Source organism: Miscanthus floridulus, chromosome 17 (assembly GCF_019320115.1).
Source record: "Miscanthus floridulus cultivar M001 chromosome 17, ASM1932011v1, whole genome shotgun sequence".
Lineage (NCBI taxonomy): Eukaryota > Viridiplantae > Streptophyta > Magnoliopsida > Poales > Poaceae > Miscanthus > Miscanthus floridulus.
In genome coordinates this window covers 91,888,239-92,032,417 of record NC_089596.1, presented here as the reverse complement: position 1 = coordinate 92,032,417, position 144,179 = coordinate 91,888,239, and the positions used below count along the sequence as shown (strand labels likewise).

The following is a 144,179-nucleotide window of genomic DNA, read 5'->3' as shown; positions in this document are numbered from 1 at the left end:
CAGTGATCGTTGTCAACTATCCCTATCACTGAAAGTCCCCCCAACCGAAGGCCTAAAATAGCCTTCACGTCCTGCAACGTCAAGGTCATCTCGCCACAAGGTAGGTGGAACATGTGGGTCTCAGGCCTCCACCTGTTATAAGAATAGAACGACTGTTAGTTGCCTCAAATTTGTTAGAAGAAAGTTTACGTATAAAGAATGCACTCGCACCTGTCTATAGCTGTAGTAAGTAGTGCTGGGTCAAGGGGCAAAAGACCGTGTTTGACAACACAGACAAGCTAGAGGAAACCGGCACGTCGTATGTACGGTGCATAACGCTCGTCCCACTGGTGCGTCCTGGTGTGCGTGTGGGGCCTCAAAGGAGGCAACGACACCTCTGCGTCATTATCACTCAAGATGTGTGCTCGGTGCTGGTCGTCATACTCTACCTCAAGAATGGGTTACAACGGGTGCTGCGTGGGAGGAGTCATCCTGTTACGAATTGATAAACAAAGCGTTAGAGTATTCAAATTAACAAAATTTAAATTAACATTAGTAAGTTCACAAACAAATCACTAACCTAACTATCCTAAATCCCTAAACCCAAAATCCTAACTATACTAGATAATAAATACATAATCAATCCCTAAAATACCTAAACCCTTTTGGGTTTAGAGTAAACTAGTATCTATACCACAAATCCCTAGCTAAATAACTAACTATAAACTAAATAATAAATACATAAACAATCCCTAAACCCAAAATCCTAACTAAACTAGAACACACAACCTCAAACCTACGTAAATCACAAACAAATTCACTAACCTAACTATCCTAAATCACTAACTATCATAAATCAATATCAATTATAAAACCCTAACTATCCATAATCACTAATTATCCTAAATCAATAATAATCAAAAAAATATGAAATCAACCCTAACTATCCTAAATTATTAACTATCCTAAATCACTAACTATCCTAAATCAATAAAAAAATATGAAATCAACCCTAACTATCCTAAATTACTAACTATCCTAAATCACTAAGTATCCTAAATCAATAATAAGCAAAAAAAATATGAAATCGAGAGGAGGTACCTTAGGAGCGGGCGACCTTGACGCGCCGGCGTTCGTGGCGCGGGCGCTGCGTGGCGGGAGTGGCCAAGCACGGCGTGGTCGAGCGGGCGAGGCTGGGCGGGTGCGGGCGCGGCGTGGCCGGGCGGGCGCTGCGCGGCGGCTGGCGGCACTGGTGGCTGATGGGCGACTGCAGGCGCTGGCGGTGGGCGGGCAGATGCGTGCGTGCGAGTGGGCGGGAGGTATTTATTTTGCTCTGCCGCGCCATGGATCAGGGCGCGGCACTGCCGCGCTAAGATTGGTGGCGCGGTAAGAGCTGCCATGTCACCGGTCATTGAAACTGGTCGCCGCCACGTCAGACCTGTGCCACGCCACCATGCATGGCGCGGCACAGGCATTTGGCCTCGCCAGGGCAATAGGCGCGGCCAAAAGTGTTAGTTTAAAAAAAACTTGCAGTGTTAGATTTAAAATTAGTTATAAAAAAGTGTTAAAATTAAAAAAAAATTGTTTTGTAAGGCAGTACTTGTTCTCTTGTAGACCCAAAGTACTTCTTCGCTTTGCCAGAGGGGTTCAACCAATCAACCGTTCAAGAAGCTGGATTATTTCAAGGCAACATATCATGTGCAAACCAATCAACCTGTGTAAACTTGAAAACTACCAATCAGGACCACTGGATGCTGATCCAATGGATGGGGTGAGGGGGCTTAAGCGCAAAAAAAAAGAACGGCAGGTGGAGGGCTTAAGCGTAAAAAAATCCCACCTCCCACCCCATCCATTGGATCAGCATCCAGTGGTCCTGATCGGTAGTTTCTAAGTTTGCACAGGTTAATTGGTTTGCACCTGATATGTTGCCTTATTTCAACCCTAAATTCTATTGTCAAGGTGATGAAAAAAATCATTTGCCTGGCATGTCCAATCTACATTCTATTTCCAAGGTGATGAAAAGAAATCGTGTGCCTAAGGGCATGCATGGCTAATGCAGACATACAATAGTGGCGGTTTCATTCAAAAGTAGTATGTCCATGTATAGGAATTAAAACTTTAATATACTATCTTTTCAACACAAGCTTACTTTTGTTATCCCTACAACTCTCTCTCCTCTCCACCTTTTCTCTTTTCAACACTAATGAACACTTCACATAGTAGTGTTGGCATTAGTTATGCGAACTTACTTATACTTCAAGCCCATAAGACATTTAGAAGAAAAGTGCATATGCCTTTTCTTCACTTTGGACCAAACCTTTGGTGTGTCTTCTCTATCTTAGGCTATCTAGAGAGAACCGACTTTGATTAGACATTTTGTTATGGGGAATATTGTATGTCTAACAAATAATTTGTTTGAAAACTAGGTGGTCGGTGAATAGTACTAACAACTAGTTTTTGATTCTATATTTATACCCCCTTGCCCTCTCTTTTGAGGGTTGCTCATTCCTAGTCATACTAGAAGCATTCTACGTCTTGTGAGAGCTCTTCCAGACCCTTTGTGTGCAAGATAGTGTGATTATTTCTTTATCCAAATGTCGGGTTGAGAGAATTTGAGTTAGGAAGCAAAAGAGAGCAAATCAAAGTCTTGAGCACTTGTGGAAAGTCAAGAAATTCATGAAGCATTTGTTACTCTTAGATGTCAAGCCTCCTAGAAAGCTAGGCATTGTTCGGTGGGCTTACGAGCTTAAGGAAGTTACATGCAAGGGCTACGATCTTACCTCCAAAAGGAAAAAGATAAATTACTAGACAAGGGAAAGTGGTTTAAAGAAACTCTACTAGATCATGAATTGGTGGTCGCTCATGGCTTCCTCGATAGACGCACAAGGTTCAAATGGTGAACCCAAACTTCGGCAAATCAAATCATTGTGTTGCCCTATGATTTATTTGCATTACTTTGTGTTTTGCCTTGATCTACTTGGGTCATGTCAAATTGAGTTTAGGTGCTTTGTGAACCTACTCCAAGCAAGTCTTGTAAACCCTCTATAATATCAAGTGTAAAGTTCCAGATGAAGAGGAGTTTCACTTTGTGCTATGCAAACTTGAGGAAACCATGTGACGTAGATTTGGTAGTTCCGCACAATCTTTATTTTGTGTATTTATATCACTTATTTCGCATAAAAAGCTTCATAGACCTCACTAACATCTTTAGAATAGTATGTGGATCATGAAAGGGGAGGGTAAAGTCACTTTGAGTATTTATAACACATACCCAAATGGCCTTCTTCTTTGGGCCCACAATTTGTGTACTAATGAACTTAGCCTTCACACCATTGGTACCCTTAACAAGCATGTAACAAGAATCAAATCCAATTGAGGATACATTAGGTTGCTTGTTCTTGTTAGTCTTGCAATATTGCTCTATATGCCCAACTTGCTTGCATCTATTACAAAACCGACCATTGCCCTTCACAAAGCTAGCTTTGGGAGTGACAAAGGCCGCATTGCCTTTCTTGAAGGTATAGCCTAATCCCTCTTTGTTGAGAGAAAACCTTTGGCTACCCAAGAACTTTAGCAAGCGGGCATCTTCACCATAGGCATTGCCTAAGGCACGAGTAAGCTCATTCACCTCCTTTTTTAGGTCTCATTTTCCACCATTAGTGAGGCATCACAAGTGAAACCATCACTCAAAGGTGAAGTAGAAGTGGTACTGCTACAAGAAGGGTTAGTGGGAGCAACAACAATGGGCTTATAAAAAGATTCATCAATAATATCACAAGTTAGTCCCACATCACATGTAACAATCACTTGCTCTTTCTTGCCTTCCTCCTTCTTGGCTTGCTCAATGAGAGAGGAGTGAGCCTTTTCAAGCTTAGAGTGAGCTTTGCTAAGCTTCTCATGGGCTTCCATTAGCCTCTCATAAGTGGCATTGAGCTCATCAAAGGATTGCTCAAGAAAATTGACTTTCTTGCGTAATTCTTTGCACTCCTTTCTCTTCATCTCAAAGCAAGTGTGCACTTGCTCACACATGTCCATGGGCTCCTCCTTGGTTTACTCCTCCTCCTCCTCATCATCATCATCACTCCTACAAGCATCACTTTCACATTCATCATCATCACTCACATCATATTTTACCTTGGTAGGCTTTGCCATGAGGCATGTCGATGGAGTGTCAAAGATGGAAGGCTTGTTGTTGATGTCGATGCTTGCTAGTGCTTTCTTGATGGATTTCTTGTCATCATCGCTAGAGCCATCACTATCCGAAGAGCCGTCACTATCTCAAGTGACCACATAGCCTCCACCCTTCTTCTTCTTTTGGAAGGTCATCTTCTTCTCCTTCTTCTCCTTCTTTTCCTTCTTGTCCTTCTTGTGCTTATTCTTCTCATCCTCATCATTGTCACTATTGTAGGGACAATCCACTACAACGTGATCGTGGCTCTTGCAATTATAGCATCTTCTCACATATTCTTTGCTCTTGGTGTGGTCTCTTCTCTTTCTTGCACCATAGCCCTTTTCTTCATGAATTTTCCCATCTTGCGCACAAAGAGAGCCATAACTTCATCATCAATGTCACTAAGATCTTCATCATCACTTGATTCTTTTTTGGACATGCCCTTGTTCTTAGATGATGAGCTAGCCTTGAATGCCACACTCTTCTTCTTGTCTTCTTCCTTCACAAGCTCTTTGCCATCACTATTGTATTTGTCCTCGGTCATCACATCACCAAGCACCTCATTTGGAGTGACATCCTTCAATCCACCTCTAAAGATGATGGTTCTCAATGTCTTGAATCTCTTTGGCAAACAAATCAAGAACTTGTGAGAGAAGTCCTCATCCTTCACCTTCTCACCCAAACTTTTGAGATCATTGATGATGACTTGTAGCCTATAGAACATCTCCAGAATGGACTCATCATCCTTCATCTTGAAGTTTGATAGCTTGTCCTTGAGCATGTAGAGCTTGGTACTTTTTACCATTAAAGTGCCCTCATATGTTTCTTCTAGTCTCACCCAAACTTCACTTGCTTTCTCAAGATCTTTGATTTGCTCAAACACTTTTGAATCAATGCCATTGTATATTGTGTTGAGTGCCATGGTATTGCATTGTTTGTTGATCTTGTCATTGTCGATGATGTAGGGGGACCATGACGCCTAAGAGGGGGGGGTGAATTAGGCAACCTAAAATTCTAACTCTAAACTATAGCCTCTTTTTCTATTCTTAGCAAAACCTATGCAAAAGATAAACTATCTAAATGTACAACTATAGTTTTGCTAGGCGTGTTGCTATCTCTACCGCAAAAGGAGTAATACAAACAATGTAAATGCGGAAGCTAAAGAGCAAGGTAGAGATATGCAAACTCCTGTCGATGACTCCGGTATTTTTACTGAGGTATCGAGAAGCGCGCAAGCTTCCCCCTAGTCCTCGTTGGAGCCCCTCACAAGGAATCCCTAGCAAGGGCCAAGCTCCCAGTTGGGCAATTCTATGGATAGCCCTAGGCCTTCCCCATGCGCAAGTGGGTCTCTGGTGTGCCTTCTGACAAGCCTCTCCTGGACCGCTCCCCGCTGTATTCACTATCAAGCTTCTGGTCGAACCGTCACGGGCCTTGTTCCCTTCGGTATACGGTGGCGGCCACACCACAAACACGGTTGGTGTGATCTCGCAAGACTACAAGCCCCTCCGATGTACAACAATGGTGCATGCAAGCACCGAGTGGTAAGAGGTATGCAAATCTTACTAAACACTAGGCCTAAACCTAGAGCAAGCGCATAAGCGGTGGTCTAATCAAGCGAAGAACTTTGCAAAGCACCTACGCTAATCACCTAATGAATCACTAAGAACTATGCAAGTGGAGATCACTAAAATGGTGTATCAACACCCTTGGTATGTTTCCTCAACTCCACTTTTCTCAAATGGCCGGTTGGGGGGTCTATTTATAAGCCCCACTGAGAAAGTAGCCGTTGGGGACGAAATCCTACTTTTCTGCTACTAATCGGACGCTGATGGCATCCGGTCACATGCCACCAGATGCGTCCGGTCGCAACTTCACCGCTCTGGAACCTCTCTGGAGTTGATCGGATGCTGCAGTTCCTACGTCCGGTCGATTTGTCGCCAGCGTCCGGTCAGTGCTGAATGGGTTGTCAGGATGATGATTAGTGCCATCGGTGCGTCCAGTCACTTTTAGTTTTTAGCATCCGATCGCTGCTGCTGATGCCTGCTGTTGCCGAGGAACTGATTGGACGCATCCGGTCCCTATAAGGGCTACGTCCGGTCAGTTTGCCAAGCATGTTTCTTTGCGATCTTGCTTCTGGCTTGGTTCCTATCTTAATGTTTGGACTATGCTTAATATCTTAGGTCTTCTCTTGTGCTTCTAGGGTCTTGCTTATGGTGTTGATCATCGGATCATCACGTCGCCTTCGTCCAAGTAACGTTTTGCATCCTATTGAACTACAAAACAAACACTTGCAAATTCATTAGTCCAATTTGGTTGTGTTGGTCATCAAACACCAAAATCCAAAGTAAATAGCCCTAGGGTCCATTTTCCTTACAATCTCCACCTTTTTGGTGATTGATGACAACACGACCAAAACAAGCAAATAGTAAAATTTTTGGAATTTAAAAACTATCTACTTGCTAGGATGCAATGCAAAGGGCAATGTTATATAATGCTAAAAGATACCACATGTAAATATCTTTGGAAACTTATCTTGTCCTTGCAAATGCCCCCATGTGGCATTATGGATTTAAGTCTCCCCCTAACTCCAAAATCCACTATCCTCCCTTTCTCGGACCATTACCAATTGAAAACTATTACTATTACCACTTGTAAATTATTATTATCGGGCTTGCTTTTGGTCCTACAAATTCTCCCCTTTTGAATCAAACACCGAAAAGGAAGACATTAGTAGCTCAAGGGAGTGTCAAACTTTGTGATCATTTGAATATGGAGTGGAATAAGTCAAAAAATTTGACTCTCACATTATGTCAGTGCAGAAAGTGACCAACTAGTGAATATTTGTAGTTTTGTCGTACGTTGTGATCGGAGGTGGCCTAGCACTCAATGACACAGGATTTATACTGGTTTAGGCAACATGCCCTACGTCTAGTTTGGGTCGGTCAGTGACTTTATTCCTGAGCCTAGGTGCTCAAAGTTTGCAGTGGGGTTATAAACGAGAAGGAGGAAGAAGGGGTGTACAGGAGGTCCGGTCGGCTCTGGTCGGAAGGGCCAAGAGCGATAGGAGCTATGCTATGAGCTAAGTGTTCAAGCATGTGCTTGGAGTCCGAACCCGGTGGTTCTGTGGTCATGAGCTAGTGACCTTGTTTAGTGTGGTTGTCTTCAAGAAGGGCTCTCTCCTTTGTTGGAGGGGGTGCGTCCCCTTTTATAGATAAAGGGGATGGCTTTACAAGTGAGAGGGTGATGGTACGTATGCTATAGAGCCTTGTTGCCCATGCCTACCGAGCCTTGTTGCCCACACCGGCGGGTACAAGATAATGGTAGGCGGTTACAATACTATTGATGTCACTGTAGAATGTCAGAGAGGTCGTGCTGCCTTTTTCAGGGATGGTGGACGTCGGTACCTGCAAATACTGTTTGATGTGTAGAGGCATGTGAGGAGTCTTGCTATGTTCTCCCGGTACGGTAAATCCTGGCGCCCATACCGCTATCGATGTCCAGAGGCACATGGGGGGCCTTACCGTATGGGAGTTTTAGCGGCCCCTACAATACTATAGAGGGAGATGTCGGCGCCTACAATACTGTTTGTGTTAGGGTGGCTGTAGAGTACTATTCCGTGCAGGGTATGGTCCCTGGTACAGTGGTTTTGACTTGTGAGCCTTGCCTTGCTTTTCTCCGCACGTCTTCTGGTTCCTACCGAGCGGGTGTCCCTGGTCGGATGGCTCCAGTCAGCTCTGAGTGCGCCAGTCGGAGAAGAGCGGTGAGCAGGGTTCCTGTGTTCCCCGGTCGGAGCCGCGGGGTTGGAGTCGGAAGTAGTGTTTTGGGCCAGGCCTTCTGATCGGAGAGGCTGTCCGGTGGCGGCTGGAGTCGAAGCGAACGCTCTGGTCGAAGAGGTGGGCTGAAGCAGCCGATGAGAGGGCGATATTCCTTTTCGGCCAGACCTTCCGGTCGATGACTGGGCCGCCCTTCCGACCTGTCGTTTTAGACTCTTGGGCCGACCCATGAGTTACGTGTTGTCTGCTCAGGTCGAGCCTTGGCGTGGAAGCCGATCCCCGAGGGGCCCTGGGTTTATGAACCCGACACATTACATAGACTGAGCTCCCCCTAAATATATGCATACATATGATGGAGAATGTAGTTTATGCATAATTGGCAAATTGATGCTCAAGGGAGTTTAATCTATAAATGCATGGAGAAAGCATATAAATACCAAAGTGAAATCAACATGATGATATCGGTTTAGAAATACCACATGTGGAAACCAATTTGATTTCTACCACTTGCAATAGGTGGTGGATATTTGAAGTATGATGCTTAACTCTGGGGACTCCATTTTCCTTGCAATGAGACTACTACACATAAGATAATCTTGAAAAGGTGTTAGTCTCAAAACATCCAACTTGTAGAGTAACCTCCCCCTAAATTTGTGCACACAAGTATGGAACACTTGTAGGAGACATGCACATTGATTTTAGAATAAAAAATACCACTTGAAAGATGATATCACATGAATGTGAGAATCATTTTCGAAGGTGATATTCGGGAGAGATTATCTACAATTTGGACTTTGGCACATATTAGATGAACAATTGTTAAAACAAGCTATGTGCCGAGCTCCTAAATAATTTAAACCATGTAGGTTTGCTCCAAGGGTTAAGAGTAATACCGAGCAAGCCTACTATAAGATATACCTAGTGTATGCATGACAAAGGATTTAAGCATGCAAATGCAAACCTAGGCATGAAAAGGAACAAGATGCTAATTGAGATTGCAAGAAATTGAATCTTGATACCAATTGAAAGGAATTAAATCTAGTTACCTAACATGGGAAGGGGAATTTGGGTCCATAATATTCACTCACCCACTTGGTAATTGACATGATCCAATGTGATGCACCCCATGAAATGCACCCATACTTTGCCAAGTCTCTAAATTCCCCGATGTCCATCGGACTTCTCACTTTCCTTTCAGGATCCAAACCTTCTTAGTGCTCTTCATATTTGAAATGATCTCTTTTGGCACCCAAAAGCGTTTGACCCCTTTGTTGGCTTACTTGTTCACCTTGATGGCCACCACCTTGTCATTTTTCTTCTTCTTTAAGAGATAAGGTGTGGAGGCTTTTTTGTCCACCTTGTTGGTGTAGGTGTTGGAGAGCTTGCTTGTTTGCTTTTTCTCTTTCTTCTTAGCTCCTCCCCCATTCTTCACCTTGCACTCATAGGACTTGTGGCCTTTCTTGTGGCATACATAACAAACCATGGTTTGTCCTTCATCAAGCTTCTTCACTCCCTTGACGGTGTTATCTTGATGAAGTTGGGCTTGCTCCATCTTGCCTTTCACTTCAGTCAAGTCCTTGGTGAGGTGAGCCACTTCTTGCTTGAGTTGCTCATTCTCCATTGCAACCTCTTGTGTGCATGTAATTACAACAACTTTCTCAACACAAACTTGGTTGCACAAAAGTGGGTCTAAAAATAAATCATTACAAGAAGTAGAGGCATCCTTTTTAGGCATGTCAAAAATTAAACCTTTCTTTTTAGGTGCCTCAGTGGGGGTAGAACCGATGGCTTCAAGATTAGCAACTTTATTAGTTAGCTCATCACAATGTTTGCACATAGTTTCCATTTTAGCAAGCAAACTTTTATAAGCATCTTATGAGTTAGCTAACTTTTTCTTTAATTTTTCATTTTTCTTAACAAGTTGCTCATCATTGATTGTGCAATTATTTGTGTTTGCACTAGTCTCAAGTTGCTCAATTTTAGTAGATAGCTCCATATTAAGATTGATAAAAGTTTCATATTGTTCAAGCAAAGTAGCATAAGCTTGTTGTGAGCTATCTAGTTTTTCTTTTAATTTTTCAAGCTTCTTTTGTTGACTAGTGCAAACTTTAGCAAAGTTAAGATTTTCTTACACGATTTCATCATAAGAAGGTAGCTCATCATCACTATCACTATTATTATCACTATCACTAGGGATAGACTTTTTGTTACCTCGTGCCATAAGGCACACACGTGAGGTGCTTCATGATGAGTGCTTGCGCCCTCACCTCTTGTGATGGTCTTCTTCTTCACTTGAAGAATCATCCCATGACCTTATTGATGTGAGGGCTTTGTTCTTGCACGCCTTTTTATTTGTCTTGGGTGTGGGCTTGTTTGGACAAACTTCCACAAAGTGCCACAACTCACCGCATCCATAGCATCCTTTCTTTCTTTGCTCATTTCTTTGATTTGTGAAGATGAAATCTTGAATTTGGATGGGCACACCCTTGACATTGAGCCTTTGGATCATCTTCTCCACCTTGTTGATAAGTTTGATTGATTCTTCATCAAGGTTAGAGGTGGAGGAGAAAGATTGATCATCATAACTTGAATCTTCATCTTCATCATCATCATCCTCATCTTCTTCTTCATCTTCATTTGAGGAGCTTGAGCTTGAGCTTGTCTCAACTTGCTTGCCCTTCATCTTCTTTTTCTCACTACATGTTGTTCAAGTCCTCCATGTTGTGAAGGATGGTGATGATGCTTGCATATTTCTTTTGTGGTAGCACGAAGATGATCTTCCTCATGATGTCCACATCATCTAGCTTTATTAATCTGATTGAATGGAGCTCATTGATAATTAGATTCAAATAAGAATACATATCACGAACAAGCTCATCATCATTCATTTTAAAGGAATCATAATTTTGTTTAGCTAGACAATATTTTTGCTCACGAACATTAGTTGTGCCGTCATGGAGCTCTTGGAGTTTTAACCAAATTTCATGTGCCGTATTTAAAGTGAACACTAGGTTAAATACATCCATGCTAAAAGATTCAAACAAGTAATTTTTAGCTCCATCATTGAAATGAATTTTTTTTCTTCACTCTTTGTGGGTTTATCAGGATTCTTAATGGGTTTCATCCCATCACGAGTGACTCTCCAAACACCCAAGTCTACCACCTCAAGGTGACAAGCCATTCTAGCTTTATAGTAGGGGAAATTAGTGCCATCAAACTGCGGAGGCCTAGAGGTATCCATCCCAACCACTCTAAATAGCGTCGGCTCAACGGCGGTGAAGCCAAAGGTCCAAATTGAGCCAACCGGCTCTGATGCCACTTGTAGGGGGACCGTGACGCCTAAGAGGGGGGTGAATTAGGCAACCTAAAATTCTAACTCTAAACTATGGCCTCTTTTTCTATTCTTAGCAAAACCTATGCAAAAGATAAACTATCTAAATGTGCAACTATGGTTTTGCAAGGTGTGTTGCTATCTCTACCGCAAAAGGAGTAATACAAACAATGTAAATGCGGAAGCTAAAGAGCAAAGTAGAGATATGCAAAGTTCCATCGATGACTCCAGTATTTTTATCGAGGTATTGAGAAGTGCGCAAGCTTCCCCCTAGTCCTCGTTGGAGCCCCTCACAAGGAATCCCTAGCAAGGGCCAAGCTCTCGGTCGGACAACTCCATGGATAGTCTCGGGCCTTCCCCACACGTAAGTGGGTCTCCGGTGTGCCTTTCAACAAGCCTTTCCTGGACCGCTCCCCGTCGTATTCACTATGAAGCTTCCGTCCGAACCGTCGTGGGCCTTGTTCCCTTCGGCACACGGTGGCGACCACACCACAAACACGGTTGGTGTGATCTTGCAAGACTACAAGCCCCTCTGATGTACAACAATGGTGCACGCAAGCACCGAATTGTAAGAGGTATGCAAACCTCACAAAACACTAGGCCTAAACCTAGAGCAAGCGCATAAGCGGTGGTCTAATCAAGCTAAGCACTTTGCAAAGTACCTACGCTAATCACCTAATTAATCACTAAGCACTATGCAAGTGGAGATCACTAAAATGGTGTATCAACACCCTTGGTATGTTTTCTCAACTCCACTTTTCTCAAATGGCCGGTTGGGGGGTCTATTTATAAGCCCCACTATGAAAGTAGCCGTTGGGGATGAAATCCTGCTTTTCTGCTACTGACCGGACGCTGCTGTCGTCCTAACCGAACGTGTCTGGTCGTCCCAACCATTGGAGCACGGGATCAACTAATTGGATGCCGATGGCGTCCGATCACATGCCACCGGACACGTCCGGTCACAACTTTGCCACTCTAGAACCTCTCTGGAGTTGATCGGACGTCACAGTTCCTACATCCGGCCGATTTGCCGCCAGCGTCCGGTCAGTGCTGAATGTGTTGCCAGGATGATGAACAGTGCCATCGACGCGTTCGGTCACTTTCAGTTTTCAGCGTCCGGTCGCTGCTACTAACGCCTGCTGTTGCCGAGCAACTGATCGGACGTGTTCGTTCTCTATAAGGGCTGCGTCCGGTCGCTGTGTCCAGTCACTTTGTCGAGCATGTTTCTTCATGATCTTGCGTCCGGCTTGGTTCCTATCTTCATGCTTGGACTATGCTTGATATCTTGGGTCTTCTCTTGTGCTTCTAGGGTCTTGCTTATGGTGTTGATCATCGGATCATCACGTCGCCTTCGTCCAAGTCATGTTTCGCATTCTATTGAACTACAAAGCAAACACTTGCAAATTTATTAGTCCAATTTGGTTGTGTTGGTCATCAAACACCAAAATCCAAAGTAAATGGGCCTAGGGTCTATTTTCCTTATAGGTGAGATTGGTAGGGTCAAGAATCACAAACTCATTCTCTACCCATCCCACACCTTTTCATTGATTGAACCAAGTTACATCTTCATCTTTCTCTTCCAATAATCAAAAGATGTGCCATCAAAGAACGGTGGTTTGCCCCCAACATGGTTGAACACTATTTGAGCTGCCAATTTTGCACCAAAGGTTGTTAAGCCTTGAATCAAGCGGTGACCACGGCTCCGATACCACTTGAAAGGTCCTAATATGGCTAGAGGGGGATGAATAGCCTATTTAAAAATCTACAAGATCACTAGAGCAATTTGATTAGTATAACAAATAGCTAAATGCAAACTTGCCCTAGCTCTACAAGGGTTGCAAGCCACCTATCCAATAATTCTAGTTGCTACGATCACTAAGCAAACAAATTGCTAAGTCACTACTCACTAAGAGCTCTCACACTTGCTACACTAAAGAGCTCCTCTAGATGAACTTAAACTACAAAGCAAGCTCACAATTCTAGCTACACTAAAGAGCTTGCTACAACTAGTTTGCGGGAATATAAATGAGTGAGTAGGGTGACTATAACACCATGTAGAGGAGTGAACCAATCATAAGATGAATACCAATTCAATCACCGGGAGAATACCAAAGGGCAAGAGACAACCAATTTTTCTCCTGAGGTTCACGTGCTTGCCGACATGCTAGCCCCATTGTGTCGACCAACACTTGATGGTTCGACAGCTAAGAGGTGTTGCATGAATCTCGTCCACACAATTGGACACCGCAAGAACCTACCCACAAGTGAGGTAACTCAATGACACGAGCAATCCACTAGAATTACCTTTTGGCGCTCCGCCAAGGAAGGCACAAGATCCCTCATAATCACCAGGAGATGGCCACAAACAATCACCAACTCATGCCAATCCTCCTCCGCTGCACCAAGCCATCTAGGTGGCGGCAACCACCAAGAGAAACAAGAAATCCGCAGCCACAATGATCCCCAAGTGCCACTAGATGCAATCACTCAAGTAAATGCACTTGGAATCACTCTCAATCTCACTATGATGATGAATCAATGATGGAGATAAGTGGGAGGTGTTTGCTTAGGCTCAAAAGGATGTCAAGTATATCAAAGTGCCAAGAGGGTGAGCCCCAAGCCGGCCAACCCCTTTAAATAGAGCCCAAGAGCTCAAAGAGCCGTTGGCCCTCGAGGCATGATTGGACTTGCCTAATTGGATGCACCCCAGTGTCTAGTCGACTGCATCTGGTCAGCCCTGGCTATCCATGTGTTGTGCCTTTGAATTCTACCCATTAGATCCCAACGGTCATCTCTCAGTCACACGAAACATTAAGTAGCGACCAGACTCGACGCTGGAACGACCGAACCCTAAACCACCGAGAGTCAGATCATTTCCAGAGAGGTTCTAGAGCTGTTTTACATTGACCAGACGTGTCAGGTCACCAGTGACCAGACGCGCCCGGGAGTTCGGTCAGCTCCCTCGTCTCTGCCTACGAAAATCCTACCGACATCAGCGTATGTCAGCTATGACCTGACGTGGCCCCTGCACGTCTGGTCGCGCGCTGACCTCTACGTCTGCTTGTCTGAAGAAGTGACCGGATGTGTTGGTCAGGGCCATAGCCAATGTCTGGTCCTTTACCTAGCTCTCGGCCAGTCACTGTGCCTTCGCTATAATTGACCGGATGTGCCGGGGTGAGTCCGGTCACCCCACGGCCAACGTCCAGTCGTGGACTATGTACTCCTTTTCTTTTTCTAAGTCCACAACCACTTCACCCTTGCTTCCAACTTGCTAACCACAAAGTATAGAACGTGTGTGCACGAGTGTTAGTATTTTTCAAAGCATTTTACAAGGGTCAAAGTTAGCACATTAGGTTCCTAAATGCATATGCAAAAGTCATGTCACCTAGTGACACTTGATAAATTGTTTAGCCAAATATTTCCCCTCTTTATAGTATGGCTATCGATCCTAAGTCACTCACATCCTCTATGGTGTCTTGAGTGCAAAACAAAAACCTATCTTATACCTTTGCCTTGATCTTCTCGGGTTTTGTTTTTCTCTTTCTTCTTCTCCAAGTTAGAGCTTGATCATCATCAACACTTGTCCATCTTCATCTCCATGGACCTCACCTTGCTCAATCACTTGGATTGCACCAACCTAGCTCATATCACTGCTCATGACAAAGGTTAGTGCTAGGTTTCATCAATTATTCAAAACCAAACTAGGGCTTTCAGTTGGGTGGGGTAGTTTTAGTGTCAACCGGTGTCATGCTCTACTCACATGTTTCACTTTGGGCCTTTGTGTGTCTACATGTTCTTTAAGGCCCATCTTGGCTCCAACAACATTGCTTTAGGTTAGTTACAAAAAGTGTTCAGTTAGACCTATTTTCCTATGATTTAGCAACATGCTCCATAAAACACAAGATGTTGTTCCACTGAATTAATGTTGGTATCAAGTGGTATAAACCCTTCAAATCTTAAACATAATATGAAAGTGTCACTATAAATAGCACCAACACCTAGCCACTCCATTCATCCAGCTTAACCCAACAGTTGCATGATTAAAGTGTTAAGAGTAGGAAGACAAACCATTATTTCGAAAGGATCTCATATTTTCCCATGAACTAACCTTCCCAAAATAGTATATCTCTTCCAATAAAATACCCCAAACACCTTGATAATATCATCATTATTATCATGAGTAAAGTTGTAATCATGAGCTTCATTCGTGGCACCCATAGGAACCATCTTAAGGAACTTTGAGTTATGTTTTCATGATATGAGACATTGGGTACAACGGGTGTTGATGATCCAACTCCCTTTCTATGCTTAATACTCTTTGGATAATGTTCCTGGACACTACCATTATCCTTGCTTCAATACATCCTCCTTATTTAGCCTCTTAGCACGACGCAAGAAATTCAACACCGTACCTATAGGTTCCTCAAGCTTGGAAGGATGTTTCTAAGCAATGGTGTCATCATATCTAAGGACATTTGCCCCACACCATCATTAAAGACTTATTCAGCAACAAATGTTGGTCCCTCTAGAAATTGTAGCATATTACTAAGTATAAAAAGTGTGCATAATATGATTCATCATATTAATAATATAACCATATCCCTTATATGAATGTTAATCCACAACATAATATGAATTTAGTAGGATTTGTAGGAGCAAGTAACTAGATGATAATGATAAAAAAGAAAGAACACTTGCATTAACAAGCACACCTTAAGCCTAAATAGAGTTAAATCTTTGGGCAATAGGTCAAATAAATAGAACATTCTAGGTCAAATATATAGTTGCTTGGCCACGCAAATACTTCTTGCTAATTAAAAAGTAAATAGAAGCAACACTAACTAGGAATGACAAAATTACAAAAAAATGTTGAAAGATTATGGACATGAAGTAATGCTTCCAAAACCAACAATCATGAAAACCATGATGCAAGCACAAAAATATGGATATAAAATAACCTAGGTATGCAGTCACTATAAATTTGCAACTTTTCCTACTGATTTCAATACAACTAGGAAAACAAATGCTCGACAAAAATACAAGGAATTACTAGAAAAAGTTTGTCTAGGATGTAAGCACTGAACATAAATGTTGCCATAGTCATCGTTGATCCCTTCATTTTATGTGCTTTAAGACTACCATATAAGTTGAAATAAAAAATAGACTAAGGATTAGTAAAAATCAAAGTGGAAAAATGTTTAAAAAAATATATGTCATTATTCCAACCAAAATAGGGCTAAAATTAAACAATAATTGAATAAGAAGTGGTCTATGTACTAAACTAAGAAGCATGGATTTAAAAAATCATTCTGGTAATGAATGCCAAGGAAAATGGAATTTTCTGCTCATCTTGGAATAAAATTGTCATTCTAGGTCAATATCAAAATAAATATACTAAACTTCGATACATGTGAGGTAAATAAACATCCCTCACTCCATGAGGAAATTAAGAAAAAAATAGAACTATGGACCCATCTTGTTTTGTTCGTAAACAAAAATAAATTAAGAAACAAAACATCTGGAATGGAAATACTACTAGATCTAAAGGTAGACATAGTAGCAATTAATTTGTATTACTTGAAACCAAGCTTCCTTTTAGTAACACATCTTGATGACATCACTCTACTTTTGTATCTCTTATTTAGTGCATCGAGTATATATCATCAGAAGTTTAGGTTTCCAACAAATAAGGCCCTGTTTGGTTGAGCTGTGGCTGTGGGAAAAAGCTGCTGTGGGCTGTGAGCTGTGGAAAAGCTGCTGTGGGCTGTGAGCTGTAGAAAAGCTGAAAGCTGTTTGGTTAAATAAGTATAAAATATACCTTTTATCTTTATCTCTCTTGAAACAACTATGGAAGAGCTTTTTATTCCACCAATTTCGAAAAGCAGAAAGCCAAAAGCCAAAAGCAGGGTCAACCCAGCTTTCAAAAATGAACTACGGAAAAGCAGCTGCTTCTGAAAAAGCACCCTCCAAAAGCAGCCCCTTTGGTTGGGCTTTTGGCTTTTGGGGCCAAAAGCCAAAGCCAAAAGCCCAACCAAACAGGGCCTAAGTTCATTGATGAATTCCATGGCACAACATATTTTAGCATGTTGTTTGCACTTTCGAACCTTTGGGTGCTTGCCATGCCACCTCATGATTGTCCCATGTTGTAATGCTTGGCCCATTTTTTTCTCTCGTCATATGCATTGACCAAGAAATGATGCTCCACCAAATAATACTTATTAAGCAACTACCCCCAAGTAGCTTCAAATCCATTAATGGTTAACATTTTGTTGGTCACCATGTGGAACTCATCTAACAAGATCCATCCTCCATATAGATTGGTTCTAATTCTATCCTTGCATATAGAACACATGCCATTTGCACAAAAGATATAATGGTCTATGCATCACTTCTTTGATTTCTGTCTCCACAACCATGCAGTGATCTGAAAAGACAAATCATTAGTTTTATACATTCAGCAATCAACCATTCAACAAAACTTTTCCAGTAATCTAAAATGTTGTAGAAGAACATGAAAACTAGTTTGTTACTATTGTTTGTGGCTACAACATAACCCATTAGTATCAAGAACCCTTTGAACAACCACTCATATTTCTTAACCTTTTCACCATGCATTAACACACTTGCAAAACATTGACAAAGAGTCCAAATGGCATTTTGTATAAGTTCCTATAATATGTGCTGTCAATTATCATGACATTGCCAAAAATGACTTCAATTGTGTTAGTTCTTTTCACTTGCCCAAATTAGGGATTTATTTTGGTCCATGATATCAAGATCAACCTGGACTAAAGTCTTGGGTCTTTAGGTGTCTTCTTAAAAAAAGATCAAGTGTCTTTCTTATACAATCATAGGTCTCTCATAGTGCATAATGACCTTCTATTGAAAGGTATGTTGACCATGCTCCAGAATAGACATTCCATTTTATGCAATGAATCCTGCTTAGTGTGATATTATTCTCACATAAGTACTTGAGCAATTGTCACGAGCATCCACCTATCTTCATATGACAATTCCATTACCTTTTATTACCATCTGTAGCTCTTATAGCTCTTGGTTGTGTTCCTTTGACATGTATTGAAATAAGCCAACCATCATCATCAGTGCGATGTAGCCTCGTGGTTAGAACTTTGTTCTTGCTTTCAGTTTGTTTTTCAAAATCGTGCATAGTGATGGTGTAAACTGGTCCACTTAATGCTATGGTTGTCTCATCTTGTAACATTAATAGCCAAACAAAATTATCAACCTCTATAAACAACATACCTCATAGTTTGGTAACCATCATTGTTCTTATTAATGTTTCCTTTGCCAATACCAAAAACCGCCTTTGATGAGTAAAGTTTGTAGAATTGTGAATTACCTTTGAAATCAAATGTTAAATCAAGTGTGGTTAAAAAGTAACATACAATTAGACTGCCTACATTTGAATCATAGTACTTTCTCATTGTCCTCTCAATTATTGCACCCATTCTCAGTGTTGTCTACATTTTGCATGTTGGGCACCATCTTTTGGTCTTCTTCTTGAAGAATAAGGAATTTAGTTGTATTTTGCACACATATAATGATTTACATTATGTGATGTGAAAGTGGATATTAAAAGTGTGCACACACTTTAAGGTTCAATTACATAAATAGTACATATGGTTGTGTAGTAGGACGAATGTTAATGTAAATAGTTACATTCAATTCAAACCTTTTCTTCCATTCTTGTGTGCCCATGCTGCATCATTTATTGACATATGCCCATTGTCGTCAATGCCAAAAAGTTGAAAAACTTGGTTAAATTTATGTGCCATTTACTTCTTGAATTGCCATCATCTCCTACTTTGACCAATTCAGCAGTTAATAAAAACCTATATATTTTAGTCAATTTGTGCAATTCCTTTTAGTTAGGTATCCTAATTTTGTTGGTAAGCACCATATACCTCCTGAAGTTCTGAAATGCCATCTTCAAACACGAGTTTCTAACATCTGCTCTTTAATTTCCTTGTAATCATTATCCCCATTATCATTTTTAAATTCATGCCAGGGCAAGAAATAGAGACAAAGTATGTATTTTCCTATAAACTCAGTAGTTGCATAACTCTTGTGTGTGAGTTTTCCTTTTTCCACATTCCCACATGTCACACTCACACCATTTTTTTAAAAGATCCGGCTGAGCCAACTTATATTAATAAGAAGGGGACAAATTTATGCACCAGAGGCATAGTACAACTAGAAAAACCTTATTCAACAAGGATTACCGGATAAGTTGTGAAGCCTAAGGGATAACTCGCAATTGGAGAGACAACAGGAAAAAATGAAACAAGAGAAAAATATCTACATTCCTATAACTCCTATTCATCTCCATCTTCGGCTCCAGCTAGCATGGTGTAGTTGCTCCTTCTATCCTAGAAGCACTCACACCATAAGGTAATTCTTTGACGGAACACCCTATACCTACACAATCATATAGGAGTACTCCCTCGATCCCAGAAAACAATGCATTTCTAGCATAGTGCTTGGTAAAACCATCTTAAGTTCGACCCAATTTTATATAAAGGGCAACAATATTTATCATACTGATTACAAAAGAATCATTAGATCCGGCATGAAATATATTTTTATATACCATACATATTTGAAATCGTAAATGATACTAATTTCTATTCCCTCCATTCTAAATTGCAAGTCGTTTTGGCTTTTCTAGATTCATAAGTTTTATTATGTGTCTAGACATAGTGTATATCTTGATGCACAACAAAAGCTATGCACCTAGAAAAACCAAAAATGAGTACAATTATTCCGGTTGTAGCAATTGTACATTTCTTGATATTTCCTCAACCGAATTAACTCCGCTGACCCATGCTCCTCTCATTTTTTTCATTCAGTTTTGGTTCCACATTACCAAATTGAAGCAGCAAGTGTACTAGCAGCCTCAATATGTCGATAGCCCCTCTGGTCACAGGCAGGGGCGGATTCAGTACAAATTCTGAGTATTCCTATGAATACCCAACAATTTAGACAAAACATTAGGTGTGTATATATTATATTAGGTGTAAATGTGTATACGTTAGTTGTGCTTCGTTTTTCTTATTTTCTTGTCATCTGTTTATTTATTATAAAAAAAACGCATCCTCCAGCCTCCTCCCACCACACTCCACCATCAAACCTTTCCTTAGGCCCATCAAAATTGCCATTCGCCAACAGGCCCACGAGAATAATCTTCTTCACCGAGACTCTCATCACACATGGTGGTATTGGTGCCGTCAGTCCTCACTCCTCACGCGCTCCTAATCTTGTCATCTCTTCCGCAATCCCCATGGGAACACTAGGACGACTGCTAGACACACCGACATGCACACAGGCGTTAGTGGCGTCATGATAATATCCAACCATTGGTATACGACTTTGTTCTGTGACAACCCTGAAATCCTAAATCCATCACCTAGTCACAGGCAAGGGGCGGAGCTATGTGCACTTACCGGGGTCAGCCAAGCCCTATAAGAGCTCGTTTGGTTTAGCTCGAACGAGGCCCGAGCGATTCCGTTTTGATGAAGCTTATATAAATTTGATAACCAATCTAGCCAGGAATCTTTTCAGGGAGTCATTCAATCCCTTGCAACCAGACATGCCCTAAATTTTAGCAAATCCTATACAGATTCATTGTTTGCAAGTAGATTTTGTGTGTTGATCAGTGAAGTTCACCCCGATGGCTTTGATGCCTGGCTTCACCCCTGGTCACGGGGGTTTGTAAGAAATTAAATCCACTCTCGATTCTTTATTCAAACTTTTGATGTTGGACTCAATCTGCCACAAAATTGAAGTTGATTAATCGATGTATCACCAATCAAGAACTCTTAGATTTTGATTTGAGATGGAAAACTGAATCTGCTAAAGGAAATTAATTTGCAGGAATTAGGGCCCGTTTGGAACACGGGAAAACTTTCCTGTTTCTGTGTTTTTCCTATGAAATTAAACTGATTCATGTGAAATTCCTGCGCGATTCATGTGAAATTCCTGCGTTCCAAACGGGCCCTAAGGTTATTATGCTATATATGAAGGGAAAGGCTTTTCATATCCTGGCCAACAAGCCAGTACATCACCTGGGTACAAGGACTCAAGAAAGAAGTCCTACGGCAAGACTAACTGTGATGTCCTGACCACCAGTCTTTTATTACAAGGAAGAAAATATGGGGATAAAAACGATGCGAAACCTAGGAAATATGTTGTTGTTGACTGCTGCTTATTTGTCTCATGACACCGCTGGGGCGCTGGGGTCCCAAACTGTTTATTCTCTTTTGTTAACTATAGTTGAGTGAGATGAGGCGAGCTCATCAGGCCGGCGGCAGCTGCAGCCGGAGGCCGCTCGACCCGGTCTGGTCGCCGCACGGCTGCTGCCTGACGAGTGGCACCGGCTCGAAACCGAGCGTGAGCTCCAGCCCGACCTTCTCTTCCTCCTGATCCGCTACCAGCACCTGGTTGCCGAGTGGCGGCTCGGCCTCGGCTTGGATCACGTGGGAGGCCGCCGCCTCCACGTCGGTGTTCTCCTTCGATCCCTTTCCCTTCAGGTGGTGGTCGTGGCTGCCCGCAAACTCCTCATCGCGGCCGCCGTCGTGCTCAAGCAGCTCCATGACCATCGGCACCGGTTCCAGTTCCTCCGCCTCTTGTTGTTGCCCTTGCCCCAAAGGAGGGCTGGGCGACGCGCGCACGTTCTTGGTGGCCTTGCCCTTGCCCTTGCCCTTGAGGAGCTTCGCCTTGGAAGCGTAGGAAGGAGAACCCTTACCGCGCTTCAACCCCGTGCGGCCGGCGCGAGCGAAGCGGAGGAGGTCGGCCGCGACGGCGGCGTCGGAATTCTTGGCGAAGTGGCGGATGTCGTAGGCAGCCGACGACGACGCGCCTGGCCTGGCGCCGAGCGGCGGCGGCGGGGCCGCGGCTGCCTCGGACGACGCGGCGTCGACCTGCACGACGTCGACCGGTACCCCGAGTTCCCCCTTGAACACGGCCTCGACGGCGTCGACGCACTTCGGCCACTGGCCCGACCAGAGCAGGCCGACGGCGCCGTACACCGGGTTGACGATGCGGCCGCACGCCTCGTAAAGCAGGGAGCGGAAGACCGCCTGGCCGCCGGCGTCGTCGGGCGCGGCGGCGATCAGGTTGAGCAGCCCCGCCCGGCCGTAGAACTTGGCGAGGAAGACGGTGGCGTTGCCCTGCGCCTCGGGGTTCTTGTTCTTGATCCACTGCAGGCAGGGGCGGATGGTGCAGTCGTCGCTGCAGCCCTTGCGCAGGGCGCGGCAGCCGTTGCAGCTGCTGACCATCCGCATCTTCGCCGCCCCTCCGGCGGTGGAGGTGGATCCACTCATCGGGAGCATGCTTCTTGCCGAGTTTGCTATCCTATACGAACCCGGCCGCGCGGCCCACGTTGTTGGAGAGGGGGAGGGCGTGTGTGGGCGGTTTTATAAGCGGAGACCGCAGGGCGGTGGGCTGCTGGCTGCGCAGGGCGCCAGTGGTTTTGCTGGGGTGGGGGGAGGCGGATTCGGCGTCCGAGGAAATGGATTCCACTGCAGTAATAGCGAGGCAACTGGAGATGGCCGAGAGGAATTGAAGTCACCCAACGGCAAGAGGAGCTGGATGTGCCTCGCGGCAGAACAATCCAAAAGGGTGTATGAAAATGGCGGACAAGAGACGAAAGATCGGCTGCACGGGCTATCTTTTATATTTAATGTAACATTGAGAAGCCTAAGTCAGATTTCATAGGATTAATTGTTAAAGATAGGGTTTCTTCATTTCCATTTTACTTTCTAAAATAGTCCCTGTAGTATAGTAGGTTCACCGTTTGAGTTTCCTTTCTAATAAGACCTTTGTCCAAAAAGAATACAATTATTCTAGGTGTGTTTTTTTTGGTTGAAATGTCTAAAGTTTGACTAAATATACACGTGAAATATTAATATTTGTGACACTATATATTTATGTATAAATATATTCCATGACAAATCTAATGATATTTATTTTAGCTTGGTACTATGTTAGAATTATATTCTTTTCTGGACAAAGGGAGTAGTTGGTAATTTTATTTTATCATTCATTTTACATGGTTGGTCCAAGCAAAATGGTGGGCAATTTTTGACAAGTCTTTCTATTTAGAGTTAGAGAAAAAATCAATCTATTTTCATTCATGGATAACCATTCATTTCATAAGAAGGCAGTGGAATAGTTTGTGGCGAGGCACATTTTTAGGTTTAGAGAACAAATACACAATAGTGATACTAAAACAAAAAATGGAATCTATGCTATGCAGACTTTGGGAGGAAACCTTACGTAAGTCAATGACAGGTTTTAGGGGTAGGTAAGTCAGTGATAGGTTCTAGGGGTGGAAATGAAAATATCCGGATTATACAAGTCTGTATCTGCTAAAATTTTTAATATGGATATATGTATCTGTATTCGTATTAATAATAGCGATAGTAAGTAGATATGTTCCAATAGACTTTTCATCATTTCATTATTCGAATTCAAATCCGCATCGAAATAAATGTGGATCTAGATGGATATTTTGCATTTATTCCTATTCATGTAAAACAAAGCACTTAAATGAGACCTATGGTAATTTTTTTATTTTGTTTGAAACTAATATATTTTATACAACTTATTATCAAATATGTTATTTTATTTCATTTATTAATATATATATATATATATTTGTATATTTGTATTCTTTATTATTAAAATAATATCGTTTCAAATATGTTATGGATACCTAACAATCTTTTTGTGTGCATGCATTATATACTCATATCTGATCCGTAATTGAGTGTTTTTATCATAGTTTCATTCTTCTACATAAATCATTTATAAGCAAATGGATAAGCTATCACCCAAATCAAGGAGATATATGAATGCAACCCAAATTCAAACTATATGGTTGTTAGCGCTGGCTATCGCTGGTAACGCCAGGGTAGGCTTGATTAGGTAAAAAAGCAAATAGGTTGTCATCATTCGTCATTGTATTTGAGTTATCATGAGCATCATATGCATAATCATCATATGGGAGGGTCAGAAACACCCCTCCTCTCTATCTACCACTCTCATCCTTTCACTGTTGATGTTAATTACTTATGTTCATATGGTAACCCTAGTTACTCAGGTTTCATAAATAGAATATGATTAACTAAAATGTGTGCCTCAGTATGATCGGGTATAGCTTTTGAGCCTTGCATAAACTTGTGTTATACACTTATACTTGTTGAGTACGCTTGTGCTCACACTTGTTTAAATTCAACAAAATATCATATTGGTATTAGATGGTGGATCTTATAAGTTTTCTGAAGAGTTTCACAAGTGCAGGTGTGTGCTAGCTCCCCGATCAATCATCCCTATGGAGAATGGAAGCCGGAAGAGAAGATTAAGAATCATTTTCGTTGTGTTGTGCTAAAGGGTTGAACCTTACTATAATATGATTAATGTTATATAATAAACATTGTTCTCTAATTTTTTCCCCATTTTTGCTGCTATATGTGTACTACAGACACTGTGGACACACATATGGCAAGTGATTGGTCTTCTTTGAAAAAACAGGTCCAACAATTTAGCAACCCAAATATTTGTTCTATGATCTCAGATTTTGAAATTTAGTTTTTTCAAATGATCTCAGATGTAGATAGTCTATAATTGTAGCTCTCAATGCCATCTATAGATTTGTACTAGATAAATTTTTTGTTTGAGATTATTTAGAAGCCCAAATGTTTTTTTTTGATATAGGTAAACTTAGCTTTTATAGGGAGCCCAAAAGGATCTGCTATCCAGGTAGCACATTACAACGATGACAGAAATAGAAAGAAAGAAACATGCTGGGGATACCAGCTTACACTCAGACCAAAGAGAACGAAGAACCTGACGCTACACGCCCAGAGAGCTAACCAAACAACAAATAAAACTAAGCCGCAACAGGCTGTGAAACAAAAGAAAGAGCAGCTAAATCAAGCCTTCAATTTCTAAGACTACTTCCAAAACACCTCCAACCAACCCTTCATGATGTTGAGTTTGCCCTCCAATAATTTTGCATTGCCCGATCTCGGGAGAATCTTCCCTTTCTGCGTGAAATTAAATGTTTTAAAGAAAACCTCATTAGATGAGCTTGGGAATCTCTTTTCTATCCCCATTTTGTTTTCTGATATTGCAAATCGCCCAAAGCACAATAGCAAAGATGAAAAACTATTGTAAGGACCTAGCTAGGTGTTGTGTCCCACCCCAGCGCCTCCTTAAAACGAGCCCAAATAGTTCTAGCCAAAGCACACCCAAAGAAGATATGATCTTCATTTTCAGACTCCCCACACAGATGACACTTCCCACTACCCCTCCACATCTTCTTTAAGTTGACCCCGGTTTGAAGTTTTAACATCGCATATTTTGAAATATTTGAATTTTTTCAAACAAACTTAGATGGAGGCATACTCTATACCATGTTTGTAGCCTCAACGTGTTCTACAACTTTGTAGTTAACGATCTTGTTATTTGAGATTGTTTAGAGATGCAAATAATAATTTTAAGTCATCATATTTTGAAACTTAATGTTTTAAAACTTTTTGAACGACTTTGGATGGAGACACACTTTATACCAATTTGAATCAATCGATGAGATCTAAAAAATTCTAGTTTATTTTTTTTTTCATTTGAGACCATTAAGGAGCCCAAATATTCAATATCGATGACATGGCTAAAAATCGATGGCATTAGTATAAGCTAGTAAACTAGATGATACCATAAAAAGAAGAATACTTGCATTAGTGAACACATTTTAATTCCAGCGAGAGCCAAATCTTTGGGCAATAGTACAAAGAAATAGAACATCCTAGGTCAAATATATAGTTTTGCTAGGGCGCACAAATATTTCTAAGTAGGAAGCAATAAAAGTAACCAACAACAATGAAATATGATTTGGGAATAGCAATATGGATACGAAATATCCTAGGTGCAACGACACTACAGATTTGCAATGCTTCCTACTAATTTCAATACAACTAGGAAAACTAACGATTGACCAAAAGAAAAGGATGACTATAGAAAGTATGTCTACGATGTAAGCATTGAACAAAAATGGCGTCATGGCATCGATGATCCCTTCACTTTATGTGCTTGAAACTACCAAATAAATTTGAAATAAATAATGGTACTAAGGATTTAGTAACAATCAAAGTGGAAAATGATTAAGAAGCCTAACTATCCAACCATATAGGCATTACAAACACATGTGTGAACTTCTATGACAAACATATATTGTCATTAACAAGGTTATTCTTGTCATATATCTAATCTATGACTTCTCTATGATAAAAAAACTATTGTCACAAAAGGTGCATATTTGAGCATCTACAATGACAAAAACATTAAAAATAGCATGAATTTTATGACAATCACATTTTTCATAATACAATTATGATGCTTTAAATCATCATAGAAAATTTCAAGTCGGTTGTCTACGATGTGGCACAAATATCGTGACAAAATTAATCATCATGAGTTAGATTATAGCACAATTGGCCCATATAACAATTGCTTCCATGGGCTAAAATTAAACAAAACTTGAATAGGTAGTGGTCTACATACTAAAATGAGCAGTCGACATTCTAAAATGTCAATCTTGTGTATTGTGATAAATGTCGAGGAAAAGACATTGCTACTAATCTTGAACTTAATTTTCATTCTAGGTAACATATCAAAACAAACAAACTACGTTTCCATGTTTGGTGAGGTAAAAATAACCTTCATTCCATGTTGAAATTAAGACAATTGCAGAACCAGGGGTCCATCTTGTTTCTTTACAAACAAAAATAAACTAAAAATTAAAAAACCAGAGTGGAAATATTATAAGATCCAAAGGTAGATTCAATACCATTTCTTTTGTCTTCCAATAGTGCATCTTGATGTTGCCACTCTACTTTGCTAGTTTGCCCTCTCATCTAGTGTATAGAGCATATAGATATTGTTTAATGTTGTTTACACTTTCATACTATCGGATTTATGGGCTCGATGTACCTTCACTGCCCATATATCTGATGCATGCATGTCTACCAGGCCAAAGATGACAAGGGATGAGGCTCATGAAGTGCGAATCCACTAGCTTAGAGATCAAGTCATTCCGAGGATATCCGGTGCCATCGTATCTAGGCGATCGGATAGAATCATTCTGTTACGCATTTCATGTAACAAACTAGGAAGCAAATCTATTAACTGATCAGATCTACTGTAACCCTACCCCCAGACTCTATAATGAGGGGTAAGGGCATCCCGATCGGGATCCCATCTTCTACACTCTAGCGCATAGCTACATGCAACAGCCCTGTAACCAAGCATATGAATACAGAGAGCACTGCCTTCACACTGGACGTAGGGCATGACAACATGTCTGAGCCAGTATAATCCCTATGTCCTATGTGCTACCCATCTGATTCATCTTACGTGAATAGCTGTTAGGTATTGCCGGAGCTAATTCTTCTGACACATACATTTTGGTGCTTGTCATGTCACCACAACACTTGCCCTGATGTAATCATTGGACCACCCATTTGTCTCATCATATGCCTTGAGCAAGAAATAATGCTCCATCAAATCAACCATTGAATCAATTTGTTTCAGTTATCTAAATTACCGCAAAGGAACATGGAAACCGACTAGTTACTATGGTTTATGGATCTACACACCCATAAGTATTTACAAATCCTTTTATGTTCATTTCCATCACATAGTAAACACTTGCAAAAATCTTTATCATGATGATAAAGAATAGGACTAATGGTATTTTGTATAAGTTTGTGTAGCATGTGGTGTCAAATACAACATCCCCAAAACAATTATAGTTGTCTTATTTCTTTCCATTTACCCAAATCAGGGATTTCTTTCCATGTACCCAAATCAGGGATTTAATTTGGTTCATAATATCAAGGTTAATTCAAACCATAGTCCTAGATCTTATGCAAGTGTCTTCCTAAAAAGCTCTAGTGTCTTTATTCTATCAACATTTGTCTTCTCTTATGGTTCAAATGACCTTATGGTGAAAGGTATGTTTTTTCCACGCTTCCAAATAGGCATGCCATTACATGAAATGAATCTTGCTCAGTGTGATATTTATCTTCATACAACTGATTAGCTCTCATGTGCATTGACCCTCCTACGAGAATTCCATTATTTTGTGTAATCATTTGTAGCTCTGATAACTTATGGTTGTGTTCCTTGACATATGCTGGCATGAACCAACCATTGTCATTGGTGTGTTGCAGGTTAACCATTGCCTGACAGTCAAAAACATTTGGTCTTGCTTTTGACCCATTTATCAAACTATCCATGCCAAAAATTCATTTCACAAATTCAATGATGTTGTAAATAGGTCATGATTTTGTTGTCTCATCTTGTAACATTAATAGACAAATGTAATTAGTTGCCTCTAATAAACAACCTCCCTCATAGTTTCATAACCATCATCGTTCTTTTCAATCTTTTCTTTGCTAATACCAAAATCACCTTCTTGTAGTGAAGTTTGTTGAACTATCAATTGCTTGAGCATTAGAATCAAATGTTAAATCAATATATGGCTAATCATTGTGACCTATTCCTAAGGGTTGTCTACATTTTGCACATTGAGCCCCATCTTTGATTTTACTAATAAGGAATTTTATTTGTATTTTGCACACACATACAATGATTTACATTATTCAAATATATCAACATGACATGCATGTGGATACAAAATATTGACATCTATAAAGGTTCAATGACATATAGTCCATATGATTAATGAAACAACATGAATATTAACGACGATAGCTACATTCATATCTAACATTTTCTGCCATCCTTGTGAGACGTTGTCAATGCTATGTAACACCTCTAGTGTTACGAACTCACTTAGCACCCGGATTATGACCTACGAAATGTTCGTAAAAGAGTTTCTTGGATTTTAAACTTAACTTTTACATGAAATGGTAAAGCAATTTCTATAAACAAAAATAAAATATAACTGGTGTATAGTGCTTAAGTAAAGTCTGATGAGCAAGTTGTGTAGACGGGAATGCAACTTCGGTAGGGGATAACAAATGTTGTTAACTAGTGTTTTTGCCAGATCAAAAGTCGAATCTAAAATTCAAATCAACCTCAACTCTAGATTTTTCCTAAGTCAGAAAAAGGTAATGGCAATGCCATTTTGGCGTTTAGATTCTAGCTAAATTGTTTGAACACTAGCTTCATGTTCTTGTACTGTTGGTTGCCTCTAAATAAGAACTTGAGCAAGGTGTAGGTTGTAGTTGTGTTGGGTGTCATGTTGCCCTCCCTAATTTGCCCAAACTCCATTGGAACATGTTGTGAACCATGTTGTTGGCGCTCTATTAATGAAATGGCACTCCAGCGACGAACCCAAGTTGGCATCCTTTTATCTCCCTCTCTGGTTGTTCTTGGGTCATGACGATTGCTCCGCTAGCTAGATGGTAGTGTTGACTTTAGGTTAGTAGGATTGGTTGAACTTCAATTGAGAGGATCGGCATCCTTTGCTTCGCTTTAAAATGCGTACATGTCACCATTTGTAGTTGTTCGACCTAGGTCCGCAGTCACCACGCGAGTACCCTGCTGCTACCAGGCCATTCCTGATCGTGGTTGTTTCCCCATTGGCTGGCCTCATCGGCTACTGGCCGCATGCTGGGCTGTGCCGACCACAGTCACCTTCCATAGGTCTGGGCTAAGCTGCAGTGCTACTGCGTGGCTACCGCATGCGTGCTGCTAGCCAGGCCGTGCGTGGGGCCAAGCTGATGCTACGACAGTGGCCATTTGGCCGTCGTGGCGCTCGTCTCGCTGCTTAATCCACCTACCCACCGAGTCACTGCCTGCCTCAGCTGTCTCATAGCGCTGCTATCTCGCCACCACTGTCCTATCGCCCACACGCCATTGTCGCCAATACGCGCACTGTGTCTAGCGCTCTTATCTATCCCATTCCTGTCCTTATGCCCTCGCTAACTGACGCGCCTCTGTTACCGCCTCCAAGGTCATGTCCCCACGCGGCTGTGCCCTCGTCAATTCTTGGCCGGACCACGTAAAGTTGAGGCCATTGTCCACAATGTAGCAGCGGCAGCACACCATTCCTTCCTTTCAAAATCGTTAGCTTGGGCTTCTTGGTCCAATTCCTCATGCTGTGAGTAGTATAGGAAGTTAATTAGGCACCCCATCCTCCTCAAGCCTAGTCGAGCACTGCCGACTGACAAATTAGTGTTTTGCTCACCGCCGACCAGGCACGTCGCTAAGCAAGTAGATTTGGGGGTAAGGCCCGAGGGATTAGTAGTGGTTCAATTGCTCGTATCCTCGAACTCGCCTTAACTCCCTCTATTCGGTGCTCACACTATTTTGGCCAGGAAACTCGTTGGCGATGTGGTGACGCATCGGTGTCCAGTTCGAGGCGTCGCCGCCATGCTCGAGCGCACGTGGCTAGATCTCCTCTGCTTTTCCTTGCTTCAACCATCACTATAGCGTACACCACGATGGGCTATTGATGCTTCTCTGCCATCTCTACCTTTCCGTGAGGGTGTAGGATCGCCAGAACGCTCGTGCCACCGTATGGATCCACCGTCGTTGAGGCTAAGGTTGAGTAGCACACTGTTGGACTTTCCGCTCCCTCTCACCATTGCGCGTTGGCCCATGGGTCCAAGTAGGCCCGATGGACGCGCCGATTTGGCCTTCGGTAGGCCAGCGTGGCCGTGCTGCGCCGACCAGAGCCGTGCCATCGCGCGCGGGGACGCCGAGGACCACCCTGTTGTGAAGACGACACATTCTAGGGTCATAAGTGCAAAACTTGAATATGATGTAATAGTGTTTTGCTGTGTCGCTTGATTGTCTAAAAATACGAGTCCTCTTTTGCAAAATGAGCACGCCAGCGCGGTCTCCCTGTCTTGGGCCGTGCTAGGCCATAGCGATGCGCGCGCGGTCACACCTCGCACTGAGCTTTTGGGCCGAATTAGTTATCGCCGGCCTTTTCCTTTTCCTAAAGTACTTTTCTAATTTAGTTTCTAAGGCAAACTTGTAAATTCAATATAAATTTGTGTAGTTGACCAAAAATTGTAAAACTAATTTTGTTAAGTTCCTAAAATCATGATCTATCTCCTAGTATATCTTGTTCACATAGTTTTATAATATTTTTAGGAGTTCTCTAATTAAGATGCTTAATATTATTAAGATATAAACTTGTAGGAATTTTTGTGATAAATTGGTGATAGTATTGACTCTAAAATTTTCATAGTAAATTCCTAATGTTATTAGATGTTCACCATAATTTTTGTAGCTCCTAAATAATTAGTTGCTAAGATAGCTAATGAGTCCTAGTTCGAATATATATTAAATCAATGTAATGGATAAAGAAACACCTTGGGTTTGTATAACTAAAACACTTGTTGGGAAGTAATGCCTTATTCGACAATGCAGATACGTAGCCTAGTACATTAGTCATTAGAGCTAACTCGTTAGCTTGAGAGGTGTAATTGTATTTTTAAAAGTTGCATTGTCGTTGATTAATTATGTCTCTACGTTGCATCTACGTATATCATAATAGAAACAATGATGGATCGTGGAGTCGACCGGAGTAGCAGAAAAGATGGTGCCTTGATGATCGTGTCACCATGATAGGTGCTAACCTTTGGTTATATCTTACCCAGGCAAGCCCCGGTGCATAACCCCTATTATTCTACACTTTATTTTATGTGTGTGCATTAAGTTTAAAGGAGTTGAATGAAATCCACTTGCACATATATATCCTTATCCAATGAGTCTTACTAGTATGATAGGGTCATGTAGATTGCTATGCTATAGGATCCCGGTAGAAGTCGAGTGATTACCTATCACTCGCGAGAGATAGGAAAAGATATTATTGTTACTATCATCAGGTTACTATCACATGAAATATATATGGGTAATAATTGGAGACCAGGCGGGATCATACTTTGGGTTTAGATTTGGACTTGGTTAGTCAACCGAGCGCGGCTCTGGTTGTATTTGTTCCGTCAGTATCGATTGAGGACCATCCGTTGCTGTGGATGGTAGTCATGTCACTGTTTACACCAAAATTTGGGAAAGAAGAATGTGGGAACTCAAGACTTATAAAATTGTATCATCAAGGGATCAATCAGGTGTGAATCGAGGTCAGTTGGTTTTGATGCAGTGTCGGAATCGGCTATTTTATAGATGATGTCAGCAGACAATATCAATGGACTATGTACAGATGGCATCGAGGGAGGAAAACATGTTGGACTCTATAAAAAGGGAAAGATTAGGTTCTAAGTTATCTTAAGTTAGGAATATTTTCCATTATACCAAAGATTGTAATGAGTCATACTTGAGTAGGATTCATGTTTAGGTTCCGAGTATAAATATTGTACCCTGACTATTATAAAAAAGGCATCACAATTAATCAATACCAATTACTTTTTTTGGCTTCACGTCAACCCTTAGGAGTAGGAGTACTGTAGATCTTGGCGAGTTCTTCAACAAGCAGGGCTGCATCGATCTGGTTGACTTCTGGCTTGTCTGTAAGTACCGTCATGGCTTATACTTTTGTTTGTAAGGCTGCATTGGTCCGACCAACCTCTTACGAGCTCTAGTATAAGTTAGTTATCGATCCTTATCTAGTTCAAGTACGGCTACATAAGTTAAGTTCGACCTCCACTGCTCAAATTAGATTAAGGTCAAGTTATCGGCTCTTCCTAAGGGCGGCATCCTTCAGGTAGATTCATTAAATTATCGATCTTGCTGATGTTCTTATTGTCATTAGTTTCAGCAATATCAATCTACCCGATCAAGATCGATCTAGATCGGCCTCACATCCTTTTAGTCCATTGTTTATTTTGTCACGTTGCGATGGTTCTTACTTTAAATGACGGATTATGTTTTATCAGTTGTTCTACTTCGATCTTGATCATGCATAGTACACGGCTAAGGCATGTCTGATCTTGAGAAGGTTTACTAGCTAGTTGAATCTGGTTTAGCTCGCTATTATCGTTGTAATGATCCAGTCGATCCCCACTGTTAGCACTTTAAACTAGAGTATGCTAGTCAGTAGATTTGCTTTCGACCAGACATGACCTTAGCTATTTGCTATGTCTGCATCGGCTAAATAGCTGATTGACAATACTTTAATGCTTATAGCGTGTCTTCATGATTCTGTTAAATATGAATAGATCTGTTTATTTTAAAGGTTTGATCTGTTATCTTTATCATGGCTGCCATCGATTCGGTCGAACCCCACTGTTAAGGATAACAGGTTAGATTTGATAAGTTTATAGATATATCCATATTAAACAGTCAATTGTTCACATGCTATAATCCCTTCTCTACCTGAATCGGCTAAAAGCCGATTTGCTTGTGCTTTCATAGATATGGCACGCTTTCATGAACCTGTTGAAGTATGATCGGTTCTATGGATTTTTGGTTCTAGATTACTATCATCATCATAGCTGCATCGATCCGGTCGAACCTCACTGTTGGTGGTAATGAATTAGATCTAGGTAGTTAGTAGGTCTATTTATATTAAACAGTCGATTGTTTGCGTGGTATATCCCTTTTCACCGAATTCATTGGCTTTATACCATGTATTTGATCAAATCTAATTTAGCTAGTGATGTATCTTTGACGCATACATGTTAATAGCTTAAGGGAAATGATCATTAAAACTGGGTGCATCGTATTCGTTACTATAAAATCAACCATGACCCACGAGCGTTACAGTCCTTAACAGTCAATTTCTTCTCGTATTGACTATTTAGTCGATTTTCCCGTTTGGCTGCTCCTGAATCGGCACACTTGGAACTGTCTAGGCAAAACCGGTATATTCCACCCTAAATTACTGATAAATTTTCTATCCTTGTCAATTGTAGGTCAAATTGACTAGTATGCTCTTGGGAATTTGCAGGATCGACTGGTCCTACATTGAAGCCAGGAAGATCTCCAGATCATTCTGGCTTGCTGCGTGTCCACCCGACACAGCTACCATGTTTTTGCACTGACACGTGTTCTAGCACACCCAGTGGGACCCCACAATCGTCATGGTAGCTCACGATAACAGAGACATTGTTATGGTACCTTATGAAGACCTACCTGATGTGGATAAAGATGTCATCAGTAAAGCTATAGAAGAATTTCAGAACAAGTGTCTATTGTCCTACACCAAGACACGTGACAACAAGGTCATCCAGAAATATCCACTACCAAGAGTTTTGATGCATGGGCAATCAAATACAGATGAAGCTGATGATAGGCGTTTCTTCGTAGATGCTGTAAACAAATCTATTCATGATGCCATGTTGAACCATAATACAAGCTTTCTTGAATACATTCCACAATACCATGAAAGAGGTGTTTCATGGATATCTAATTGATCAGGTTGGACTAGCTTATTACAATATTCCACATCCATCGACTCAGGGGACTAATTAGGCCGGTACTAGCCATCAAGAAGCAGCACTAACTGGTAATGATGATGTCCAGGTAGTTTAGAGCTCATCTGAGCAAGTTCAAGGTACCACTACTAATCAAATACAAAGTAATCCGAGATCATCAAATGCAGTACGTGCAACAGCCAATGGGGCAAGTTTAGAATCAAGTAGTTAATTTTGGCACATTAGGCCAAATCCATCGTTGGCTCAAAAAATAGCGCCATCAGTTCAAAGGATTCATAGAGATACAGATCCTAACGTTTACAACTAGAGACTTCAAGCAGCAAATCAGCAAAGGACCCAACAGATAGAGATTCTACAAGGATATCATTATGGCATAGATTACAATACCCTTCATATGATTCCAAATCCAGGGTACCAAGGAATCCGAAATGTTAATCCACAGATGGGTCAACAATTACAGAGAAATCCAGATTCAAATGTTGAAGAGTTGTTGCTCAGAGTGACTGAGATAATGAAGAATCAGTTTGGTTTGAAACCGAAAGAGCAGACATTTCATATAAACGTCCATATCTAGAGTGGTATAATTTGGTCGCTCTTCCTACAAATTATAGGCTCCTAGAATTTGCTAAGTTCACTGGTCAAGATAGCATAAGTACAATAGAACATGTTAGTTGGTATCTTACACAGTTGGGCAAAGCATCCATTGAAGAGGCTCATCGAGTTCATTTCTTCTCCCTGTCCCTGTTAGGACCAGCTTTCACTTGGTTTTCATCATTGCCAGTTAATTCCATTGCCAATTGAACTGACCTAGAAAAGAAGTTTTGTATATATTTCTATACTAGGATAGGAGAAAAGAAAATCAAAGATTTGACAACCATAACATAGAGAACTAATGAATCGGGTGCCAAGTTTCTTCAGAGGTTCTGAGAGACTAGGAATTTATGCTTCTTATTGAATCTGACGGATGATCAGCTAGTTGCTTTAGCTGTTCAAGGAATATTGCCAACATAGAGGGAGAAGCTGCTTGGGCAAGAGTTTTATAATTTAGGCTAGTTGGCTCAACGAGTGGCAGCACTCAATAGCCAATTCTAGAATATGCGCAGAGATACCTGATTCCAAAAGATTGCTATAATTGCTGAAACCTATAATCCATATTCAGTTGATGATGGTGATGAGGACGATGAAGAAGAAGAGATTGTTATGGCTGAATGGAATTAGGGTAATAAGACAGTAATGGTGTCAGATCCTTGGAGAAAAGGAGTTGAGGAGAGCTATGATTTCAACATTACAAAATCAGACAAGTTCTTTGATTTCTTGCTTGAGAGAGGACAGATCAAATTACTCGCCAATCATGTTATGTTACCCTTTGATCAGTTGAATAAGAAGTTCTACAAGTTTCTTAACGCTACTTCTCATTTTACTAACGAGTGCAGAATTTTCCAGCAACATATACAGAGGGCTATTCAGCAAGGGAAGCTCAAATTTAATACACCTCGAAAGATAAAAGTTGATGATAATCTTTTCCCAAGAGATCAGAATATGGTCGATGTTAAGTTGCTCAAGGGAAAGACTAAAGTCCTAACATCAACCAGGGCAAAAGAAACTAGAACCGTCGATCCAAAGATGCAAATATCAGCCGATGAATATAGAGAAATTAAAAGGCAGTCGTGACCTAATAGAAGAGCCGATATGAGCAGGGAGAGACTGTCAAGGAATGGGGTGATAAGGTCCGTGTGTCACATCTCGAATTTTGTTGAATAAATAGGCAACTGACAGAAGGAAAAGGATTATCAGCATTAGTCAGAAGAGAAAGAATACTAGTGTCAACAAGAAGAGGAGAGGTATGAAAGAAAACAAGCTGAATCACTATTAGAATTGATCCTTTCTTAGACATTGTTAGAATGAAGGTTTGAAATTGTCCTACTAGAAATAATTGCCCAGAGTGGAGTGAGCAATATTGGGAGTTCAGGCAATCTCAAGCCAACCACCAGGTCTATCCATGCTCTAGATGAGTATCATCATAATAATATGGATGGGCGCTTAAAAAATAGAAGTAGTTCATGATCGGTTTGGGTAGCGAGTTGTTGATTAAAACTGGGCTGATTATGAAGAAGAAGGTAATGAGGAAGAAGTATGTTTGGCAGGAAGGGCAGTAGGTGTCTAGGAGGTTTGATAAGAAGCCAGAAAAGAAGGGTGCAACGCCTAAGGAACAGAGAGCTAGAATAGGCTCAGGCATCTAGTAGACCTCAAGTGTGACGTGCTAAACAAATAGCCGATAGGGGTCAACCATCGGCTAATATTCAAATGGCTTTTCTGTTGCCTTCAGAATTTAGAGCTCCAGCAGACCAATAAGTCTATTTAGATTTTGATGAATCAAAGTATGAGGAGATAGTTGCCAAGTTGACAGTTATACAATAAGCTATATTTGATAAGCTAGTCAAGCATCAGCACTTAAAAGCTTTATATATAAAGGGTTTCGTTGATAGAAAGACGATGAGCAAAATGTTGGTGGATGGAGGTGCTTCTATTAATCTTATGCCTTATACTACTTTTCACAAGCTTGGCAAGGAAATAGGAGATTTGATTGAGACTGGCATGATGCTTAAGGATTTCAGAGGTAATGCATCCAAGACTAGGGGGGCAATACACGTTGAATTGATAATTGGAAGTAAGACTTTACTTACCACATTCTTTATCATTAATGGAAAGGGTTCATACAGTTTACTCCTTGGTCATGATTGGATTCATGCAAATTATTATGTACCATCGACTATGCATCAATGCTTGATTCAGTGGCATGGAGATGATGTTGAGCTGGTTCATGCTAATGATTCTATAAGTATCGCAATAGCTGATCCAATGTATTGGGAACTAGAAGACTTCGAGTGTTTTTCTAGCAAGCTATGGGAAGGAGGCTTCATTAAGATCAATGATGAAAGCCAACAACCGATCTAAGCAGATCTAAGCAGTCGGCTCTAAGAGTTTGTTTTAATGGATAATCCAATAGATGGTACATATGGTAAACTAGAGCATGGCTTCACGTCGGTCGATGAATTAGAGGAGATAGATATTGGTCCTGGAAGATAGGCCTAGGCTGACTTATGTAAGTGCTAAGTTGGATCCTCAGTATAAGCAAGAGTTGATAGATTTACTAAAGGAATTTAAAGATTATTTTGCTTAGGACTATTATGAGATGCCTGGTCTAGATCGATCAATTGTTGAACATCAGTTACCAATCAAACCTGAATATCGGTCGTTTAAACAAGCTCCGAGAAGATTTAACCCAAATGTTCTTGATGATATCAAAAAGGAGACTAAAAGATTATTAGAAACAAAATTTATCCGACCATGCTGATATGCAGAGTGGATATTGAGTGTTGTTCCTGTGTATAAGAAAAATGGGAAGTTAAGAGTTTGCATCGATTTTAGAGATCTGAACAAGGCTACACCCATAGATGGTTATCCAATATCGATAGCTGATATGTTGGTAGATGCAGCAGCCAGGCACAAGGTTATTAGTTTTATGGATGACAATGCATGATATAATCAATTTTTTATGGCTGAGGAAGTCATAGCAAAAATAGTTTTTAGGTGTCCTGGCACAATCGGTTTATTTGAAAGGATTGTGATGACCTTTGGTTTGAAGAATGTCGGTGGAACTTATCAGAGAGCAATGAATTATATCTTTCATAAGTTGATCAGTAGGATTGTTGAAATCTACGTTGATGTTGTAATGGTAAAATCTAAAGGGTACAAGGAATATCTAGCTAATTTACAGGAGACTTTGGAGTGCATAAGAAAACATGGTTTAAAGATCAATCCTAATAAGTGTGCCTTTGGAGTGTCAGCTAGATAATTATTGGGTTTTTTGATCCACGAGAGAGGGATCGAAATTGGTCAAAAAATTATGAAAGCAATTGACGAGGTAGTGCCCCCGACTACTAAAACAAAGTTACAATCTTTGCTTTATCAGGAGGTTTATTTCAAATTTATCAGAAAAGGTTCTATCGTTTTCTCCTTTGTTGAAGTTGAAAAATGATAAAGAATTTAAATGGGGTGACATACAACAAAAGGCATTTGAGGAGATAAAGGAATATATGAAATGTCCACCCGTGTTGGTCCCTCCTCAGCAAGGTAAGCCTTTTAAGTTGTACGTGTCGGCCGATAACCAGACAATTAGATTGGCCTTAATGCAAGAGTTTGAAGGAAAAGAACGAGTTCTTTCTATCTAAGTAGAAGGCTTTTGGATCTAGAAATAAGATATTCTCCTATTGAAAAGTTATGCTTGTGCTTATATTTCTCTTACACCAAGTTGCGAAATTACTTGTTATCGACTGAGTGTACAGTTGTCTCTAAGGCTGATGTGATCAAACAAATGCTATCAATGCCGATATTAAATGGGAGAATGGGGAAGTGGATTCTTGCATTGTCAGAATTTGACTTGAGGTATGAATCGGCTAAAGCAGTCAAGGGGCAAGTAATAGCCGATTTTGTCACCCAGCATCAAAAACCGAGTATTGGCTATGTAGAGCCGATACCTTGGACGTTATTCTTTGATGGATCATCGTGCAAGCAAGGTGGTGGCATTGGTATTGTTATTATTTTACCTGGGGGTAAGTTTTGAGTTTGCTTTTCTGACTAAACCAATGACTACCAACAATCAAGCAGAATATGAAGCTATTCTTAAGGAGCTTCAACTTCTTCATGAAGTAGAGGCCGAGGCAATTGAAGTATTTAGAGATTCACAGTTAATTATTAATCAGTTGATTGGCCTATATGAATGTAAAGATGATATTTTGAGGGGATACTATGATGAATGCCAGAGGTTACTCAAGGAGTTTCCTCATATTTCTCTTCAGCATATTCCAAGAGCACAGAATTAAGAGGCTAATCGGTTAGCTCAAAGTGTGTCAGGTTATCGAGTGTTTCAAGAGATCCAAAGTAGTGAAACCTTGACTAATGATTGGAGGGTTGAAATAACCAATTACCTTAAGAATCTATCACAGAAGGTCACCAAGAAACTAAGGTATAAATCAACCAAGTATGTCTTACTAGATGATCAGCTATATTATAAGACAGTCGATGGGGTGTTGCTTAAATGTTTAAATCAAGAAGAAGCTAAAGTGTTTATGGGTGAGGTACATGAAGGGATATGTGGAGCTCATCAATCGGCTTATAAGATGAAATGGATTATTCGTAGGACTAGATATTTTTGGCCAACAATACTAGAAGATTATTTTGGATATTATAAGAGGGTGTCAGAATTATCAATGTTTTGGTAATATTCAGAAATTGCCCGCGTTAGCTATGAATCCAATAATCAAACCATGGTCGTTTCGAGGTTGGAGAATTGATTTAATTGGATAGATTTTTCCACCTTCAAGTAAAGGACATAAGTTTATATTGGTAGCAACAAATTACTTCACTAAGTGGGTTGAGGAAATTCCTTTGAAGATAGTAACCTCAAAGAACATGGTTGATTTTGTCAAGGAAGCATATTGTGTATCAGTTTTGGGATTCCTCAAACTATTACTACTGATAAGGGAATAATGTTCACATCAGAAGAGTTCAGAGATTTTGATGCCAGTATGGGAATTAAATTATTAAATTCTTCTCCTTACTATGCTCAGGCTAATGGCCAGGCAGAGGCATCTAGTCAAATTATGATTAAGTTGATCAAGAAAAAGATCGAAGAGCAGCCAAGAAAGTGGTATTCAATGCTTAATGAGGCATTATGGGCATATAGGATGGCCTATCATGGATCGATTAAAACATCACCTTATGAACTTGTGTATGGTCATAATGTAGTCCTTCCTTGGGAGATTCAAACTGGATCGAGACGTGTCATGTTGCAAAATGATTTGTCAGCCAAAGTTTTCAAAAATCTTATGATAGATGACTTAGAAAACTTAAGTTGCCATCGGCTGCGTGCTCTTGAGAATATTGAAGCCAATAAGCTAAGGATGTGAAGTATTACAATAAGAAGGTCAAGAGCTTGGTCTGGAAGGTGAAATTACCGATCGGGTCAAGAGATAGCAAGTTCGGCAAGTGGTCACCTAATTGAGAAGGACCTTATCAGGATTAAACGTTGTGCGCTAGGCAATGCTTATATTTTGGAAATGCTAGGAAGAGAAGAGGAATTTGACAGGGCGATCAATGGAAAGTATCTAAAGAGATATTATCCTAGCATTTAGACTAATACTTGACAGCCGGTTTATTCAGTCATCGGCTCTAATAGCCGGTATCGGAAGGGTATCGCCTCTAGTTCAAAAAACTGAACCCAAAGGGGTAAAAGCCAATACGATATGTATCGCCTATAGAGCAAAAACAAACACAGAGACGGGATGTTCCGATATCTCAGAATATGCAAAGGCAAGCCCAATTAATGGAAGAGGGAGCGTCGTTCTGCCAGTACCGAGGGAAAATACGGCAACTGATGACCGGGGAGGAATTTGAAAAAGTTTTGCCATGAGCTGTTTTTAGATTTAATCGAGTCAGATCGAATCACAAGTCGAAATCGATTAATCCGAAATTACTATTCTACCGAACCTCGAGGAGACATGCAACAAGCCAGATAACTACTTACGAATTGGCACATGGGGCAAAAGAGAAGTCACTTACAATGAAGAAATTGTTTACTAGCTTCTCCTATTACAAACTAAGGGCCAGAGAACACTTTGTTCACTATGTCTTCGGCTTGGGAAGCGAGGGCTATGGAGTTGGCAGTGTTGAAGAACTCCTTGACCAGGCGCTCATGGTCCTCAAGGTGTTTGGTGGCTGGGAAACCATGGGGAAGAACTCAAAGCTTGTGACCAGAGCGAGCTTGAGCAATAGCCAATGTCATGGCAACACCATGACGAACACCGTGAAGGGCAACTTCTCTGACATGGTTTGGGATGTCGTATAGGCAAACCACCAGCATGGCACCCCTGGCGTTGATGAATCATACCGCATACTCTGTAGTTGACCGAAGGTTTTCCAACTGGGTTGATAGGTCTAGAAAGATTCAAGGAAAGGATAATCAAGATCTTGAAGACAACACTAAAAGAAACAAGGAATTGTGGTGGATATCTCACCTATAATTCTGGCCTTGGCCTCGGCCTGCCTCGCTTGAGTGGAGTTGCCCCATGTTCTGAGATGATAAGAGCGTCCTACAGCGCATTCAGATGAAAGTTCGCCCACCCAAGATCATGGGTTGCATTCTCCTAGTGATGAAGACGCTGGTATGGTGGCACAAACTCGTCAAGGGCCTCTTCGGCAGGCCTCTTGTCATTCTCCATGTCTTCGAGCCTATTAGAAAGCAAAATGCACCAAAGGCACAGAAGGTTTGGGACAAAGTAGGTTGTTTTCGATCCACAACCATGGCCCATATATATAGCCCAGGAGATGAGAAGATAGATTTCATCAGGGGTATGGAATTGAAGTCAGTTATGGAAATGGACCAACACTCTAGAAATTTAGGGAACGGTTCATGGAAGCACAACGGATTCAGACTTATTGCTTCCCATAATTACAGATACTGTGGGATTGATACAAAGGGTTTACATTGATCGACTGATCGACCCACTAAGACTTCCTTAGATTGAAGGGAGTCCGGATCCCCACAAGCCAAAGGTCATCATGAACCAAGTTATATTGGCCCGCTGATAGAAGTAGCATCAGGGGAGAGAAAAGACTGCCTGCTAAAAAGGTGCCCATATATCCAACCAATTTCTTGGCATGAGCACTTGATAGAGTGAACAAGGGGAAGGTGTCCACATATTTGAACCCTTGCAAACACTAGAACAGCTTTGCGCTGATGGTGAGAAAACTCAAGTGACATCACAAGAATTCTTCTAACCGCAGCAGCTGATTCTCTTGCTCAACAAGGGGCTAAAATGAGCGACACAATCGCCCTATGCACAAGAATTTTTCTAACCACTCAAGACTCTCATAGTAAGGAATTAGACCATAGGAGGGTCTAGCAGAGTCAAGGGCATTGGAGGAGGCAAGCAGAAGGGAAACATAACTAAGTCATTGGGTTGCTCTTGCTAGGGTCGGATAAGCATTTATAGTCGGTTTGGAAGATTGAATCCAAGCGCCCATGAAGCAATAGTGCTCTCATGAAGCTTTAAAGTGTAGGCTCATAAGCAGGTAAGGACATTGGTAGGCCCTAGATCAAGGTTCTCTACCCGTGACTACGGACCCCTCAGGGGTACAGACATGGTAATTTTGGAATAAAATTACTTTTATCCCAAAATTGGGGGGGGCATGTGTTTACACCAAAATTTGGGAAAGAAGAACGCGGGAACTCAAGGCTTATAAAATTGTATCATCAAGGGATCAATCGGGAATGAATCGAGGTAAGCCCGTTTTGATGCAGTGTCAGAATCAGCTATTTTATAGATGACGTCAATAGATAATATCAACGGACTACGTGCGGATGGCGTCGAGGGAGGAAAACATGTCGGACTCTATAAAAAGGGAAAGATTAGGGTCCAAGTTATCTTAAGTTAGGAATGTTTTCTCTTATACCAAAGATTGTAATGAGTCGTACTTGAGTATGATTCATGTTTAGGTTCTAGGTATAAATATTGGACCCCAGCTAATGTAAAAAAGATATCACAATCAATCAATATCAATTACTTTTTTGGCTTCACGCCAACCCTTAGGAGTAGGAGTATTATAGATCTCGGCGAGTTCTTCAACAAGTAGGGCTGCATCGATCCGGTCGACCTTTGGCTTGTCTGTAAGTACCGTCATGGCTTATACTTTTATTTGTAAGGCTGCATTGGTTCAGCTGACCTCTTACGAGCTCTAGTATAAGTTAGTTATTAATCCTTATCTAGTTCAAGTACGGCTGCATCAGTTAAGTTTGACCTCTACTGCTCGAATTAGATTAAGGTCAAGTTATTGGCTCTACCTAAGGGCGACATCCTTTGGGTAGATTCATTAAGTTACCGATCTTGCTGATGTTCTTGTTGTCATTAGTTTCAGCAATATTAACATGCCCGATCAAGATCGATCTAGATCGGCCTCACATCCTTTTAGTCCATCGTTTATTTTGTCACATTGCGATGGTTCTTACTTTAAATGATGGATTATGTTTTATCGATTGTTCTACTTCGATCTTGATCATGCATAGTACACAGCTAAGGCATGTCTGATCTTGAGAAGGTTTACTAGCTAGTTGAATCTGGTTTATACCTCGCTATTATGGCTATAATGATCCGGTCGATCTCCACTTGTAGCACTTTAAACCGAAGTATGCTAGTCGGTAGATTTGCTTTTGATCAGGCATGACCTTGGTTGTTTGTTATGCCTGCATCGGCTAAATAGCTGATTGCCAGTACTTTAACGCTTATAGCGTGTCTTCATAATTCTGTTAAATATGAATGGATCTGTTTATTTCAAAGGTTTGATCTGTTATCCTTATCATGGCTGTCATCGATTCGGTCGAACCCCACTGTTAAGGATAACATGTTAGATTTGATGAGTTTATAGATCTGTCCATATTAAACAGTTGATTGTTCACATGTTGTAATCCCTTCTCTACCTGAATCGGCTATTTTAGCCGATTCGCCTGTGCTTTCACAGATATGGCACGCTTTCATGAACCTGTTGAAGTATGATCGATTCTATGGATTTTCTGGTTTTAGATTACTATCATCATCTTAGCTACATCGATCCGGTCGAACCTCAATATTGGTGGTAATGAATTAGATCTAGGTAGTTCGTAGGTCTGTTTATATTAAACAGTCGATTGTTTGAGTGGTATATCCCTTTTCACCGAATTCATTAGCTTTATACCATGTATTTGATGAAATCTAATTTAGTCAGTGATGTATCTTTAACGCATACATGTTAATAGATTAAGGGAAAGGATCATTAAAACTGGGTGCATCATATTCGTTACTATAAAATCAATCATGACCCGCGAGCGTTATAGTTCTTAACAGTCGATTTCTTCTCGTATCGGCTATTTGGTCGATTTTCCCGTTTGGCTGCTCCCAAAGCGGCACACTTAGAACTGTTTGGGCAAAAACAGCATGTTTCACCCTAAATTACTGATAAACTTTCTCTTCTTGTCAATTGTAGGTCAAATTGACTGGCACACCCTTGGAAATTCGTAGGATCGACTAGTCCTGCGTTGAGGCCAGATAGATCTCCAGATCATTCTGACTTGCTGCGTGTCCACCCAGCATGGCTATCATTTTTTGCATCGACAGTCACAGACTTATTATCCTGAGCACATACTTGCTTATGGGAGCGGGAAGACTCGTTGCGCTCTTGTCGTGGGTTCTGGCTCTTTCCTGGCCGACTGATTGGAGGCGGAGAAAGGTGGAGGTCTAAGCACCACACTGAGATGGGTCTCAAGTGTGGGGGCTCGGAGTTTAAGTTTAGGACTAGGGACCTAGGACACCTTGATAGAAGTGGGACTGAGTTGGATTCCAGTTTGTGCCTAGGGGTACAAGCGGGGCAGTGTGTTTCGGGGTACCTAGCTGGGATACATTGGTTCACAAATCGTCATTTCCATGAGATGGTACGACTTGGCTATGGTCTAGCACCGTAGTAAGAACTGGAATATGAAAGATGATAAATTAGGTTCTGATTGCTCAACCCTTGCTTGAAAGTAGCATAGGTGCTTACCTAGAATGAGTAGCTAATCAACTAAAAATAACTGCTAAAACTTAAATATAAGGATGCACTATTAGTAATGCTTCCTGCAAAAATGTAATAAATCCAGCAAGCCAAATAAGTCCTTGCATATCCTTGGAGTCTTTTATTTTCTTCTGTCGAGTAAGTTTTGCTTAGTACAATCGAGTACTCAGGGTTTCATTCCCCCTGTTGCAGGTGATAGGTGGATGCTAGAGCTGACTCTTGTGTGTAGAAATCTTCTGGTGGGCTCATAAAGGATTCCTTTCATGCTGCAATCGTAGTCTTTATTTATAACCCTCACTAAAGGTTTTTATAAGAAAAGATGTAAAATCTAGCTAGCATCTCTTGTATATAAATGTCCACTATATTAATACTTCACCAGTGTCATTAAATTAATCTTTGTTTCCGCTGTAACTTTGATCATATGTTTATTTTCTGCTGTAAGATAAAACTTGTAAACTTGAAATGTATAAACTCATTTACATGTAAACTATTTTAATCCCGCTGTTGCATTCAACTTGTTTAAGTACCCTAATGTTGTAATAAAGTGATGTAAGAAATGGCTAAGAATATTGTAAGCTTTATACTCTCATTTATGATCCTGATGAAAAAATGTAGATTTTCGAGTTCTCCCTCAGGGATGTGCTCGACGGAACGACACAATTTAGTGCACTCTCTTGGGTACTCAGTGTCTAATGGAAGACAAGTACCCTTAGGAGGGTCATTAGAGTAGGTGGTTCTGCCACATGCTAGTAATGGTGCGGCACTTGATTATTATTTTATGTGTCATGTGCTTCCTAAAATGCACCATCAACTCCTATTCTGACCAATTCGGCTATTGAGTAAAACATATTCCAGTGCATATGCAATTCCTTTTCATGAGGTATACTGAACCATTGGTTAAGTGACATATACCTCCATATGTTTTGAAATGCCATATTTAAACTCTAGTGAGTCATTTTTATAGCTTTATGTCATTGATTTCTTAACATCTCTTCTATTGTTTCCATGTAATCAGTATCCCTATTATCATTTCCAAATTCATGGCAATGAAAGCCATAGACACAAAGTATGTTTTTTTTTCTATAAACTCAGGTAAGTTTTCCCTCTTTCACACTCACATGTTAAAGTAATTGTTGGAAAAGAACCCTCAATATCAACACAATCATGTACTAATACATCCCTTTGGCCTAGAAGGAATGCGATTCTAGCATAGTGCTAAGTCAAACTAGGTTAAGTTTGACCAAATTTACAGAATGGTATTGATATTTATCATATAAATTGAGTACCATTAGATTTCATCATAGAACATATTTTTATAACATACATATTTGAAGTCATAAATGTTAATACTATTTTTTGTGAACATAGCCAAACTTAAGAGATGGTCTGACTTAGACGAAATAAAAAATTGTATTTTTTTTAGATGATGACAAGTAGTACAACGTTCAGACTGTCCTTTTATGCTTATACCAGAACCTTGGGAAAAAATAAATAGTATATACCTAAATACCTAATCGACTGTACTAAATGAAATATAACTAGCACTATATATAGTAGGCAATCAACTTGTTGCACTGCCACTATCTAGCGCACCAAATTCTTCAATTTCTTGTATGATCAATCCCCAATTCCCCATGATGGGACATTACCCTACATTATCAATAGAATGTAAGTTGTAGATTTTACACTATTGTATATTATCTTTTCATTCAGAATACTATAGGGCTAGTTGTCCCCATTGTAGTGATGTGTACAACTCCGTCGACCCCATGCTCCTCTCTTTTTTTTGTTCAGTTTTGGTTCCTCATTGGAAGGTCCTAATATGGATAGAGGGGGGTGAATAGACTATTTAAAAATCTATAAACCAACTAGAGCAATTTGATTAGTATGACAAATAGCGAAATACAAACTTACTCTAGCTCTACAAGGGTTGCAAGCCACCTATCCAACAATTCTAGTTGCTATGATCACTAGGCACACAATTTACTATGTTACTACTCACTAAGAGCTCTCACACTTGCTACACTAAAGAGCTCTACTAGATGAACTTAAAACAACAAAGCAAGCGCTCAATTCTAATTACACTAAAGAGCTTGCCACAACTAGTTTGCAAGAATATAAATGAGTGAGTAGGGTGATTATACCGCCGTGTAGAGGAGTGAACCAATCACAAGATTAATATTAAATCAATCACCGGGAGAATACCAAAGGGCAAGAGACAATCAATTTTCTCCCGAGGTTCACGTGCTTGCCAACACGCTACGTCCCCATTGTGTCGACCAACACTTGGTGGTTCGGTGGCTAAGAGGTGTTGCATGAACCTCGTCCACACAATCGAACACCGCAAGAACCTACCCACAAGTGAGGTAACTCAATGACACGAGCAATCCACTAGAGTTATCTTTCGGCGCTCTACCAGGGAAGGCACAAGACCCCTCACAATCACTGGAGATGGCCACGAACAATCACCAACTCATGCCAATCCTCCTCCGCTGCACCAAGCCATCTAGGTGGTGGCAACCACCAAGAGCAACAAGTGAATCCCGGAGCAAAACACGAACACCAAGTGCCTCTAGATGCAATCACTCAAGCAATGCACTTGGATTCTCTCCCAATCTCACAATGATGATGAAACAATGATGGAGATGAGTGGGAGGGCTTTGGCTAAGCTCACAAGGTTGCTATGTCAATACAAATGGCCAAGAGAGTGAGCTTGAGTCGGCCATGGGGCTTAAATAGAAGCCCCCACGAAATAGAGCCATTGTACCCTTTCACTAGGCACAACTCAGGGTGACCGAATGCTCCGATCAGTTCGACCGGACATAGGACCCCAGTGTCCGATTGCCCGATGGTTGCCACGTGTCATCGGCTTCAAACGCCGATCACCCGATCTCAACGGTCAAGTGATGACCGGACGTATCAGTTAGAAAGTGACCGGACGCAGGACCCCAGTGTCCGGTCATTTCCAGTAAGGTACCAAACATGAAATTTCATGATCGGACACACCCAGCGTCCGGTCACTCAATGTTTCCTCTATGCGCCTCACGTCAGCATACGTCAGCACTGACCGGATGCACCCGGCCAGCGTTCGGTCACTCTTCGCGCTAGCGTCCGGTCACAAGACCGAGACACATGCTCACTGCTGCTACTTATCGGACTCTGAACCCAGCGTCCGGTCACTACACCACCAGCGTTCGGTCACTCTATGAACCCCTGTCTTTTCTATCTAGGGTGCTGGAGAAGTTTCTAACCCTTGCTTAAATGTGTCAACCACCAAGTGTATCACCTTGTGCACATGTGTTAGCATATTTTCACAAGCATTTTCAAGGGTGTTAGCACTCCACTAGATCCTAAATGCATATGCAATGAGTTAGAGCATCTAGTGGCACTTTGATAACCGCATTTCAATATGAGTTTCACCAATATTAATAGTACGACTATCTAACCTAAATGTGACCACACTCACTAAGTGTCTTGATCACCGAAACAAAATGGCTCCTACTATTTATACCTTTGCCTTGAGCCTTTTGTTTTTCTCTTTCTTCTTTTCCAAGTTCAAGCATTTGATCATCACCATGCCATCACCATCGTCATGATCTTCGCCATTGCTTCATCACTTGGAGTAGTGCTACCTATCTCATAATTACTTTGATAAACTAGGTTAGCACTTAGGGTTTCATTAATTAACCAAAACCAAACTAGAGCTTTCAATCATCACCATCCTTAGCACCATTAGTAACTATATATACACAAAAACTAGAATACCCCATGAGATCAACATTACAAGCAAGGGTCTAGTTTCTATAAAATAAACATAAGTCTAGTTACTTTAGCCTATGCATGCTAGTTTCTCATTTCATCATTCAAGCCTATAACTAGCATACACCACACAAGTATGGATATTGAAATTTAAAACTTGTGCCATGCAAGCAAATATATGAAATGCACATTCAAATACAACATACAAGTTTATGAGCTTGCTCCCCCTACTTGTGTGCATTATATATTGATCCATTTGTTTTCATTTGTTTGTTTGCTCCTCCTATCTTACTATCTTTGTGAATTTCTCTCCCCCTTTGTCAATAATTAGCACAAAAGGTGAGCTCAAATTATAGATAGGTTGAGGTAAAACTATGTGAACTAAGGATCATTTTCTCACTTTGGTTCAATCTAGATCACTTGCAAAAGATATTTAACTCGGTTTGATCCAAGGACATGCTTCTTCACACCTCTAAATAAGGGTTATCTTGTACCATGTTGAGTTAAACACTTATAGCTTATTTTCTAGATCAAATACTAGGCTTACAAGCCCACAAACATGTCATATGTTACCACTAGATCATTTCAAACATACAAGCAATAGTGGTACCATACAAGCATCAAATTCATTTGATTTTAATGAATGAGCCTAGGACATGATAGGAATGACTAGATGCACTAAACCGGTCCTTAGCAATGGATGGATGACATGTCAATCAACTTTACCTTGCTTTGCTCAAAGGAGAGGCATGTCATATAATAGGGGGTGCATCAACACATATTGGAGAAGTCAAGTATGTTCAATTCATTCCTTAGCTTGCAAAACCTCTTTTCATCAAGTGGCTTGGTGAAGATATCGGCAAGTTGATCTTCGGTGCCCACACTCTCAATACAAATATCCCCTTTTTGTTGGTGATCTCTTATGAAATAATGGTGGACATCAATATGCTTTGTTCTTGAATGTTGAACCGGGTTGTTGGTGAGCTTTACGGCACTCTCATTGTCACATAGCAATGGCACTTGCTTTAATTTAATTCTAAAGTCACTCAAAGTAGCCTTCATCTAAAGTAATTGAGCACAACAACTATCGGCCGAAATATACTCTGCTTCGGTGGTTGAAAGTGCTACACTATTTTGCTTCTTTGATGACCAAGACACAAGTGATCTTTCCAATAGTTGACATGTGCCCGATATGCTCTTTCTCTCAACTTTGCATCCCGCATAATTGGAGTCTGAATATCCAATCAATTCAAATCTTGCTCCTTTGGGATACCATAATCCAACATTTTGTGTATGCTTTAAATACCTCACTATTCTCTTTGTTGCTTTCAAATGACTTTCTCTTGGTGAGGCTTAGAATCTAGCACACATGCATACACTAAACATCACATATGGCCTTGATGTGGTCATATAGAGTAGGCTTCCAATCATAGACCAATACATCTTTTGATCCACCATATTACCACTAGCATCACTATCCAAGCTTCCACTTGTTCCCATTGGTGTAGTAATAGCTTTAGCATCATCCATTCCAAACTTCTTGAGCATGTTCTTGATGTACTTGCCTTGACTCACAAATGTGTCATTCTTCATTTGCTTGATTTGAAGACCAAGGAAGTAACTAAGCTCTCCAATTATAGACATCTCAAACTCACTTGCCATCATCTTGCCAAACTCTTCACAAAAATCTTGATTTGTTGACCCAAATATGATATCATCAACATAGATTTGCATTACAAACAAGTCATTTCCAAGTTTCTTGGTGAAGAGAGTTGTGTCAACCTTTCCCATCTTGAATCCCTTAGAGAGTAGGAAATCTCTTAATCTCTCATACCATGCTCTAGGTGCTTGTTTTAATCCATACAAAGCCTTTCTCAACTTGTAAACATGGTTGGGTTTCTTTTCATCTTCAAAACCAGGAGGTTGCCCAACATACATAAGCTCATTGATGTACCCATTGAGAAATGCACTCTTTAAATCCATTTGGTACAACTTGATGTTGTGGGCACAAGCATAGGCTAACAAGATCCTAATTGCTTCCAATCTTGCAACCAGGGCATATGTTTCTCCAAAGTTAAGACCTTCAACTTGAGTATAACCTTGAGCCACTAATCTTGCTTTGTTCCTTATTACTATCCCATGTTGATTTTGCTTGTTCCAAAAGACCCACTTGGTTCCAATCATATTATGATCCTTAGGCCTCTCAACTAACTCCCATACTTGGTTTTTTGTGAAGTTGTTTAGCTCTTCATGCATAGCATTGACCCAATCAACATCCTTCAAAGCTTCATCTATTTTCTTAGGTTCAATGGATGACACAAATAAGAAATGCTCACAAAATGAAGCCAATCTTGATCTAGTTTGCACACCTCTTGAAATATCACCAATGATAGTATCCAAGGGATGATCTCTTGCAACATTGGTTGGTTGAAGCACTTGCACTTGATTGCTTGCATTTGATAGATCACTTGGTTGAGATGATGAACTAGCCACTTGTTGTTGATCTTGCATTTTGTCATCACTGGTTCTTGCTTGAACTTGATCATGAGAACCACTAGCTTGCACATTTGAGTTAGAGAGCACTTGATTCTTGTCATCTTCAACATCAATCACCTCTCTAGGCCTTATATCACTAATGTCTATGTTCTTCATTGCATTGACCAATTGAGTGCCTCTTACATCATCTAGATTCTCATCTTCCTCTTGGGAATCATTTGTTTCATCAAACTCCACATCATGAACCTCCTCAAGAGTACCACTATCCAAATTCCAAACTCTATAAGTCTTGCTAGTAGTGGAGTAACCAAGCAAGAAACCTTCATCATATTTATTTTCAAACTTACTCAATCTAGTGCCTTTCTTCAATATGTAGCATTTACAACAAAAAACCCGAAAGTATGCTATGTTGGGCTTTCTTCCATTCAAAAGCTCATAAGGTGTATTCTCCATCATGGGGTGACAATAGAGTCGGTTGCTATAATAGCAAGCCATGTTGATTGCTTTGGCCCAAAATGAATGACTCACATTGTACTCACTCAACATTGATCTTGCCATGTCAATCAAAGTTCTATTCTTCCTTTCAACTAAGCCATTTGATTGAGGAGTGTACTTGGCCGAGAATTGATGTCTAATCCTAAATTCATCACACAACTCATCAATTCTAGTGTTCTTGAATTCACTACCATTGTTATTTCTAACTTTCTTGATGGTTGTTTCAAACTCATTGTGAATGCCCTTAACAAATGATTTGAATGTTGCAAACACATCACTTTTGTCAACAAGAAAGAATACCCATGTGTATCTAGTGAAATCATCCACAATCATAAATCTATATTTATTTCCACCAATGTTTGTGTATGTGGTTGGTCCAAATAAGTCCATGTGCATCAACTCAAATGCCTTAGATGTGCTCATTATGCTCTTCTTAGGATATGTGTTACCAACTTATTTTTTGGCTTGACATGCACTACATAGCTTATCCTTCTCAAATGTGACATTTTTCAAGCCTCTAACTAAGTCATGCTTAATCAACTTGTTTAATTGTTTCATTTCAACATGACCAAGCCTTCTATGTCATAACCAACCCATGCTAGACTTAGTGATCAAATATGTTGTCAATTGAGCTTCTCTAGTATTGAAATCAACCAAGTATAGATTTTCATATCTAAATCCTTTGAATATCAAGTTAGAGCCATCTACACTTATAATCTCTACATCATCCACACCAAATATGCACTTGAAATCAAGATCACACAATTGAGCTACCGACAAAAGGTTGAAGTTCAAGCTCTCTACTAGTAGCACATTGGAAATACTCAAGTTATTGGATATTGCAATCTTACCAAGCCATTTGACCTTGCCTTTGCCATTGTCACCAAATGTGATACTATCAATCCCATTGCTCTTGTTTTCATTGATTGAATTGAACATTCTTAGATCACCGGTCATGTGTTGTGTGCACCCACTATTAAGGACCCAATGCCTTCCTCCGGCTTTATAATTGACCTACAAAAGAAGATCAATTCTTTTTAGGTACCCAAACTTGCTTAGGTCCTTGAAGGTTAGTTACCAAAGTCTTTGGTACCCAAATGGCCTTCTTCTTTAGGCCCACAATTGGTGTACCAATGAATTTAGCCTTCACACCTTTGGCACCCTTAACAAGCATGTAACAAGAATCAAATTTAATTGAGGATACATTAGGTAGCTTGTTCTAGTTAATCTTGCAATATTGCTCTACATGCCCAACTTGCTTGCATCTATTGCAAAACCGACCATTGCCCTTCACAAAGTTAACTTTGGGAGTGACAAAGGCCGTCTTGCCTTTCTTGGGGGTATAGCCTAATCCCTCTTTGTTGAGAGAAAACCTTGGGCTACCCAAGCACTTTAGCAAGCGGGCATCTCCACCATAGGCATTGCCTAAGGCATGAGTGAGCTCATTCACCTCCTTCTTGAGGGTCTCATTTTCCACCATTAATGAGGCATCACAAGTGAGACCATCACTCAAAGGTGAAGTAGAAGTAGTAGTGCTATAAGAAGTGTTAGTGGGAGCAACTATAATGGGCTTATAAAAAGATTCATCAATAAGATCACATGTTAGTCCCACATTATATGATACAATTACTTGCTCCTCCTTGGCTTCCTCTTTGACTTGCTTGATAGAGAGGAGTGAGCTTTCTCAAGCTTAGAGTGAGCTTTGCCAAGCTTTTCATGGGCTTCCATTAGCCTCTCATGAGTGGCATTAAGCTCATCAAGGGATTGCTCAAGAAATTTGACTTTCTTGTTCAATTCCTTGCACTTCTTTCTCTTCATCTCAAAGTAAGTATGCACTTGCTCACACATGTCCATGAGCTCCTCCTTGGAGTACTCCTCATCATCATCATCACTCCTACAAGCATCACTTTCACATTCATCATCATCACTCATATCATATTTTACCTTGGTAGGTTTTGCTATGAGGCATGTCGAAGGAGTGTCGAAGATGGAGGGCTTGTTGATGGCGATACTTGCTAGTGCTTTCTTGATAGATTTCTTATCATCATCACTAGAGTCATCACTATCCGAAGAGCCATCACTATCCCAAGTGATCACATAGCCTCCACCCTTCTTCTTCTTTTAAAAGGTCATTCTCTTCTCCTTCTTCTCCTTCCTTTCTTTCTTATCCTTCTTGTGCTTCTTCTTCTCATCCTCATCATTGTCACTATTGTAGGGACAATTCACTACAACATGATTGGAACTCTTGCAATTGTAGCATCTTCTCACATATTCTTTGCTTTTGGTGTGATCTCTTCTCTTTCTTGCACCATAGCCTTTCTTCTTCATGAATTTTCCCATCTTGCGTACAAAGAGGGCCATAGCTTCATCATCAATATCACTAAGATCATCATCATCACTTGATTCTTTCTTGGACTTGCCCTTATTCTTAGATGATGATGAGCTAGCCTTGAATGCTATACTCTTCTTCTTCTTCCTTCTTGTCATCCTTGTCATCCCCCTCCCTTTTCACACGATATGTCTCTTGGGTCATGACATCACCTAGTACTTGGTTAGGGGTAACCTCCTTCAATCCTCCTCTTATGATAAGCAATCTCAACATCTCAAATCTTGGAGGTAAGCACATCAAGAACCGATGAGAGACATCATCATCCTTGATCTTCTCTCCCAAGGCCTTCAAGTCATTTACAATCACTTACAACCGATGGAATATTTCTGAAATGCTCTCATCTTTCTTCATCTTGAAGCTTGTCAACTGATCCTTGAGAATGTACAACTTAGCACTTTTCACCACCGGTGCGCCCTCATATGTTTCCTCCAATCCCATCCACACCTCATTTGCTCTTTCACAATCCTTGATTTGCTCAAACATCTTGGAATCAATGGCATTGTATATGGTGTTGAGAGCCATTGTATTGCATTGCTTGTTGGTCTTGTCTTGGTTGGTGGGGTCATCAGGATCAATGATAGCATAGTCATTCTCGGTCACCTCTCATACTTAATCATTGATTGAACCAAGATACATCCTCATCTTTCTCTTCCAATAATCATAGCATGTGCCATCAAAGAACGGTGGTTTGCCCCCCACATGGTAGAACACAACTTGAGCCATAATTTGACACCGAGGTTGTTAAGCCTTCAATCAAACGGCGACCACGGCTCCAATGCCACTTGGAAGGTCCTAATATGGCTAGAGGGGGTGAATAGCCTATTTAAAAATCTATAAACCAACTAGAGCAATTTGATTAGTATGACAAATAGCAAAATGCAAACTTGCTCTAGCTCTACAAGGGTTGCAAGCCACCTATCCAACAATTCTAGTTGCTATGATCACTAGGCACATAATTTACTATGTTGCTACTCACTAAGAGCTCTCACACTTGCTACACTAAAGAGCTCCACTAGATGAACTTAAAACAACAAAGCAAGCTCTCCATTCTAATTACACTAAAGAGCTTGCCACAACTAGTTTGCAAGAATATAAATGAGTGGGTAGGGTGATTATACCGCCGTGTAGAGGAGTGAACCAATCACAAGATTAATATTAAATCAATCACCGGGAGAATACCAAAGGGCAAGAGATAACCAATTTTCTCCTGAGGTTCACGTGCTTGCCAACACGCTACATCCCCGTTGTGTCGACCAACACTTGGTGGTTTGGTGGCTAAGAGGTGTTGCATGAACCTCGTCGACACAATCGGACACCGCAAGAACCTACCCACAAGTGAGGTAACTCAATGACACGAGCAATCCACTAGAGTTATCTTTCGGCGCTCCATCGGGGAAGGCATAAGACCCCTCACAATCACCGGAGATGGCCACGAACAATCACCAACTCATGCCAATCCTACTCCACTACACCAAGCCGTCTAGGTGGTGGCAACCACCAAGAGCAACACACGAACACCAAGTGCTTCTAGATGCAATCACTCAAGCAATGCACTTGGATTCTCTCTCAATCTCACAATGATGATGAAACAATGATGGAGATGAGTGGAAGGGCTTTGGCTAAGCTCACAAGGTTGCTATGTCAATGCAAATGGCCAAGAGAGTGAGCTTGAGCCAGCCATGGGGCTTAAATAGAAGCCCCCATGAAATAGAGCCGTTGTACCCCTTCACTGGGCACAACTCGGGGTGACCGGACGCTCCGGTCAGTTCGACCGGACGCAAGACCCCAGCATTCGACCGCCCGATGCTTGCCACATGTCATCAGCTTCAAACGTTGATCGCCCAATCTTAACGGTCAAGTGATGACCGGACGCGTCAGTTAGAAAGTGACCGGACGCAGGACCCCAGCGTCCGGTCATTTCCAGTAAGGTACCAAACGCAAAATTTCACGACCGAACACGTCCTGCGTCTGGTCATTTCCAGTAAGGTACCAAACGCAAAATTTCACGACCGAACACGTCCAGTCACTCAACATTTCCTCTGTGCGCCTCACGTCAGCATACATCAGCACTGACTGGACGCACCCTGCCAGCGTCTAGTCACAAGACCAAGACGCTTGCTCACTACTGCTACTGACTAGACTCGGAACCCAGCGTTCGGTCACTACACCACCAGCGTCCGGTCACTCTGTGAACCCCTGTCTTTTCTGTCTAGGGTGCCGGTGAAGTTTCTAACCCTTGCTCAAATGTGCCAACCACCAAGTGTATCACCTTGTGCACTTGTGTTAGCATATTTTCACAAGCATTTTTAAGGGTGTTAGCACTCCACTAGATCCTAAATGCATATGCAATGAGTTAGAGCATCTAGTGGCACTTTAATAACCGCATTTCAATATGAGTTTCACCCATCTTAATAGTACGGCTATCTAACCTAAATGTGATCACACTCGCTAAGTGTCTTGATCACCGAAACAAAATGGCTCCTACTATTTATACCTTTGCCTTGAGCCTTTTGTTTTTCTCTTTCTTCTTTTCCAAGTTCAAGCATTTGATCATCACCATGCCATCACCATCGTCATGATCTTCGCCATTGCTTCATCACTTGGAGTAGTGCTACCTGTCTCATAATTACTTTGATAAACTAGGTTAGCACTTAGGGTTTCATCAATTAACCAAAACCAAACTAGAGCTTTCACTCATCACCTATCTTAGTCGTTGTGTTTGTGCTAGGTTCATGGGTTGTGACAAATCCACTCTTGAATCTTTGTTCGTTCTTTTGATGTCTGACTCCTATTGTGAAAAAATTTAAGTTGTTTGATCCATATAACAACAATCGAGAACTCTAAGATTACGAGATGAAAACACAGGATGAGGTCCAAATATTAAGGGCTACTTTAGCAAGGCTTAGGCCCTCTTTGGCATAGCTCTCTAGGGCTTTAGCTTTCCAATTGTTCATCTATTATTGTTTAAGTACTATATATATACTATATCAAAGTCAGTGAAGCCCTAAAAACATGGCTTCACCAACTTCTCCTATCTCTAGTTCCTTTGAGGTGAAGCTGAAACCATTTCAAATTAAAGCATGCAACAGTGCTCTACAATGATGCACAGTGCACTTCTGTAAACATAGCAGAGAAGCTAAAGCCACGGAGAGTTGTGCCAAAGAGAGCCTTATACTGGTTCTTGTTTTAGTACCATGCTAGCAATGTATCAAAATCCAATAAAGCTCTCAAATTCTAGCTTCACGAGTTCTTCATCTTTGTAGTGTATTTGAGAAAGAGAGAGAAGAATGGCTCTCCATCTTTGTAGTATAGGGAGAAGAATGGCTCTTAGCTACAGTGAGAAGTCCGAGCCTTGCCAAAAGAGACCCTACTTTGCAAAAATCTGGCCTTGCGAAAAGAGGACCTACTTTGCAAGAATTCACTTATGTTATCTAGGGCAACACTTCCCCTATCCTGGCCAAGAAGCTAGTACATCACATGGGTACATTGATTTTGAGAAATCCACTCTCGAATCTCCTGACGCCACTAAATGCCAAATTTGACTGTGAGAACTAGCATCACTAACATGCATATTTATGTTCAAATAACATATTTCCACATGTACTTGGAGAAATTTGGTTATAGGTGCTTCTTAGCGTAAAACACATGAAATATGTGTACAAAAGGCGAAGGAGTTCTAACTCAACCGACAAATCGCCAAAGCACACACAAAGGGGACAAAGGCCAAATCCACTCATACTTGGCCCAAAGCAGAGGGATGTGGGCAGGCTTGAAGTCACAAGGTCGTGGTGGGCCACCCCACCAAAGATGGGCCTCTGAGGAGCCCATTAGGGATCAGCTGATCCCTGGCCCAGGGAGAGTTCGTCCGAACCCTTTTGGGCTCCAACCAGTCCCAACCGTGCGTCTCCAGAAGCAATCTTGGCATTTCCTAAAAAAAAAATCTTGGCAGTCCAAGCTACGGCAGTCCAACCTCCCTTGTGACCCGTTGTGACTTGCTCAAAAAAAAAAACTCCCTTGTGACCCGTTTGGTATAGAGAGACGCAAAATAACTGCAGGAGCTGTTCAAGAATTTCTAAAAAAAGCGCTCTTAGAATGTGACATGGAAACACGGGATTAGCTCTAAGCCTCCAAATATTAATTTTGCAAGAATTCACTTATGTTATGTAGAGTAACGCTTCTCATATCCTGGCCAACAAGCGAGTGTACATCACAAGGGTACAGGAGTACAGGGCGAAAGAAGTAAGAGGTACTACGACGACGCTGTCCATCAGCCTTTACAATTACAGCCAAGAAAAAATGAAAAAGGTAAACAAAACCTAGGAAATCTGATGTCGGCTGCTGTTTGTCTCCTGACACCGCGGGGTCCAAAACCTTTTTTTTTTAAAAAAGCAAACACCGCAGGGTCGCAAAACTGTTCTCTTTGTTAGGTGTGACTTGTCAGATGAGGCTCGCTCTGCTCAGGCGGCTGGCAGCTGCAGCCGCAGGCCGATGAGGTTCGATGCCGCGCTCAAGCCGCTCCGGTCGCAGCACGACGACCTCGGCTGCTGCCTGACGACCGGCTCGAACCCGAGCGTGAGCTCCAGCCCGACCTCCTCTTCCTCCTGATCTGCTAGCAGCACCTGGCTCTGGCTCTGGCTGCTGACCTGAGGCTCGGCCTCGGCTTGGCTCACGTGGGAGGCCGCCTCCACGTCGGTGTCCTCCGACGACCCCTGCTGCAGCTGCAGGTGGTGGTGGTCGTGGCTGCCGGCGGACTCCTCGCCGTGCTCAAGCTCGACGACCATCGGCACCGGTTCCAGCTCCTCCGCCTCCTGCTGTTGCCGCTTCAGAGGAGGGCTGGGCGACGCGCGCTCGTTGTTGCCGGCCTTGCCCTTGAGGGGCTTGGCCTTGGAGGCGTCGGAAGACGAGCCCGCGCGCTTGAACCTCTTGCGGCCGCCGCGCGCGACGCGGAGGAGGTCAGCCGCGGCGTCGGCGTCGGGGTCCTTGGCGACGTGGCGGATGTCGTAGGCAGCCGCCGGCGCGGCTGGCCTGGCGCCGGCGCCGCCTAGCAGCGGCGGGGCCGCGGCGGCGTCGGAGGCGGCGTCGACCTGCACGACGGGGTGGCCCTTGAGCACGGCGTCGACGGCGTCGACGCACTTGTGCCACTGGCGCGACCAGAGCAGGCCGACGGAGCCGTAGACCGGGTTGACGATGCGGCCGCACGCCTCGTAGAGCAGGGAGCGGAAGACGGCGGGGCGGGCGGCGTCGTCGGGCGCCGCGGCTAGCAGGTTGAGCAGCCCCGCCCGGCCGTAGAACTTGGCGAGGAAGACGGTGGCGCTGGCCTGCGCCTCGGGGGTGTCGATCCACTGCAGGCAGGGGCGGATGGTGCAGGCGTCGCTGCAGCCCTTGCGCAGCACGCGGCAGCCGTTGCAGCTCATCCGCATCTTCGCTACCTCCTCCTCCTCCGGTGGTGGTGCTGGTGGTGGTGGGCGCACAGATCGCGAGCAGAGCTTGCTATGATGCTATCCTATTCGTATACGAACCCGGCCGGCCGCGCCCAAGTTGTTGGAGAGGAAACGAGTGGGTGGGCGGTTTTTATAAGCGGAGACCGGGGAGAGCAGATCCTGCCTGGGTTCGGCGGGCGCCCGGGGTTACGGCGGTCGTATTGTGCTTACAAACTATAATTTTTTAATTAATGAATAGTATTTTTTTTCATCCTAAATCAGTCAACAATTCTTTCGCTCAACCAAACAAACAGGGCAGTTATTCGGCGCCGCGGGGCCGGGAATGGTCGAATGGATGTGCGTGTGGCGCCCGCCGCGTGGTTACCGGGTGCTTCCGGGCCGCGCTTGGCAAGAAGCCGCATCCGAGGAAAGGATTCGAGTAGCGAAGAAACTGGAGGCGGCAGAAGTGGGGAGGCGCGGCCTCCACGTTCCGTCCCGTGGGCAGGTAGCCGCGCCCGCGCCCAAAGGTAGCGGAGAGAGCGAGCTATCGCCCACATACCGGGGACGTGGAAAAAGGCTGGAAGAAACGTGGGGGCGAGAGGAGCGGAAAGGCGAAAGGAAACCTGGGCCATGTTTAGTTTCTCCGAATTTGGTAATATGCAAAAAGAAGATTTTCCGTCATATTAAACTTATGGTACATGTATGGAGTACTAAATATTGACGAAATCAAAAACTAATTACACAGTTTGGTTGTACTCTGCGAGACGAACGTTTTGAGCCTAATTAGTTAACGATTGGACAAGTATTACCAAATAAAAACAAAAAAGTACTGTACCTACAGTGTACCTGTTTTTGGGCGGCGCCGAATCGGCTGATGAACTAGGGGTTGTTTGTTTCCATGGACTAATTTTTAGTCCCTGTCACATCGGATGTTTGGACACTAATTTGGAGTACTAAATATATTCTAATTATAAAACTAATTACACAGATGGAGACTAATTTACGAGACGAATCTATTAAGCCTAATTAATCCATCATTAGAGTATATTTACTGTGGCACCACATTGTCAAATCATGCACTAATTAGGCTTAATAGATTCGTCTCGCAAATTAGTCTCCATCTATGTAATTAGTTTTGTAATTAAAATATATTTAATACTCCAAATTAGTGTCCAAACATCCGATGTGACAGGGACTAAAAAATAGTCCCTGTAACCAAACACCCCCTAAACGCGGCCCTGGCTGGACTGGACAGGGCTCCCGGTTTTGTGGAAATCGTACAGGGACGGCCCCTGTTTCCGCTGCTTCTGTGGGCGGGAGCCAATACCATGGGCGGGTTCTGGATTTGGTCCCCTCCCACCGTCTCTCTCCACCCCCCACGTTGACGTTGACGTTGTCCAACCGGAGCCGGACGAGTGAGAGTGACGAACCCGCCCCAAGTCCCCAACGGGCCTTGCTACTATTGCTATGATTATGAATTACTGGATATCCGTTCTTTCCCTAGGCACATGTGGTAGATTTGGTAATAAGTCAACTATTTTAAATTTAATGAAGTTTATAAAAAATATTATTAATAAGTATGACTCTAGATATATATGGTATGAATATTACCGTCCGTGATTAATTTAATAATACTTATTTCATATTATAGATATTTACTTTTATTTTAGGATTGATAAAGTTTTGATTTTATATTTCCATTTTTCGTTTTAAAATGTTCTATAGTAGGTTCTGTCTGGGTGTGCTCATTCGGTTGGTAATTCTCTTTGGCCTTGTTTAGTTTGCTCCAAAGTTCCAAGTTTTTTCACTCTCTCTCCATCACATCAATTTTTGGATGCTTGCATGGAGTATTAAATGTAGGTAAAAAAAATAACTAATTGCACAGTTTAGTTGGAAATCACGAGATGAATCTTTTGAGCTTAGTTGGTCCACGATTGGACAATATTTATCAAATAAGACGAAAGTGCTACTATTCATCGGGTTGAAATTTTCTTCAATCTAAACAAGGCCTTTTATTCAAAAGAAATCCATACCAGACAAAGGTTTTCGACAAGTCTTTCTAGTTAGAGCAACAAGTAGAAAAGTCCATCTTTCTTCATCTACCCCGTCCTATAATACATCAATTAAGAATAAATTTACAGCCACACAACAAATACCTGCTCCATAGTCATGACCTATGCTACATCCACACCCATGAATGCACCCAGAAAATATAACACCATCAAAACAAATGCACCAGATTATCTCTTAGCCATTCTCTCTTATTACTCGTCCAAATCCGACGGCTCATGTTTAGTGTGTCTGCCCTCCATCGCTCTCCCGCGGACCTCGCACGCGCATGCGCCTGCAGGTCAGGCCCGCATTGATTTCGGTTGCCCCCGTCGTGCGCGGTGGGGGAGAGGATGAGGTTGCGAGAGGCGCGGCTGCGATGCCGTGCCGGATCTGGGCGCCGTAATGGAGGGCGAGGGCTACGTCGTCGGCAAGGCGGCCGCCGCGGATGGGGAGAGGGACCCAGCCGCTGGCAGCGGCGATCGTCAGGATCTCGCCACCCCATCGAGGACGCGGCGCCGGCCGGATCTAAGGACACCCCAGACTCGACGATGACGGCAGACGAGGCCACAGCACCGACCTAGGTGCCGGCCAAGATGAGTTTCGTCCACTGAGTCCGGGTGGGAGGAGCTGCGGTGGGAGGCACGCAAGCTGGAGGGCGACGTCGATGTGAAGCTCTCCTCCTATGCGCGCCTCGCCCGCAATGAGTTGGACGCCCTGGGAAGCGGGATAGGCTTCGGGGCGGGCCGCCGGCTCACGCCCCATGGCCTCCACATCGTTCTATCCTCTCGCGACACCGCCAAGGGCCAGGACGTGGCAGGGAGGATCCTGGCGGAGGCTCCTGATGACGTGGCCGTCATCGTGGAGTCCCGACATCGCCGACGTGATGACGGTGCATCGGTGGAGGCCTTCGTGGCCTAGGCGGTGGAAAACAATGGACGACGCGCTGTCCTCGCCGCTTCCACCATGGTATGTGTCTGAACCCACCCGCTCAAGAATCTCCAATCCATTCATCGATTTTTCTCAAACCTAGATTTCCTCTTCCGACAGCCACGGCACGGACCATGGTGGTGACCATGCGGCCGGTGCAGCATGCTGGATGCCACCATGAAGCAACGTGATGCAGATCAGAGCTGCCAACAGGAGTGAATTTAAATTGTAGGGCCATCACAAGCACACAAGGATCTGACTTTGCCATGGTAGTCACTGGTAAGCAAAGCGGGCTGCTTGACCAGCCAATAGCACACACCACTTGCTCGACAAAAGTCCTCAATGCCAACAGTTGGGTAGGAAATTGTCTCTGAGTTTCAATGGTTCTTTTCTTTATTTCACTTTGTTAGTTAAGAATGCTTTGACTTTGTGTTGATTTGTTATATATTTTTTCATTAACGATTATATTTGAACTGCTTACTTATTTAGGTTCTTGGTGAAGATGGAATCTTGGAAGAGCATATTTTAAATGTTCTGGGGGTCCAGTAAGACTTGCTTGTCCTCCTCCCCCAACAGAAACACACATACACCAGTCAGTTCCATCTTATGCTACTCTTACCAGTTCTTTTCGATCTTCAAATGAACTCAGGTAGTGTGATTATATTGATAGATTATATTGATGGTATCTTAGCTAAGTTCTCATATGAGCTATATCACTGCACATATATCATAGGGAAGAGGAAATAGTGGCAGATCACCATCGATAGAGCATTGTTGCCTCCATTGCAATGGAACAACAGAACTCTTTCGCATTTATAGACCAGGTATTTGTTTTGCCAGCTGAAAGCTCTAGTTTGGTTTTGGTGAATTGATGAAACCCTAAGTGCTAACCTAGTTTATCAAGTGATCATGAGATAGGTAGCACATTCTAAGTGATCAAGCAAATAAAGATCATGACATGAAGATGGCGATGCCATGGTGATGATCAAGTGCTTGGAATTGAAAAGAAGAAAGAGAAAAACAAAAGGCTCAAGGCAAAGGTATAAATGGTAGGAGCTATTTTATTTTGGTGATCAAGACACTTAGAGAGTGTGATCACATTTATGTTCGATAGCCGTACTATTAAGAGGGGCGAAACTCGTATCAGAATGCGATTATCAAAGTGCCACTAGATGCTCTAACTCATTGCATATGCATTTAGGATCTAGTAGAGTGCTAACACCCTTGAAAATGTTTGTGAAAATATGCTAACACATGTGCACAAGATGATACACTTGGTGGTTGGCACATTTGAGCAAGGGTTAGGAACTTCACCGGTGGAGCGTCCGTCCGTAGAGTACGGACAGTCCAACGGTGCCACCAGTGCCCTAGACAGAAAAGATGGAGGTCACTGTAAGTGACCGGACGCTGGTATCTATAGGACTGGTGCGTCTGGTCAGTAGCAACAGAAAAAGCACAGCATCGATCATCGACCAGACGCTGGCGCTGAAACGACCGGACGCTGGCTGGCTGTGTCCGGTCACACTGACATGGTCATGCATAGAGGAGTCACCGAGTGACCGGACGCTGGGTGTGTCCGGTCGAGCATGACCGGATGCATCCGGTCGTGAAAAATTGTTTCTGGATGCTTACTGGAAACGACTGGACGCTGAGGTCCAGCGTCCGGTCACTTTTAGCTGCAGCGTCCGGTCGTCATATGACCGTTGAGATCAGGCGTCCAGCATCCGGTCACTTTTAACTCAAATGTGCAAGATAATACAAATCAAGTTAGTGCAAGTGGCTCTCATAAAAATGAACAAAATCAAGTGGCTAGTACATCATCTCAACCTAATGATCAAGCAAGTGCAAGCAATCAAGTTCTAATCCTCCGACCAACCAATATTGCAAGGGATCATCCTTTGGACACTATCATTGGTGATATTTCTAGAGGTGTACAAACAAGATCAAGATTGGCTTTATTTTATGAGCATTTCTCATTTGTGTCATCTATTGAACCAAAGAAGATAGATAAAGTATTGAAGGATGTTGATTGGGTGAATGCTATGCATGAAGAATTGAATAATTTCACAAGAAATCAAGTGTGGGAATTAGAAGAAAGACCAAAGGGACACAATGTGATTGGAACCAAATGGGTCTTTAGAAACAAGCAAGATCAAGATGGGATAGTAGTAAGGAACAAAGCAAGATTGGTAGCACAAGGCTATACACAAGTCGAAGGTCTTGACTTTGGAGAAACATATGCCCCGGTTGCTAGATTGGAAGCAATAAGAATCTTGCTAGCCTATGCTTGTGCCCACAACATCAAGCTTTATCAAATGGATGTCAAGAGTGCATTTCTCAATGGTTACATCAATGAAGAAGTATATATTGAGCAACCTCTCGGTTTTGAAGATGACAAGAAGCCCAACCATGTGTACAAGTTGAACAAGGTATTGTATGGCTTGAAGCAAGCACCTAGAGCATGGTATGAGAGATTGAGGGACTTCCTACTCTCTAAAGGGTTCATGATGGGCAAGGTTGACACCACTCTTTTCATCAAGAAGATTGGAAAAGATTTATTTGTGTTGTAAATCTATGTTGATGACATCATATTTGGATCAACCAATCAAGATTTTTGTGATGAGTTTGGAAAGATGATGGCTAATGAGTTTGAGATGTCCATGATTGGAGAGTTGAGTTACTTCCTTGGTCTTCAAATCAAGCAATTGAAGAATGGTACATTTATGAGTCAAGGCAAGTATATCAAGGACATGATCAAGAAGTTTGGCATGAGTGATTGTAAAGCCATTAGCACACCAATGAGAACAAATGGCAACTTAGATAGTGATGCAAGTGGACATATTGTGGATCAAAAATTGTATCGGTCTATGATTGGAAGCCTACTCTATGTGACCGCATCAAGGCTGAATGTCATGTTTAGTGTATGCATGTGTGCAAGATTTCAAGCCTCACCAAGAGAAAGTCATTTGAAGGCTACAAAGAGAATATTGAAGTACTTGAAGCATACACCAAATGTTGGTTTGTGGTATCCCAAAGGAGCAAAGTTTGAGCTAGTTGGTTACTCCACTCCGACTCAGATTATGTGGGATGCAAAGTTGAAAGGAAGAGCACCTCGGGCACATGTCAATTGTTGGGAAGATCACTTGTTTCATGGTCATCAAAGAAGCAAAATAGTGTTGCATTATCAACCACCAAAGTCGAATATATATCCACCGGTAGTTGTTGTGCACAAGTACTTTGGATGAAGGCCACTTTGAGTGACTTTGGAATCAAGTTCAAGAAAGTACCATTTCTATGTGACAATGAGAGTGCAATCAAGTTGACCAACATTCTGGTTCAACATGCAAGAACAAAGCACATTGATGTCCGCCACCATTTCATAAGAGATCACCAACAAAAGGGGACATTTGCATTGAGAGTGTAGGCACCGAAGATCAACTTGCCGATATATTCACCAAGCCATTGGATGAGAAAAGGTTTTGCAAGCTAAGGAATGAGTTGAAAATATTGGATTTCTCAAATATGTGTTGATGCACTCCCCCACTTATATGATATATCTCTCCTTCGAGCAATCCAAGGTAAAAGTTGATTGGCATGGCATACATCCTTGCTAAGGACATGATTAGTGCATCTAGTCATCTCTCAATTTTAATAGGCTCATTCATGAAAATCAAATAAATTTGATGATTGTATGGTACCACTATTGCTTCTATGCTTATTTTGATCTAGTGGTAGCATATGACATGTTTGTGGGCTTGTAAACCTAGTGTTTAATCTAGAAAATGAGCTCTAAGTGTTTAACTCAACATGGTACAAGATAACCCTTATTTGGAGGTGTGAAAAAGCTTGTCCTTGGATCAAACCGAGTTAAATGTCTTTGGCAAGTATTCTAGATTGGACCAAATTTGGGAAAATGATCCTCACCTCATTGATTGACATTGATAATCTCAACCTATCTATATTTTGAACCTTTATGGTCATTGATGACAAAGGGGAAGAAAAACAAAGATATTATTGATATTAGTATATGGGGAGAAAAACAAAGATATTAGTGTACTAAGATAATAAAAAGACAACAAAGGGGGAGAATTTGACATAGGAGGAGAGATATGACAAAGGAAAGGGGTCAATTAAAATTTTGAGCACACAAGTAGGGGGAGCAAGCTCATGAACTTATATGATGTATTTGAATGTGCATTTCATATGTTTACTTGCATGGCACAAGTTTTAAATTTCAATATCCATGCTTGTGTGGTGTATGCTAGTTATAGGTTTGAATGATGAAATGAAAATCTAGCATGCATAGGTTATTTAGTGATTTCATTTCTAAGTGTTTCCAAGTGGTATCAAGCTAACCATGGTGCTAAGGATGGTATAATGGTGCACTCTGATTGGTATCATGCTTTAAAGGTCCATCTTTTATACCTTAGCATCATTTGGTAGACATTGTCTCCTATATTTCCTATTTAAGCATATGTGCAATCTACAATCCAAACTCTTAGCATATATGTAGGGGGAGCAATTGCTACCATTTGGGGTTCATGAAACTTGTCCATATCCTTTTATACATGGTAAATATACGTGGGCAAGCAACATGGATTCAATCGAATTTCAATTCATATCTTTGTGTAAGGGTTGTCATCAATTACCAAAAAGGGGGAGATTAAAAGCTCTAGTTTGGTTTTGGTGAATTGATGAAACCCTAAGCGCTAACCTAGTTTATCAAGTGATCATGAGATAGGTAGCACATTCCAAGTGATGAAGCAAATAAAGATCATGACATGAAGATGGCGATGCCATGGTGATGATCAAGTGCTTGGAATTAAAAAGAAGAAAGAAAAACAAAAGGCTCAAGGCAAAGGTATAAATGGTAGGAGCTATTTTGTTTTGGTAATCAAGACACTTAGAGAGTGTGATCACATTTAGGTTCGATAGCCATACTGTTAAGAGGGGCGAAACTCGTATCGGAATGCAGTTATCAAAGTGCCACTAGATGCTCTAACTCATTACATATGCATTTAGGATCTAGTGGAGTGCTAACACCCTTGAAAATGTTTGTGAAAATATGCTAACGCATGTGCACAAGATAATACACTTGGTGGTTGGCACATTTGAGCAAGGGTTAGGAACTTCACCGGTGGAGTATCTGCCCGTAGAGTACGGACAGTCCGACGGTGCCACCGGCGCCCTAGACAGAAAAGATGGAGGTCACTGTAAGTGACCGGACGCTAGTATCTGTAGGACCGGCGCATCCGGTCAGTAGCAGCAGAAAAAGCGCAGTGTCGGTCATCGACCGAACGCTGGCGCTAAAATGACTGGACGCTGGCTGGCTGTGTCCGGTCACACTGACATGGTTATGCATAGAGGAGTCACCGAGTGACCGGACGCTGGGTGTGTCCGGTCGAGCATAACTGGACGCGTCCGGTCATGAAAAATTGTTTCTGGATGCTTACTGGAAACGACCGGACGCTGAGGTCCAGCGTCCGGTCACTTTTAGCTGCAGCGTCCGGTCGTCATATGACCGTTGAGATCAGGCGTTCAGTAATTGAAGAGAGGGACACGTGGCACGCATCGCATGACCAGACGCTGAGGTCCAGCGTCCGATTACCCCGTGTTGTGCCTAGTGAAGAGGTACAACGTCTCTATTTCATGGGGGCTTCTATTTAAGCCCCATGGCCAGCTCAAGCTCACTCTCTTGGTCATTTGCATTGACATAGCAACCTTGTGAGCTTAGCCAAAGCCCTCCCACTCATCTCCATCATTGATTCATCATCTTTGTGAGATTGGGAGAGAATCCAAGTGCATTGCTTGAGTGTTTGCATCTAGAGGCACTTGGTGTTCGTGTTTCGCTATGGGATTCGCTTGCTACTCTTGGTGGTTGCTGCCACCTAGATAGCTTGGAGCAGCAAGGATCATTGAGCGGAGGTTGGTGATTGTCTTCGGCTCTGATCGTGGTGATTGTGAAGGGTTCTTGACCTTTTCCCAGCAGAGAGCTAAAAGGTACTCTAGTGGATTGCTCGTGGCTTGTGTGATCCTCATCTTATGTTGGTTTGTGGCACCCTATTGAGGGTTTGGCGTGTGATGCTAATTAGCACGTGAACCTCCAAGTGAGTGAATCACCACAACCAGGAGTAGCTTACCGGCAAGCAAGTGAACCTCGGTAAAAATCATTGTGTTCATCATTTGATTCCGAGGTGATTGGTCTTCATTGTTATTCATTCTTGTGATTGATTGGCTCCTTCCTCGACATGGCGGTATAACCTTCTTGCTCACTCTCTTTACACTACCGCAAACTAGTTGTCAAGCTCTTTAGTGTAGCTAGTTGTGAGAGCTTGTTAGTTTGGTTAGTGTGGCTCTTTAGTTAGCCTTTGAGAGCACACTAACTTAGTGTAGTGACATAGCTATTGTGTGGATAGAAACTATATCAACTAGAATTGTGGTAGGTGGCTTGAAATTTTAGTAGGCTAGCGCAACACTTGTTTCGCCTCATAATTGTCTAACCGGTTTGCTAAGTGTTGTTGTAGAAATTTTTATTAGGCTATTCACCCCCCCTCTAGCCATTAGGACCTTTCACCAACTGTCATTATTTTAAATCCATCAATAGAATTGGTTACTCTGTTGCTGAACCCATCGTCATATGTTTCAAATTGTGAGTTTAATAAGTGTAGTTGTGTACTTGTGGTTGGTGTCCCTTATGCTCTGAAATGACTTACACGAGAAAACCAAATGGTGGTCGTCCCCCATTGATGACTTCCACGAAAAAAAATGCTCATAAACAACATGTCAATATAATCCGGAAATTAACCTATATTTTTATTATTAGAACTATTTCTGGAGATTAATTTTTTGTGGCGTCTAACATGGTCGTAGCGTTCAATGCTACCCAAAGGTACTATAATTTTTATAGGTACTATAATTTTTATATTCTTATACATAATACAAGTGCAACTGAATGCGCCCAATATTGTGAGATGCAGAGGAAATGCTACAAGAGGCACCATTAATAATTTCAAACTATTCATGGCACAAGTTAATTTTTTCCCTTCTTGTGTAGGTAGATCCATAGATGCATATGCTATCTCCTCTTGCATTCTTGTTCTTAATGGAAAAACTTGCTGTGGGGGAAAGAATCCTTATAGACATCGAAACACACGGTAGGAAGGTAAGGAACTAGCAATGCATCCGTTATCATTCCCAGTTTCTTTTCATATTCACTGCATTACTGTTGCACAAAAATATTAATTGTTTCCTTTCACACAATTTCTCTTAGAGAAGTTCTGTATATTTAATGAGGTTTGATTGTTAAAATTTTGGTCAAAAAAGCTCAATCTTGATGAAATTTGAGTAAATACAATCCTTGTTAGAAGCTTATATCATATATTTGATGCACAGATTTTGCAGCATATGTATGGCGCCCTCCAACAAGTGTGTGATGTTGGGTATCTGAAATTTGGTAGGGGATTGGATGATTTAGATGATTTTTTCAGCAATTTCTTATGTGCTCCTATCTTAACCACCTATTTTTTTTCATGTTCTGGTGTACTTGCAGGCGTTCGAGTTGAAGTACTCGGTGTTGACCTAGAAAGGAGCATAAGCCACAAGAAAGTGATTAAAATCGAAAATTAGGTGTCTATAAATATTTCACATGAGATTTCCTGTAACACCGCATGAGATTTTTCATGAAATAATATAATAATCCTGTAAGTTTGAATTGCTCCTTTTTCTGTGAATCTTGAATCTATCTTATTTTATACCGCGTTTGGTTGTTACTTTGCGTCACCTAAAATGTCACCGTGGCGTTAGCATGGGAAGTATACTATTCAGTTAGATGAGAAAATTTGTGTTTTATTGTGTGCAGTCAGTCAAATGGATAACAAGCAGAGGTTTAGTCTGTTGGAAGATGATGGCAAGGTGTTGATCTAGGCAAACCAGGGGCACAGTATGTTCTCTGCCCGAAATTTACTCCACTAAATACTATAGTTGTTTCTACAAAGCAGCATGCATTTCGCATGTTCACTTTTTTCTTTTAACTTTGTGTAAGATGGAAATGTTTTCTGTAGAATATTACAACTTGCATTCCTATAATTTTAAGAGATGTAATATTCTTCCAAACTGGAAGACCTTCAGTGTTTAGAGTTCAGATTATGTCTATGATGGTTTGCTAGGTATTTATTTGTTCAACTACTTTATGTTTCAAATTTCTTTCACATATGGGTTGAATGCTTTAAGCATAAAAATTGATATTGATATTTGATACTATCCGTACCATACACAATTATGTTTTCATGTTGTATCAGTACCATACACCATTATGTTTCCATGTTGGACTTTTCCATACTCTGACATAACCTTCTTTAAGTGATCCTTTATAAGTTTTGTTTTCTCCTAACATGATGAGAATAGCAAGGCAAGATAAACAGATGTTCAAAAACTGAGTTAGGTAAGGTAAATATCTCATGTCTGCGGTGTTGACTGCTCTGTAGGTAAATTTTGGTTTATTCAAAAACTAAGTTAGGCCTTGTTTGGATGTTATCGGATTCAACTTAATCCACATGTGTTCATGTGGATTCATAAGGATCAAACTACATCCAAACAAGGCCTTAGGAATATCTCGCCCAGTGGCATCCAGGTCGGTCAATTCCATTAGTTTATTCCTTGGCGGGAATTTGAGAAGCTTTAGGGTGATGGTTAATGACGCCTATTGTGCTGCTCGGAGATTTGAAGACGGAACTGCAGTGTTTAGGGAAATGTGGGAATTGCTGGGAGATTTGAAGATGCAACTGCAGTGTTTAGAAAAATGTGGGGATCTGCTGATGCAGTGGAACTATCGACATTTATATTTATCACATCAAAACTTGAATTTTATATTCTAATTGTTTATGCTGTGTGAAAACTCATGTAATATTGATGATTGGTTACAAACGGAGTGCTGCGAATATCGTGTTCAAAGTATAATTTTTTTTGCTAGCCTGAGCCTCGTCGTGGCTCGCTTCTGAGGATGGCCACGCCGTGGAGCTTCGCATCACAGCTGTCGGCTGCGAGCGTCGCAGCTGACGTGGGGATGTAGCGCCGGGGCCGTCGTGATTGTGGCCTTGCAGAGCAGCGCCGGCCCCTCGGAGCCACGCATCTCTGTTGCTGCGGCACCTCCACCCGCGAGCAAAACTCATGGCACCGAGAGCAGAACCCACCGCACCGAGATGTGTAATAGTGTAGATGTGATGAGTGTTTTCAGCAGTTTTGCAAGCATGGGGTATAGAGACAAGGAAAATAACTATACAGATGACAATTATTTACAATGACGTGAATACACCGGTGATACAAATAATTATGTGCATAGGAAAATACTATTTTTAGGTTTTTACCGTAGCGTAACACGGGCACTATACTATTTCTATAATATATTGAAAATGATGTAATAAATTGGAATCTCTCTTAATTCTTGTTGTACTATATTTATATCACGAAATATCACTGGAGTTTGGTTGTTTTTATGTGTATCCCTCAAATGAAGCCGTGTCGTTATCACGGGCACTATACTAATATATGGATAATCATTTAACAATTCTTAGGATTAATAAAGTTTTGATTTTTTATTTATATTTTTTGATTTTCCATTTTCTATTCTAAAATGTTCTAGAGTAGGTTGGGTGTGCTCTTTCTGAATTAGGTTGGTACAATTCTCTTTTATTATTCAAAAAAATCCATACTAGACAGCGTTTTTTGACAAGTCTTTCTAGAGCAACAAGTAGAAAAGGCCATCTTTCTTCACATATGCATAATCATTTATTTCATATACTAGCGATGAAATAATTCTTTCGGTTGCCAATTTTGTCGCTTATAAAATGACCCAAGTGTTTGTGCTTAGAGAACAAATACGCAACAGCAAACTGAGTATAGCCCATCTGGTTAAGCTTCTTATGGTCGAACCTGCTCATTCACATCAACTTACCATGGGTGCTCGTATTTTTCTAGATTTAGCGCTATTCTTTTCAACGGTAGGTGACGTGCTCGTTGAGACTTTTTTTTATCGACGTCAAGACTTTATTAGTAGTGCAAATTGTAACACCCTAAAATTTACATTGTTTTAAAATAGTAAATTTGATTTATTTATGTTATTTTGTGTGCATTCAAATATAGGAAAATAATATTTTTTGGTGAAATTAAAATAAATAATAAGGAATAGATACAAGTTGAGGCATTCATGCTGCTGCACATTGTTTTTGTAGTGATTAGCTTTGACTAAAATTTGAATTGAATTCAAATTTACCTTGAAAATGAGATTTGAAAATTTTATTTATAAAAAGAAAAAGGAAATTTCTTTCTCCCCTCCCTTCCTCATTCGGCCCGCAGGCCTTCTCTCCTCACCGCGCAGCCCAGCTCCCACTCCCGCTGGCCTTTTTCCCCGCGCCGGCCCGCCTGCGCAGCCGAGCGCCTCGCTCCTTTCCCCTTCTCCTGTTTTTCTCTTGGGCCGGCCCAGCACCGCTCGGATCAACTGCCGCCGCGTCCCCTTCAGCGCCTCACCCGCTGACGGTCAGGGCCCGCACGTCAGTGCCTTCCCCAACCTCCAGCACCCACGCCGGTCAAGACCGCAACTGCTCCACGCCCGCTCCTCGCGACGTGGGAGCGTCGCCCGCGCCCCGACCTATTTAAATGGGAGCCCGTACCCGCCCACCTCTCCCCTGCTACTTCTCGCCCCAGTTCTCCCTCTCTCGATCACAGAAACCGCAGTATAGCGGCCCGCCAGAGCCGCTGCAGCCGTGGTCGTCGTCGTTCGCCGCTTCTCCATCGACCCTAGTCTGTCGCCGATCATCCCATCATGTTAGTGAACCTCCCCGACTGGTTTCCCCTCTTTCTCTCACTCTTTATTGCTCAAACGTCGTCGTCATTCTTTGTAGAAAGCCGTCGTCCGCTGCTCACCGTGGTCCGCCGTCCTCGCTTCATCCCCGCCTCTGATTTTCGCCCGTGGTGAGCTCGCCTTGCTCTCCTCTTTCTCCCCGTCCAATTCCCGTTTTGAATCATGGCCCGTAGGCCTTTATCCGCGCTCGCCGGAGTGCTCCACGCCGCCGGCAATGGAGGGCCGCCGCGGCTGTCACTGTTCCGGCCACCAGTTCTTTCTCTCTCCCTCCCATCTATTTCAGGTCGTCCGTTTCTTGATCGACGGACCACGTAGGCCGATACCCCTTCGCGGGTGGTTTTGCTTAAGAGCCCTCCTATTTTCGCGTAATAGAACCCGTAGTCCAAAGCGCATTTCCCCTATTACGCATTCTTGTTTTGAAAACGTAAACTTCACGGCTTAAGTCAAAAATACGTTTTCAGTATTTACAGAAATGCCATTTGAACTGTTTCGCTTATAAAATTGTCGTTTTAGCTCCGAATTGATTCATTCAAATCGCGTTAGCTTCGTAATTTCATAAGCTACATGTTAGAACCACTGTTAGTCAAGGTTGGAACTTTTTAATTTCATGATTAGATTTAATTAAATAAATGGCTATAGGAAAACCTGTTTAAAACATAACTTTCGTATTTTAGCTCCGTTTTTCGTGAACTTCGCGTTGACGTGATCGTAGCGAGACATAGATTATTTTTACAAACATTTCATCTTGTTTTCAATATTGTTGGTGTACTGTTCTAATGATAGGAATGTTTGCTTTGCATGAATGCTTTTGGAATGTTGTATGTTGCCGTGTTGGTCGCGTTCAGACGGTGAGGAAAACATTGGAGACCAGGAATTCTTCGATGACCAGTAGGACCAGCACGAGTTTGTGAACCAAGGCAAGTATAGCATGGGCTTTCCTTGATGTCCTATTTCACTTTAATCAATTACTCATTTGCATGTGTCTAATTTTGATACCCGTAAGGACATCCTAGTGATTGATTATCCTGTTCCTTGTCTCCTATGGGTTAAATGCATATGGGTAGATTGTTAGTGCTCCAACTGAACTTGACATACATGTTGATGAATGATACTATGGAACAAAGTGAGTAACATGATTTATAACAACTGTTCCATAGGGCGAAAGTGCAAATGACCTTTGTTCATGTTGCTCCCGGCCCTCCATAAGGACTTATCTGTCAGCAAAAGCTGGGACTGACAGTGCAACCGGGAGAGTCATATGGCTCTGACTTTAGCTCAGTAATAGGATCTTTCCTAGCTAGTTAGAGATTACCTTTTTGGTGCAAATGGGGCTTGCCACGTTGGGTATAGGGCTGCCTCTGTTCCTATGAGTATAGCCACGATAGATATGTGCCATAGGAAAGGGGTTCCTACATCTGCATGCCAAGGAAACCTAGCGGCCCTAACTTATTAGGGAAACCTATAAAATGGCTTCATAGTATACCCTGCCCGCTCACCTTGGTAGTGACATGAGAGTAATTAACCTGGGCATATGGGGATCACGACTCGCGGTGAATGTGCACCACCTCTGCAGAGGGTAACAAACTGTTATAACAGCCGTGCTCACGGTTACGAGCGGCTCGGAAAACTCACAGAATAACTGGTTACTTGTTGATGATCATTTAAAGTTGTTCAATGATGATATATGGTACACTTGACCCCGATATATGTTCTTATGGAAATTAAATGGGAGCTTAAGCATAACTTGTTAATACCTGAGAATAAAAGCTTGACTTACTAAAAATGCTAACTGCAGTAAACCAGAGTCAATCCTTTTTGAGCTTCATAACCCCATGTTAGCTTGCTAAGTACGGAATGTACTTACACTTGTTTATTTTCTTTATTTGGATAAAAATCCTGAATGGGTAACAGATGACAACGGGTATGAGCAATTCTTGAAGAATTTTTAGGCTTGTGGTCAACCAGTTGACCTTCCCTGTGATGAAGCCCACGAGAGTTTATTATCTTTTTATTTTCCGCTGTGTGATGTAAGACTAAGTTGTTTTATGGATCTGATGTAAGGACACCGTGTTGATACTTTCTGTAATTTGTCAGCTTGTGTGTGTGATTGATCCCTGGGCACACGCGAGTTAGTGCATTCAATTTTATCCTTAAAATTGGGTATGACACAAATGATCTCAAAATGTCTGAGTTTGTATCCGCTAAAATATTAATATGAATATCCATATTCAAAATAAATGTGGATGTGGATGGATATTTATCCGTGTAGAATAAAACACTTAACTAGACCATGTGAGAATTCTTTATTTTGTTTCAAATTAATATATTTTTATGTAAATTATTTCCAAATGTCCAAGTTACCTATTTCTTAAATTAATGGGAATTGTATATTCATTTTCATTTTTATTTATGTTTATTTTTTGTTTATTTATTTACTAAAGCCTTCCTTTTTAAATATGTTATTTTTAGAGCGATCTTCAGTGCTTATCATAATTTCCTTCTCCTAGATCATCGATAAATAGAATGGATAAACTATTACCGAAATCAAATATATATCGAATTCCAACTATCTTTTTTTGCATGCGGATTCCAAATTAAATATGGTAAATTTTCCTGTATCTATCCATTGATAGGTTTTATCCCCCTAACCATTTTCATATTGTTTGTTTCTTTATCATGGGTTTTGTGAGACCAACTCAAATTGGTCAATGTTTTTTTACAGCTTTTGACGGATTAGCGATAAATTTTGTTTGTATTCCAATAAGCAACATTTATGAATTATCATTTATTTCATATGTAGGCAACGGAATAACTGTGTCAGTTTCTGTTTTAATCGCTTGTAAAACAGGGCGCTTAAAGAATAAATACACATCAAACAGAGATGAATCTACACTAGGGAAACTTTTGGAGGAAACTCGATTTATAATTATAATATTATCTTTTATTAACGATCTTTTCTGTGCAAGTATGATCCCTAGTTGAGTGTCTTCTCATAATTTTGTCCTTCTAAATCATCAGTAAAACCGATTGGATAACTGTCAGTAAACTGTATCACCCAAATTGAGTAGATGTCCAACTTCGTACTATATGTTTTGCATTTGAATTTGGATTTAAATTTAAATCCTAAAGTAAATAGTGCTATCTGATCCTTTTCCATTGCTAGGCTCTACGGGGCCATTCGTCTGGTGCAAAAAAAGTGCACTGTTTATGGCTGAAAGTTACTGTTCATGGCTGATTTCTCCTCATAAATTCCTCTAGATTCTTCCAAGCGAACGGGGCCTATATCCCCTATCCATTTGCTTATTGTCTATAATTCTGTATCAGTATGTACACAGTGGAGGGAAATTTTCTCTTTTCAATTAAATTCATGGATACCAAAAGGACAGAAAAAAAAAGCACCAGATGGAGCTCCTTAAGGTTTCAGAGTATGACCTATATTTTATTTTAGGTTTCGAAACAGTATGATTTGGGAACTTTCCTAAGAAAAACGCTAGAACCTGCTGCTAATCTCCTGACAGAATCCACTGATCCAAAAGTGATTAGGGGCGTGGGCGTATTTGGTTAATCTACTCCGCACCATCCTGCAGAGCCGCATGCGTGTTTATAGTTGTCTATATGCCCGTGTCAGCGGATACAATTATATGAATGAATACAGGCTGACGGGATAAGCTTGAATCGAGCTTCTCTCCCAAGTCTAGCTCAGTGGATAGATTCAAAGAATCAAGGTTCTCTCCTGCATTTGGCTTAGTGGGTGCAAGATGAGGATAGCAGACTCACACGTCATTCTCACAAACTCATACAGATAACCAAACAAACACTCTCTTTTTTAAATTTGATTCCATCAGAGCTGTTTGGCACGGCTCCGACAACAACTTCGACAGAAGGTCCGGAGGGGGTGCACAAAATACCCCAGGACGAGTCATTTTTTGGTGAGCGTATAAAGAGCCATAAGTCTTTCTTTTTTTTTTAAATGCTACAATATGTGGCTCTTTCCTATAACTCCTCCGAAGGAGGACATGGAGGAGAAGCCATGCCAAACAATCGCTCAGTCTACATCCCTTTGATGGAAGCCTTGTCCAGTTGGGATGAAAACAAATGAAAAAATCTCGTCCCAATTTCTACTTTTATCCCGCCTGTTTCAGTATTTACGGGATCCTATTTTCGTATTTACGAAAATAGGAGAGTGGGTTTCCTGGCTGTTTTTTGGGATCCCGTTTTTAGTCTATGCATGATATGTCTAGCAATTACATGTCATTTTGTTATGTTAATACACTTGCTAATCATCAATTATGCTTGCAAACGTGTTAACACATGTAGGAAGCAGGTGAATATTAAACCGATCTTCATATGTGTATATTTTTATGTGACTTTATACATACTCCACCCGTCCCAAAATAAGTGCCGCTACAATATTCGTGCTGATCAAACTTTCAAAAGTTTGGCTAGGTTTATAAAAAATAATAACAATATTTGTTTCTTCAAATAAGTTTATTATAGAAATAGATTTAATGATCTAGCTAATGATATTAATTATGAACCAATAAATATTAATATTTTCTTCTATATATTTGATCAAAGTTAAAAATATTTGACTTCTCAAAAAAAAAGACATTTATTTTGAGACGAAGGGATTACATACTTATACTAAATTTTAAGTATTAGATCATGTGATCCTAATTTTTTCGGCACATCTCGGTTTTGTTTTCAATCCTAGCTTTTCCAAACCCATCCCGTTTTCCAAAAAAAAAAAATCAGAAACATGAAAGGAAATTTCTTGTCCATTTTCGACCGTTTTCGTCCCTACCGTCCAGCACCCAAACAACCAGACGTTTTCCACTCCTCGTAAACACACGATAAAATTCCGGTCCATCAGTCAACAACAATTTAGCAGACATGAAACTACAAAACCAATCTTGCGTCCGGAAAAAGTGCTGTTACAAAAATGGAAACATGAAACATGCTGAAATTCTCAGTTCAGCACACGGAACTACTTAATGGAAGCATTTCTTACTCGCAAGCATGTTAACTGGAACAACTTGCATTGTTTAAGAAGCAACATCTGCCGGAGGAGAAGCGACTGCATGGTCAGTGGTCACTACAACTGCGCCTCCAGGTCGACTGCAGTAGTCGAACCACTGGTGTAGACTGGGTGTAGATCATGGCCAGCCACAGGGTCAACATGGACCCATTTCCTGCCAGTCAGCTTGTTGCGCTTGAACCGCACGTGGCCTTCCTTAAGGCAGAAGAGAGTGTGATCCTTGCCCATGCCGACGTAGTTCCCAGGGTGGAAGCGAGTCCCCCTTTGGCGGACAATGATGTTTCCCGGTTCCACTTTCTGGAGAAGTAACATAGTTGTAGGCATTCAGTTAACAGACTTGCACTATCATTTCAATTCCATTGTTCTCTGTCTAACACATGAAAATGAGCATCAGCATACTACCTATCGAATCTCATGAATGCCATGGAGTAAAAGAACCAGATATAATATGTATTCGAAGGGTGTACCTCTCCACCAAACTTCTTTACACCCAAATACTTGGGATTGGAGTCACGGCCATTTTTAGTTGATCCAGCAGTCTTCTTGGTAGCCCAGCGTCTAAACACCAAGCTCATTCCTCCAGAAGATTCTGTAACCAAGCTTATCTCAGGTAAAATAATTGTTCAGAATAGGCAAATAGCAGAGAAGTGCAAGTTGACGTTACACCAACTGCACATGTTATCACCTGTTGCGCTAGCATACACCGAAGCATTTGAGATCAGTTCTTTGACATTCACTCTCCTGAACACTGATGTTAAAGCCATTTTTCTTGCCACAGGTCACCTGCAGCCATGAAGGATTCTGTGAACAATCTATGTCTATACAGCACACACTAATACAGCAATCAGATAAAAAAAATCTACAATTCTACATACAGCCAGTTATTTTCAGAATTCCAGCTTCATCCACAACAAAATTGCAGTGCTTTTTAGTTTTGCCTTTTACCAATCCCAAGTGAAAAACTACAATCAGATAAAAAAATCTACATTTCTAGATACAGCCAGTTATTTTCAGAATTCCAGCTTCATCCACTACAAAATTTCAGTGCTTTTTAGTTTAGCCTTTTACCAATCCCAAGTGAAAAACTAGGGAACCCACTAAACTATGATAGGTAACTTAGTAATTCTCCTTTATAATGTTCTTAGACTGATCCTTAGTAGTTCTTCTGTTAGGAAAAACTGGATACAGCAAACAAATATTCAAAACATAAGAGGATATCGACAAACTCCAAAGATGCATGTTTATAATAAGTTCGATCAAGAAAGGAATAATGAATTATTCAATCATAAGGACCTGAATAGATATATTATAAATATTTTGTCTAAAAAAGTGGAAACAGATAATATACGGTTGCATTCAATAATGGACATAGGTGAGTATTACAAAGGAAAAGGTCCAAATTCCTCCATCCGAGTAAGGTGCCATGTTCAGAAAACCCCCTAAACTAATTGTTTGTTCGATTTACTCCCCCAACTATTTTGGAAGGTCCAATCTAGGCCTTAATAAGATTTTTATTTGTTTCGTCAGATACAAATTGAGTTTTAAAGTTGAAACTGTGAGGTGACAACAGACATCATAATCCCTCTTAAAAACACATTATAATTTTTTTATTTTTTAATTTTTTTATAGGTTAGGACATCTAATAAAAAATTAACCTTAGAGATACAAAATTGTAAGAAAAATAATGTAGACAAATTCAAGATGTTTTCTTTTCCAAACAGGTTATGATGTCAACTATGACAGTATGACTCCACAAAAATTTAACTTAAAACTAAAAAACAACGTTGTAATATATATCGACGAATGGCACAAACACAGAAAGTACTAACATTTCATAGTACTCGATCTCTTGTCATAGTCAGGCAAAACCACAATCATGACAGGATTTGGATATTAGTGAACAACAATACAATATAGAGCTAGATGCAAAATCAAGAATTGATCGTAGGCTGCAGGATATAGCCATGTAGCAATGCATTTCGTACTGAGAGTTCTCAGCTAGTAGCTCAGCAAAGAACTATTTGCTTATACTTTCACTGGAATACATCCACAAGTTTTTTTGTGTATAAAGTGTAAACAATGAATACTTTCACATTCCAGATCTTCCTGAATAATATGAAATCTAACTTTGGTGCAAAGGGTATATTAAATACATAAAACAAACACTACTAGATAACAGACTTTAGAACGATGTCCCAATTTGGCATTAGCCTCGACATTTTTTTGCCCCCGGGACTAAAGGTAATACCAGCCGGGACTAAAGCTTTTAGTCCTGGTTTGGGTGATGCCCCGGGAATAAAGATTAATCTTTAGTCTCGGTTTAGCCCCCTAACCGGGACTAATTATCCCGGCCTATAATCCAGCTCATTTCTTCCTCCCCGAGCCCGAGCCATTCCATTCAAACTCACTGTCTCTGTTCTTCAGCTTGCTGTTGTTCTTGCTCTCTCCCCCTCCATTGGTGTTGCTCTTCGATTTTGGAGGTAACAAACTTAATCCTCTTATGTTTTATCAGTAGCTTATCTCATTTTGCGATGTAGATGCATGTGTAACTTTATATGTTGGACTTTATTATGATTTTATATGTCATTTTTAGCTCAAAATCACATGATGATTTGCATATATGTTTGGATAAACAAAAGTTAAATTAGTTCATCAAAATCACGCCTCGCTCGTCCTCGCTGGAGCACGCGCCGTCCTCGTCCCCGGTGGCTTACGTGATCTTAGAATTAATTTTTCCATGAAATAAAAAACTTAGAAAATAGTTAGAAAATTGTAGAAAATCCGTACTAGTTGAACTTGCGGACCGTGTTTAGCTCGGCGAGCATGTTCTCTGCCGAGCGGTAACGGACGTCAAGGAGGAGCTTTGATTCTACGAGGGAGAGCGGCAACGGTCGTGGAAGACCGTGTTTCCTTTCTCGTAGAATCGGAGCTCTTCCTTGACCAAGTACGGTGCCGTCCGGTGGAGAAATGTTCGCCGAGATGATCACGTAAGCAAGGTCAACTAGTACGGATGATTATTTATTGAAACATGTTTTTGAGCAATAATTTGATGGATATTTGATAACTTCAGACCTACAAATGTTATCTACAAATGTTACTATCATCGGCAACCTAAACGCCAGCGAGCTCTCGCGCATAACTATTATTGAATAGACTTTGCCATAATTTATTAACGATCGTACATTATTGGTCACACAGGGTTTGGAAAGAGTTTATTTGGCAACACCGCAAGGATTGCAAGGCACCACTTAATGTAGTTGAAATACCAGTAAGTTGTACTATATATACTTTCCCACGTGTTTAATTACTATATCGTACTTCAATTTACGTGTGAGATGATGAGAATAATCTTCTTCTCGTACAGTGGTGTTTGCGGCAGGAACCAGGTAATAACTTATGTGGATACTACGTTTATGAATTTATCACTGCATACATAAGAAGAACTTCTGAAGATGTCCTCAGAGTACGTATATATCAATTTTTTATTTATTTTTAAATGAATATATATATATATATGTATTAATACTTTTCCTTTTATTTCAAATGCAACACTGAATGGTTGAAACGAAGGGTCATACAAAAAGACCATCTGAAAGCAGTTCAAAAGTCAATAGCAGGATATCTTCTAGAAAAAGTGCTAAATCCCAACGGCGAGTTCTACGTTGATCTAAGGAACTAATGATGTAAATTAAATGTTTATTGATATCGTTATTTTCGAGAACAAGATTATGAAAGTGTTGTATATATACATATATATCTATAATATATATAGTTTCATACTTTATTCGAATATAATAATGCTCGAGATGAGAATTAGATGTAATTATATGCGTGCGTGTATTTATATTAGCAGCGTAGAATACGTACATAAAAACATATTATATATTAAACAAATATGTGTAACTGAACTGAAAACAAATTAAACAAAAAAAAGAAAAAGAAAAGGAACCTTTAGTCCCAGTTGGGGTTACCAACTGGGACTAAAGGGTGAACCTTTAGTCCTGGTTGGGGTTACCAACCGGGACTAAAGGGTGCGGCTAGGTTTGCTCGGCTGGAGGGCCTTTAGTCCCGGTTGGTAACACCAACCGGGACTAAAGGTCCCTCTTTAGTCCTGGCTCGATGATCCAGGACTGAAGGTTCCACCTTTAGTCCCGGGATCATTGTCCCGGCGCGGTAACCGGGACTAAAGGCCGTTACCGCCCGGGACAACAAGTCCATTCTGTAGTAGTAAAAAGGACTAATGTTGCATAATGACATTTGACATCACTGGTCAGGTCTAAGACCGGTGCACCCTAGACATACCCACTCCCCAGGCCATAGGAAGAGGCATTCCGCTGAACCGAACCTGGATCCCGCAAAGACTTTGCATTTCAGACGCAACAACTACCCCGCAACACGGTGAATGAATCCGCGACAAACCTGGAGAATTAGGGCACCCATCCGTAGAGTTCGGCTCGCATTCACGGGATCACGTCACCGGAAACACCCCATAGGAGCGAGATCGAACGAGGCGCGCGAGCAAACAAATGATACTAGGCTAGGGTTTACTTACCCGACGGTGCGTGGAGGTGGACTGGTGGAGGAGCAAGAGGCACCGTGAGATGCGCGCTCCCAGCGGTAGGGTTAGGGTGCCACCGGGCGGAAGGGCGGGGCGCTGTCGGCGGGACTCAACGGAGCGAGGCTTCGGGTCTCCGGGAGTGGTCAGTTCGTCCGGTGTGGCCCCTCTACGCCCACGGAAAAGCAGAAGGTTCACGCGCTAATTGGCTTCACACACTAAACCCTCAATAGGGTGCCACACAACCAACACAAGATGAGGATCACACAAGCCACGAGCAATCCACTAGAGTACCTTTTGGTGCTCCACCAGAAAAAGGTCAAGAACCCCTCACAATCACCACGATCGGAGCCAGAGACAATCACCACCTCCGCTCAACGATCCTCGCTGCTCCAAGCCGTCTAGGTGGCGGCAACCACCAAGAGTAACAAGCGAAATCCATAGTGAAACACGAACACCAAGTGCCTCTAGATGCAATCACTTAAGCAATGCACTTAGATCACTCCCAATCTCACTATGATGATGAATCAATGATGGAGATGAGTGGGAGGGCTTTGGCTAAGCTCACAAGGTTGCTATGTCAATGAAAATGGCCAAAGATGTGAGCCATAGCCAGCTATGGGGCTTAAATAGAAGCCCCCATGAAATAGAGCCATTGTACCCCTTCACTGGGCACACTGCGCTCTGACCGGACGCACCGATCCAACTGACTGGACCCTGGACTCAGCGTCCGGTCCACTGATGGACGCCACATGTCACTGGCTTCAAACGATGTTCATCAGATTTTAACGGCTACGAAGCTGACCGGACGCTCCGGCAAAACTGACCGAACGCTGGAGCCTCAGCGTCCGGTCGAGTACAGTAAGGGTCTAAAACTGGTTTTCCTCGACCGGACGCGTCCGGTCCACCTCGACCGGACACAGCCCAGCGTCCGGTGGTAAACCCTAGCCACTGTACCACCAAGTTAGCGCGACCGGACATAGGCAGTTAGTGTCCGATGCATTTGGATCCAGCGTCCAGTCACTTGACCGACGTTGGCATCTCCTCCGTTCTCTTCACCCTTGCTCAAGTGTGCTAACCATCAAGTGTATCACCTTGTGCACATGTGTTAGCACATTTTCACAAATGTTTTTAAGGATGTTAGCACTCCACTAGATCCTAAATGCATATGCAATGAGTTAGAGCATCTAGTGGCACTTTGATAACCGCATTCCGATACGAGTTTCACCCCTCTTAATAGTACGGCTATCAAACCTAAATGTGATCACACTCTCTAAGTGTCTTGATCACCAAAACAAAATAGCTCCTATGGATTATACCTTTGCCTTGAGCATTTTGTTTTTCTCCTTCTTCTTTTCAAGTTTAAGCCCTTGATCATCGCCATGTCATCACCATTGTCATGTTATGATCTTCATTGGCTTCTCCACTTGAAGTGTGCTACCTATCTCATGATCACTTGATAAACTATGTTAGCACTTAGGGTTTTATCAATTCACCAAAACCAAACTAGAGCTTTCAATCTCCCCTTTTTGGTAATTGATGACAACCCTTATACAAAGATATGAATTGAAATTCAATTGAATCCATGTTGCTTGCCCAAGCATATTTACCATGTGTAAAAGGATATGGACAAGTTTCATGAACCCCAAATGGTAGCAATTGCTCCCCCTCATATGTGCTAAGAGTTTGGATTGAAGCTTGCACATATGCTTAGATAGGAAATATAGGAGTCAATGTCTACCAAATGATGCTAAGGTATAAAAGATGGACCTTTGAAGTGTGATACCAATCGAAGTGCACCAATATATTATCCTTAGCACCATTGTTAGCTTAATACCACTTGGAAACATACTTTAGAAAGATACCACTTGTAAAGACTTACTTGGAAATGAAAGTTATCTAGTGATTTCATTTCATCATTCAATCTTACAACTAACATATATCACACAAGCATGGATATTTTGAATTTTAGAACTTGTGCCATGCAAGCAAACATATCAAATGCACATTCAAATGCATCATACAAGTTCATGAGCTTGCTCTCTCTACTTGTGTGCTCAAAATTTTAGTTGATCCCTTTCCTTTGTCATATCTCTCCCCCTATGTCATATATCAAGATATCTTTATGTTTCACTCCTTTTATGATATTTCTCCCCCTTTTTCACTATTTTTACTATTTTTACTACTATCTTTGTTTCTCTCCCCATTTGTTATTAATGACCACAAAGGTTCTAAATATAGATAGTATTACTTGATCAATGGGGTGAGGATCATTTTCCCATATTTGGTTCAATTTAGAATATATGCCAAAGAAATTTAACTCGGTTTGATCCAAGGACAAGCTTCTTCACACCTCCAAATAAGGGTTATCTTGTACCATGTTGAGTTAAACACTTATAGCTCATTTTCTAGATTAAACACTAGGTTTACAAGCCCATAAACATGTCATATGCTATCACTAGATCAAGTCAAGCATAGAAGCAATAGTGATACCATATAGACATCAAAATCGTTTGATTTTTATGAATGAGTCTAATGAAATAGAACCACTAGAAAGGTCCTAATAAAATTGAAAATATGACTACATGCACTAAACATGTCCTTAGCAAGGATGCATGCCATGCCAATCAACTTTTACCTTGGATTGCTCAAAGGAGAGGCATGTCATATGAGTGAGGGGTGCATCAACACATATTTGAGAAATCCAATATGTTCAACTCATTCCTTAGCTTGCAAAACCTTTTCTCATCCAATGGCTTGGTGAATATATCGGCAAGTTGATCTTCGGTGCCTACACTCTCAATGCAAATGTCCCCTTTTTGTTGGTGATCTCTTATGAAATGGTGGCGGACATCAATGTGCTTTGTTCTTGCATGTTGCACCGGATTGTTGGTTAACTTGATTGCACTCTCATTGTCACATAGCAATGGCACTTTCTTGAACTTGATTCCAAAGTCACTTAAAGTGGCCTTCATCCAAAGTATTTGTGCACAACAACTACCGGCGGATATATATTCGGTTTCGGTGGTTGATAATGCAACACTATTTTGCTTCTTTGATGACCATGAAACAAGTGATTTTCCCAATAATTGACATGTGCCCGATGTGCTCTTTCTTTCAACCTTGCATCCCGCATAATCCGAGTCAGAGTAACCAACTAGCTCAAACTTTGCTCATTTGGGATACCACAAACCAACATTTGGTGTATGCTTCAAGTACCTCAATATCCTCTTTGTAGCTTTCAATTGACTTTCTCTTGGTGAGGCTTGAAATCTTGCACACATGCATACACTAAACATGACATTCGGCCTTGATGTGGTCACATAGAGTAGGCTTCCAATCATAGACCGATACAACTTTTGATCTACCATATTTCCACTTGCATCACTATCTAAGTTGCCATTGGTTCCTATTGGTGTGCTAATGACTTTGCTATCAATCATGCAAAACTCTTGATCATGTCCTTGATGTACTTGCCTTGACTCACAAATGTACCATTCTTTAATTGTTTGATTTGAAGACCAAGGAAGTAACTCAATTCTCCAATCATGGACATTTCAAACTCATTAGCCATCATCTTTCCAAACTCATCACAAAATTCTTGATTGGTTGATCCAAATATGATATCATCAACATAGATTTACAAAATAAATAGATCTTTTCCAATCTTCTTGATGAATAGAGTGGTGTCAACCTTGCCCATTGTGAACCCTTTAGAGAGAAGAAAGTCCCTCAATCTCTCATACCATGCTCTAGGTACTTGCTTCAAGCCATATAATGCCTTCTTCAACTTGTATACATGGTTGGGCTTCTTATCATCTTCAAAACCAAGAGGTTGCTCAATATATACTTCTTTATTGATATAACCATTGAGAAATGCACTCTTGACATCCATTTGATAGAGCTTGATGTTGTGAGCATAAGCATATGCTAGCAAGATTCTTATTGCTTCCAATCTAGCAACCGGGGCATATGTTTCTCCAAAGTCAAGACCTTCAACTTGAGTATAGCCTTGTGATACCAATCTTGCTTTGTTCCTTACTACTATCCCATCTTGATCTTGCTTATTTCTAAAGACCCATTTGGTTCTAATCACATTGTGTCCCTTTGGTCTCTCTACTAATTCTCATACTTGATTTCTTGTGAAGTTGTTCAATTCTTCATGCATAGCATTCACCCAATCAACATTCTTTAAAGCTTCATCTATCTTCTTTGGTTCAATGGATGACACAAATGAGAAGTGTTCACAAAACGATGCCAATCTTGATCTTGTTTGTACACCTCTTGAAATATCACCAATGATTGTATCCAAAGGATGATTTCTTGCAATACTTGTTGGTTGGAGCAATGGAACTTGATTGCTTGCACTTGCTAGATCATTGGGTTGAGATGATGTACTAGCCACTTGATCTTGATCAATGTCATGAGAGTCACTTGCACTAGCTTGATTTATATCATTTTGCACATTTGAGTTGGAGAGCACTTGCACTTGATCATCTTCATCATCAATCACTTGCCTAGACCTTAATTCACCAATATCCATGTTCTTCATGGCATTTGAAAGTTGAATGCCTCTAACATATTTCAAGTTCTCATTCTCTACTTGTAAACCCTTGGTTTCATCAAATTCAATATCATGAACCTCCTCAAGAGTACCACTATCTAAATTCCAAACTCTATATGCTTTGCTTGTAGTGGAGTAACCAAGTAGGAATCCTTCATCACATTTCTTGTCAAACTTGCCCAATCGTGTACCTTTCTTTAAGATATAGCATTTGCAACCAAAAACCTAAAAATATGCAATGTTGGGCTTTCTACCATTCAAGAGCTCATATGGTGTCTTCTCTTTCAATTTGTGACAATAGAGACGGTTGCTACAATAGCAAGCCGTGTTGATAGCTTCGGCCCAAAAAGATTGACTCACATTGTACTCACTAAGCATAGACCTTGCCATATCAATGAGTATTCTATTTTTTTCTCTCAACAAGGCCATTTGATTAAGGTGTATACTTGGCCGAGAATTGATGTCTAATTCCAAATTCATCACACAACTCATCAATTCTAGTGTTCTTGAACTCACTACCATTGTCACTCCTAACTCTCTTGATGGTTGTTTCAAACTCATTGTGAATGCCCTTGACAAAAGACTTGAATGTTGCAAACACATTACTTTTGTCCACTAGAAAGAATACCCATGTGTATCTAGTGTAGTCATCCACTATCACAAAGCCATATTTATTTCCACCGATACTAGTGTATTGTGTTGGCCCAAATAAATCCATATGCAATAACTCAAATGCTTTACTAGTGCTCATCATGCTTTTTATAGGATGGGTGTTTCCAACTTGTTTGCCGGCTTGACAAGAGCTACAAAGTTTATCCTTCTCAAACATAATATCTTTCAAGCCTTTAACTAAGTCATGCTTAATCAATCTATTCAATTGTTTTATTCCAACATGACCAAGCCTTCTATGCCATAACCAACCCATGCTAGACTTAGTGAACAACATGTAGATAATCTAGCTTCACTAGCATTGAAATCAACCAAGTATAGATTCTCATATCTAAAGCCTTTGAAGATCAAGTTAGAGCCATCTACACTTATGATCTCTACATCATCTACCCCAAATATGCATTTGAATCCAAGATCACACAATTGTGCTACGGATAGCAAATTGAAGTTCAAGCTCTCTACTAGCAACACATTAGATATGCTCATGTCATTTGAGATTGCAATCTTACCAAGTCCTTTGACCTTGCCTTTGCTATTGTCACCAAATGTGATTCTATCATAGCCATCATTGTCATTTGTGTTGATTGAGTTGAACATTCTTGCATCACCGGTCATGTGTTGAGTGCACCCACTATCAAGAACCCAATGCCTTCCTCTGGCTTTGTAATTGACCTACAAAAGAAAATTAATTCCTTTTAGGTACCCAAACTTGCTTGGGTCCTTAAAGGTTAGTAACCAAGCTCTTTGGCACCCAAATGGCTTTCTTCTTTGAGCCCATCCATGGTTTGCCAATGAACTTAGCCTTCACACCATTTGTACCCTTAACAAGCATATAGGAAGAATTAAGCTTAATGGAGGATACATTAGCATTTTTGCTTTTGTTGGTGCATTCATGCTTTCTATGACCAACTTGCTTGCAACTAGTGCAAAATCGACCATTGTTCTTCACAAAACTTATCTTGTGAGGAGTAAAGGCCGCCTTACCTTTCTTGGGGGTATAGCCCAATCCCTCTTTGTAGAGAGAAGCTCTTTGGCTATCCAAGGCCATAAGCAAGCGGTCCTCACCACCATAAGCCTTAGCCAAGGTTTGAGTGAGCTTAGTTACCTCCTTGAGGTTCTCATTCTCAACCACTAGTGAGGTATCACAAGTGAGACCATCACTACTAGTTGAGGTGGAAGTGGAAGTGCTACAAGAAGGGTTAGTTGGAGGAACAATGATAGGCATAGATATTGATCCATCAATTATATCACAAGTTAAACCTACATTGCAAGTTTCAACATGCTTCTTTTTAGTTTGCTCATCAAGTAGAGAGGAATGAGCCTTTTCAAGCTTTTTGTGAGCCTTGCAAAGCTTCTCATGGGCATCCTCTTGCCTCTCATGAGATGCATTGAGCTCATCAAATGCTTGCTTAAGGGCTTTTAGTTCCTTACGCAAGCTTTTGCATTCCCTTCTTGAGATGTCAAAGTGTTCTCTAGCATCTTCTAGCATGTCAATTAATTCATCTTTAGTAGGTTCATCATCATCATTATCACTATCACTATCATGTTCATTATCACTTCCATCATCACAAGTTTGTACCTTAGTGGCCTTAGCCATGAAGCATGATGGAGAGTCGAAGAGAGAAGGCTTCTCATTGATTGCTATACTTGCAAGAACCTTCTTCTTGGTGGTCTTGTGATCATCACTATCATCATCATCATCACTTGAGGAAGCATCACTATCCCAAGTGACCACATATGATCCACCCTTCTTCTTCTTGAAGAATGTCTTGTCCTTCTTCTCCTTCATTTCTTTCTTATCATTCTTCTTGTTCTTCTTGTCATCATCATTGTCGCTATTATATGGGCATTGAGCAACAAGATGATATTTTCTTCCACACTTGAAGCATCTTCTTGACTCATCTTTGTTTTTGGATGAAGACTTCTTTCTTCTTGCACGGTAGCCTTTCTTCACCATAAACTTGCCAAACCTCTTGACAAAGAGAGCCATCTTCTCATCATCACTACCATCCCATGAATCATCATCCTCACTTGATGTTTCTTGCTTTGCTTTGCCCTTGGATGATGTGGCCTTGAATGCCACACTCTTCTTCTTGTCTTCCTTCTTCTTATCTTTCTTCTCCCTCTTTTCTTCCTTCTCATCATCATCTCTATAGGCATCATCGGTCATGATATCTCCTAAGACTTGGTTTGGTGTCATGGTGTCCAAACCACTCCTTACTAGAATAGTGACCAATGTACCAAATCTTGAGGGTAGGCATCTCAAGAACTTGTTTGAGAACTCCTTGTCCTCTATCTTTTCACCAAGTGCCTTGAGATCATTTACAATCACTTCCATCCGATGAAACATGTCCGGCACACTCTCATCTTCCTTCATCTTGAAACTAGCAAATTTATCCTTGAGAATGTATGCCTTTGCACCCTTGATTGCCTTGGTGCCCTCAAATGATTCTTCCAATTTCTTCCATGCCTCATGAGCTCTCTCAATGTTCTTGATTTGCTCAAATGTTCTCTCATCCAAAGCATCATGGATGGCACTAAGAGCAATGTCATTGTTTTGGAGTAGTAATTCTTTGGCGGCAGTGGGAGCCTCTTCATCTTCTATCTCAATTTTAGTTTCTACCACCTTCCAAATCTTCCTATTGATTGACTTGATATATGTTGTCATCTTAGCCTTCCAACAAGGATAGTTGGAGCCATCGAATTGGGGTGGCTTCTTGATGTTGTTGATTTGAGCCATTTTAACACCGAATGTTGTTAAGCCTCAAATAACGGTGACCTCGGCTCTGATACCACTTGAAAGGTCCTAATGGCTAGAGGGGGGTGAATAGCCTAATAAAAATTTCTACAACAACACTTAACCAAATGGTTATACAATTATGAGGTGAAGCAAGTGTTGCACTAGCCTACTCAAAATGCAAGCCACCTACCATAATTCTAGTTTAGATAGTGTCAATTCACACAAGAGCAATGACACTACCCTATGTTAGTGTGCTCTCAAAGGCTAACTAAAGAGCCACACCAACCAAGCATGCAAGCTCTCACAACTAGCTACACTAAAGAGCTTGTCAACTAGTTTGCGGTAAAATAAAGAGAGTGATCAAGAGGGTTATACCGCCATGTAGATGAAAGAACTAATCAATCACGAAGATGAATAACAATGAAGACCAATCACCTCGGAATCAATGATGAACACAATGATTTTTACTGAGGTTCACTTGCTTGCCGGCAAGCTAGTCCTCATTGTGGCGATTCACTCACTTGGAGGTTCACGCGCTAATTGGCTTCACTCGCCAAACCCTCAATAGGGTGCCGCACAACCAACACAAGATGAGGATTACACAAGCCACGAGCAATCCACTAGAGTACCTTTTGGTGCTCCACCGGGAAAAGGTCAAGAATCCCTCACAATCACCATGATCAGAGCCGGGGACAATCACCACCTCCGCTCAACGATCCTCGCTGCTCCAAGCCGTCTAGGTGGCGGCAACCACCAAGAGTAACAAGCAAAATCCACAGCGAAACACGAACACCAAGTGCCTCTAGATGCAATCACTCAAGCAATGCACTTAGATCACTTTCAATCTCACTATGATGATGAATCAATGATGAAGATGAGTGGGAGGGCTTTGGCTAAGCTCACAAGGTTGCTATGTCAATGAAAATGGCCAAAGATGTGAGCCATAGCCGGCCATGGGGCTTAAATAGAAGCTCCCATGAAATAGAGCCATTGTACCCCTTCACTGGGCACACTGCGCTCTGACCAGACGCACCGGTCCAACTGATCGGACCCTGGACTCAGTGTCCGGTCCACTGATGGATGCCACGTGTCACTGGCTTTAAACGATGTTCGTCAGATTTCAATGGCTACGAAACTGACCGGACGCTCCGGCAAAACTGATCGGACACTGGAGCCTCAGCATCCGGTCAAGTACAGTAAGGGTCTAAAACTGGTTTTCCTCGACCGGATGCGTCCAGTCCACCTCGACCGGACATAGCCTAGCGTCCGGTGGTAAACCCTAGCCACTGTACCACCAAGTCAGCACGACCGGACGTAGGCAGTTAGCGTCCGATGCATTTGGATCCAGCATCCGGTCACTTGACCGACACTGGCATCTCTTCCGTTCTCTTCACCCTTGCTCAAGTGTGCTAACCATCAAGTGTATCACCTTGTGCACATGTGTCAGCATATTTTCACAAATGTTTTCAAGGATGTTAGCACTCCACTAGATCCTAAATGCATATGCAATGAGTTAGAGCATCTAGTGGCACTTTGATAACTGCATTCCGATACGAGTTTCACCCCTCTTAATAGTACGGCTATCAAACCTAAATGTGATCACACTCTCTAAGTGTCTTGATCATCAAAACAAAATAGCTCCTATGGATTATACCTTTGCCTTGAGCATTTTGTTTTTCTCCTTCTTCTTTTCAAGTTTAAGCCCTTGATCATCGCCATGTCATCACCATTGTCATGTTATGATCTTCATTGGCTTCTCCACTTGAAGTGTGCTACCTATCTCATGATCACTTGATAAACTAGGTTAGCACTTAGGGTTTCATCAATTTACCAAAACCAAACTAGAGCTTTCAGAACTTCTCTTCCGGGCTTGTCTGGACATCTCTGTGCATTGTGATCATATGATCTGCAAACATTGCACCTATTCTTCCTCTTCGCTTGACCATTCATCCCGTTTTTGTGCTCCTTCTCCTTCCCGCGCCCTTTGGCTTTTGACTTTGGGGGGTTCCCTACATTTGATGAGTTTGGACCAGCCACTACACCTACAGGGTGAAATGCAATATCAGCAACTAAGTAATCAAATATAGGTGTACTAGGATGAAGTAAAGCAGAACATAGGGTCTAGTTTTTAAACCTGTAGTTCACAGTGAAGGTCTAGTTGGAGTAGAGGCACCTGGACCAGTGTTCTGTAGCACTAGTGTAGCACCAAGGTCTTGTGCACCTTCTGTAGCAAAACCTTCTATAGCACCAGTGTTCTGCCTATTCACCATCTTCCTTTTCTTGATTTCTTCAAATTCAGATCGCATCTGCTTGATGTGCTTCTTCAAAACAACATATTTTTCATCACTTGTACAGCCCTCAACTGCTAGTGCTGCAAATGCGGTGGATGCATTGGTGAATCTCAGAGTTTTCTGGTCAATCAATGGCATCCCATGGGCTACAAGTTCCACCAGTGTCTGCACAATTTGGACCTGATATGTATCACTAGTAATTGCTTATTGCGTCCACCTTTTAAGGATGTAACTTTCTGGTATCAATTTCACCCCTATCCTAAACATAACCCTCATAATGTGGCAGCAAATGATTTCATCCCCATCAAACTTGCTACACTCACAGTAGTAGCTTTCCTCCTCTTCTATTATTGTAACAAGGTAGTTCCTTTTTCCATACCCATAAACAAAGTTGTTATTGGGCTCCACCCAATATTGGAACTGCCCTACAGGCTTCACATCATATTATGTAGTTTTCTCAAACTCTTTGGAGAACTTGTAGAACATATTCTTTGTGTATACAGTGGAAGCATGCTTCTCAAGCGGATGCCTTGACCATCATCTTCACTCATTCTCATCAGTCCTGAAGTCTTGCCCATCCTGTGCTACCAGACACTTCTCTTGTATTTTCTGGTACTATCTCATAAACTATAGCACGAACAAGTTTGGGTTCACATACTTCTTGAGCAAAGCATTGAACCCCTCACTCCTTTGAGTCGACTGGAGGAATGGGAAGAAGCTGTGCATGTAGTAGGCTGGAATGAAGCTCTGCCTTATGTGGTACAGGTGCTGAAAATGCTCATTGCTCTCCAAATCATGTTTCTGGACCGTAGCGGCCCACTTTGACTCAAAATCTTCAGGACTTACGGTGTGGTTCAAGCAATCCACAAACTCCTCATTTAGTTCTTCATTTTTAGCAAGGATCGGTTCAATTGTGCTCGAAAACTTGTCCATGACATGCCACCTGCAATTCTTGGGGTCGTGTTTGGAAAAATGGTGCAAATGGCGCTCTCATCGTAGCGTCCTGATCGGTGATTATGTTGAGGGGTGCCTTTCTGTCCATTGCCTCTAGAAATGTTACAAACAACCATTCATAGGTAGGCAGTGTCTGTTGATTCCTATGAATGGTGTACAAGGCATCTCATATATGTTGGTCATATAGGTTGCATCAAATGAGACGCGGTCACTATATGCCTCTTTGTAAGATCGTCTTGTAGCTGAATCAACCCAAAACAGGTTCTCAACCCTATGGTTGTCATCGAGCTTGATCTTGTAGAAGAAATCAGGGTCTTCTTCTTTCAAAGCTCTAAAGTAATCCAAAGTTTCCCACATATCTTTGAATTTTTCCATCTTGTGGATGGTGGAGCAAAAGTTCAAAACTTGTTTGCCCTTGTATGGCACCAGCTGTGTAGAGCCATAGAACTCGCTCATCAACTGCATGATTCTACCCATGCTCAAGTTGCATCTGTGTAGCAAAACGATGAAATCCTTTTTCGGCTTCGATATCCCTCTGTGGGACCTTAGGAACTTCTTGAGCGAGGGCTTTACCACAATATTGTGGTTGTGCTCAGCCAGAAAATAGATGACTTGCCACCTAGAGCCAATCATTTTGACCACCATCCTCGCCTTGCAGTTTGTATGTAGCATTTTCTCCCTCTTCCTTTCTTACATTTGTCAAGCTTCTTCCTCTTCTCCCCTTGATCATCCCCTTCCTCTTGTGTGCTATCCTCCTCTTCAGCTTCATCATTGATAGAGTAGCAAGTGATAGCTTCAACAAGCTGAGCAGCAACTCTCCTTTTCTTACCAAAGCCTTCCTTATTGCACACGAACTGGACCTTCTGCATTTTTCTTGTGATTGCAGAGCAGCGTGACGTGTTTGTTCTAATCGAGAAGCCAGTTCTCTTTGCATAAGAGTTGTAGTACTCTTTTGCTTCGTCCAAGGATGCAAAAGATAGCCCATTGTGTAGCATTTGAGGAGTAGACCACACCTCTTCCTCCTCTTCAACTACTTCGTTTCTAGCACAATTCAATTCATTATCAGCAACTATAGGATTAGCAGTAGAACCTTCATTCCTGTCCTCAATCCTTGCTTGTTCAAATGACAATCTGATTTCAGAAATGGTAGAAAGAACCTCTTCTGAAACTGTAGGAGACGCCTCTGCTAAACCAGCATGACCAACTTCAGAAAAACTAGGCAAAATCTGCTGGTTCACATGCTCATCATTAGGCTGAGGAATTTTAGGAATTGCAGGCACTTGAGTGCAGAAGGTAGAGTTGCTGGTCACATAATCCAAACCAAATGCATCCAAGAAATCTTCATCCAAATATGGTGGCAGCTTGTTAAGATCCATATTTGAGAACTGCATGCAAAACAATAAGTTACATGAAATTAGGCAACTTAGTCAAACCCATTAGGCAATAATACTGTACAAAATTAGGCAAAAAAGGCCAACAACTTATGCAATTTTGTTCAATACATGTTATTAGTTTTGTTCAGTACATGCTATCAGTTACATGAATTTTTATGATAGCTGTAGCTATCAGTTTTCCATAGTTACAGTGAGACTAAAGACTAACACTGTACCTAAATGTTACAACCTGTAAAATAGACACATGAGAGTTTATAAACTTAAGACTGTCCATGGTACAAAATACATTTTATTCCATAGTCAATTTTCAACTTAATGAATCTACTGTTCTTGTGTTTCCCTCTTTTTGCAGAAAGTTGAAATTTGAGGCTTGCTTGTCCTCAACTCAGTTGATTTAAACATTTTTCCTCAGTTCTCACTACCATCTATGTGCTTATCATATACTTCTATTTAATTGCAGGTGTGAGGCCATCAAGCATCAAAATGAACATGTGCAACAACCATGTGCAGCAGCTAACACAAGAAAGTTTAATGCATAGGAGTAATCATGTGCAGCAACTAACACAAGAAAGTTTAATGCATAGGAGTAACCATGTGCAACAGCTAACACAAGAAGGTTTAATGCATCAAGATGTACATCTATAGGAGTGGTGCATACAACATATATCCATGTTAACTAGTAAGAACACCATTTGGTAGTAAGATATGCGTAAGAACATTAGTCATTTACATGTCCAAGTTAGGATCATATCTGCTAATGCAATAGGAACAACATTACTATTTGTGATGCAAGAGAACCGGATTGCTTATGCAAAACAACTAAATTGCTTATGCAAAAGTAGTGAATTGCTTATCAGTTAGGATGAGATCTGCTTATGCAATAGGAACAACAATACTATTTGATATCAGAACTGAATTGCTTCTAGTAACAGATCTGGTTGGTTCTATTGTGTAATTCTAGTGTCTGAGAAGAAGCTGATTATCTGCAGCTGATAGTATCAAGTTCTTGCATATTTGTACGTACCTGCTGTTTGGATGTATTGGCCTGCCTTGTTTGGATGAATCTGTTGGCTGTCCGATGGTGGCGACGGCGTCCTGGACGTCTCTGTTTTGCGTGTTGAAAGGGAAAAGCAAAACAGGGCGAAGGGAAGAAGCTTTCAGGCGGGGCGTGGACCTGGCCTCTGGTGGGCCTTGTCTAGGAAGCGCACTTGGCGCGCACCCGCCGTAGCGCTTCGCGAGCGCGTGCACGGCCGCTGCTTCCCCACGACCAGGACGGAAACAGAAAGTGTATACTATTGGATTTCCTAATATGGAGTGTGCGTGCGGCCTGCTTAATGCATGCACAACCGTGCATTAGTCGTTTCCAATATATATAAGATTGTCTCCAATAGGTGACCTATATGAGCATCCAAACCTAAAATGGGTAGTAGAAGACCAAAAATCAGTCTCCAACAGATTACCTATATGGAAGACCTATTTTAGGTTGTCTGAGAGGCACAACCTAAATATGAGTATCCTCTCTCCTGGAAACTCATTTGCAGAAAGGATTCTCTTTTGGGTCCCGTTGTTGGAGAGGATGTCGAATGGGTATTGAACCATTTGACGGTAGCTCTACCCAAACGTTGAATGAGTCTTGTATTTTAGGTGCTGTTGTTGGAGATAGTCTAAGTATGCACATCTTTTCCACTTCCTTTTTTTTACCATGAATAGAACTTCTAGAATTGCATTCTTGATGGAGGGGAAGTCTCTGTGGGAAAAGTCTCCCCAGCAGATTTATTAAGAGCAACTTCAAGAGATTCTCTAAATTTTTCTTAATTGCTAGGAATAGAGATTTTGATGAAAATATACCCTCCAACATATATAAAAATTGTAGGAGAGTGAAAAGATATAGAAAACGATATTTATGTAGATGATCTCTAAATAATGATTTAGAAATTGAGCTTTAGAAAGACCCTTGAAGATGCTCATAAAGGTAACCACTGCTAACACATACAAAAAGAGGTGGAACACAAAAGGCCAACTAAGGTACAGGAACAGTTGCAGAGTAACAAGAAAGCCTATAGAAGGCTAAAGGAGAGAAGAGGAGACAGACCATGACACTATTGGTGAGCAGGCTTGATTCTGTTGAGGTGAAGTGCAACTTCAGGCCTGAAGGTTGCTTTCCAATCACCCAACGTTACACGCACGGAAAGTCAAACTATCTTAAATTTAATTAGATTTACAGAGAATAATACCAACATCATATCTTACGTTTATTATAAAAATATATTATATAATTAGTCTAGTGATATTTATTACATAGCATAAATACTAGTACATTTTTGTTTATATGTGGTTAAAAATTAGGATTGTTTGACTTCTCAAAAAATAAGATTTTCATTCTTTCTTTGAGGGAGGAAGTAGTATATTATAACAAGTACTACATTTGTCCACAAAAGAATGTAATTTTAGGTGTATTCTTAGCTGAAGTGCATAAAATTTGACTAAATATATAGGTAAGAATATTATTGTACGTTTATCACGTCGAATGAGTATATGATGAAAGTATATCTTATGACAAGCCTAATGATACTTATTTGATATTGATATTATAATATTAATGTTTTTTTATATATATTTAGTCAAACTTAAGACACTTTAATTTGGTAGAATACTATAATTGTATTTTTTTCTGGATGGAGGAAGCAACAATAGATTATCCTAGCTTTGGGTGCAATTAAACTAATCTCATGAAATTTCTAAAATATTCTTGTGTTCCAAATAGGCTTTGAATGTGCCAGAAGCCTGGTTAGGTTGGAATTATATATGTTATTCTAGCTTTGGGCGACTTGAGCGATTCTAGCTTTGGGCGACTTGAGCGACGAAACAAATCCTAGATCCGTGAAGAAGAAAATACAGGGAAAATGATCAATCATGATTCAAGTACCAAGCAACAATTGCCCTATTCGCTTAGCTGATAAGTCATGGCTGAAAATACTGTTGACAGATTTGTTGTGAGAGAAAAATATTATTTATTAGCTGAAAAAGTACACCTTATAAGCCAAGCGAACGGGGCGAATAATAAAATGTTCCTCCAGGCATCCATGATGGACACGGGGGCGAATAATAAAATATTGTTCGTTGACTGAAAAAGCACAGCTTATAAATTAGCTCAAACATGCTAATATATTCTTTATTTTTTAAAAAAAGAAATAAGTAGGCGAATATTTCTTAGCTCCAATGATAAGCTCGCTAGCATTATGTCACAGCAACAACAGCGACCTGAGTGTGAGGTGCTCAACCACGCAACGGCAAAAGACGCGACCATGAACAGTAGTAGTACCTGAGGAAGCACTTGAGTGCAGACGATGCCGACTCGCCCTTCATGGCGTTCCACGCGTTCAGCAGGAGCGCCTCTTGCTCCTCGCCAAAGGCGGCGGCGGCGGCGGCTGCGGCAGCGGTCACCTCCGGTGATGGCCCGCTTGGGTTGGCATCCATCGCCGTCCCTGCAGCTTCCATACTCGCTGCCTGCTGCTCAGCTGCTCGTGCCCCGTCGGGTCTGAGCAGCGAGCCCCGGGGAATAGCATGCTGTGTTCGGAGGTGCGTGTGGCTGCCTCGCGTCCTCTGATCGGTACGGATCGGAAGCAGCCGAAGAGCAGCAGTTGAGATTGGCATGGCACGAGTCGACGAGCGGATGAGAACGAGCCCATGGATAGCGCACTGCCTGCCACAGCGCGGCCGAAACAGAGTGCAGGTGGATGGGCCTCAACATGAACGGGGCGAGCACGTGGTCTGGCAGCCCACGCAGCCCGTTTCATCAGCCGGCGGCCCACGGGCTAGCAAGCTTCTCTTCCGGTCGACTGGTGGCCGGCCGCTTCTCCGGCTCTCCGCTGTCTAGGGTTTTCTGGTCCTGGGAGGCGAGCGGGGGAGGACGTGAGGTGCTGCGCCTGTGCGGCTGTGCGCGAGGGGTCGTCGGACGAGGACGAGGACGAGCGGCGTAGCGTAGGTGCGTGCGATGGCGCTCACGAACTTCATCCTCACGGTGGTGGGGGTGGGAGCGGCGGTGATGCTGCTGCGGAAAGACGTGAAGCAGTCGGCCACCATCTTCCGCCGCAACGTGCGCCACATCCGCAACTGGCTCGAGGAGGAGTCCGCCGCAGCCGCCAAGTACGCTCCTTTGTCTCCATGTCTTTTGTGCTCTCGCGTCTATCTATCTAGTAGTCTCCACGTCCCGTTCGTCGGCCATTGCGGCGGTTGATTTGGTGATTGGACCCGCCTGGATTGGATCTCAGATAAGCTAGCTGCTACTAGTTATTCAGTGGTAAAAAAATGGTTATGGTGTTATTTTAATTTTATCTGGTTAGTTGAGCTGCATTGAGCAAGGTGGGACTGAAATTTAGGTGCCATTTGGTTCACCGATGAAATTTGAAGGCCAAGTGATCCAAGAGTAGGATGGGAGAAACTTTGATTTGTTTTGGTAGTGATAGAGAGAGTTAGAGACTCATTTGCAATACTTGGCGTGATGGCAATGTACTGTGTAATGGCATAGCAGTGCGATGTCCAAATCAAAACAAGAGCTGAAGGATAATCTTCTGTGCATAAGAGATTTTAGGAATGGGACGGGGGATAAGAAAATTTCAGATAAGAAATACATGCATATAAGAACAGAATATGAGATGCATTAAAAAAATGCTATGCTATTAAAATTCACACCAGCTGACCAAAAAAGAAGAAGAAAGGAATAAAATATCTTGCGCTCAGTTTTGAAGAGTAGGGAAAAATAGAGTGGATGGAAAATCCGTAACCGAACTTAAATGAAAAAGCCGAAAACAATTTTGATGGATGAACAAATGAAGCAACAGGTCTAGGTGTTGTGCTTGCCACTGGGAGGGTGTGCCAGCTGGTTAGAGTGCTCAGCAACGGGAGAGTGGCCAGATCAGGATGTCTTGTGTCCCTCCATTCTTTTGCCAGTGGATGAATCTCATTTAAGAGATGACATTGCTAGATGGAGGCTTGCTGTTTGCTGGGTTCATAACTCAACATTCATGAAATTGACCAAGATGAGGCAGGGCGCAGAACGCTCCACAGTTAGATGAGAAAATTCCTTGAATGCCATCGAAACTTATAATGATCCCTTAGGTGTCATTGGAAATATAGTGTTTCCTTCAGTGCCACCATTTTTAATTTTTTCCTCCCTTCTATGCCATCCAAGCAGTTTCCACTAGTCATGCCATCCAAGTTGTGTGGACGCTAATGACAGCCCAGGAACATGTGCTGGGGCATTTGGCCATACAACTTTGATTTTGCCCATCCATGAGTGGCACTAGGGCAGGACCGATGTAATTAGCCGTGGACGACTAGTCCAATTTGTAATTAGCAGTGCCTCATGCTCACGGCGCATGGCCGCACCAACCCCCATGAGGGCATGAGCATCGTGCTTTGGCCATGTTACCATAAATTATCCGATGGCCTTATTTGGTCTGAAACTGAAACTTTTACTGGGATGGACGATTGTTATATGGATTCAGAAGAAGCAATCTAATATCATAATTTTCGAATGAATTAATGATGATGTGTTTATATATCAAAGTTTACAGTAGTCAGATTGCCACATTGGTGCTTCAGCGTTACCAATTTGTGTTCTGTTCATGCACCTTCTGCTGTAGCCATTATAATTATGTGTGTGTGTTTTCTCTCCTGCTTTGAAGCTCTGTTGAAACCACTATAAGCATTTGAGCATCACATTTGGTCCATAGTTCCATAAGGTCTCATGTATTTTCATGTTTCAAAATAGATCTACTGAACAATCTTCAGTGAAGGAGTTGGAGTCCCAAGCTGCCAAGAAAGATGCTGTGCCCAAGGAGGACAAGCATTAAATGATCTCACACACTGTTTCGTATAATGCATTGGCAGTGGGAGATCCAGGATTTTGAATTAGTCCATGTAAAAATAATGTTTTGTAGGACCTTTAATCCCGATGGTAATTTTACTGAATAATGGAAGATATCTTTTGTTCGAGGTTCTGAAATAGTATTGCAAAGTGGGATCTTTGATCTGAATGAGATTTCTACCCAACGATGATGGATATCTGGACATCCTGTATACAGTACTATCTTTGTCGAGACTTCCTGTACTTCACAAGAATTCGTACTTGGAAAAAGGTGTACTATCCTCACTCTACATTAATTTGACAACCCGTTATACATGTAATCTGATAAGCCTCAGCCAGCAGAAGCAAGCACGCCCATTACCTTTCTTTAGCTTATTTATAATTGTATTCGGTATTTGATGACATAGCATCGATTTCATATAATCAAATTTTGTCATGTCCTACAAATCACGAGTTTTTTTTTTTTTGACCAAGGGTTACCTAGCCTTTATAGAAGGCATATAAAAGAGTACAAACTACAAAACGAAGAAGACGGGTACCAGGGACAGAGAGACCATTACAGCAAACGCAGCCAAACAAACTCCCTGCACAGAGAGCTACCAACACTAACAGCAAAACACTGAAAACTATCACCGTTGACAGCTGCTTTCTGCTTAGCAAACCAACTTCCCGCTGAACTTCGGATGAGGCCTCCTACTTCCATGTCTTTGGTCTTCTATTCCAAATCATCAGATTCTGTTCTATGCGTGCAATCAGTTGCAGTCGCCCTTCTTCAGTAAAAATGAAAATTGCACTAGATAAGGAGATTCTGAATGCACTTCAATCCATCCAAATCTACATGTATTTAGGTGGATTAGCCTAATACAACCCAATACATATGGATTGAAGTGTAGCCAAACAAGGCCTAAGAGCAACTCCAAGAGACTCTATATTCTTTCTAAATGCTAGAAATAGAGATTTGGGGAAAAATTACTCTCCAACAACTTTTTTAAACGGTTATTTAAATATAGTCATCTTCTATTCCGGATTTTTCGCTAGCCAAAAATAGAAGGCGAGAATGACTCTATGCATGAGATATACAAAAACGGTTAGAGTGTCAAAGATATAGAAAACGATTTTTATATAAATAACTCTCGAAATGATGATTTATAGAGTGAGATTTAGAAGAGCTCTTGCCTCTTGGAGATGCTCTAAGGTGATCCGTGTTTCAAACGTGCCTCTTAAACTATTTGGAATTTGGTCCTACCCCAACTTTCTTTAAAACAGGTCCAATAACCCTTGCCAAATTGCACTGAAAGAAAATGTGGGCCACTATTTATGGAATACTCCCTCTATCCCATGAGTGTCATTTTAGCTCTTGGCCAACCTAGAATTAGTAGGTTTAGCTACTTTTTCAGTTTTCAAGGTGTAATTATTGCATACTAAGACACCTTTTGTAGGGACACATGCATCATTTTGCTATAACATTAACTTCTCCAAAGAATCCTAGAATGACGGTTATTTTGGAACGGATGGAGTACAACAGTGAATACATTTTTTTTACCTCCTTTCTATTTCTTCTTTTTCTCGATTTAGATTTACACCCATTTGTAATTTATCCTGTAAGGCAACCCAAAAAAAAAACTTGAGTTTTAAAAGGAAGTTTTTTTTTGCAGAATTGCTCCATCCTTTTATTTATCACCCTCTAAATTTGGGGAAAATATTCGGTGCAAACCATCCATCGGTACAAATATGAAAACCACATTGAAACACATATCTAGCAGTTTTCAATTTTTTTGCAATAATGCACATCCATAGTACATCTACATATATAAATTGTTGAAAAAGTTGAGATTCAATCTCAATCTGGAAAAGTTCACATGAAATAAATAAATCGTGTGCACCTACATTAGGAAACAAAATTCCTGTGATTTTGTCTTCTAGTACATAATGCATCGGAAACTTGTCAAGTTTCATTTGATTTTTTAGAAAATGATTTTGCATCTTAATTTTTGGGACAATGTATATATTTATAAATATACTATGGATGTGCATCGTTTCAAAAAAAATTAAAACTTCTAGGTATATATTTCAAAAGGAATTTTACCATTGCACTGAATGGGTAATTTGCACCGAATACTTTGACGTGAACTTGAGCCTCCTATACATTGATCTGGTTGTGTAAATCCCAGACTTCTCCACTAACCAAGACACTCTCTGTCTTCTTCCCCGTTAAGATGAAACTGGCCTAGAACCTACATCAGTCTCAATCTCTCCCACACCTGCATCTCAGATTGTCTATTGAAAGAAATGTTTCAATTTACATCTTCCTAACAGTCACTTGTCAAACACATTTTTATCAATGCAATAATCATATAATTTGGGAAAATAATTTTTCTGAGGAGCATTTTATGCCAAAAAAATGCTCCCCAAACAGAGTACTTCTCCCATTGTTAACTTTAAAGGTAGCAGCCCGTTTTAGATTATGTTTGATTTTCTTTAATCTTTTCAAAGTTGAGATCCTTTTTCTGGGACTTGTTGTGCAAATGCTTTGGTTCTGATTGGTAGGGCTCCTTAAGGGGATCCAGCTATGACTTCCCTAGCTTATTGGATGAAGCTTTGCTAAACACTAAGATCCCGTTTGGCCGGGCTTAGAGCGGCTCCGGCTCCTCTAACTCCTCCCCTGTTTATCTCCTGTAGCGACACGGTTCACCGGAGCCGTTTTTCTCTCTCATCCTTTCCTCTCTCACTGACAGCGCCGGAGCCGGAGAAGCTCGTTTTTTTTTCTCCTCCGGCTCCAGCTCCTGCGCGCTACAATGTGGGAGCCAGAGCCGACGGGAGCCCGGCCAAACGCGCCCTAATTCAAGAAAACGGTTCGGAGGGAGAAGCTCCAAAGGGGATCCAGTTTTTTATACAAGAGTAAGACTATCTAAAACATGCAGCCCGTTCGCTTGTTGGTTTCAGCCAGCCCAAACCAGCCAGCCAACAGTGCTTTTCTCTCACAACAAACCAGCACCAGTCAGCCCAAACCAGCCCAGAAACCAACCAGCGAACAAGCCGATGGTTTCTTCGGCTTCTCTGACTCTTTGATTAGAGTCGATGCAAAGACATGCTGCCAGTCAGGCTCAACAAGACCGGCTCTTGTTAATCGTTTGTTCCTGAAGTCAATGCAAGTCATCGCAATTTATTCGTGCTTGTGTTTTGCACACTAGATCTAGATCCAGACTAGATTAGTCATTGGTACTCTAATTAACAAGGTCGATTCTACGCTAACACCTGTAATCAGAGTACGCTTAACGCATTCCACTGACTGTGGGCCCGCCAGCTTGTGTTCCCGTCTCGGACCCACCAGCCAGTGTCTCACCGTGTGAGGCACCGAACCGACTGCGCCAGTACCCGCGCCGCAGCGCCTCCCGCGAACCGCGATGCTTCTCCTCGGCTGCACAGCACCCTGTTCCGCTTATCTTATTTATAATCCCTACTTTTCATCTTATTTTTTTCAGCGGAATAGTGTTTTTCTATCCGACGAATCAGCCGAAAAGAAGGGTTTTGTCTTTTTTTTTTTCAGCGAACCTAACGGGTCCCCCGCCGCCCGCTCCCCGCTCCGCCACTCGCCGCCTCTGACCCCGCTGCCACGTCTCGTGCTCCGACCTCACCGTCGGTCAGTGTCAGCCCGCATGGACCCCACCGACCAGTCGCCGGAGGAGGTGTACTCCGTGTGGGCCCTCCCGCCGGAGCCCGCCCGCGACCGTTTCCGCCGCATCATGGAGGGCCTCCGCGCCGCGTATGGCGGCCCCGCCTTCCAGCCGCACGCTACCGTCGTCGGTGACTTCCGCGGCCGCCGCTCGGAAGCCATCGAGGTGCTCCGCGCCGCCGCCGCCGGCGTCCAACCCTACACTGCCCGTGTCACGGGGGTTGCCCGTGGCAGCTTCTTCTACCAGTGCGTCTACCTCCTCCTCGAGCCCACCCCCGAGGTTAAGTATCTCTTCTCCTTGTAGCGGTTACCTATTTAAGTTTGTTTTGTTCCGAGTTTCAAACTTCCAGTTGGATTTGAAACCCACAGGGAATGCTGATGCAGTATTGCAGTGTGCATTGGAATCATTTGGCTTTCTTATATCAAATTATCTGAACTTTGTTAGGTGGTGGGATCGAGCGATCACTGTTGTGCCCACTTCGGTTACAAGAGAAAAACTCGTGAGTGTACCAGCTGAATCTGTTCCTGGATGAAAAATCACATGTTAGTGACTATTGACACTTGGTCGTGGCATTTGCAGCATACATGCCGCACGTCAGCCTCTTATATGGAGACCTTACAGATGAGGAGAAGGAGGAAGCAAGGAAGAAGGCAGAGGAGCTGGACAAGGATATCTGTGGATTAGAGTTTGAGATCTCTGAGCTTGCACTTTATAGAACGGATACCGCAGATAAAAGCTTGGAGTCATGGGAATTGGTGGAGGTGTGCCATCTTGAGAAGAAGTGATTAGTTTCCTCTCCATGGTGATTCTGCTGTAAGTTAACTCTGGGAATTTGTAATGCTTTGTAGCGTCTTGTTGACTACTTTGTACTTTCTAAGCAACTGGTAATATACAATCTGTGATGCTCTGTTAGTTTCCCATGAAATATACTTTGGATTATTCAGATTGTGGCTGATTTTGTTTAATATCTGTTGAAACAAGCAGGTACTCTAGTAAGATCCTGAAACTGTACTGGTTTCTCCCTGGAGAATATTTTGTCTGATTAATCTTGGAATATACTAGTAATATTGGTCTATATTCCGTTAAGAGACTAAGCTCTCAACCCTTCAAGTCATTACAATCATAGTTTGAGATACATAACATTCAGCAATCAGCATATAGAGGTGGTGCATTGACATTCAATATAGTGCACATTATTGATGATATTTCTATAGTGTGACCATGCAGTGGTCTATGGTCTCTACTCTTCCCTAAACCTTCTTCCACCCGATCCACCTTCCCTTTGACAGTTGAAATATGTAGCAGTGGCAACGCTGAGGTGATATTGCCGTGCAAATCTTCTGCAGTTGAAGTTGTGGCGCATTTCTGGTGCAAAAACTGTCCCCCTGCCAAGTTGACGGAACAGCACAAATACGAGCCTGTGGATGCCAGATCTTGGGTCCGGTCTCTCATAAAATACTAGCTCTTGGCCTGCAAGGGCATCCTGACATTATCTAGTGAAGAGTTTAAGGAGCACTGAAGTGTGTGGAAACATCGTCATTTATTGTTTTTAACTCTTTCAATTTAGACGAAGAGAGTCCGTTTAGATATAGCTCCTCTTGTTTGAGACAATTAATGGCTGCTTTCTTTCCAATATCTGTTTTAAAATCTCAGGTAAAATCGAGTATGAAAAAACTTTATATACTAAAAAAAATGTACTAGAATATAACTTTATTATGACAACTGTAAATGAACCTAGTTCTGCTGAAATTGTCCTCAAGGTTACCAACCAATTAAAGGGCAAACAGGGGCCCTGTGAATCATACTATACCAGTTTATTTACGCTATTAAATACTTGTTTGTGTTTAATATTGATATATCCAGACTTCGGTAATGGGTTAGATTGAAATTCTACCTGATTGCTTCATTAGTTATGCTACTAAGTTAGTGGCTTTCATGCAGTGGCGGGACCAGGAACTTTAGGTAGGGGGGGGCCGTGCAAACACTATGACTTCATGGGTCGGCATGTTGCTTGAGGGTGCATGCAGCTGGGTTGCCTGAGCAGTGAGCACCTCCCGCTGCTCCATGGTGTTTTATTAACCTCTAGTCGTCGCGACAGCCGAAGCCGCGCATGCACTAATTCCATCCTTCAGTATCAGGAATGGGTAGCAGTTTGTTGTTGACTCGTCGAGACCTGAATGTGGTCCCTAGGCTTTGAATGCGGGAGAGTGGAGACCTGCAGAAGAAAGCTGGAGACCTGCTATTGCTAAAGTGCAGAACGATGATTTGTATGTGTTGTATATGTGCTTTGAAGAGGACTTGCAATGGCAGGGTTCCAAATATTTTTGGCATGTCAGGGGGGGGCGTGGCCCCTGCTGGCCACCCCCTGGTTCCGCCACTGCTTTCATGATATTACTATGCATGTAACCGCTAAGCTGCCATATTGCATTCACCTAACAAGCTGGTCTAGGATTCAGTCTATGGTTGCTGATTTCATGTATTAATTGCATCCTTATCTGCATCAGTTCAGTGGTAGTCAACAGGTCTGAGAAGCAAGAAGAGACTACAACTTAAGCTCCACAAATACTATATTCAGCAGAAATGCAATGGAATGACAGATAACTATATGCATTCATACCAAAGTTGACACTAGTTGTTTCAGGAATATCTGTCACCATCCTACACAATAGTGAACCAATATCATAATAAGGCAAACTAAAAAGAACCAAATCTAGGAAGAGTGAAACATATTGCACTTGATTTACCAGTGCAAGTACTCCCTTAGTGATGGATGGCTTGGACTTGGAGCGTCCGGGTCAATCAGTACCTTCTCAAGTCAAAGACAAACAAGTTAGCATATAGACATGTTTATATACTGCTAGATTTAAGGCATTTTGTTCTTATTGAATTTGTTCAAACTAATACTGATAAATCCACTACAAAGTGCATAATACTTTTATGTGTTACATAACAAAAGGATTGACATACATTCTCCCAATCGGTGGCATTATCTGTAAATTGCTTGACTCACCAGAGTGTAGAAAGCCCTCATGTCATTGCCACCGACATCGACTCGTGGTTTACTTACAACCGCAGATGGCTTTAGCTCAGCACTTGTCAGAAGTAGCCTATTGTTGTATGTTATTCTTAGTGGAATGGTTGGTGTAAAGGGATCCAACACATCCTGTATGACATGAGCCATGACCAAAGGATCGGTTGCTGACATATTGCAGAAAAATAACTTGTGAATGATATTGGCTGTAGCTCTTATTAGAACTCTGAACTTCCTCCCTATGGAACTGAGGAAGCTGCAGTGTGAGCATGAACTATTTATACTGGAGTCGAGGAAGGATGTCTTATTCAACTTCCAGCATTTGAGATACCATTGTCATGTCATACGTCACCCAGATAGCTGAAGTGTGCTTCTTTGCCAAAACATGATCTCTATGGTGTAGTCAGGTTGCATAGTCCTTTCAATTATATGCTTTAGCAACTTAGTTATTAACATTGCTGGAGTTTGCTGGAGTAAAGCATGAAAACTACTGGCAGCTTTAGTGCAGTCAGCTGTAGTGGTGTGAACATTGAGGTGCATTTAGTATGTTTTGTTTTCCTTGCAAGAGCATATTAGACATCTAATTAGTGTTTTGTTTCTCTTTTCGTCTAATCTGAAATTTGTGCTGCATACCTTAGTGTTTGTTCTTCCACGTAAGCATACACTGGCGTTGAGTTGTATTTCCACTTGTTGAGAACCTACATGAGATCTATGGGCTGTGAGGTTGGGTGCATTAACACCATATATAACTGGAATTTCTTCAACTGATGCTGACGAGGTAGTTCTCATCATGGAAAGAACATGACTCTTCTGTTATTACCAAAGGAATTGCTGAAGCCTTTTCTTTTGTTCTGTGCAAGTTCTGCAGATCTGAGGTAGTTTGATACTAGTTACTGCCCTTTTTGTGCTATCTTTGTTGCATGAGTTTTGTTTCTTCATTTGAATTCAGAAATTGCAGATGTCGTAAAATAAGAATAGGAAAAAAAAACTTGCAGCTCAAGTACTTGAGTTTAGGCCAGGAAGGCCTGGGTGGCTGGGTGCTGGGTAGCAAGGCGGTGAGCCATGGTGCCTTAACATCATTTAGAAGGGGACTTGCTTCTGACGGGGATAGTATCTTGTACTCTCGTTGAAGCAGGGAAAGACAATTTTAGAGGCCACCTTAGAAGCAAACTCCCATTGAATTTTTGAACCCTTTGTTTTGTTGTACGCTAAGTTTCACCAAATGTCCAAGGTAGTTGGTGTCATACTGAATTTGATCCTTGTTCTTTGTTGGGTTTCTTCTGTCATATATGATTTTCTTTGCAATGTATTTCTTTTAACATGTATTGTGGCATAGTGAAGGGCGGGCCTGGTTCAAGCGGTAGAGTCTTACCGCCTGTGACCGGAAGGTCCCGGGTTCAAGTCGCGGTCTCCTCGCATTGCACAGGCGAGGGTAAGGCTTGTCACTAACACCCTTCCTCAGACCCCGCACAAAACGGGAGCTCTCTGCACTGGGTACGCCCTTTATGTATTGTGGCATAGTATTATGGAATTGTTATAACATTTGTTCCCTGGTTTACTTGAAGGGCGGGCTTAGTGCAAGCGGTAGAGTCTTACCGCCTGTGACCGGAAGGTCCCGGGTTTGAGTCGCGGTCTTCTCGCATTGCACAGGCGAGGGTAAGGCTTGCCACTGACACTCTTTTCCAGACCCCGCACAGAGCAGAAGCTCTTTGCACTGGGTACGTCATTTATTGTTATGGAATCCAGGAGGCAAACATGCCCACATAGTAATTTTGAGATGTGGTATCGCGCGTTACTTTATTTTTCAAGATGCATTAGGTTCACCTAGTGAGCTACATTTGTACGGTATGCCTTAGCTGTATGTATAGATTCAGATTTGGTATATGCAAGGTTTTCTGGGCGTACATGGGAAGATGACTGCAACTTTTTCTTCATTCCATGATAACTTGATAAGGATTCTGGTTTGTCCCTCTCGTTAACAAAGTAGAATCCAGATGTTCCTTTGCTCACATGGGGGGGCGGGTAAATGTGAATATATACCTTAGAAGCTTTTTACTCTCTGTTGTCCTATGACACTTTAGTCTTTACTGTGGCTATGCTTTAGTGACTGGGGACAATATCTGATTTACTTGTCAGATGCTGAAACTGAAGGAGTGATGTGCTCCGTAGTATTAAACATGAGAAAGGAGAAGCATATCTTCCTTGGAGATAAAAAAAAAGTTCCCAAAAGGCACGCGGGCGATCAAATACGAGAACATTTTGAACACTCCTTTTGTATATCTTTACTGAGTGGACAATATTCGCCTGCCCTTGTGATTCTCTCCTTTGCTTACAAAATGTTGATTAGCCTGTGATTTTGTCTTGGGCTCGAAGGCTGGTAGGCTTTCTTGTACATGTTAGCCTGTTCGCTTGTTGGTTCCAGTCAGTGTTTTTCTTTCACAACAAATCAGCACCAATCGTGATTATCGGTCTAGAAATCAACCAGCGAACAGGTCGGTTGCTGGTACATCTCATATACCCTGGCCGTCTAGATAACCATTGTCAGGATCATGTGTCGCCGGACTTGTAACCGGTCTGGGCTCCATCGATTGATTTTACTGGAGTAATGCCTCCTCTCGTACTGAAATCATCCGTATATATAATCTGCTGTGTTGTTTGCAGGATTCTTGCGCCTGTGGCTGTCAAGTGTGTGCGATGCTTCTACATTATTAGTGAGCAAAAAAGCCACAGCGCGGCATCTATCTGCTGCATCCGTGATACAGCCCTGCCACCTGATTCTTTCTTGGACGTAGGCATTAGTTCTTCTCCACTCGATCGTGAAAGGCTGAAAGCACGTTAGCTTGTGCTCACGGCCGGTGGCAAAGGCGCTCCGTGCGTACTGCATGACGTCGATGCGAGATTCGATGTTACTTTCCGTCCGGGGTCAATGCTGTGCTGCAGGCAAATGAGCTTACTGCACCTCCGTAACAATTGCCCCGTTCCTCCGATAAGCTACGACTAAAAATACTGTTAGATTAATTTGTTGCGAGAGAAAAATACTATTTATTGGTTGAAAAAGTACGGCTTATAAACCAAGTAAACATGGCGAATGCCGGTGGCCATCAAGCAGCTGCTTTTCGTCACCAGGTGGTAGATGCTTTGCTACCGAGAGCGTGTAAGCTTATTTCTTGATGGATACTTGGCCGTCGTGGTCGTTTGGTCTTTGTTGGCGGGTGCTTTGCCACTATGGCTGCTGGTTATTCATGTGCCTTCTCTGGATGAATGCTTTGCTACCAGGACTTTGTCTAGCTTGTAGGCGATCTTTGCGTTATTACTTTGGTTTTAGGCTCAGTAGGCCTCGGGTGTTGAGGGTAGTCACTCTTTCTTTTCTTCATTTTTTTTGTTCATATGTTTATCTCAGGTCACTCACCACTAACTTGGTGATTTGTAATATGTGTTATAAGGTTCTCTCATAGTTGTGTCGTGTAATTCACTTCTCTTAACAAAAAATAGGCTATATTCCCCATTCGCTGGTATGAAACTTGGCTGAAACTGGCTGAAAAACACTGTTTCGGCTGAATTGTTGTGAGAGAAAAACACTGTTCCGGCTGAAAAAAGAAGCCGAACAAGTTAAATATAGGGTAAGCCGAACAGGACCTATAGACTATAAATCTAGTCAATGTTAAAAAAATTTGAACAACATGTATCCCACGACACTTTATTAAGGGAATGAGGGAGTACGACACTCCGCACTAACCTGGCACGAGGACAGCTTGCCAAAGGTGTCTAGATTTTCTGACAAGTCTCGGTTGATTCAATCTGTTAGAAGTTGATCTCGGGTTAGGCTTGATAACCTATGCCCTATTCGTTTGGCTGATAAGTTATGATTGAAAGTACTGTTGGCTAATTTATTATGAGAGAAAAATATTATTCATTGGCTGAAAAAGTACGTCTTATCTGCCAAACGAACATGTCACTAGTCCTAAGGGCCATGGGCCCACCACTTCTAACTAACACACGTTCGGACGTGTAGACCATTTCAGCTTTGACTCGATCCAACCGATGATGTGCTATAAGAAAGGGATTCGTGTGGCTTCTCGCTCTCTTGGTTTGACGATGAGAACACCTATACCCCTAGCTAGCCCACCGATAAGGGAGGCACGCGAGTCCGTTGAAGACCGATGCCTCTGTTGTTTCACCGAGGACCAGGAGGCTGATCTAGGAGGCATCAACCAGAATGATCATTTGCGTCTAACTGAGGTATGTGCTAATTAATCTAGGAATTAGTGTGTTCATATCATTAGGCTAGTGATCCTAATGGGCTAATCACGTTTAAGTTCTAATACATCGTCTCTGTGCGGTGCAAGCTGTGTAGCGTTGGCATGGCAACGTGCGGTGTAGTCAGGGTGTGTTGGGTTGTTTCACAGTATTACATTAGTGGATGCAGGCTAAATTGGGTTGCTTTCACAATCCTTTATCAGTGGATGCAGGCTAAACAGATGTATTAGCCTGAAAAGAATACTATTTTGTTGATTGCGTAGGTGGATGCAATAATCTCCTATGAAGACGTTTAGTTGCCTGTATAGGTGGATATTGAACTCTTTGTTAGAGGATGACATATGGACCAGCATAAGATGCATTACATCCACCCATCCAGGATGGCCAGTGAAGATCATTTTAAGCATATCTACCGAACCAGGACGAGAGCGTATTTTTGCATTTGCTCATGTCGACTGCATCTACTCAGCAAGCAACCAAACATACATCTTTTTCAGATGGATCCACGCCCCGCCAGGAACACACCGTTAGTTGTGTGTATGGTGGCTTATCTACTGTAATAGTCTCTTACTAATTTGGCTTGGGTATATGTTATTGAACCTGCTCTAATGCGTTACTTTTTATGTGTGCGTGAGAGAGAAGGAGCCTGGCTGAGCCTAGCTGGGCGATAGAGAAAGGAGGGAGGCTAGCGTAGACTAGATTTGGCCCAAGATATGGATAGGGAGAGAAAAAAGACTGATTTGCTTCTGCAAAAAAGAGACTGATTTGCTTTAGTTATTTTTGCAAAACAAATCAAGATGAAGGAAATGAGAAATTATTAGTAATTGATTTGTTACTTTCTCGCTGGTTAATGTACTACTCCAATGTCATGGTTTGAATGATTTGTTTTGGCAAACCGATGCATGTGATTTTGGCCAACATGTGAATTGTGATTACGTGACTTTATTCCACTTACTACAATATTTTTGAAACAAAATAATTACTACCTAAGCGTTATCTACTAGATAACCTTTTTTATTTGGCTTTGAAAAGCTTAATCAACAAGAATAAAAATCATCAGTTTTTGAAAAGCTTAGGCCTTGTTTAGTTCCTCCCCCTAAAGTTTAGTCTCTATCATATCGTGTGTTTGGACACATGCATAAAGTATTAAATATAGACTAAAAAATAACTAATTGCACAGATTGCGACTACTTTGAGAGACGAATTTTTTAAACCTAATTAGTTCATAATTTGACAAATATGATGCTACCGTAACATACACTAATGACGGATTAATTAGGTTTAATAAATTCGTCTCGCAGGTTACTAAGGACTTGTGTAATTTATTTTATTATTACTACCCGAACACTCCTACCTATGTAACACCTGATATATAATATCCTAAACTTTAGCCCTTGAATTTAAGCATAACCTTAACCTTTTTTTAATTAATTTCTGAGGCTGTGTTTGGATCATAGGATTTTCAAAGGAATATCAAAGGAATCAGCTTTCCTATACTTCTGCGTCCTGTAGCAGTGTTTGGAACACAGGATTGGTTCATTCCTTTCTGTAGGAAAGTTTCCTGCACCCGCACGTTTTGGAGGAAAACAAAAATCCACCACAACCTCTTGTTTGTGTTTCCTTCATGAAGTACGAGATGAATCTGAGGTTGGCCGCAAGCTTATCACGTTTGTGCCATGGTGGATGCCAAAACTGTAGTATATTTAAGAGATCAATGCTTATCACAACTATGCTTACTGTAAACCAATAGATTCCTATGTTATTAGTATTTTTGTGTTCCAAACATCAATTTCTATACAAATCTTGTATTTTTCAATCCTCTATTTTACACCTCTATTCCTTTTCTATTTCTGTATTTCCTACGATTCCTACGTTTTACGTTCCTCTTCCGAACAGGCCCTGAAAAGCCTTGCCGAAGCAGGGGCGAGGGCCGCTTGCCTGGCGCTCTCGGCGCCCGGCAGGCAGCGGCAGCCGGCAGGTCCGCTGTCCGCCAGGTGCCTGCCCCACTCCCAGTCTCCCGCTCCACCCACGCCCACTCCTCTCACGTCTCGGCCGGTCAGCCCAGTCGGCCCGTCGCACTGCACTGTACTGTCCCTGTAGCACTCATCGAGTGCGTGACGCTTCCGCACCCGAACAGTGAAAGGACCACTGCCGCACTGCGAAAACCTGCAGGTCCACACGACGCGCTCCGCGCTCCTCCGTCAGTCCGTCCCGCCATCGGCGCAGCGACGCGGGAAACCCGCGTTAGTTGTACTTTTTCAGCCAAGGAACAACTCACGACAAATCAGCCAATACTCTCGGCAGCCAAGCGATAAGGGCAAGTTAAGCCCACTCACCTCACCCCTCGCCCCGCGCGCCGCCGCGGATGGCGGCCGCCGCCGCGGCGTTCTCCATCCGGTACTGCATTGCGCTGGTGGCCCGGCCAGGCCTCTACTACTGTACCACATTGTTTGCGCCAATGCTGCTGCTGCTGCTCATCTCGTGCCACTGTTTCATTTTTGTCGCTGCGACGCAGGGAGTACGCGGGCGCGGGCGGAGGGTGGCGGGAGCTAGCCCTTCGGCGGGGACGCGGCGCCGCTGCCGCCCGTGGAGGTGCGGCGGTTCCTGTGGTGGCATGGCAGGACGAGGAGGAGGAAGTGGAGGTGGAGAGGAGGATGGCGGCCAAGCCCCGCAAGCGCTCCGTCGCCGAGCTCTTCGCCGCCGTGCCGCGGGTGCCCCGAGGCCGAGGCGGCGGCCAGCAGGGGTCTGGGAAGGGGAAGAAGGCTGCCAAGAGGAAGGCGGAGAAGGACAAGGGAAAGCTAGTGCTCGCTGTCAGTGTTAAGACCAAGAAGAAGAAAAAGGTTCCGGCCGGGCCCGGGATCGATGTAAGAGAAAAGGTAGCGCATTGCATTGCATCGACCGTCGATTTGCTTTCCATTTCTGGTATTACGATTTTGTCGGGCACAGTAGAATGTTTGTATTCTCCGGCATGTACGGGTCTGCCTGAGCTTGTACGCTACAAGTGGATCTTATTGTTCAGCTGACCATACGCACAGATCGCTAACTCCTTGAGAGTTGAGAGTTCGTATTCTGCTACTAGTGGAGCACTATGTAATTAGGGATATACGGTAGCCATGAGAATAGTCATTGCGCAACAAACAGTAGAAAATAGATCCACGAATAATCACTTGATGGGAACCTCTTACTGAGGTTCGAGGATTCAAACTTAAAGTTTGCTGTGGATTTTCTCTTTACACTATTCTTCTTTTCCCCCTAATATTGTGTTCATCCATTATTCCTGCTTTTGGGTAATTTCTGACCAGACAAAATTTTCAGGTGTGCTTTGCCTTGATCATTAGATAGAAGGTTTATCAGATGACATAAATATTGCCGGCATATAATTTGGATGCATAGCAATCAGTTGTAACTAAAACTTACAACTTATTGACTGTTTCCATATTATTTGTTGTGAATGACTAAGGTGTGAGAAAATTTTCTCACCACCTTCTAGCTGTTGTTCGAATGTCTGGTTACTTGTCACGTTTTCCCTTTAGTTTTCATCCATGGTGTCTACTGGCCTCACGTGTCTAATGCCCCTTATCGTTCTTGTTTTCATGTTGTTTGAGTTGGATACTTAGATTGTTTTATTCAAAGTTACTTTATTAGTAGTTTCTATTCCTATGTGATATCGATGCCAGCTGAATTGTTATAGGTACACTTGCTTTTGCGTAAGATTTGCAGAGTGCGGATTGACTAAAATAGTGTTTTTGTTTGTTTGTTATGGAGTTGTCATAGTTTGGTTGACTGACTGTGAATACTTACTGTCTACAAAATACTTGTAATGTTCCCAAGTAATGCAGGTATATAGAGTGGTGAAAGTAATAGAAGCCTCTCACCTCCCACTTTCTTGATAGGTTCAAATAATACCTTGAAATACAATAGGGAGCAGAAAATGTCTACAGATGTTCGTTATATACCTCAGGAGATGTGATGCATTTGCTTTTTTCCTCATTTCAGGAGAAAAACAGCGGGGTAAAGGTCACCTCAATTAGCATTTCTAAGTCAGTTCAGCATTCCATAAAAAAGAGGGAGCCCAAGAATTGTTCTTCCAAGAAAAAGGAAAAGCAAGAGGTCTCAGTCTTACTGGACAAGAAAAGTAAGAAGGGAAACAGAAAGTCAGTTTTGGAAAGACACAAAAAGGATATGACAAACAGTGTTCAAGCTCAAAGCATTTGTAAAAACCAGTCAAAAGCAGGTTTTAGCACAGTACTGAATACCACAGATATGAGGTGTAAATCGAATTCTTCTTGCAAATCAAAGCATGTTACCTTTTCTGATGGCACTGTCAAATTTAGAAGGACTGCACATCTACCTGAAGATAATACAAAGCAACCACAATCTGTACAGACATTCCAGCAACCCACTCAGGAAGGTTGTGATCACCGCAATACAGATGAGCAACAATTGGTTTATCAACAAGCAGAAGCTATATCAGGGGCTGTTGAGACTACCAGTTCTTTATCTGAAAATTTAGTGCCAGTTGGTGTTTGCCGTACAATCCCACTTACCAAACCAAAAGATATCACTATACTGGGCAATTCAGTGGATCTGAACCACTGCATAGAAACTTCTCATGGCAGTAACTGTTTGAACTCCACAAGTTTGGCATGCTTATCTAGTAAGGTGCCTTGTCAAAGCTTCAAAGGTGTGGACTCTCATCTGAATGGTGACAATAGCTTAAGTCTTGATGTTGAGTGCCTTGGAGAACAGAACCATATGACTTCACAAGCATCATTTAATCCTGTTAGTTTGGCAGCCAAGGCAATATCAGGTGAGCCCATTGTCACAGCCTTCCGGTTCTTGTTTATATGATAGGAGCAGAAGCACATTCCAGGAGAGGGCAGTTGCCTTCAGCAAAGTTAGTTCTGAGCTTCTTAGATCTGGTAATATGGTGAGAAACATAAGCTCCTCAACAGGATCAAATAAACCAGCACAAGCCGCTGATTGTATATCTGCATGCAGGAACAATCACAACCGTGATGACTATGTCGGCCTTCCTATTAATTCACGAGGTGAATTCGTCAAGGTTCATCCTGGTGGCACCCTGTAACGCCCTAGCCTGAGAATACGGCTAAGATCCACTCTATACGTTGAATATACCACGCCTGCTAATTAACTCTCTTGTGCTTTCGTCCTCGCTTCGCGCAAAAGGTTCGAACCGAAGTTCGTTAGCTTCCCAGGAGCTGGGGTTTTAAGTTGGTTTGGCCCACTTCCGATGTGGGACTAAACTCGCGCAGCTACAGTGTTTCGCGTGCTACAGCATCCGGAAACCCTCCATGCTGCAGTGCCGACACCTGAGCTACAGCAGTTCGACGGCCCAGCCCATCATCAGACCGGCCCACGGCCCATTAGTGGAGTCTCACATACACCCACCCTTAAGGACTCGACGTCCTCGTCGAGGGCCGAACCAACTTATCCAAACGGGACAAATATCCAGGATCGACTCTCATGGCCCACGTCCATATTCCCAGCTTCCCGGCCCAAGTGCCATGCTCTCACAGGAGCCATGCGCAACCTGTCCGAGCTCCCGAGCCCGAGCCATATGTCCGTGAAACCGCGAGAGTTGGCTCCGATACCATTTGTAACGCCCCAGCCCGGGAATACGGTTAAGATCCACTCTACACGTTAAATGGACCACGCCTGCTAATTAACTCTCTTGCGTTTTTGTCATCGCTTCGCGCAAAAGGTTCGAACCGAAGTTCGTTAGCTTCCCAGGAGCTGGGTTTTTAAGCTGGTTTGCCCCCCCCCCCCCAGGTTCCGAACGTGGGACTAAACTCGTGCAGCTACAGTAACCAGAAACCCTCCATGCTGCAGTGCCGACACCCGAGCTACAGCAGTTCGATGGCCCAGCCCATCATCAGACCGGCCCAAGGCCCATTAGTGGGGTCTCACACACCCCTAATTCTGTTGACATTTTTAGGAGGCAGTGTTTGGGGGAGAATTCCTCACGTCCCTCAGCTTCTCCAACCGTTTTCAATCCTATTACCTGCACGGATCATGTCAATTTGAGACCCAGCTATCATGCTCGACAAATTTGTGCAATAGATCAGTCTTTTTTTTCATGCAGACCCTCGTTTTACTCCAACAGCCCCAATGGCATATGGGACGGATGTCAGGCAGTTGCCAAGTTCTGAAAGAACAAAAAAATCATTACTATACAATTCCGAGCAACAAGTATCCATGCGCCAAACAGCAAGAGCTTTCAATGGAATGCTTTTGCTCTGAATGTTTGGGGCATCATAATCCACAGCAGAAGCTACTTGGGATGCGAAACCACTATCTAAGCCAGAACTTTGGGCAGGACACCCAACACAATGCCTAAACAACAGTGCGCCTTATGGGAAAAACAGTTACACTTGGGACCAGCAGCATACAGTGTACACGTCTGAATAATGAAACTCCATGTTCCAGTAAACAAATTCAAGCTGAAGATCAGTTCTTCCAGGGAACACGTACAAAAGTTTTTCCACAATTGTTTCATGGAGGACTGGTCTATCCCCCGTCCGCATGCAGGATTTCGGATGGAGAGAGACAACCATCTGGAAACCCATCACATTTTTCTTTTGTTCCAGAAGCTGTACGGGCTTTTGTGCCTGGTACCAGTAGTTTCAGAACAAATGGTCACAATCAGCAACCTGAACTAGCAACAGCCAATAATCGTTATGTTCAGCCAGTGGACTGGCGCAACGAAAGTGAGCTAGGGAATCAGCAGCCAGTTATGGCAAATCAAGTTCAGAGTAAAGCTGAAGACATGCTGTTGGGTTCTATACACTGCAGACACACTCAAACTGTTGCACCAGAGTCATCTTTCAATACAAGGAACAGTGCCAGAAACTTCATGGAAAAAGGACCAGCGTCGTACCAGTCCAGTTATCGATCTTACGCAACAGTTCAGCAACATGGCACAGGGAACTGCGGCATCCTCTTTTGCGTCAGGCTATGCTGTTCAGAAAACCCTTGTTCCAACAACTCAAACAAAACTCGCGGCGCTCCGACCATTGTCGTTGTCGGTGCGAAAAGTGATCAACAAGTAAATATTTATAATTTTGCCGTGCGTTGTGATCGGATGTGGTCTAGCACTCAATGACACAGGATTTATACTGGTTTAGGCAACATGCCCTACGTCCAGTTTCAATCGGTCGGTGACTTTATTCCTGAGCCCAGATGCTCGAAGTTTGCTGTGGGGTTACAAATAAGTATGGAATGAGAAGGGGGTGTTAGAGGCCCGGTCGGACTCTAAACCATGTGGCTAAGAGTGACGGGTGCTCTAACGTGCGCTAAGTATTGGAGCGTATGCTCTGTATATCTATTGGGTTCCAGAACTGTGGAGCTGTTCGAATGCTCAAATTGTCTAGAGCTAGAGAGAGTCTCTCAGTTGAGAGGGAGCGTATCCTCTTTTATAGGTGAAGGGGATGGCCTTACAAGTCAGAGAGAAAGAGAGAGTGCGTACGTGTGCTTTCTAATCTTGTTGACCATGCTGTCAGGTACGAGACGTTTGTTGGCGTCCACAATACTATTTATGCCTAGACGCATCTGGCAGACTCTACCATGTTCGTCTGGCATTCCCTAATGGCACCGTCCTGTAGGTACGCAGGGCATAGAAGGGTACGGTAAACAACGGCACCCACAACACTGTTTTGGTTCTGACACGCCTGGAAGGTTGCATAGTGCCTGTTGACACCGTTTTTTTGTACGTGATAATGATCGGAGTGGACTAATCGGCGAGGGGAAGGTTACTGTGTATTTTGATAGCCGATGAAAGCCAGCTTGTAAAGATGGTTGCCGATAGCTGGTAATGGTCGATGGAAAGGTTGGTTTAGACTCGGGCGTTGCCGATGAGGATGGAGGTGTTATTGTCGATGCCGATGAAGGGAGGTTTGAAGACTACTGCCGATGCAACAGTGAGTATGACGATGAAGGAAGGCTTGAAGATTACTGCCGATGCAGCAGTGAGTATGCCGATGAAGGAAGACTTGAAGACTACTACCGATGAAACAGGGGATATGCCGATGGAAAGGAAGATGGCGAGATTTTTATCGTAATTAAGGCGGACAGGGAAATAGATAGGAGTTGATTTCCTTTTCTATATTTGTTAGAGTATGGTTCATGTAAGAGTCACGTGTTTCCTTAGATATGGGCTTGGTGTCCTAGTTGTGTTCGGTTGTGTCTCTTTAGATCAGGGTATAAATATGGAGTGAGGGGCAATGTAAGAAAGGATCGATCAATCAATATCAAAACCAATTTTTACTCCTCTTTGTATCTACTTACTTTTCGGCGACTTCGTCAATTTGCATATTTCTCCTTTTTTACGAGTTCTCATTGATTCGGCGAGTTGCATCGTTTCAGTGCAACCTTCGGCGATTCTCGAGTTCCACGTGAGCACCTCTTGGCCGTGACTTCCGGGCGTATCGCTGTTGTCAGGACCAAAGTGTTCGTATCTTCATCCTTGTCGATTAGCAGGTCAAATCGACTGGCACGCTTTGGATATCGATTCGGGTATTAGCCCTTTGTGTTTGCAGATCCACTTTTGCATCAACACATCTTTTGGCACGCCCGGTGGGACCAATCAATCAATATGTTCAATCCCGAGATCGATTCAGGGAACATTATCGCAGTATCAGAAGAAGATCTCAAGGAAGAACAGAGGCAGGCTATGGAAAAGGCTGTAGAAGAATACAAGCAGCTTTGTCTGAGATCGTTTAGCTTGAACAAGAGTGGACAAGTCATCCAGAAGCAAGATTTGCCGTTGCCTCGGCAGGTTACCTTTGACTCCAATCCTGGTAAACTTCAAGAGATGGTTAATTCTGCAGTGAATCATGCTTTGATTAATCATTCCAATGTGCTGTCCAATACTGTTCATAATGCTGTGGTTCGAACTCTCAAAGAAGGACAAGCGGCACCACATTACGTTGGGCCTGCCTATCATCAACCAGAGCCGGCATCTGTCAAAACTCCATCGGCTCCTTCGGCCGTTGTGGGTACAGAAGTTACTTCCCCTCCAGTATTGGCAGGCTCACCTAATATTCAATCTACACCGATACGATCAGATCAGGTACTACCAGGAGGGCGAGTTCAGCTTAGTACAGATCTATCGGCATCAGCTATGTCAGGCCCTATGTCTCAGAATAGCCAGATTCCTACTAATTGGTGGGGATATGGCATGCCTCCGGAGTCATCTGCTTTCAATCCTAGATTACCTCAAGGGTTTGATGCAGTAGGAAGAGCGCCTATACCATCGGCCGTTTCGCCGATGGCTCAAGTGCCTCAATATGCCGCAACTACTTCTGTGCAACCAACTCCAGGAGGTTTCCAGATGCCTATAGTTCAAACATTCAATTCAAGTCCATCGGCGAGCTTACTGCCGATGCAGCAGAAAGCCCCTGCTATGAGTCAAACTGGGGTTCAGTTCATGCCTCAAACCGGTTATAATTATCCAACAATATCAGCAAATTACCAACCATCGGTAAGTTTTGTACCGATGAGTTCTAATAATGATTGGTCAGGACAGTTACCTGTTCAACATACAGTTCAGCGAAATCAGCAGGTTGCAGGGATTCAACAAGGTCATATGCAAGCTGGTTTCCAGAATCAAGCATCGGCAGCCCAGCCGATGAATCCTTTCCAACAGGCTAATGGACCACAAGTAACGGCAAATATGCCGATTGCTGGAGATCGTGGGCCACAAAGATATGTGGAGGGATGTCAGCAGGCACCTCCTGTAGAAATTCAACCAGTTCGTCAGCCGGAGGCTGATGCTTTTTGGGCCGATAAGATAGCAGAAATTATGAAGGATCAGTTTGGGATAAAGCCCAAGGTCAATACTTATTCTTATCGGACTCCATACCCTCCTGCATACGATTTAATTCCTCTCCCAAATCGGTACAAGGTACCAGATTTCACTAAATTCTCTGGGCAAGATGATACATCAACAATGGAACATGTTAATCGCTTCATTATTCAATGTGGAGAGGCAGCTAACAGAGATGAATTAAGAGTTCGATTATTTTCATCATCTTTGTCTGGATCGGCATTTACATGGTTCATCTCATTACCACCAAATTCTATTATTACTTGGGTTGATCTAGAAAAACAATTCCATAAGTATTTCTTTGCTAGAATCCATGAAAAGAAGCTTACCGATTTAGTAAAATTGAGACAGCGTAATGATGAATCGGTAGAAAGCTTTGTACAAAGGCTACGAGATGTAAAAAATAAGTGCTACAGCCTGGTGCTAGATGATCGGCAGCTTGCCGATCTGGCTTTCCAAGGGTTATTGCCACATCTTAAAGACAGATATGCTTCTCAGGAGTTTGAAAGCCTCAGTCATCTTGTGCAAAGGATCTCTGATCAAGATACTAGGGTTTTTGAACCTAAAAAGAATTGGAGTAAAAAGGTATCATTTGTTGAAGAAGTAGGAGATTCTGACTCTGATGAAGAACCAGTTATCGGCTTAGCTGAGTGGGTTAAGAATAAAAAGCCGATATCATGTCCCTTTGGTCAAAAAGAGCCAGAAAAGTTTACCTTTGATATCACCAAGGCCGATAAAATATTTGATCTTCTGCTTCAAGAGGGCCAAATTAAGCTGTCACCTAATCATGTGATCCCATCGGCAGAAGAGTTGAAGAAGATCTTGTACTGCAAATGGCACAATGCAACTTCACACAGTACAAATGAGTGCAAGGTATTCAGGCAACAGTTACAATCGGCTATTGAATCTGGGAGAATTAAGTTTGGTACTTCCAAGGCCCAGAAGCCGATGAAAATTGATCAACACCCTTTTCCAGCAAATATGTTGGATGCCAAAGGAAAGACTAAGGTATTGACGTTAGAGGCTGCTGAGAAAAACGCGTCAGTGGACCCCCAACATCGGATAACTACCGATGATGCAAAAAGTAAGGGTTTGCTAGGAGAAAGCAGTAGTTCCAAAAATCCTCCTCGACCTGGCATTGTGATTACTCATCGAAGGCGGCAGGAGGGTTGGCGTCAACGTAATGACCGATATCGACAACAGCAAGAAGTGAGACGTCAGGAAGAATGGAATCGACATAAAGATCATTGGAGATGTCCGTTTTTCATCCATTGCTGGGAAGAAGGTATTAAATTGCCAACTGTTGAAAATTGCCCTGAGTGTAATGGTTATTACGGGGTCAATCGCTCAGAAAGGAGGTTTCAGCTTGGTAATCAGGGTTTGTCTATCAATGAGCCAATCAGAGGCAGAGCATCAGTGCATGATCGGCTGGGGGGCAGACTTAGTGTACATGAGAGGCTTGGTAAACGCGCTGGATATTTTCCAAGGAATCAAGAGGAGCTTGAGGAGATGGCAAACGCAAGAGTTCCCGATGAGGAAATATTCTATAGGGACCCTAATATACGTCGTGTAGAACCAACTAGGACTTGTTATCAGCCGGTTTGGAAAACCAAGTTTCCTCGATGGTGCCCAGAGGGTCTGACAAAGACGCAGAGAAGGAGGATGCAACGTGAGCGTCAGGAGGATTTATACCAAGAGGAAAATTCCTCCAATGAAAGGCCCGGTCGTCAGCAGTGGCAGGTAAAACACAAAAATAAGGGTCCATCGGCAGATGTTAATATGGTATTCATGTTGCCGATGGAGTTTTTTGGCACTATCTGATAATGAGGAAGAAGTTGTTCTCTCTGATCAAGTAGCTCAGTTAACACTAGATCCAATGATGGCTGTTTTTGAGAAACCTACCGATGACGAGAGACAGCATCTTAAGGCTTTATTTGTGAAGGGCAGAGTTGATGGGCAGCCTGTGTCTAAGGTACTTATTGATGGAGGGGCTGCGATTAATATTATGCCTTACGTGATGTATCGGAAACTTGGTAAGGGAGATCAAGACTTGACCAAAACCGATATGATGTTGAAAGATTTTGAAGGCAATGTGTCACCGGCTAAAGGGGCAGTGTGCGTTGAATTGACCATCGGTAGCAAAACCTTGCCAACGACGTTCTTTGTTATTAACGGCAAGGGTGCATATAATCTGCTTCTAGGGAGGGATTGGATTCATGCTAATTGTTGTGTTCCTTCTACAATGCATCAATGCCTCGTACAGTGGATTGGGGATAAGATTGAGGTCGTCCCTGGTGATTCTTCTTATATCATCGCATCGGCAGAATCAGATACTTATGAGCGAACTAAATGCATATCAGGAGAAGCTTGGGAAAAAGAGTTCCTTAGAGTTGCTGATTATGAAATTCCACCGATCCAAGCAGTCGGTTCTGAAGAGGAGTTTTAATGGATAGGTTTGCCGATGATGGAAAATTAGGTCAAGGGTTCACATCGGCAGATGATTTAGTAGAAGTAGATATTGGTGATGGTGATAGGTCAAGACCTACTTTTATTAGTGCTAAGTTAGATTCCAAGTGTAAGCAGCGAATAACAGATTTGTTAAAAGAGTATAAAGATTGTTTTGCTTGGGATTATACTGAGATGCCTGGATTAGACCGATCGATAGTTGAACATCGGTTACCTATCAAATCTGGATTTCGGCCACATCAGCAGCCAGCGCGCCGATGCAACTCTAATGTACTTCCTGACATTAAGGCCGAAATAACTAAATTAATTGAAGCAAAGTTTATTCGGCAATGTCGATACGCAGAGTGGATCTCTAATGTGGTTCCTGTTTATAAGAAAAATGGAAAACTTCGTGTCTGTATTGATTTCAGGAATCTCAACAAAGCCACACCGATGGATGGCTATCCAATGCCGATTGCTGATTTGTTGATTGATGCTGCGGCTGGACATCAAATTATCAGCTTCATGGATGGTAATGCAGGTTACAATCAAATATTCATGGCTGAAGAAGATATTCCCAAGACTGCTTTCAGATGTCCAGGTCATGTGGGGTTGTTCGAGTGGATAGTCATGACGTTTGGTTTGAAAAATGCCGGTGCTACTTATCAAAGAGCTATGAACTTTATTTTTCATGAATACATCGGCACATTAGTGGAGATCTACATTGATGATGTAGTGATTAAGTCTGGAGATATCACAGCACATTTAGCCGATCTGCGAAAGATACTGGAGTGCACAAGGAAACATGGATTGAAGATGAATCCTAATAAATGTGCATTTGGTGTATCGGCAGGACAATTCTTAGGTTTTATGGTGCATCAGCGGGGCATTGAAATCAGTAGGAAGTCTATTGATGCAATTAACAAGGTGATTGCTCCTGCCAATAAGACTGAATTGCAATCTTTGATCGGTAAGATTAATTTCATTAGAAGATTCATATCTAATCTGTCGGGTAAGATCAAGGCTTTCAGCCCATTACTTAAATTGAAAGCTGATCAGGAATTTGTATGGGGAGTTGAACAGCAATTAGCTCTTGATGAAATTAAGAAATATTTATCAAATCCTCCAGTGCTAGTTCCACCTCAACATGGGAAGCCTTTCAGGTTATATTTGTCAACTGATGATACAGTTATCGGTTCAGCTCTTATTCAAGAATTTGAAGGGAAAGAACGTGTTATTTATTATTTGAGCAGAAGATTAGTGGATGCTGAGACGAGGTATTCGGCCATCGAAAAATTGTGTCTGTGTTTATACTTTTCTTGTATCAAATTGAGGCATTATTTGTTATCTGCCGAATGTACGGTCATATGCAAAGACGATGTGGTCAAGTATATGCTGTCGATGCCGATATTAAGTGGTAGAATCGGCAAATGGATTTTAGCATTATCAGAATTTGAACTACGTTACAAATCAACTAAGGCAGTTAAAGGGCAAGTGATGGCTGATTTTGTCACTCAGCATTGTAATACGGTGGACTCTCTAGGGATTGCTCCCTGGACACTTTTCTTCGATGGGTCCACATGTGGTGAAGGAGCAGGTATCGGCATTGTGTTAATTTCACCTCAAGGAAGGAAGTATGAGTTTTCATTGCCGATTGTTGCTACAGCGACAAACAATCAAGCTGAATACCAAGCCTTGATAAAAGGGTTAGAATTGCTGAAGGAGATACGTGCCGATGTTGTTGAAATCTTTGGTGATTCTATGCTAGTTATAAATCAATTGGTTGGAATTTATGAATGCCGAAGTGAAGCTTTGATTTCGTATTATGAAAGATGTTTGCAATTGTTGAAAGGATTTAGAGGTTTTCGTCTTGAACATATCTCTCGATTGCATAATGAGGAAGCTAATCGACTAGCTCAGCATGCTTCAGGGTATCAGCCTATTCAGGAAGTGCTAACATCGGCAGTGGATACCGATGACTGGAGGAAAGAGATTGTCGATTATTTAAAGGATCCATATAGAAAGGTTGAGAGACGTATAAGGTTCCAAGCTACCAAATATGTGCTCCTCGATGATGAATTATATTATCGAACTATAGATGGAGTTTTACTTAGATGTGTTAGCAATGATGAATCGAAAAGCTTGATGGGTGAAATTCATGAAGGAGTATGTGGGGCACATCAATCGGCTTTCAAGATGAAATGGATGATCAGAAGGAATGGGTACTATTGGCCGACTATTCTTGAAGATTGTTTTAAATATTTTAAAGGATGCCAGGGGTGTCAAAAGTTTGGTAATATTCAAAGAGCGCCTGCATCGGCTATGAACCCTATAATCAAACCGTGGCCGTTCCGGGGATGGGCTATTGATCTCATTGGTCAGATTTATCCGCCATCGAGTAAAGGACATAAATTTATTCTGGTTGCTACCGATTATTTCACAAAGTGGGTTGAGGCAATTCCTTTAAAAAAGGTGACATCGGTCAATATGATTGATTTTGTGAAAGAGCATATTGTTTACCAATTTGGTATTCCTCAGACTATCACTACCGATCAGGGCACTATGTTTACATCAGGAGAATTTGATGAGTTTGCTGTGGGTATGGGAATTAAAATTTTAAATTCTTCTCCATATTATGCTCAAGCTAATGGTCAAGCTGAGGCTTCTAACAAAGGGATCATCAAACTCATTAAGCGCAAAATTGAAGAAAATCCTAGGAGGTGGCATACAGTATTAAATGAAGCCTTGTGGTCATATCGGATGTCATGTCATGGTGCAACCAAAGTAACGCCTTATCAGTTAGTATATGGACACGATGCAGTATTGCCTTGGGAAATTAAGATTGGCTCTAGACGAATACGTTCTCAAAATCAGCTGATAGCCGATGATTATAATACTCTTATGAAGGATGAGTTGGAAGATGTGGCGGGTCATCGGTTAAGGGCTTTAGTTAGTATCGAAGAAAATAAGAAAAGAGTAGCTAGATGGTATGACAAGAAGGTGAAAGTAAAAGAGTTTGCCGATGGAGATCTGGTCTGGAAATTGATTTTACCGATTGGGACTAAAAGTTCAAAGTTTGGAAAGTGGTCTCCTAATTGGGAAGGTCCATATCGGATAAATCAGTCTGTTCCTGGTAATGCATATATCTTAGAAACCCTCGAAGGGGTTGTGTTTCCCAGAGCGTTAAATGGAAAATATTTAAAGAAATATTACCCTAGTGTCTGGATAGATGCATAAAAGTATAAGTGCCGATAACAGTACTATCGGCTAGAATTATGCAAGGATGTCAATGTTTCATAAAGTGCCGATACAATAAATAAGATTACAAGTTCAACAAGGATTGGATAGCTAATATCGCACGCAGGCGAATCTGGTCAGCTTCCTCCATTTCTTTGATATCGTCATCGGCAGCACCCTCCACAGGCTTGAGTTTTTTCTTCATGGCTAAAGCTTTACGAGCCTGGATATCTCTTTCTTGCTGAAGGGCTTTGACGGCATTGGGTAGCTGGCTTTCTTCTTGTTGAGCATGAGTTAAGGCTGCATCGACTTCTTTCAATTCAGCCAATAGAGCTATCTTCCTTGCTGATAAATCCAAGATTTTCTGCTTAAGTGCAGCACCCGAAGTCTGCAAGTTGACGATGCCCTTGTGCTTCTCATCAGCAATTTGTTTCAGTTGTAGCATCTCTTCTTTGAGTTGAGCTTGAGCTGCTCTATCGGCAATGCGCTGAGCAGCCCATTGATATTGCAGTTGGCGGCTTTCTAAATGAGCTGCTGGGAAGAGTACTTCCTCAACATCGGCAGGGACCTGGCCACGAATTGTTTTGAAGATTGCCTTTGCGGGGTCCGAGTCATCTACCAGTTGGGCGGTACCTTGCTGTAGCAAGTTCAGGAGGGTTTCCAACTTGGATTTAGTCTCTGCCGATATTGTTCCCAGTGCAAGGGAAGAACTTGTCTCCTCTCCATCGTCGTCAGAAATGTCAATGGCAAAAGAAAATAGGCTGTTCGGGGAATCTTGTTCCTGAGAGAGAGAAAAGGAGATCAGTTAAGGGTAAGTATGAGTATTGTAAATCAGCTAGGTTGATCGGTTTACCTGTTTCAAGGCAATTTCCTGTGCTTGACTGGAGGAAGCAACCTGGAGTATGTCGTGTGGGGGATCGGCTGAGCTTGCCGATGGGATATCCTCTGTGACTTCATCGGTGGTGGGCTCTTGAGGTATGATGACCAATGACATTGGGGAGGATGTAGGGATCGGCATAGGCCTTTGTCATTTTGGCTGTGCTTCAGTATCTGTTGAAGCTTTGCGCTTTGCTTGGGCATCGGCAGCGATTGGCTGGGGGGCATCGACACTTGTTGGTTGTGAAGCTTGGACATCTGGTACGTTTACCGATGTACCCAATTGTTGCTGCAAAACAAGTGTAAGATATGATATTTAACAGATAAAATGTAAAGTCAAGAGGCTACCTCTGAAGGTTCATCGAAAGAAGTGGTGCTTGATATCGGCGGAATTGCCGATGACGATCCAGTAGCAGTTCTTACCCCCTGATGATTGAGGTTAATACAGTTTGTGATCGGCATAAGTAAAAATAAACGAGGTTGTTACCTTGAATGCTTTGACCAAGGTTGTAGCAGCAGCCGATGGAGTAGCCCTGGATGTAGCCAATTTGGACTTGGAAGTGATGGTCTTGGTACGAATCTTCTGGTGGGTCAAAGCGGCTAAGGTGGGAGCGTTGTAGCCGATCGGCGATGTTGGGGAAACAGGCCGAAGATTGAAAGGTTTCCCACTTTTGCTCACCGATGGTGCTGGGTTGGTAACCTGTTACAAGAGAATCAGTTACTGATATATGAAGGGAAAAGCAGAAGGGAGTTAAAAGAAACTTACCACGTCGTCAGGGATGGCATATTCAGGGTCGATCATGTGCCGATATGTGTGAGCAGAAGTTGCGAACAGTTGTTCTTTCCACTCTCGCCACCATTGCTTATATGACTCGGTGATGAAAGATATTGGTGTCCAGGTGGATATATCAACATCTGTAGTATCGGCATCGGGGGAGAGTTGTACTACCTTGTTCCAATCTGTTCCGCAGGTGATTGTTTCCCTGGGTTTGATCACATCGGCAAAGCAGAGTTTGATTGGCAGTTGCCCAAAAGCCAATTGGCGGGATACTGCCGATGGGTTGTAAAATTCATACGTAATGTTGGTGTTTTTCCCGCTGCCGAATGTGTTTACTGGAATTGCCCTGGGAGTGATGATAGCCATCATGAGCTCATTATCTTGATTTAGAGTGTCATCGGCAAAGTTGAAAAGAAGGGGGAATCTGTTTTCTTCGTCAATATAAGGCACCCAGGCCCTATGATCACGAGAAAGACCATTGTAGAAACTTTGAAAGAATCTGCCGATTTGGTCTTCGTTGGCTTCTGTTCCAGGAAAGACAATTATGGCTTCACCAAAATTGAGGGGTGAGCGTGTTGCCGATTCATCATCCCCAAGCACATAGTCTTCAGCAATTTCTCGTGGGAATTGTTGAGCAAAAAAGTCCCATTGCAGACGTTTGTGCATATGGGCATTCAGCCACATGTTGATAAACCACCACGGGCCTCCCAGGTTGCCGATGGGTTCGCCAAGCAAAAGTTTCTGAGACACTTGATGAAGAAGATGATAAGTGGAGCTCAGAAGGTATCGGCCAAGAGGAAACCTTACGCCATTAGCCAAAAGTTCAGCTGCTGGGAGGAAGGCGTTGGTTGGTCCTACTGATCGACCACAGAAGATAAATTTTTCTAACCACATATTCAGGAATGTGGCATGTTCCCTCTGGTTAAGTGTCCCGGTCTTCTGGTATTCTTGAATGTATCCTGTCCAACCGCCGATGTTGCGAGTATTCACCCTATATTCAGACTTTCTACCATAAATGGAGCCTTCATCGGCAGTTGAGATGTCCAAGCCAGTAAGCATGTGGATATCGGCAAGGGTAGGAGTAGCTGGGCCATGTCCAAACATAAAAGTGTTGGTCGTGTCTGACCAGAAATAAGCTGCTGCAATTATCATTGATTCATTTTTCTGCATATCGGCAATAGATAGCCTAATGCATTGGTCTAACCTCCGTTCTGCCCAGTATACTTGCATCGATCTATTAACCCTCAAGTACCAATCTTTCCACCCTTTGGTGGTTTTGGGCCAAGATCGGAATGTGTCTTTCCACAAATTCAGAGAGAAATTTTGGGCTCTAAAGGGGATTCTGTTGACCTCTGCATTGATCAGATCGGTTGGATCTGGGTTGCCCATTGGTCCAAGGCATTGGACGTGCGGCTGATCGGTTGGGATAACTAATTTGTTGCGCAGTTCCTAAGGTTATATAATTCAGAAAACAGAAGAAAGGAAAAATCACCAACTGAATGAATTTGCAAAAAGATCAAAGTAAAAGGTAATGGAAGTGGAGCGAACCGCGGGGACGTCGAAGTTGATGGCCATTGTCTTGAGGAAGGTGGAGGTACGAGCCGGGAACTTGAAGTTAGCGCCGGAGAAGGGTTCTTGTTGGTTGAGGTCGCGCAGTTGTTCGTCGGAGTCGCCGCCGGAGAGAGAAAATGCCAAGGATTGGAGGCTGAAGGTAGAAAATGAGGGTTCCGGAGAAATCTATTTATAAGCCGCCCGGAATAAGGGTATTTTGGACTTATCTCTATGTCGCGCGCATATAGGTCAAGGTGGTTCAGATGGATATGGTAACTGTTCGCGCGATAATCAGGGGATTGTACAGATGAGTTGATGACAAGTAATCATGACTTGGAAGGGATATCGATACAGGATATTTTAATTCTGAAAATGGCAGCATTATCATGTTAAGATCTTGCCGATGGGTTATTGTTTCGGTATCTTAACCATAATCAAGACAAGAGTGGTTGGCGATTGTGCGATATTTACTGAAGGGCGTGAATCAAGATTAGATTTGATTGGATTTGGTAACAAATCAAGTTTTGGCTTGGAGAATGAGTTACGGTAATCAGGCAAAGGCAAGCGTTATCTGGAGTAAATTTCGGAGCATTAATGGTTTTATACTCCGAAATTGGGGGGCATGTGTTGACACCGTTTTTTGTACGTGATAATGATCGGAGTGGACTAATCGGCGAGGGGAAGGTTACTGTGTATTTTGATAGCCGATGAAAGCCAGCTTGTAAAGATGGTTGCCGATAGCTGGTAATGGTCGATGGAAAGGTTGGTTTAGACTCGGGCGTTGCCGATGAGGATGGAGGTGTTATTGTCGATGCCGATGAAGGGAGGTTTGAAGACTACTGCCGATGCAACAGTGAGTATGACGATGAAGGAAGGCTTGAAGATTACTGCCGATGCAGCAGTGAGTATGCCGATGAAGGAAGACTTGAAGACTACTACCGATGAAACAGGGGATATGCCGATGGAAAGGAAGATGGCGAGATTTTCATCGTAATTAAGGTGGACAGGGAAATAGATAGGAGTTGATTTCCTTTTCTATATTTGTTAGAGTATGGTTCATGTAAGAGTCACGTGTTTCCTTAGATATGGGCTTGGTGTCCTAGTTGTGTTCGGTTGTGTCTCTTTAGATCAGGGTATAAATATGGAGTGAGGGGCAATGTAAGAAAGGATCGATCAATCAATATCAAAACCAATTTTTACTCCTCTTTGTATCTACTTACTTTTCGGCGACTTCGTCAATTTGCATATTTCTCCTTTTTTACGAGTTCTCATTGATTCGGCGAGTTGCATCGTTTCAGTGCAACCTTCGGCGATTCTCGAGTTCCACGTGAGCACCTCTTGGCCGTGACTTCCGGGCGTATCGCTGTTGTCAGGACCAAAGTGTTCGTATCTTCATCCTTGTCGATTAGCAGGTCAAATCGACTGGCACGCTTTGGATATCGATTCGGGTATTAGCCCTTTGTGTTTGCAGATCCACTTTTGCATCAACAGTGCCTATCTGGTATGACATGGTGGCACTGTCCTGCAGGTGCGCAGGATATGACAGGGTACGGTCATTGGTGTTGAGGTTTGACTTGAGCCCCCAAACCCTTTTAGGACTTCTATGAAGTCGTGAAGGGGTTGTTTACACTTGTTTTACAAGCGCACTTGGTGGGCGTAAGATCGTGGGTTGCCATCGGGCGAGATGGAGCGCCAACCCAAAGTGTCGGGCGCAGCCGAGGGGTCGGCGCGAGACGGAGTGCCAACCCAAGTGTCGAGCGCGGCCGAGGGGTTGGGCGAGACGGAGCGCCAAACCAAAGTGTCGCGTGCGGTCGAGGGGTCGGTCTAGTTTCGTGCGTTACCCCGTCCGCGGTTTCCGCAACCGGAGGGGTTGAGCTAACGTCGCTTGCCTCAATGGCTCGAGTGACGCGCTAGGTGAGCTTAATAACGGGTACGTTCAAGTGGAATTCGGGTCCGTCGTTCGTAACGGGGTCGGCATAGCTCTTATGTGGCATTCCACTGCTCCTTAACCCGTCCTCTCGGATAGATGCCCTAAGCCAGTTCCGGAGACCGACTCAGGTGGCCCGCTGGTCTTCCCATCGATGGAGATTCTATGGACATGGCTCAAGGTCAGGATAGAATGAGAAGGTCGAGATGACCTTGTCCGCTTCTGAGCAGATCAGGCGAGGGCCGCTGGGGCTCATCTGCATTTTGTCCCCTAGGCTCTGTTTGACGTGAGGCGACCTCGAGCCCTTTACGGGTCGGCCTTCGAACCTTGGTCGGTTGTCGCTCATATCGAATGAGGACGACTACCGCTTCGTGACGCAACACGAAGCATTGTGATGCAACAATTGCATATACAATGCTTGGATGTATGGGATGAATGTATGAATGCATGCATGAGAATGGATGAATGAATGATTATGCACTAGAAAACAAAAGGGTTTTGGTAAGGTTATCTCAATGGCTTGAGTGATGGGTCTGGGGAGCTCCTATCGGATATGTCCAAAAAGGATCCCTGTTCGTCGTTCGTGACAGGGTCAGCATAACCTGCATGAGGCATCCCGCTGCTCCTTGCCTGTCTCTCGGCAGCCGCCTGAGCCGTCTGATCAACTCAGGTGGCCCGTTGGCCTCTCCTCGATGGAGATTTCATTGGTGGGCCCTTCCAAATCCTGCCTGGGAAGGCGGAGGATCGTTTGCGTACAGTTGCACCTTATTTCCCGCGCCTAGGTTGCAGTAGTGGTGGGCCTTGCCTAGGTCATGTCTCGCTAACCGGGCGATGTTTTGTCGGACAGGGCGTGTCCCATCAACTAGGGGCACGTCCCACCGCATGCTTTTCCGCATTAAATAGGGGGAAGGGAGAGGATTTTCCTCCCGTTCTTTTGCCTTCCTTCAACCAATGTCGTTCCCCCTTCCTCTCTTTTGCCAAGTCTGTTCATGTGCCATAGCGGTTTCTAAAAGAGAGGAGGGTAGAGTGAGGGAGAGGAGAACCCACAGATCCGTTCGTGAATTCGAGGCGCGATGTCGAACTAGAGGCCTTCCAACATGGATGAGGAGGTGCTGGCCGCCTTTGCCGAGAAGGGGCTACTCCCGTCGAAGGAGGTGGCACATTGGAGGGCTCCTACGCTGGGGGAAGTTGTTCTGCAATCCTAGGCCGACGAGGTCGTCTCCTTCCTCACCTTCCATGAGCATGGACTCGGGTATCCCGCACACTGGTTCTTGCGTGGGCTCCTCAACGAGTGGGGCCCGGAGCTGCAACACCTTAACTCGACTGGGGTACTGCACATCGCTAGCTTCGTCACTATCTACGAGGCCTTCCTTGGGATGGAGCCATACGTGGACCTCTTTTGGTAAATCTTTAGTGGGCGAGCCCTGTCCGAGGGGAAGCCGCCCAGAATCATGTCGGTTGGGGGATTTGCCTTGCAGAAGAAACCAAAGCCATCGGTCCCCTACCCTACGTACTCCCCCTATGACTCCAACTGGGGGTGGCATAGTGAGTGGTTCTACATCAGGAACCCAGTGAAAGCGCCATTCTTGACGTTCACCGAAAAAAGGCCGGAGAGGAGGGAAAGCTGGTCGTGGGGTCCCGTCGGTCGGCAGAACAAGTTGGAGGTTATCGAGATGGAGCTTCAGAGGCTTGTGTAGCATGGCCTCGATGGGTTGTGGGTCTTCCATACCTTCTTCCGCCGTTGGGTCACCCCATTGGCGAAAAGAACGTGACCGATGTGGGAATACTCCAGCCCGATGGATCCTGATCGCACGTCGTCAGAGGAGTTGCCAAAGGATAAAGTCTAGAGTTGTCTCGATCGGGTGCTGCAGTTGAGGAATAAAGACTCCCTCGAAGGGACGCCTGGTGCCCTTCATGCATCGAAGCTATCCAATTTGGTATGCCCCTCCTTTTTATGACCTTTTTTCCTTGTTTTGATATTTTGATTGATTCCAGGTTGCCTGTTTTGAAGGGACTCATGGGCTATAAATCTCAGTCACATCTTCTGAGAGGGCCGGAAGGCACAACACAGCAAGTTGCCCAGAGGGAGGTGACACTTGCCAAGAGGAAGAAGAAAACCGAAAAGGCCCGGAAGAAGTTTGATAAGGAGAAGGAGATCAACCAGCGGGTCTGAGGGGGGGGGTGAGAGCCAAAGTGACGTGGAGACAGAGCTCAAGTTGGAGGAGCCCACAGAGATGGGTGATGACACAAGTGCCTCTGAAGACGAAGAAGTTAGGGGCGTTGTTGTGATCTCGGTGGAGCACCATGAGCCTACGGCTGGGTCTGTCGACAGCGGGCGTGATGTGGAGACGCATAGCGACGTTCCTGAGTCGAGGAAGCATGTTGCGAGTGAAGACACCGCCCTTGAATGAGAGACGAATCGGGTGCGGTCGTCGCGCCCTTCGGAGGCATTGTCTGCTTCGTGCTCTCTGCTCTGGGTGTGGTGGAGCACGTCAGTCGGTCGGGAGGACGTGTTCGTTCCCCTACATCTTCAGGGTCGGCATGTGTGCACGACTCCCAATGGTGGTTTTGCCACAGGCTGATGGTCACAACCATTCGCAGGCTGATCGGTAATCGGCCAGGTTGGCCCCTCCCTCAGCCGATGCAAGTGGGCGCGGGTTGTGACCCATGAGTGGTCCTCGTCCGGTTGGCTCATCGTCAGCCGATCGGGGCTTTAGGGCTCTGTCGCTTTCATCTAGGTATGCATTTATGTTCCTTTTTGTTCTCATAGTTGAGTTTTTTAGTGTGACTAACCTACGCTTATTTGACAGCGGCCAGGGGCTAGCGGGACTAGGAATCTCTCTGCTTCCCATGCGAGAGGAGTGGAGACCCAGCCTACAGCGGGTCATGACAAGCGGTGGGGGAAGCTGGTTAGCGGTGGTGCGACCTTCCCTACTAGGGGTTGCGTCCTCCTGGCCGACCATGAGAACAGTGATAGCGGTGGCGGTTGTGATGGTAGTGATCCCCGTGGTGACGACGGAGGTCAAGTTGGAGGTGACTCTCATAGTGCCTCCCCCAACAGTTGCGATGGTGGAGAGGAGGGAAACCGGGCTCCCTGCCTCGCCTAGTGGAGGAGCGCATGGTTCGCCTGCCTAGTGAGAGTTGGAGGGGTTGGGAGGAACCACGGCCTAGGCCGGAAGTAGTGCATCTGCCGATGAGCCATGGAGTCCTAGTGGTGGACGTCCCTTTCTCCTGGCGAGGAAGATACCAGGGTGGAGCCGCTGGCCATCCCGCCATCCTAAGAGCTGGTGATGATCCGGTTGTCGCATGATACTGTGATGGCTGAATCTTCCTAGCGAGTCGGTGGTGACCCGCGAGCTGGTGTGGCCTTGCCCTGGCGAGCCAAGAAAGGCCCGATTCATCCTTCGTGATGAGGAGGAGGTGAAGCTCTGGCATCTGCTTGGGGAGAGAGGACTATCAATGGAGTCCGATCTCGCTCTTACCAAGGCGAGGCTCAAGGAGACCTTGGAGAGGGTTGAGCTCGTCCATCAGGCGGTGACAGTCGACCTACCATGTGTTGCAGAGGTAAGTTCTCTTTGTTTTTTTGGTGTTGTCCTTTGACTCCTTGGCCTTTTAATAGTTGTCTCAGCATGCCTGCTTCTTATCTCACAGGATCTGGAGATGATGTTGATCTATAAGTCATGATTCCTTCGGGAGGAGCATGGTCGAATGGAGTAGGAAGCGATAGCGTTGTGGCAGGTTGACGAGCTTAGGCACCAGCTAGAGTCCACCCACCGTGAGTCCCAAGACCGGGTGGCCGAGGTGATGGGAGCCTGGGCGACAGGAGCTGCGTGCGGTCAAATGGGCGACTGCTGCTGAGCAGGAACTTGACACGATGAAGGTCCATTGTGGCAGAACTGCCTAATCTAATGCCCCCTAGGAGTGCTCATCTTCCCTTAGACACTAAGTACCCAAGGGAGAACACCAAATTACTCGATTTCGTCGGGCACACCCCAGGGGAGAACCCAAAAATCCATATTTTCGCCATCAGAATCACAAATGAGAGAATAAAGCTTACATCATTCTTAATCTTTTCTTACATCCCTTTTAATACAACATCAGAGTATAATATTTATTATTATAACAACGGAATATAATCATGTGATCAGAATTACAGCAGGAAATAAATATCTATTCATAGCATGATGAAACATTGATAATTGAACTATGACAACATATTATAAACTTTCATTTATAAAAGCATTCGGTGAGAGTTGTAAATAAAAACTACGATCGCAGCAGTAAAGGAATCCTCGCTGAGCCCACCAGGAGGTATCCACACATAAGGGTCGGCTCTAGCATCCACCTATCACCTACAATAGGGGGAATAATACCCTAAGTACTCAATTGTACTCAGCAAGACTTATCCCAATATGAGGAAAGAAAAGACTCCAAGGATATGCAAGGCTATCTGGCTTGTGGGTTTATTGCATTTGCAGGAAGCATTACTAAGCGTGCGTCCTTATATTCGATTTTTATTAATAGCCACATTGATTCATTAACTAACCATTCTATGTAAGCACCTATACTACTTTCAAGCAGGTGATAAGCAATCAGATTTCCTTTTCCTTCCATCTTTCATCTTTCAGTTCTTACTACGGTGCTAGACATGAAACAAGCCGTACCGGATTGTCCAGCGATTCGTGAATCAATGCCCCCAGCTAGGGTACCCCTAAAAACACACACCCTGATTGTACCCAAGGCACAATGTAGGACCAACCCATCACTCTCCTTTCCTGGGTGTCCAGGTCCCCATCCAAACTAGGACTCCAAGCCCCCGCCCCTGAGTCCCAGACTCAGTGTGGTGCAAGGACCTCCTCCACCAAAATAAAACTCTGACAGTCGATCTAGAAAGAGCCTAGATCCACGACAAGAGAGCAACAAGTCTTCCAAGCGCCCATACCCAAGTATGTGCTCGGGATAATAAGTCTGTGACTTGCCTCGATGGCTTATGCAACGACAGGTCCTTAACCAACATAGACAGGGAAAACAGTGTAACCAAGCCATGCCCCGCGTCCACGGTGACACAACCTCTTACACCCACCAATACCCGAACCATATCCCTGCCTGGTCACCATTTTTTCTTTCCACCATTTATATTTTTCAAGTGATAATAATATAGTAATATATTTCCTATCTCTCATGAGTGATAGGCAATCACTCGACTTCTACCGGAGTCCTATAGCATAGCATTCTACACGATCCTGTCATACTAGTAAGACTCATAGGATAAAGATATATATGCAAGTGGGTTTCATTCAACTCCTTAAAACTTAATGCACAAATATAATTTAAACTGCAGAAAAGTAGGGGTTATGCACCGGGGCTTGCCTGGGTAAGATATATATTAAAAAGTTAGTATCTGTATCTTCATATCATCCACCATCAACTGGATAGAAAGCCCATTGCATCATCTCCCGGAGGGAATACCATTACACCATCTTCGGATTCCTAATCATCCTTCAATTGATCCGTTGACCCATCATCGTACCTATATGATATGCATTGATGCAAATGCCTAGATGTAAATAATTAATGACAGCCAAAATGCTTAGAAATCTGATCATGCCTTACAAGCTAATGAGATATCTCTAACGCCGACCGTACTTAGCTACGTATCCATGATGTCGAATAAGGCGTTACTTCTCAACAACTATTTTAGTTATATAAACCCAAGTTGTTTTTTATTCCATTCTATCAATTTAATCTTTATTTGGAATAGGGCATCATTATCTATTTAGCAAACTAATTATTCTAGAGCTACAAAAATTACAAGTGAGTACTTAATATTGATAGGAGCCTACTGTACAAATTTCAGATTCAACAATATTACCAATTTATCATGGAAATTCCTACAAGTTTATATTTTACAAAATTACACACCTTAAATTAATTATATAGCTTCAAAGAATATTATCCAACTATGTGAATAAATTATACTAACAAGTAGATCATGATTTTAGGAGACTAACAAAATAGGTTTCATAATTTTTGGATCCCAATACTATTTTATATTGATTTTACAATTTAAACTAGAAATCGATTTTAGAAAAGCATTTCACAAATGGAAGGGCCGGCGGCCACTAACTGGCCCTAGCAGCGCGGCGCTGGCCCATAGGGGCGCATGGCCCTAGCGCATAGCATGGCACCAGGCCTGGCCCAAGCGGCGTAGGTAGAGGCCCAACTCGGCTAACGGCCTAGGCGGAGACGCGCGGCCTGCGGGCAGCCCAAAGGCGCGTGCGGCATGCCGGCCCAGGCGCCAGCAGTGGCCTAGCTAGGCGGCACGAGGCCAGCCCAGGCGGGCAAACATAGCCCAACATGGCGCGGTGGTGGCCCATTTTGCAAAAACGCCCCTGCGTTAACCTCTATTCGATGCGAGATCCATAGGCACTATTTAAACGAGTCATGTATTTCGCAATAACAACCCTGTACAAAATATTTACTTGGATTTATACCCTTCACATCATCTTCTTCGTAGAGTCGAGCAGAGGAGGCATGGGACGGCGCTGCAGGATGGCTCCACAGCGACATCGGCGTCGCGCATGCGTGGGGAAGGAAGGGGGTGCGTCACCGGCGGTGGCGGCCATGGAGGCGGTGACGCCGGGGCAGAGCACGACAGGCGCGTGCTGCGGGGCAGCAAACCAGCATGAGCTGGGGGCGCGACGACGGCATTGGCCAAGCGGAGTGCGGGTCACGATGGCTCGACGAGGGCTGGCCCTCCGGCATCGGTGGACTCGGCGTGGACGAATGGTGAGGTGCCGTGGCTCCAACGAGGAACCAAGGGAGCCCGCACACTAGAGATGCGCTAAGGCGGCAGCGAGGCGTGGGAGGGGCAGTGCCCAGGCTCTGGTCCAGCGCGGCGCGGGGTGCTGCGGGGCAGTGAACAGGAACCGGGGGGGCGTCGGCGACTGCGGTACGGCAAGGGCGTAGGGACACACGCACGGGAGCAGGGCAACAACGGACGAGCAGAAAAGCGAAGCCGGCGATGGAGGCTTTGGTGGGTTGCTCGACATGGCGGTTCTAGAATAAGGAGGAGGGAGGTGGAGCTTTGGCCTTGAGCAAGGTGAAGAGCGGGGAAGGAAGAGCAGCACCGAGGGCACACTGCGGTAATGTGGCTTGGCAGCATCGGTTCAGTCTCGGCGTGCTCAAGAAGTAGCGCGGGCAGGCACGGTAGGTGGATTGCATGGCTAGACGCCGCCATGGCTCGGCTCTACGCACGACATGACTGAACAACAGCAAACGTGCAGGTGCAGACACTTCATTGGCACGGCTCGGACAGAAGCAGACAACGTTGCAATGGTGCAGGGCCAGGACACGACGCAAGCAAGTGAGCTAGACTAGCTGGGCGACAACATTTACACAGCTCTGCTATCTCCATCAACGCAGGGACAGCGTGGCATGCTTCGGCAGTGTTGCAGAGCAACGGAACAACGGAGGCTATGGCTACTCGGTGGTGCTGTAAGGAACCTACTCGACTGGTGCTCATCAAAATTCGGACGCGACGCAAGAGAGAAGGACACAGACATAGGTAAATGGACACGCCACGGTGCAGAGCGTGCGTGGTCATCAATGTGGGCAGTGCATAGACGGGATGACTCGAATGTGGCAGAATGCGAAGGCAGCCAACAAGCAGCAGCGGTCGGCCAGCAAGCTCAGTCTAATCACGTAACTGCGAACGTCGTACCGGTGCGGTATGCGGGCTGAATGGTCAGCAATACTTTTGTTATTATTTTAAATGTAACTAAAAATCCTACTCCAAATTTTTACTTAAGTACTATATACCAGTCGTATCGTATTTTGTTTATAAAATTGTTTTTCGTGTTTAATCAATTAAACACGTTGTTCGCTATTTATTTGCTTGAATCGTTATCGGACAGTTCTAAATATTTCTACGCACTGCATAATTTATCTTGAGTGTTTATTGGAGTCCAAGAAACTAAATCACACAGGATTCGCTTGTCGCCTCAAGTACGTTTTAAATAAAAAATCCAAGAAACTTGTTTTGAAAATTTTACTTAGGCCTAAATCGCGGTGCTAAACAAGCTCGTAACACCATGGGTGTTACAACTTGGTGGAGACCGAGGCGGCGCTTCAGAAGTCCTTGGAGGCTCTGGAGGTGGAGCGAAAGGCCTGGTCGGGCGTCGAACAGGAAGTGGTCGCGCTCTAGGGGCAAATGCTCGGGGGTAGAGGAGTCGAACGCTCGACTTGCTCGAGAGGGTGATCCGGTAAGAGGAAGGGCTCTCCATTCTTGAAACTGCCCACTTTGGTACATTTTTGTTCCACCCTCGATTGATGCCTTGATTTTCCCTTTCCTTCCTTTTCTTTGCTTCTGAATTTGTCATCTTTTTCTAGAACTGGGTGGAAAGATCGACTCTCTAGAGCAAAAGCTGAAGACGGTCAAAGTAGCGGTTAGTCGGGGCATGGAGGCGCTAGCCCATCCCATGAGGAGCGACTCGCTCTTGAGGGGGAGCTCGACTAGATTCGCAACATCGAGCAGGTGGTCGTCTCTGAGGTGTTCAGGTCAGGACTAAGCACCAGTACGCCCGTCGTCTAGCTGGCGGAGGTCTCAAATGTAGTTTGGGCCCTCATTTCCGACGACATGTTCTATGGAACGATAGGGGTGCTAACCTCGGTGGTGACCCATCACCCTGATCTAGACTTCGTGGCCATCTATAGAGGATATAGCCTGATGGGTGGAGCATAGATGAAATCAATGCATTGGGAGAGAGTTTGGTGCCACATGCATAGATGGTTGCTGAGCAGGTCACCACGCTAGTGGGTGATGGAGGCTCACCGTTCGTCTGTGGCTGAAGACGTGTGCCGAGAAGATGTCGTCCAACCTATGGTGGGAGTGGAGACCAGGGTTGGAGGCGAGCGTTGTCATGGCCCCAACTAGAGCCAAACATTGTCCCTGACCGGAAAGCTGAGCTGCCTTCGTCCTTGTCGATCATACTGACAACCGATGCCACCGGGAGGCCACAATAGAGTTTCAAGTAGAAATAGTCAGTTCCTATAAGAGACGAGTTCATGGGGGAGCCCCGTGTGAACAACTTTACATTCATGAATATTCTAAGTTCGTTTATAATGAAATCACTCATGAGGGGAAGCTTGTCCCATCCGTCCTTGTTTTTACCCTAGTGTAACTTTATTTTTTATCCTTTCTTTTTCACACCTGCCCGTTGACCTCGTAGGCTGCAACCTTAAGAACCTAGGGTGTGGCCCGTGAGGCTCAGCTGATCGTAACCATAGGTCGTGGTGGGGTGTGATTGGTCGGAAGGTTAAAACACAAGTTACATAGGGTAATCAAAGGAACGGAATGACCTTTCGTTTGGGTGTCGCCCTTTCATTTGGGCAAAAAGTATTACTATATGATAGTAAAAGAAGAGGGTGGTATCGCACCCCCGTGGAGCCCCCGAGTGACCCAGGCCGAGAGTACTCAGGCTGGGGTGTTGTAGGAGCGAACGTTGAATGGAAAGAGAATGGTAAGACCGAGTTTTAAGGGAAGAAACGACGTAAATGTTCGATGTTCCATGTGTTGGTGAGAACGTTGCCGTTGTCGTCCTTCAGCCAGTAGGCGCCCGGCCAGATCACCTCGGTCACCTGTGTAGGGTCCTTCCCATGGTGGAGAGAGGTTTATGTTTTTCTTTGGTTGACTGGGTCCTTTAGAGTACAAGGTCACTGACCTCGAGGATCCTCCCCTTGATTTTTCTTTCATGGTACCTACGGAGAGTTTGTTGGTAACGAGCAGAGTGGATGACGGTCGTCTCATGAGCCTCTTTGAGCAGGTCAACCGCATCTTGCTTAGCCTCCATGGCTCAGTCTTGGTCGAAGGCCTTTACTCTTGAGGCACCATGATCAAGGTTGAAGGGCAATACTGCTTTGGCTCTGTATGCAAGGAAGAAAAGGGTGAACCCTATGGACCGGTTTGGCGTCGTTCTTAGGCTCCAAAGGATCGCTGGAACCTCTGTAACCCATCGCTCGACATACTTCTTGAGTCAGTCAAAGATGCGGGGCTTGAGTCCTGGGAGGACCATGCCATTGGCCCACTCGACCTGACTGTTGGTATGCTAGTGCATGACTGAGGCCCAATCTATCCTGATGCCGTATCCATCATAGAAGTCCCAGAACTTTTTCCTAGTGAAATTTGTTCCATGGTCGGTGATGATATAGTTTGGAACACAAAACCAATATATGATGTCGAGGAAGAACTTGACTGCCTCTTCGAGTGGAATATTGGTGATGGGCTTCGCCTCTATCCACTTGGTGAATTTGTCCACCGCTACGAGCAGGTGAGTGAAGCCGCTCGGGGCCTTTCTGAGGGGTCCGACCATGTCAAGGCCCCTAGATCATGAATGACCTAAGGTGATAGGGATGGTCTGAGGCTCTTGTGTCAGCTAGATAAGTTTACCAAGCATAGAACTAGCATCCTTCACACCTACGGACAACCTCCTCTACATCTCACAGCGCAGTGGGCTAGTAAAAACCTTAGCGAAAGGCTTTCCCAACCAGCCACCTCAGGGTCCGCATGATGTTTCCCTTGAGGAGCTGTTTCCCTTGGTAAGTCAGGATGCACTTCATGAGTACTCCCAACTGGACTTTGCTTGTAAGGTTCATCATCGATGGCAGTGAACGTCTTGACACAGTCGAGCGATTCAGTCATGCTTTAGTGTTTTCTGCTAGGAGAACCTCCTTGAGGAGATAGGCGAGTAGCGATGCTCTCTAGTCAGCCTAATCGTGTGCCACCATGGAGACGTCAGTG

The 144,179-nt window shown here is 42.7% G+C and overlaps 8 protein-coding genes across 12 annotated transcripts; 3 read left to right on the top strand and 5 right to left on the bottom strand.

Moving 5' to 3' along the window:
- Nucleotides 1-21,570: 21,570 nt before the first annotated feature.
- Nucleotides 21,571-22,605, bottom strand: LOC136515975 (LOB domain-containing protein 41-like). The gene has a single exon (XM_066509409.1). The coding sequence runs from the start codon at nucleotides 22,603-22,605 to the stop codon at nucleotides 21,571-21,573; it is 1,035 nt and encodes a 344-aa protein (XP_066365506.1).
- A 35,947-nt stretch (nucleotides 22,606-58,552) lies between these two features.
- Nucleotides 58,553-59,981, bottom strand: LOC136517900 (LOB domain-containing protein 40-like). The gene has a single exon (XM_066511554.1). The coding sequence runs from the start codon at nucleotides 59,848-59,850 to the stop codon at nucleotides 58,888-58,890; it is 963 nt and encodes a 320-aa protein (XP_066367651.1). The 5' UTR covers nucleotides 59,851-59,981; the 3' UTR covers nucleotides 58,553-58,887.
- Nucleotides 59,982-78,737: 18,756 nt separating this feature from the next.
- On the bottom strand, nucleotides 78,738-79,511 carry LOC136514851 (uncharacterized). Its single transcript, XM_066508556.1, has 3 exons — nucleotides 79,408-79,511; nucleotides 79,190-79,311; nucleotides 78,738-79,019 (listed from the first exon to the last, which is right to left on the bottom strand). The coding sequence occupies exons 1-3, from the start codon at nucleotides 79,484-79,486 to the stop codon at nucleotides 78,780-78,782; spliced, it is 441 nt and encodes a 146-aa protein (XP_066364653.1). The 5' UTR covers nucleotides 79,487-79,511; the 3' UTR covers nucleotides 78,738-78,779.
- Nucleotides 79,512-94,655: 15,144 nt separating this feature from the next.
- Nucleotides 94,656-99,523, bottom strand: LOC136518363 (protein FAR1-RELATED SEQUENCE 8-like). The gene is made up of 2 exons (XM_066512013.1): nucleotides 99,212-99,523; nucleotides 94,656-95,880 (listed from the first exon to the last, which is right to left on the bottom strand). Exon 2 carries the CDS (start codon nucleotides 95,869-95,871, stop codon nucleotides 95,125-95,127), a length of 747 nt encoding a protein of 248 aa, XP_066368110.1. The 5' UTR covers nucleotides 95,872-95,880; nucleotides 99,212-99,523; the 3' UTR covers nucleotides 94,656-95,124.
- A 213-nt stretch (nucleotides 99,524-99,736) lies between these two features.
- Nucleotides 99,737-101,961, top strand: LOC136518364 (uncharacterized). Its single transcript, XM_066512014.1, has 2 exons — nucleotides 99,737-100,035; nucleotides 101,663-101,961. The coding sequence occupies exons 1-2, from the start codon at nucleotides 99,884-99,886 to the stop codon at nucleotides 101,742-101,744; spliced, it is 234 nt and encodes a 77-aa protein (XP_066368111.1). The 5' UTR covers nucleotides 99,737-99,883; the 3' UTR covers nucleotides 101,745-101,961.
- A 3,305-nt stretch (nucleotides 101,962-105,266) lies between these two features.
- LOC136517021 (cyclic phosphodiesterase-like) lies at nucleotides 105,267-108,042 on the top strand. Of its 3 annotated transcripts, none has more exons than XM_066510533.1 (4): nucleotides 105,278-105,711; nucleotides 105,877-105,931; nucleotides 106,012-106,245; nucleotides 107,374-108,042. In XM_066510533.1, exons 1-3 carry the CDS (start codon nucleotides 105,415-105,417, stop codon nucleotides 106,215-106,217), a joined length of 558 nt encoding a protein of 185 aa, XP_066366630.1. In that variant the 5' UTR covers nucleotides 105,278-105,414; the 3' UTR covers nucleotides 106,218-106,245; nucleotides 107,374-108,042. The 3 variants fall into 3 exon arrangements, with proteins under 3 accessions (XP_066366631.1, XP_066366630.1, XP_066366629.1); XM_066510532.1 differs by lacking the exon at nucleotides 107,374-108,042 and adding an exon at nucleotides 106,722-107,349; XM_066510534.1 differs by lacking the exon at nucleotides 107,374-108,042 and having other exon boundaries at nucleotides 105,267-105,711; nucleotides 106,012-106,365.
- Nucleotides 106,467-108,692, bottom strand: LOC136517022 (protein VERNALIZATION 3-like). The gene is made up of 4 exons (XM_066510535.1): nucleotides 108,443-108,692; nucleotides 108,177-108,238; nucleotides 108,050-108,090; nucleotides 106,467-106,902 (listed from the first exon to the last, which is right to left on the bottom strand). Exons 1-4 carry the CDS (start codon nucleotides 108,635-108,637, stop codon nucleotides 106,673-106,675), a joined length of 528 nt encoding a protein of 175 aa, XP_066366632.1. The 5' UTR covers nucleotides 108,638-108,692; the 3' UTR covers nucleotides 106,467-106,672.
- A 3,873-nt stretch (nucleotides 108,693-112,565) lies between these two features.
- Nucleotides 112,566-117,879, top strand: LOC136518271 (uncharacterized). 3 transcript variants are annotated; one of them, XM_066511909.1, is made up of 4 exons: nucleotides 112,566-112,702; nucleotides 115,236-115,596; nucleotides 116,717-117,530; nucleotides 117,722-117,879. In XM_066511909.1, exons 2-4 carry the CDS (start codon nucleotides 115,375-115,377, stop codon nucleotides 117,820-117,822), a joined length of 1,137 nt encoding a protein of 378 aa, XP_066368006.1. In that variant the 5' UTR covers nucleotides 112,566-112,702; nucleotides 115,236-115,374; the 3' UTR covers nucleotides 117,823-117,879. The 3 variants fall into 3 exon arrangements, 2 of the variants coding, with proteins under 2 accessions (XP_066368006.1, XP_066368005.1); XM_066511908.1 differs by lacking the exon at nucleotides 112,566-112,702 and adding an exon at nucleotides 114,763-115,117; XR_010774457.1 differs by lacking the exon at nucleotides 112,566-112,702 and adding an exon at nucleotides 114,768-115,117 and having other exon boundaries at nucleotides 116,717-117,642.
- The last annotated feature ends 26,300 nt before the right edge of the window (nucleotides 117,880-144,179 follow it).

Excerpts from the sequence above, each read along its gene's own strand:
- LOC136515975 (XM_066509409.1), bottom strand. The coding sequence starts at position 22,605 with ATGCTCCCGATGAGTGGATCCACCTCCACCGCCGGAGGGGCGGCGAAG.
- LOC136517900 (XM_066511554.1), bottom strand. The coding sequence starts at position 59,850 with ATGCGGATGAGCTGCAACGGCTGCCGCGTGCTGCGCAAGGGCTGCAGC.
- LOC136514851 (XM_066508556.1), bottom strand. The coding sequence starts at position 79,486 with ATGGCTTTAACATCAGTGTTCAGGAGAGTGAATGTCAAAGAACTGATC. Across the intron at positions 79,312-79,407 it reads GGTGTATGCTAGCGCAACAG|AATCTTCTGGAGGAATGAGC; the intron begins GTGATAACATGT and ends GCTTGGTTACAG. Across the intron at positions 79,020-79,189 it reads TAAAGAAGTTTGGTGGAGAG|AAAGTGGAACCGGGAAACAT; the intron begins GTACACCCTTCG and ends TTACTTCTCCAG.
- LOC136518363 (XM_066512013.1), bottom strand. The coding sequence starts at position 95,871 with ATGGATCTTAACAAGCTGCCACCATATTTGGATGAAGATTTCTTGGAT.
- LOC136518364 (XM_066512014.1), top strand. The coding sequence starts at position 99,884 with ATGGCGCTCACGAACTTCATCCTCACGGTGGTGGGGGTGGGAGCGGCG. Across the intron at positions 100,036-101,662 it reads GAGTCCGCCGCAGCCGCCAA|ATCTACTGAACAATCTTCAG; the intron begins GTACGCTCCTTT and ends GTTTCAAAATAG.
- LOC136517021 (XM_066510533.1), top strand. The coding sequence starts at position 105,415 with ATGGACCCCACCGACCAGTCGCCGGAGGAGGTGTACTCCGTGTGGGCC. Across the intron at positions 105,712-105,876 it reads TCCTCGAGCCCACCCCCGAG|GTGGTGGGATCGAGCGATCA; the intron begins GTTAAGTATCTC and ends GAACTTTGTTAG. Across the intron at positions 105,932-106,011 it reads CGGTTACAAGAGAAAAACTC|CATACATGCCGCACGTCAGC; the intron begins GTGAGTGTACCA and ends TGGCATTTGCAG.
- LOC136517022 (XM_066510535.1), bottom strand. The coding sequence starts at position 108,637 with ATGTCAGCAACCGATCCTTTGGTCATGGCTCATGTCATACAGGATGTG. Across the intron at positions 108,239-108,442 it reads TGAGGGCTTTCTACACTCTG|GTACTGATTGACCCGGACGC; the intron begins GTGAGTCAAGCA and ends TGACTTGAGAAG. Across the intron at positions 106,903-108,049 it reads AACAACTAGTGTCAACTTTG|GCCAAGAGCTAGTATTTTAT; the intron begins GTATGAATGCAT and ends ATGCCCTTGCAG.
- LOC136518271 (XM_066511908.1), top strand. The coding sequence starts at position 115,086 with ATGGCGGCCGCCGCCGCGGCGTTCTCCATCCG. Across the intron at positions 115,118-115,235 it reads GCCGCGGCGTTCTCCATCCG|GGAGTACGCGGGCGCGGGCG; the intron begins GTACTGCATTGC and ends GCTGCGACGCAG. Across the intron at positions 117,531-117,721 it reads GGCAGCCAAGGCAATATCAG|GAACAATCACAACCGTGATG; the intron begins GTGAGCCCATTG and ends ATCTGCATGCAG.